The sequence below is a fragment of the Bos javanicus genome, chromosome 7 (assembly GCF_032452875.1).
Source record: "Bos javanicus breed banteng chromosome 7, ARS-OSU_banteng_1.0, whole genome shotgun sequence".
Taxonomy (NCBI): domain Eukaryota; kingdom Metazoa; phylum Chordata; class Mammalia; order Artiodactyla; family Bovidae; genus Bos; species Bos javanicus.
The window spans coordinates 560,942-705,120 of record NC_083874.1 but is presented as its reverse complement, the minus strand read 5'-3'; the positions used below and the strand labels follow the sequence as shown (position 1 = coordinate 705,120).

At 39.9% G+C, this 144,179-nt stretch overlaps 1 protein-coding gene across 2 annotated transcripts; it reads left to right on the top strand.

Annotated features, from left to right (window-relative positions):
- The first annotated feature begins 25,448 nt into the window (after positions 1-25,448).
- Positions 25,449-111,955, top strand: CNOT6 (CCR4-NOT transcription complex subunit 6). Of its 2 annotated transcripts, none has more exons than XM_061421261.1 (12): positions 25,449-25,850; positions 44,634-44,747; positions 84,711-84,897; positions 86,847-86,932; positions 98,900-98,989; positions 99,086-99,154; positions 100,411-100,568; positions 101,365-101,519; positions 102,253-102,407; positions 103,302-103,532; positions 105,283-105,485; positions 107,453-111,955. In XM_061421261.1, the coding sequence occupies exons 2-12, from the start codon at positions 44,636-44,638 to the stop codon at positions 107,663-107,665; spliced, it is 1,659 nt and encodes a 552-aa protein (XP_061277245.1). In that variant the 5' UTR covers positions 25,449-25,850; positions 44,634-44,635; the 3' UTR covers positions 107,666-111,955. The 2 variants fall into 2 exon arrangements, with proteins under 2 accessions (XP_061277245.1, XP_061277244.1); XM_061421260.1 differs by having other exon boundaries at positions 98,900-99,004.
- The last annotated feature ends 32,224 nt before the right edge of the window (positions 111,956-144,179 follow it).

Here is a 144,179-nt window from a genome sequence, read left to right as displayed (position 1 = left end):
TCTCCTCTCGGCCGCGCTTTAGTGCCATCACAGCTTTCCTTTAGGATAGATGAAATATGTCCCATTTTTATAAGTGTCATAATATTAAAACACAAAAGATATAGGCAAATTTCAACCAAAAACAGCACAAATAAGTTGTATCAATGCTCAGATGATCTGATTCCCAACTCAGGTAAATAAATTTACCTTACAAAAATGAACCAGTTTCAACTAGGGTAGGCTTACCCCCATAAGAACTTTCCCAATGAACCAATTCCAACTCAGATAGTCCAACATCTCCCCCATCCAACAGGGTAGCCCGACCAAATTGGCTTGTCCTGTAAAAGAAAAAGCCCAAGTTGAGGGTGAAAGATGTTCTTGGGGTGCACACCAGAGTGATCTACCCTACAGAATCAAGCCCATCAATTCATAACACAAAAAGCACACACAAAACCACAAGCAAATGAACTGCTATTGCATTGGGTAGATTTATTCTAAAAATAAGTTTTTTCAGTTCTGTTTCACAACTGCCAAGCACTGGGACAGTTGGCATTGTTTCAGGGAACCTTGAAAGAAAGATCCTCAGGACAAATGGTCCCAACAGCTGCTTAGGGCTGTGTCTCAATACTTCCTAATAGGGGCTGGCTAACCATGAGCAGCAAGGCTCCTGAGTTGGCTCACCAAACTTGTTACCGAATCCAAGCTCACTCTGCTTGTTGCACGATAGGCCAGTGAGATGTTGAGGCAAGGAATGTGACCTGAGAATCCTGAGAAGAGGAACATGAGCCCCTGAGTACTTGGGAAGCAGATGCTGACCAGGGACAAGGACAGATGCGGAACCAAAAGTCATGAATGACATCACTCCTAGTCCTCTGTCCCACTTGGTCCTGGCAGTGAGGTGGGCTTTAATCCTTGCTGCTCTAATGAGGAGACAGAGGGGCTCAGTCCTAAACAGACCCATCCCCTAGAAGGCTACTCCCCGGGCCCAGAGATTTGTCTCTTTTGTTCCCAGAAGTGTCCTGAGTACCCACTGCAGGGCCTGGCACAGGATGGACCACTCATCAATACTTGTGGAACCAGGGGAATACTTGCTGGTCACTAAGCAACCACTCTGAAGGGACAGGTGAGTCTCCTTTGGGGTGGCCCCAAGGCTATAATGTGGCTACTGCATTGTCTTTACAAGGAGATTGTTTTAAGCATCAGAGATATCCAGGAGTGGGAATAGCTGTGGGACCAGGCCTTTCTCCTTTTCCCATTATGGCCCTAAGGGCAGGATCCAGCCTGATTGGGCTCCTGCACCCACTAACTCCAAGGGATGGGGTGAGCCTGAATGTTTGTTGAATGGACAGTCCTTCAGACCCTAGGAAAGCTGGTTTATGCAGGAAAGCATCAAGGCTGTATACCCAATCTCAGTCCCCGCCCCACCACTGCCTTCAGCAGCAGGTCTGGGCACCAGCAAGAGTGGAAACCCTGGAACCTTAACTCTGTGAAGACTCCCTGGACTTCCCTAGCACTCTCCTCAGGTGTTCTGGTCCTATCAGCAACTCCCCTCATTTCTGGGCTCAGGCCCATGACTCCTCCTGCCAATCTTTAACATCTGTCTCACATCCACACTTCTGAAGCCACCCTTATGCCCACTCAGCTGGATTCCCACAGCTGTGCTCCATGCTCCCAGCAGGTCATCAAAGCTCTGGCTTCAGCCACTGGACTCTGAGCCCTGCTGTGCAACTCCAGGAAGAGGTGGAAACCAGTGCTCTCTGGGTCCAAGATGAAAGACACGAGTTGCTTGCATCAGTTGAAACTTGAGGGTGGGCTACAGGCATCCCTTGGCCAGGGGCTGGTCCCATCTCCAGGCCCACGCATCTCCTCAGGTTCTCCTGCCTTCTTCTAGCTCTGTGCTGACTCTCAGGAAGGTCCCAGCAGTTCAGACTTCCACGTGCCCAGCTTAACAAACCTACAGGAAATAGTCCCTACAAAAGTCTTCAGATAGTGTCCACTCATTCTGGGTTCAACGGCTGCCCACCTCAGAACCAGTAGCTTTGTCAAGGAATGGAATTCTCTAAATCAGTCTTTGGGCCTTGGCCCTGTGCTTAGAGTGGGGGTGCTGGGAGAGGTAATCTTGCTTGGACCCCATATACTGAGAGTGGGGCAGGGGAGATCTCCAAGGAAAACCTACGAAAAGAAAAGTGGATGCTGAGTGGGCAGAAACAGCCAAGAGCTGTTTCACCAAAACACATTGGTGTCCGCTGTGTCCTCCAGTGGCACCCCTCAGCACGCCTCATGTCTCTACTGCTGATGCTGCCCAGACATGGCTACGGAGCTGTGTCTGGCCACTGGATATGCCATTTGGGCTTCAGGGCCTCTCTTCTTTGTTCCCTCTGCATGCAAGCACCTGCCCCAGTCCCAGCCCAATAGGCCCTTTTGTGGGGAATAGCCTGAACCAGCTGAGTCCTGCAGTGGAACCCTCCCCACATTCCCTACTGGAAGAGTCAGTGAGGGGCATCAGGGCAGGGAAACATGCCTGACACTTAATATTCTGGAGGACCGAGTCCCAGCCTCTCTGGTCTCTAAATGGAGATTAGTGGCCCAGGAGTGATCAACTGAATTCTACTCAGAGGCCTTTGTGGCTTCCTGGGTCTGGCGTGGTCACCTGATGTTTGAGGCCCCCTATGTTCACATTCCCAAACCCTTCTACTCATTACCACCATTCTGTCTTTAAGGATGAGGATATCTTCTTAAATTAAGGGTGAGGATAGCTGTGGGAGGATTATTCTTTGCAGAATAAGTCATTCTTGAATATAAGCTGGCCAATGTGTCTCCCAGGCAGTGCTTCTAATGAGGCAGTAAGCTTGGAGAACATGCCTTAGACATCCCTAGATGAGCTACTCCAGGTTGGAGTGGTTTAGGCAAACCAGATTATTGTTTTCAGGGACATAAACAGTGGTTCCTAAAGGTCATCCACAAGTAGAGGGTCCTCTGGAGTCTGGAGCAGAGGTAAGGGGTGAAAATGGTCCGACTGAATTCACCGACTGAATTCAGGGGCTGACCCAGCTCCTCCTTCCCCAAGCTTCTTGCACCATCTCCCCACAACACCTGTTAAGAACACAGCGGTGAGGGGCAGGCCTGCTCAGGGCCTTGCCTCTTGCCCTCTGACAGGGCTAGGAGGGACAGCATTTGCTTTGGCTTCATTGGCTGATCAACACCCCACTCAAACCTGTACATTCAGAGTGTCAGGCCTATTCCACTCAGAAGAGAGCAACAGTGAGGGTGGAGAGAGTTCCCCAGTCCTTCCCTTGGTGGGACTGTACCTGATCCTTTCTGAGAGCAAGAGAACCTGGAGGGCTTGGAGCATATCAGATCTAACAGTATGTGTGCATGGGGCTCCTGGCAGCCCTTGAGCACTGGGAACTTAGCCAAGGCACAAAGGGAAGACTTGGCACAAAGCCCCAAATTGATGAATGAAGTTCTGCATAAGGCCCAACATTGTCCATTCCAAGTACTATCTTAAGTGGCACAGACAACTGAGTTCAGTCCGGAGGAGAGCACTAGCGGGTGGGGCTCATCCAGGAAGCTCCTCAGAGAAAGAAGCCTGAAGTTAAGAGAAAGGGGAGCAGCAGGCAGTGTGTGTGTGTGAGGTCACAGTGGTGAGAAGGTAACAGGCAGGAAGCCCAAGGGTCTACAAACAGAAGAAATAGGCTGCAGGTGTCAGACATTTTTTATCTCTCCCTTAAGCTGCAGGAGGAAACAAACTACAAGTGTCAATTTTTTTTCCTTCTCTATACAAAATTAAAAGGAGGTTTCTCTTAAAATTCTGTGTTGCCGTGATGACACCTGGTTCCACCTGAACTTAACTTTTCTCAAACCTGGAACTAACCAATGTGTTTTTCTTATAGAAATGTTTTTCTTAACCTATGTTAATGAAACTACCTATTTGCTTTGGAATTTGCCTTTCTTCAAAATCATTCCACCTAAGACTAACTTTTTTTTCTTTTCTCAAACCCTGGGCTGATAATAGCTCAGCCAACCAGTATTCATATCAATTGTTTTATGGCTGGGGGATGACACACCTCGTGCCATGCTATGTCAAAAATGCATATTGTGGGAGAGGGGCCTCGTGAAACTCCCTCAGCCTTAAGGTGTCTTTCCTATCTGATTAATAGCTTTCTAACAGACATAAACGGAGAAGGCAATGGCACTCCACTCCAGTACTCTTGCCTGGAAAATCCCATGGATGGAGGAGCCTGGTAGGCTGCAGTCCATGGGGTCGCTAAGAGTCGGACATGACTGAGCAACTTCATTTTCACGTTTATGTATTGGAGGAGGAAATGGCAACCCACTCCAGTGTTCTTGCCTGGAGAATCCCAGGGACGGGGGAGCCTGGTGGGCTGCCGTCTATCGGGTCGCACAGAGTCGAACACGACTGAAGCGACTTAGCAGCAGCAGCAACAGACATAAAACATCTGTCTAAAGACTAAGGGCAGCACCCTGCTAAGGGGAGCACTCTTTCTGCCCTCTTCTGATGTCTATGTCAAAAGCTTTGTCTATCTCTTTTATAATTTAATAAAACTTTGTCACACAAAAGCTCTGAGCAACCAAGCTTTGTCACTGGCCCCGGACTGAATTCCTCTGCTCTGGAGGCCAAGAATCCCGGTGTCTTTCACAGCTCAGCAGCAACCTTCCAGTGGTACTGGGAGGCAAGAAACGGTGACTCAGGTTAGCAGCAGTAACAATCTTGGAACTCCCCAGGGTTTTCCAGAAGTCAGGGAGCCAGGGTGGAAAGGGTTATCCCTCCTGTCTCGTTCTTCCTGCACCAGCTCCAGCTAGGAAGCCCTGGGCAGATACCCAGGGGCAGCTGGCACACTCTGCTTTTAGCAGAGATTCGAGGTGGGCTGGGAGGACTAATAGGAGGGAGGAGGGCCTGGGGCCCTGAGCCAAGGCCCCGCCCTGCACTCAAGATAAGAATTCCGAGAGCTAAGGGGAGAGGGTGACAAAGGGGGCCAGCCCATCCAGCTATTGTGCAAGAAGAAAGGAATGTTTCTGGTCAAATTTCAAGGCTTGTGGAAACTGTTTACTGGTCCTGGGTTAGCTCCAGCAGACCCCCTCCCCACTGACCTAGATCTGAAGTATGGAAGATAAGGGAAGCATTTCTCATTGTCAGGGAGAAGATATTCTCATCCCAGTTTACAGACAAGAACATTGGAACTCAAGGAGTTGATAAAGCAGCCAAAGGGTCAGGCAAGTGGAAGCAGGCTGGGAGAAGCCCAGGGTTTCTAACTGCTGACACTGGGCTGTGGAAGGAGGCGCTGGATGGGCTTATGCTGGGAAAGGGCAGACCTCTGGGGCAGTTGTGATTACTGACTTGGAGAACAGGAGGGTGAGAGTTGGGAAGACTGACAGGAGTCAGGTTCAGAAGCCAAGGCGATCTTGGGTCAGCAGGGGCAGAGCCATACTGTGGACTGATCCAAAGGGTACGGTCAGGTCAGGAGGCAGGGCATCAGGAGCGGCCCAGGAGTATCACTTGGATCCTACTCAGAGGCCTCTGGGGCTTCCTGGACCCAGAATAGTCACCCAGTGTTTGAGGCCCTTTGTGTTCACATTCCTGAACGCTTCTAGTCAATCCCATGATTCTGTCTTTCGATAGGTCTGTCTTTTATCTCACCGTAAGCGCTTTCAGTCCCATCTCACGATTGACTGCCTGAACTAGTCTGTACTTACAAACTGCAGCTTACCAAAATTCTGAGCTTCTGCCCCCACTTCCAGTTTTATCTCACAAACGCCTTCCAGGAAGCACTCCTGCACCCGGAATTTCTCTGGGTCCTGGAATATATCAGTGAATCACTCAACACTGGCAGAAAAACTAGTGTGTGTCAGACACTCACGGAGAAAAGAGTACCTACCATCCTCACTTCTTGGAGCTGACATCGTTGAGAAGACAGCCAGCCAGGGGAAGGAGCAAATACACAATGGCAACTTTGACATGGACTAGTGAAGGGAATGATCAGTGCGCTGAGAATGGAGATGAGAGGGGAGGCCTCTCTGAAGTGGGGAGGCCTCTCTGAGGTGGGGAGGAAACCTGCTGGCATTCCTGCGTGGACCTGAGATGGAGCAGGAGGGCAGGAGGCTGGCGCTGCCTGTGGGGGATAGAGGCCCTGGCAGAGTGGACAGATTGTGTGCACTGAGGGCCGGATGGCAGGTTTGGGCTTTGCTCTTAGGTCCATAGGAAGCCACTGTAAACTCCTGGGAAGTGTGTAATAATGATAGTAACCGATTTGAATTTGGGAAACTTCTCTGCCTGCTGTTGTGGGATGAATTGGAGAGTTCAAGGTTGGATCCTGGGACATATTTGAGGCCATGGAAGTCGTCTGGTTCAAGATGATGTTCTTGGATCAGGGTGGTCGCAGTAGAAATAAGAAATAAATGAATTTGGGAAGCAAATCCTTCACTGCTACCCACCCTTCCAGACGGATTTCATTTGTACTGGGGACAGCCATCACAGGTATGTTCCCAGTTCCCAAACCAAGCACTTCTTGCCAGATCTGGACCAACTCCCAAGCTCCTTCCAAACACTGCACCTCAGGGTCCTCAGGCACCCCAAATCCCATAGGGCCAAACGAAACGTACATATCTCCCACCCTTCCCTCAACCCCTGATCGCCCCTGGCTCCTGTTTCTCCTCCTGCATACTCTACCAGAGCAAAGTCACAACAGTCACCACTCTAGACCAGGGCCTTCAGACTTGAAGGTACATGTGTGTGTGCGTGTTCAGTCGCTTTAGTTGTATCCGACTCTTTGTGACCCTATGGACTATAGCCCATCAGGCTCCTTCTCTAGGTAAGAATACTGGAGTGGGTTGCCATGCCATCCTCCAGGGATTCCTGGCCCAGGGATCAAACATGAGTCTCCTGCAATTGCTAAATTGCAGGCAGATTCTTTACTGCTGTTTACAGCATCGGACCTTGCTTCTATCACCAGTCACATCCACAACTGGGTATTGTTTGTGCTTTGGCTCCATCCCTTCACTCTTTCTGGAGTTATTTCTCCACTGATCTCCAGTAGCATATTGGGCACCTAGTGACCTGGGGAGTTCCTTTTTCAGTATCCTATCATTTTGCCTTTTCATACCGTTCATGGGGTTCTCAAGGCAAGAATACCAAAGTGGTTTGCCATTCCCTTCTCCAGTGGACCACATTCTGTGAGGAAATGGAAAAGTTCAGTTTTCATTCCAATCCCAAAGAAAGGCAATGCCAAAGAATGCTCAAACTACCACACAGTTGCACTCATCTCACACGCTAGTAAAGTAATGCTCAAAATTCTCCAAGCCAGGGTTGAGCAATACGTGAACCATGAACTTCCAGATGTTCAAGCTGGTTTTAGGAAAGGCAGAGGAACCAGAGATCAAATTGCCAACATCCCTGGATCATTGAAAAAGCAAGAGAGTTCCAGAAAAAACATCTATTTCTGCTTTATTGACTATGCCAAAGCCTTTGACTGTGTGGATCACAATAAACTGTGGAAAATTCTTCAAGAAATGGGAATACCAGACCACCTGACTTGCCTCTTGAGAAACCTGTATGCAGGTCAGGAAGCAACAGTTAGAACTGGACATGGAATAACAGACTGGTTCCAAATAGGAAAAGGAGTACGTCAAGGCTGTATATTGTCACCCTGCTTATTTAACTTTTATGCAGAGTATATCATGAGAAATGCTGAGCTGGAAGAAGCACAAGCTGGAATCAAGATTGCCGGGATAAATATCAATAACCTCAGATATGCAGATGACACCACCCTTATGGAAGAAAGTGAAGAAGAACTAAAGAGCTTCTTGATGAAAGTGAAAGAGGAGAGTGAAAAAGTTGGCTTAAAGCTCAAGATTCAGAAAACTAAGATCATGGCATCTGGTCCCATCACTTCATGGTAAATAGATGGGGAAACGGTGGAAACAGTGTCAGACTTTACTTTTTTGGGCTCCAAATCATTTCAGATGGTGATTGCAGCCATGAAATTAAAAGATGCTTACTCCTTGGAAGGAAAGTTATGACCAACCTAGATAGTATATTCAAAAGCAGAGACATTACTTTGCCAACAAAGGTCTGTCTAGTCAAGGCTATGGTTTTTCCAGTGGTCATGTATGGATGTGAGAGTTGGACTGTGAAGAAAGCTGAGCCCCAAAGAACTGATGCTTTTGAAGTGTGGTGTTGGAGAAGCCTCTTGAGAGTCCTTTGGACTGCAAGGAGATCCAACCAGTCCATTCTAAAGGAGATCAGTCCTGGGGGTTCATTGGAGGGACTGATGCTGAAGCTGAAACTCCAATACTTTGGCCACCTCATGCAAAGAGTTGACTCATTGGAAAAGACTCTGATGCTGGGAGGGATTGGGGGCAGAAGGAGAAGGGGACAACAGAAGATGAGATGGCTGGATGGCATCACCGACTCGATGGACATGAGTTTGAGTGAACTCTGGGAGTTGGTGATGGACAGGCAGGCCTGGCGTGCTGCAGTTCATGGGGTTGCAAAGAGTCGGACATGACTGAGCGACTGAACTGAACTGAACTCTTTACTGCTGAGCCACCAGGGAAGTCCAAGGTACACATAAACCACCCAAATACAGGTACTGATTCAGCAGGTCTGGAAGGTCCAAAATTTCGAATTTTTGATAAGCCCCCAGAATGTGGCTTGTGGTCTTCCCTCTCCCTCACCCACCCACCTCCACATCCTATATACTTTTTGAATCTGCCGTCTCCTTTCTTCCTACCACACCTACTTTCAGGTCCCATGATCACTAACCTGGGCTGTTTCAACACCTGCTGATCAGTCTTCCTTAGGTTCATGTTGCTAAGGGGTGTCCCCAGGAGAAATCAAATGTTCCATGAGAAGTACTACTTGGTCAGGCATCTTGACCACAATTGCCAACAGGGTTCTTGCCAAGGGCAGGCTGCAGAGTTGAAGATGTTCCTCACCACCAACTCTGAGCAAGGCCGGAGGCTGTGCACAGAGTGGAGTCCTGGAGGGGCATCAAGATCCAAGCCAGCAAACGGGCTTGAACGGAGTCATCCCATCAACCCTGGGATGCATCGGACAGCGGACCCGAAGGTCCTGGGCCAAGGAAGGACACTACACAATGATCAAGTGATCAACCCAAGAAGAAGATATAACCATTTTAACTATTTATGCACCCAACATACGAGGTTCTTAATACAAAGGTAAATACTAATAGCCATAAAAGGGGAAATAAATAGTAACACAATAAGAGTAGGGGACTTAACATTTCACTTACACCAATGGATAGATCATCCAGATAGAAAATTAATAAGGAAACAAAGAGTCACATTTTGGGACAGCAAATTTTGCTCTTTTATGATATATGGACACACTGCACAGGAAACATCCCTAGGTCCTCCATAAACTAGTAGTGAAAGATAATGATGTTTCTGGCATTATCATCTTTCACTTGATTTATGATAATTTTACAGGATAGATTTAAAGCAAAATTTTTTATTTTACTTTTTAATCCTAGCAAATTTTTAAATAAGAGATTATATTAGATGACAATACATTTTGGTTTTTTCTCTTTTTAAAAATTTTATTGGAGTATAGTTGCTTTACAATGTGGGTTAGTTTCTGTTGTACAGCACAGTGGATCAGTTATACGTATACATATACATATACATATACATATAGCTAATCTTTTTTAGATTCCCTTCCCATTTAGGTCGCCACAGAGTATTGAGTTCCTTGTGCTATACAGTAGCTTCTCATTAGTTATCCATTTTATATATAGTAGTATATATATGTCAACCCCAATTTCCCAGTTCATCCCACCCCCTCTTCTCCCCTTGGCAACTGTCAATTTGTATTCTACATCTGTGACTCTGTTTCTGCTTTGTAAATAAGTTCATCTCTACCAGTTCTCTAGATTCCACATATAAGAGATATTATATGATATTTGTCTTTCTCTTTCTGACTTACTTCATTCTGTATGATAATCTCAATATGGAATTGGCATTCTTTTATTCCTTTGAACAAAATAAAATTCCATTGTATATATGTACCACATCTTCTCTATCCATTCCTTTGTAAATTATAATACATTTTGAATTGGGGAAAGAAAAGAATTAAAAACCCCAAACTTCTATCAATTTCCTCAAAATAAAAATATATATAAAATTATATAAATATAGGTTAACTCTTCCCACTATGTAAATTGATGCTGCTGTTTGAAAGGCTTGAAAATTATTTTTCAAGTTTTTAAAGTCCATCTCAATCCCTCAATAAAGTATAACTATATTTTCTGAATGCTAGTTTCTGGGAAGGCTTCCTTGGTAGCTCAGCTGGTGAAGAATCTGCCTGCAATGCAGGAGATCCCGGTTTGATTCCTGGGTTAGGAAGATCCCCTGGAGAAGTGATAGGCTGCTGCTGCTGCTACTTCTGCTGCTAACTCGCTTCAGTCGTGTCCGACTCTGTGCGACCCCATAGACGGCAGCCCACCAGGCTTCCCCCATGCCTGGGATTCTCCAGGCAAGAACACTGGAGTGGGTTGAAGTGATAGGCTACACACTCCATATTCTTGGGCCTCCCCGGTGGCTCAGGCCGTAAAGAATCTGCCCGCAATGCGGGAGACCTAGGTTCGACCCCTGGGTTGGGAAGATCCCCTGGAGAAGGGAAAGGCTACCCACTCCAGTATTCTTGCCTGGAGAATCCTCATGGATAGAGGAGCCTGGAGGGCTACAGTCCATGGGATCTCAAAGAATCGGACACGACTGAGCGACCGAGCACAGTTTCTGGGAGAGAAACTACTCCACGTGCTCAATCAGCGGGTCTCAGATTTTCATAGCGTGTACTAAAATCACTTGTTAAAATGCAGATACCCTAGCCCCAGTAGAGACTGTGATTCTGTGTCCTCTGGGGAATTAATATTTTATAAGAAAAAAACAACAAACCAAAAAAACCGTTCAGGAGACAAAGATGCGCATTCAACTTTGGTTCTGGCTGCTTTTCTTCCCTGATGCAAATGGCCCCACCTGGCGGTCTTAAGGTGAATTACAGGCACTCCTAAAGGAAGGTTACCAGACGAAAGGTTACCCTTTCTAGGGCAGGGTACAGGCTCAGGACACACAGTATCTCTTCTAATTTTCCTCAGAACTCCTTTCATGAGATAGCCTCATCCAATATCACTGATGGAAAAACTGAGACTCAGTAAGTAGAGGTGACTTGCCTTATTGATTGCTTTGCAGTTTCTACAAATATCATTATGCCTGAAACTAATATAATGTTATTTGTTAATTATACCTCAATAAAAGTAAAGAGGAAAAAGAAAAGGGAGTATTGACAGTTAAAGGTTTCCACAGAGAAATGGGGAGTGGGTGAATTGGGTTGCAGCAGAACCTCCTGAGGTCCTCAAGGTCACCCAGCCCAGAGGGAGTTCAGGAACTATTCCCAGCTGCCCAGGGGGCCCAAAAGTACCAGGCTTGCCAAGGCCAGGGGCACCTACTCTCTCCCAGGACAGCTCTGTGGTGGCAGCTACTAGCCAGCAACCCTGCCTGGTTTTTCTTCCCTGTACATGCAAACAGAAGAACAAGAGCCATTTGGCACTTAAGGAAAGACTAATAGAATCCCCATATTGCATATTTTATCCTCACCTAAATGATGTCCACAGGCTTCCCTGATGACTCAGACAGTAAAGAATCTGCATGCAATGCAGGAGACCTGGGTTTATTCCCTGGGTTGGGAAGATCCCCTGGAGAAGGGAATGGCTAGCCACTCCTGTACTCTTGCCTGGGAAATCCCATGGATAGAGGAGCCTGGCAGGCTACTGGGGGTTGCAAAGAATCAGACACAACTGACTGACTAACACTTTCATTTTTTTTTCCCAAATACATCCACAACTTGCCTTTTCTTTCTGTGTGTTTTTTCAGATTCTGTTGCTGTTTAGTCGCTAAGTCATGTCTGACTCTTTGCAATACCATGGACTGTAGCCCACAAGGCTTCTTTGTCCATGGGATTTCCTAGACAAGAACACTGGAGTGGGTTGCCATTTCCTCCTCCAGCAGATTTTCCTGACCCAGGGATTGAACAGATGCTTGAGAGGTGGATTCTTTACCACTGACCTTCCTCTTGAGATACCTGTATGCAGGTCAGGAAGCAACAGTTAGAACTGGACATGGAACAACAGACTGGTTTCAAATAGGAAAAGGAGTACCTCAAGGCTGTATATTGTCACCCTGCTTATTAACTTATATGCAGAGTGTATCATGAGAAACACTGGGCTGGAAGAAGCACAAGCTGGAATCAAGATTGCTGGGAGAAATATCAATAATATGATATTTAATATCATCATAATATCAAAATTATAATATCAAATATCTCAGATATGCAGATGACACCCTTATGGAAGAAAGTGAAGAAGAACTAAAGAGCCTCTTGATGAAAGTAAAAGAGGAAAGTGAAAAAGTTGGCTTAAAGCTCAACATTCAGAAAACTAAGATCATGGCATCTGGTCCCATCACTTCATGGCAAATAGATGGGGAAACAGTGGGAACAGTGGCTGACTTTATTTTTCTGGGCTCTAAAATCACTGCAGATGGTGACTGCAGCCATGAAATTAAAAGACGCTTACTCCTTGGAAGGAAAGTTATGACCAAACTAGAGAGCATATTGAAAAGCAGAGACATTACTTTGCCAACAAAGGTCTGTCTAGTCAAGGCTATGGTTTTTCCAGTAGTCATGTATAGATGTGAGAGTCGGACTATAAAGAAAGATGAGTGCTGAAGAATTGATGCTTTTGAAGTGTGGTGTTGGAGAAGACTCTTGAGAGTCCTTTGGACTGCAAGGAGATCCAACCAGTCCATCCTAAAGGAGATCAGTCCTGAATGTTCATTGGAAGGACTGATTTTGAAGCTGAAACTCCAATACTTTGGCCACCTGATGTGAAGAGCTGACTCATTTGAAAAGACCCTGATGCTGGGAAAGATTGAGGACAGGAGGAGAAGGGGATGACAGAGCATGAGATGGCTGGATGGCATCACCAACTCGATGGACATGAGTCTGAGTGAACTGCGGGAGTTGGTGATGGACAGGGAGGCCTGGCGTGCTGCAATTCATGGGGTTGCAAAGAGTTGGACACGACTGAGTGATTGAACTGAACTGAGCCACCTAGGAAGCCCTCTTTGAGATGTATTCATTGTAAATAAATCAAGTAGTTAAAATTTTCAAAATTCCTATGTATGCATGTTTCTCAATTTATTAAATGACATGTAGGTTGATTTGGTATGGCTTTGTTCTGGTTACTATAATTACAAATAATTCTTAATAGCCCTGTGGTTTGAAAAGTTACTTCGAACCTCTCTGAGCTTTTGTTTACAGAAGCTCAGTTTACAGATATTGATCTGTAAAATCAGGGTAACATTAGGTTTGCAATTAGGAGTAAATGAATTCATAAATGTAAACAGCATGTCTCAATCAGGATAATTTTGTGCCCAGGGAAAATTTGGCATTGTCTGGAGACAATTTTGGTTGTGACAACTTGGGGAAGAGGCTGCAGCTGTTACTGGAAGGTAGGTTAGAGACTAATGTTACTCTGGTAGGCAGAGGCCAGGGATCCTACATTGTACAAGACAGCCCCCATGCACAAAGAATTATCCAGCCCAATATATCAGTAGTGCTAAAGTTGAGACATCCTGGAATAGTGCATGGTACAAAAAAAGCACTCAGTAAACATTAGTTTTGAATTGGTGTTGGAGAATACTCTTGAGAGTCCCTTGGACTACAAGGAGATCACACCAGTCAATCCTAAAGGAAATCAGTCCTGAATATTCATTGGAAGGACTGATGTTGAAGCTGAAACTCCAATACTTTGGTCACCTGATGCGAAGTACTGACTCATTGGAAAAGACCCTGATGCTGGGAAAGACTGAAAGCGGGAGGAGAAGGGGTCGACAGAGGATGAGATGGTTGGATGGCATCACCGACTCAATGGACGTGAGTTTGAGCAAACTCTGCAAATTGGTGATGGACAGGGAAGCCTGGCGTGCTGCAGTCCATGGGGTTGCAAAGAGTTGGACATGACTGAGCAACTGAACTGAACTGAAACATTAGTTATTTTTTAAGAGCAGCAGTGAAGATTCTCTTATTTTCTGTATACAAGCATAAGAATCTCTCATAGAAATAATCACTGCCTACAAATACTCATAGAACATTTACCAAAATTATTTTACTCAGCCATAAAGAGCACCTCAGCAAATTCTGCTGCTAAGTCATTTCAGTCGTGTCCGACTCTGTGTGACCCCATAGACGGCAGCCTACCAGGCTCCCCCGTCCCTGGGATTCTCCAGGTAAGAACACTGGAGTGGGTTGCCACTTCCTTCTCCAATGCATGAAAGTGAAAAGTGAAAGTGAAGACGCTCAGTCGTATCCGACTTTCAGCGACCCCATGGACTGCAGCCTTCCTACATCCATGGGATTTTCCAGGCAAGAGTACTGGAGTGGGGTGCCATTGCCTTCTCCACAGCAAATTCTAGAATATAGCAATTGTGCAGAATATTTTCTTACCAAGAAGCAGTAATAGGGAATTCAACTACAGAAGGAGAGCTTCTTCCTGCCCCACCATTACCTCTCACACGTACTAGAATTCCAAGGCCACAAGAATTTTTAAATTTTGTAAGTAGCTCTTTTTAAAAAGAGTGACATAGAGTGAAATATTAATTTATAAAGTACTATCAATAATATATCATATATTAAAAGCTATTGAGCATAACCAAAAGAAAATGCAGGAATAAAACACACCACAATCTTATGAAATTTTATAAAATAAACATTTTTTAACTTTTTAATTGAAGTATAGTTGATTTGCAATATCACATTAAGTTTCAAGTGTACAGCACAACAATTCCACTATATACGTGTGTGTGTGTGTATATATATATATATATATATATACTCTTTTTCAGATTCTTTTCCCTATAAGTTATTATATGATATTGAGTATAGTTTCCTGTGCTATACAGTAGGTCCCTGTTGGTTCCACACTTGGTTTTGATGTAACAAATGTTATCTTTCTTCTTCCCCTTCTTTTCTCCTTCTCCTCCTCCTTCTTCTCCACCACTGCTGACACCATCACCACCACCACCATCACTCAGCCCCATCCTGGGCTACACACTTCCATGTGTTGCTTCTTAACCGTTTTCACTGCAACTCCAAGAGGGAGAATTATTATTTTATAGATGCAGAAACTGAGGCACAGAGAGGCAAAGCCATCCACCAAAGGTCCTAGAGTCCCAGTGTGGTTGGGACTAGAGGGCAGCAAGTGAGCTGAGTCATACATGTGGAGGGTCTGCTTTGGGCTTGATTGAATGAAACAAAGAAAATTCAAAATAAATGAGTTAAGCATTCACTTCTATAAAGATAATAAGTAGTAAATACCAAGATAGTAAGAAGAGGAAATTAATAACAATAAAAAATGAAATAAGAAACAAAAACAGCCCCAATAAATACATATTTTTGTAGCCCACCAAGTTCCTCTGTCCTAGGGATTTTCCAGGCAAGAATACTGGAACAGGTTACCATTTCCTACTCCAGGGGATCTTCCTGACCCAGGGATCAAACCTGAGTCTCTTGTGTCTCCTGCATTGGCAGGTGGGTTCTTTACCACTAGCACCACCTTGGAAGAGAGGTAAGAAACCCACAAAACAAAAATGCAGAGAAGAGGAGGGAAAACTTACTGTTTTGGAGTACTTCCATGGTAGTCCAGTGGCTAAGACTCTGCACTCCCGATGCAGGGGGCCCAGGTTCGTTCCCTGGCCCAGGAACTATATCCCGCATACCATAACTAAGACATGACACAGCCACATAAATAAATATATTAAAAAGTTTGGAAGCTAGAAAGCAGATATTGACACATAACTGACTTAGACTCCAGATAATCCACACAATAAGCCAGTGAGGAAAGCTGAGAAACTCAATTAAAACCTTGGATTAAACCCCTGAACCACAACCTGAACCACGTGATCCACCAGCAGCCACAGAGCAGCAAAGTCCCTGGCTACCACAGTTCTCACTCCAAAAACAGTGCATGGGTGGTGGTGGTATCTGCCTGCAGCAGCAGCCAAGTCTCGGAGTGTCCCAAATCGCACACTATAATCAGGGACTAGCAGGCCCTGCAATGGCACCAGCAGGAAAAATGCTATGCTTCCCTGACTTTCACCAGTGGCCAAAGGAAATCCAGCCCCAGTATCTTCTGCTGTAGACATCAGTTCAGTTCAGTCGCTCAGTCATGTCTGACTCTTTGCAACCCCATGAATTGCAGCACGCCAGGCCTCCCTGTCCATCACCAACTCCTGGAGTTCACTCAAACCCATGTCCATCAAGTCGGTGATGCCATCCAGCCATCTCATCCTCTGTCGTCCCCTTTTCCTCCTGCCCCCAATCCCTCCCAGCATCAGAGTCTTTTCCGGTGAGTCAACTCTTTGCATGAGGTGGCTAAAGTACTGGAGTTTCAGCTTTAGCATCATTCCTTCCAAAGAACACCTTGATCTGATCTCCTTTAGAATGGATTGGTTGGATCTCCGTAGACTGTGAAGAAAGCTGAGCACTGAAGAATTGATGCTTTTGAGCTGTGGTGTTGGAGAAGACTCTTGAGAGTCCTTTGCAGTCCAGGACCCAAGGGACTCTCAAGAGTCTTCTCCAACACCACACTTACAAGACTGGAGCAGTCTGTGGCTCAGATCATGAACTCCTTATTGCCAAATTCAGACTTCAGCTGAAGAAAGTAGGGAAAACCACTAGGCCATTCAGGTATGACCTAAATGAAATCCCTTATGATTATACAATAGAAGTGATGAATAGATTCAAGGGATTAGATATAATAGAATGCCTGAAGAACTAGGGACAGAGATTTGTAACACTGTACAGGAGGCAGTGAACAAAACCATCCCCAAGAAGAAATACAAGGCAAAATGGTTGTCTGAGGAGGCCTTACAAATAGCTGAGAAAAGAAGAGAAGCAAAAAGCAAAGAAAAGGAAAGATATATCCATCTGAATGCAGAGTTCCAAAGAATAGCAAGGAGCGATAAGAAAGCCTTCCTCAGTGATTAGTGCAAAGAAATAGAGGAAAACAATAGAATGGGAAAAACCAGAGATCTCTTCCGGAGAAGGCAAGGGGAAACCACTCCAGTACTCTTGCCTGGAAAATCCCATGGGCGGAGGAGCCTGGTAGGCTGCAGTCCATGGGGTCGCTAAGAGTTGGACATGACTGAGCAACTTCACTTTCACTTTTCCTTTTTATGCATTGGAGAAGGAAATGGCAACCCATTCCAGTGTTCTTGCCTGGAGAATCCCAGGGACGGGGGAGCCTGGTGGGCTGCCATCTATGGGGTTGCACAGAGCTGGACACGACTGAAGCAACTTAGCAGCAGCAGCAGCAGCAGAGATCTCTTCAAGAAAATCAGAGATACCAAGGGAATATTTCATGCAAAGATGGGCACAATAAAGGACAGAAATGGTATGGACCTAACAGAAGCAGAAGATATTAAGAAAAGGTGGCAAGAATACACAGAAAAACTACACACTAAAGGTCTTAATGATCCAGTTAACCATGATGGTTATGATGGTTAACTGCGATCACTCATCTAGAGCCAGACATTCCGGAGTGTGATGTCAAGTGGGCCTTAGGAAGCATCACAATGAACAAAGCTAGTGCATGTGATGCAATTCCAGTCGAGCAATTTCAAACCCTAAAAGATGATGTTGTGAAAGTGCTGTACTCAATATGCCAGCAAATTTGGAAAACTCAGCAGTGGCCACAGGACTGGAAAAGACAGTTTGCATTCCAATCCCAAAGAAAGGCAATGTCAAAGAATGTTCAAAATACTGCACAATGCACCCATCTCACACGCTAGTATAGTAATGCTCAAAATTGTCCAAGCCAGGCTTCAACAGTTCAACCATGAACTTCCAGATGTTCAAGCTGGACTTAGAAAAGACAGAGGAACCAGAGATCAAATTGCCAACATCCACTGGATCATCAATAAAGCAAGAGAGTTCCAGGAAAACATCTACTTCTGCTTTATTGACTACACCAAAGCCTTTGAATGTGTGGATCACAACAAACTGTGGAAGATTCTTCAAGAGATGGGAATACCAGACCACCTTACCTGCCTCCTGAGAAATGTGTATGCAGGTCAAAAACCAACAGTTAGAACTGGACATGGAACAATGGACTGGTTCCAAATTGGGAAAGGAGTACATCAAGGCTGTATATTGTCACCTTGCTTATTTAACTTACAAGCAGAGTATATCATATGAAATGCCAGACAGGATAAAGGACAAGCTAGAATTAAGATTATAGGGAGAAATATCAATAACCTCAGATATGCAGATGACACCACCCTTATGGCAGAAAGTGAAGAGGAAGTAAAGAGCCTCTTGATGAAAGTGAAAGAGGAGAGTGAAAAAACTGGCTTAAAACTCAACATTCAAAAAATTAAGATCATGGCATCTGGTCCCACCACTTCATGGCAAATAGATGGGGAAACAATGGAAACAGTGACAGACTTTATTTTCTTGGACTCCAAAATCACTGCAGATGGTGACTGCAGCCATGAAATTAAAAGACGTTTACTCCTTGGAAGAAAAGCTATGACAAGCTTAGCATATTAAAAAGCAGAGACATTACCAACAAAGGTCTGTATAGTCAAACTATGGTTTTTCCAGTAGTCATGTATGGATGTGAGAGTTGGACCATAAAGAAAAGTTGAGCACCAAAGAATTGATGCTTTTGAACACTGGTGTTGGATAAGACTCTTAAGAGCCTTTTGGACTGCAAGGAGATCAAACCAGCCCATCCTAAAGGAAATCAGTCCTGAATATTCATTGGATGGATTGATGCTGAAGCTGAAGCTCTAATACTTTGGCCACTGATGCGAAGAGCTGACTCATTGGAAAAGACCCTGATGCCGGGAAAGATTGAAGACAGGAAGAGAAGAGGACAATAGAGGATGAGATGGTTGGATAGCATCACCAACTTGATGGACATGAGTTTGAGCAAGCTCCAGGATTTGGTGATGGACAGGGAATCCTGCCGTGCTGCAGTCCATGGGGGGTCACAAAAAGTCAGACACTAATGAGTGACTGAACTAAATTGAACTGGCATAAAAACACTTCAACAATCAATTACAAATTGTCTCAAAACACATGAAAAAAGTTTCAGCAAAGAAAAACATTTATAAAAAAAGAATCAAATGAAAACTGTAGAACTGAAAAATACAACATCCAAAATTTAAAACCTCACTGAATAAACACAACAGTAGGTTGGAGACGACAGAAGACAGAATCATTGAACTTGAAGACAATCTGAACTACAGAGAATAGACTGAAAAATAATAAACAGAGACTCAGGGACCTGTGGGTCTATAATAAAGGATCCATATAATCAGGGTTAGAGGAGCAGAGGAACATGTGGGACCAAAAAGATAATCAAAGAAATAATGGTTGAAAATCTCCCAACCTTGGTGAAAGACATAAACCTACGGTTTCAAGATTCAGAGAGAATCCCAAACGTGAGAAACACGAATAAATCCACATCAGGACACATCACAATTATACTTCTGTAAACTAAAAACAAAGGGAAAAAATTGAAAAAGCTAGAGAGAAATAATGTACTATTTACAAAGCAACAGCAATTCAAATAACAGTGGCTTTCTGATTTCTCTTCTGAAACCATGGGGCCAGAAGGAAGTGGCATAACATTTTTCAAGTGCTGAATGAAAAACTGTAAACTCTGAAGTGTAAATCTGTTGAAACTATCCTTCATAAAAGAGAAGGCAATAAAAAAATTCTCAGATAAAGGACTTCTAAGAGAATGTACTGCCAGCAGATCTATTCTTAAAGAATGGCTAAAGGGAATTCACTAGAAAGAAAGGAACTCATGACAGAAGAGACTGGGCCCTCAGAAAAGAAAGAAGAATGATACAATTAGTAAACAGAAGTAAACACAACAGATTATCCATTACCGCATGAGTTTAATTATATTTTATGGATGAAGCCAAAAGGTGCTATAACATTTAATGTATTGACAGTATAACTTTAACGGGGGTGCTTTCCTGGTGGCTCAGCTGGTAAAGAACCCACCTGCCAATGCAGGATATGCAAGAGATGTGAGTTTGATCTTTAGGTTGGAAAGATTCCCTGGAGAAGGAAATGGCAATCTTCTCAAGTATTCTTGCCCGGAAAATTCCATGGACAGAGGAGCCTGCCAGGCTATAGTCCAGGGGGTCAAAAAGACTTGACTCATTGGAAAAGACTCTGATGCTGGGAGGGATTGGGGGCAGGAGGAGAAGGGGTCAACAGAGGATGAGATGGCTGGATGGCATCACCGACTCAATGGACATGAGTTTGAGTGAACTCCTGGAGTTGGTGATGGACAGGGAGGCCTGGCGTGCTGCGATTCATGGGGTCGCAAAGAATCAGACACGACTGAGCGACTGAACTGAACTAGGCTGGTCATAACTTTTCTTCCAAGGAGCAAGCATCTTTTAATTTCATGGCTGCAGTCACCATCTGCAGTGATTTTGGAGCCTGCAAAAATGAAGTCTGACACTGTTTCCACTGTTTCCCCATCTGTTTGCCATGAAGTGATGGGACCAGATGCCATGCATGACCTTAGTTTTCTGAATGTTGAGCTTTAAGCCAATATTTTCACTCTCCTCTTTCACTTTCATCAAGAGGCTCTTTAGTTCTTCATCACTTTCTGCCGTAAGGGTGGTGTCATCTGCATATCTGAGGTTATTGATATTTCTCCTGGCAATCTTGATTCCAGCTTATGCTTCATCCAGCCCAGCGTTTTTCATGTTGTACTGTGCATATAAGTTAAATAAGCAGGGTGACAATATACAGCCTTGACGTGAAAGTGAAGTCGCTCAGTCGGGTCTGACTCTTTGCGACCCCGTGGACTGTAGCCCACCACGCTCCTCTGTCCATGGGATTTTCCAGGCAGGAGTACTGGAGTGGAGTACTGGAGTTGCTATTTCCTTCTCCAGAGGATCTTCCCGACCCAGGGATCGAACCTAGGTCTCCCACATTGTAAGCAAGATGCTTTACCGTTTGAGCCACCAGCGAAGTCCTCCTTTTCCTATTTGGAACCAGTCTGTTGTTCCATATTCCATGTCCAGTTCTCACTGTTGCTTCCTGACCTGCATACAGATTTCTCAAGAGGCAGGTCAGGTGGTCTGGTATTCCCATATTTTAAGAATTTTCCACAAACTGTGGAAGAGTGGATTAAAAAATAATAACTCAACTCTATGTTCTTTATAAGAACCAATGCAAAGTTTGTAAAGTTTGTAAAGTTTGTAAAGTTAAAAAATAAAGTAAAATAAAAAAAAATACATTCACTTCAAACATGATGACAGGGGTAGCTTCAAAGTAAAAAGATGGAAAAAATATCTCCAAACCCAGATGGCTTCACTGGAGTATTTTACCAAACATTCAAAGAATTAATAAATGATTTTAACCTATTTCAGAAAATAAGAGAGGAAGGACGCCTTCCAACTAATTTTATGAGCCTATACTATTCTGATCCCCAAATCAGACAAAAATAGCACAACAAAGAAAACCACAGACCATTATCCCTCATAAATTTAGATGCAAAAATCCTCAGAAAAATTTAGCAAATTAAAGAACATATTAAAAGATGATATACCACAACCAAGTGGGGTTTATCTTTCCAGTTATAAAGGTTGGTTACATATTTCACAACCAAGACTGAAGGTCATATGAACATTTCAAATTACACAGGAGAAACATTTGACTAAATTCAACAAGTTCATAATTCATGATAAAAATTCTATGGAATAAAAAGGGACTTAATCTCATAAAGAACATTTACAAAGCCAATAGAGAACATCATACTTAATGGTGTGACTTTCCCCATGAGACTGAGAAAAGAAGGCAACAATATCTGCTTTCACCACTCCTACTCAACATAATACTGGAATTTCTAAACACTGTCACAAGTCAGTTCAGTTCAGTTCAGTCGCTCAGTCGTGACTCTTTGCGACCCCATGAATCGCAGCACACCAGGCCTCCCTGTCCATCACCATCTCCCGGAGTTCACTCAGACTCACGTCCATCGAGTCGGTGATGCCATCCAGCCATCTCATCCTCTGTTGTCCTTTTCTCCTCCTGCCCCCAATCCCTCCCAGCATCAGAGTCTTTTCCAATGAGTCAACTCTTCGCATGAGGTGGCCAAAGTACTGGAGTTTCAGCTTTAGCATCATTCAGACAAGGAAATGCAAAAAAAAAAAAAGAAGAAGAAGACATCCAGAGTGGAAAGAAAGAAATAAAACTTTCTCTACTTGCAGACAACATGCTTGTTTATGTTGTAAACGCCAAGGAATGTATAAAAATCATCTAGAATTAATAAGTGAGTTCAGAAAGATGGCAGGATACAAAGTTACTGTGCAAATGTATTTCTATACGCTGATGACATTCAAGTGGAAACCAAAACTAAAGATACCACATAGAATTGCTCCAAAGAAATGAAACAGGTATAAATCTAACAACACATGCCCAAGATCAATATGGTAAAATTTATGAAATACTGATAAAGAGACATAACTTGTTCAAGATTTGAAAGATTCAACATAGCAAAGATGCTAATTCTTCTCAAACTCATTCACAGATTTACCACAATCCTCAACGAAATCTCAACAAGATCTCTTTTTATAAATATAGAACGGCTTATTCAAAATTTTAGATGGAAAGGCCCTAAAACAGCCAAAACAAATTAAAAAAAGAAAAGCGGGAGTCATCATTCTTTTAAATGTGAAGCGTTTGCTACTAGCTACAATAATATTAATAATATCATATTAGCAGAGGGATAGTCATATAGATTAATGGAACAGATAGAAAATGAAGAAATAGATCTATACAAATTTGTTCATCTACTTTTAACAAAGGAAAAAAATCATTCCAGTGAGAGAGAGAGAGGGTTTTCAGTAAATGGTGCTGAAGTAGGTACCTATAGCAAAAACAAAAAACCTTAAACTAATCCTTCAACTTTATACAAATTTTAACTCAAAATGGTGAGTTTTTACAAGTATGTAAAATGTAGAACTTCTAAAAAAAATATGATAAAATAGTCAAGACCTATTAGGCAAAGAGTTCTTAACCAAAAGTATGATTCATAAAAGGAAAACTTGATTAATTGAAACTTATACATTCTAAAACTTTTGCTCAGCAATTGACCCCATTAATGAATATGAAAAGACAAATTATGGACTAGGAAATATTTGCAAATCACATATTTGACAGAGGATTTGTGTGTGGAATTTACAAAGAACATCTCAAACTCAAGATTTAAAAAGACAAACAATCTAACTTTTAAAACAGGCAAAAAATATGCATAGATGTTTTATGAAATAAGATATGCATATGGAAAATAAGCACATGAAAAGACATTCAACATCATTAGGAAAATGCCAAATAAAACTGCATATCAAATAGAACTACATACCATTCATAATTACAGAAATAAATACAGTAATAACACAAATGGCGGTGAGGATGTGGAGAAACTGGATCCATGATAAATTGCTGCTGGGACTGTAAAATAATACAGAGTAATATAATTTTTGTAAATGCTATCTTGACCCCTTTTTGATGCCCTGGCTAGAGGTTGGTCAGTTTTCCTTCTTGAGCACCCAATTAAGCCCAAACTCCCAACTATTGATTTACTGGGCTCTCATACTCCTAGCCATTATTTGTTGTTTTTGATGTCAGTCACTAAGTCATGTCCGACTCTTTGCGACCCCATAAACTGCAGCAGGCTAGGCTCCCCTGTTCTTCACTATCTCCCAGAGTTTGCTCAAATTCATGTCCACCGAGTTGGTGATGCCCCTTCTCCTTATGCCTTTAATCTTCCCCAGTATCAAGGTCTTTTCCATGAGTTGGCTCTTCACATCAGGTGGCCAAAGTATTGGAGCTTCAGCATCAGTCCTTCCAAGGAATATTCAGTCTTGCTTTCCTTTTAGGATTGACTGGTTTGATCTCCTTGCAGTCCAAGGGACTCTCAACTGTCTTCTCCAGCAGCACAATTCGAAGCAGCAATTTTTCAGCGCTCAACCTTCTTTATGTTCCAACTCTCACATCTGTACACAACTGGGAAAAACCATAGCTTTGCCTACAGGGATCTTTGTCAGCATGTGATGTCTCTGCTTTTTAATATGCTATCTAGTTTTGTCATAGCTTTTCTTCCAAGGAGCAGGTATCTTTTAATTTCATGACTGCAGTCACCATCCACAGTGATTTCGGAGTCCAAGAAAATAAAATCTGTTCCTGCAGCCACTTTTACCCCTTCTATTTGCCATGAAGTGATGGGACCAGATGCCATGATCTTCGTTTACTGAAGGTTGAGTTTTAAGCCAGCTTTTTCACTCTCTTCTTTCACCCTCATCAAGAGGCTCTTTAGTTCCTCTTCACTTTGTGCCATTAGAAGGGTATCATTTGCATATCTGAGGTTGTTGATATAGCTCCAGCAACCTCGATTCCAGTTTGTGAGTCATCCAGCCCAGCGTTTCACATGATATATACTCTGCAAATAAGTTAAAGAAGAGGGTGACAATACACAGCCTTGTCCTACGCCTTTCCCAATTTTGACCCAGTCCGTTGCTCCATGCATCTTTATTGGATTTTAACAGTCTGCAGGACGTGCCTCTCGCCCCTGTGCTGTGACCTTACTCCTGGCAGGCTGGAGCCTGATTCTTCTCTCGGCCCTGGTTGGAGCACAGGGCCTTGACCACTAGTTAACTAATGCACCTTCATGCAAACATCATCTATCAGCTCAGTCCTTTCTCTGCTCATTTTCAACCACCTTAATAGAACATCTTGATCTTTGAACACAGCTCAGGACAGTTACATCCGGCTAGGATCCCACCACCAGAATTGTCCTTGAATTTACTGGACTGAACGACCATTTATGGACTGAAACGGGCCATTAACTATTATTTTCTGTATATCTGAGGCCAGAAGAATCATTCACGACTAAATGTCTTGTCTTTATAGAAATCAACATACTGGCTAAGCGCGAAAGTCTGAAAGCTTGTCCTGTTTCCAAGTAACTGACAGGCCAAATGAAAGAGAGGGACAAAAATGAACAGCCTGAGACAAAAAAAGAAGAAGAAGAAGAAGAAGAAAGAGTTAGTTGGAAAGAGTAGGAGCGTCAAGAAGATGATAAAGTAGAAACGACAGGCAGTAACAAGCGAAGAGAGCGAGAAGAGGAGAACTCAGACCCTGAGAGGCGGGCACTGATCACTGAGCCCCAGGGCCCGGGATAGGGAAGAGAAAAGGCGGGGCCTGCGGAAACTGCGAGCGGAGAGCGACCGCCCCGGATGCTGAGTGGTCGCGCCCTGCGGCGGTGGCCAATGGGCGCCCGGGATGTTGGAGCGGCAGCGTCAGTCGCGGCGCTCTCTCGCTCGCTCGCCGCAGAGGGGGTGAGCTGGGGGAGGGGGACGGCGGCCGCCGCCATGATGCTTGTTTGCTTTCAATGAAAACAAGGGGGACGCGGAGGAGGAGGAGGCGGCGGCGTCGGTGGCGGCGGCGTCGGCTGCGCGGAGGCGAAGGCAGCGGTGGGTGCAGCGAAAAGGGAGAGGCCGGAGGCCGAGAGGCCGAGAGGGCGTAGTGGCGGCCCGTCGAGGAGGCTGAAGCGGGCGGCTGACGCGGTGGATCTCCGAGGGGGAACAAAGAGCGGCGGCTAAGGCGGCAGAGGAGCGGCGACGGCGGCGCTGCAGCTGCGGGCGGGACTGGTATGGTGGTTCCACAGGTCAGACCCCGCTGCACTCACCGGGAGGAGGCGGCGGCAGCGGCGGAAGAAGGCGGCGCACCCCAAGAGGTGAGCGACACCGGCCCGAGGCCCAGCCGGGCGCTGCTCCTCGCACTGGCGGCGCACGGGCCGCTCTCAGTCGTGTCCCGGGGACCGTAGCGCGGGGCACTCGAGCGAGAGCACCTTAAGTTTTGTGGGCGGCGGGCCTGCAGCTTGGAGGAGATGCCGACTGTTGAGGGGTCCCTAGATGCGCATCTGTCGCGACCCCGCTGATTCCGGGACCGCGCCCCCGCGCAGAGTACGGGGCTGAGGGGTGTTGATTGACGGCGGGGGTGGGGGCGCGCAGAGGGGCGCCGGGGTTGGGGGGAATGCCCTGGCTCTCGACTCTGGCTCTGGCCACTCGCAGGAGGAGAGTTGATGTCTGGGACTCTCGGCCAGGATGGGTGGCAACTTTGGAGAAGTGGCAGTGTGGGATTGCGCGAAGTGTAGTATGGAACTTCGCAGTTACCGCAGAGCGGGAAACTGTTTGCCCCAAATGTGTTTAAAATTAAGTTTTAGGCAATTATTTTTGGGGGGGGGGGGGACGGGGAATGGATTGGGAGGATGGGAATGACATGGTTAAAGAAGCCCTGAGCAGCAGATGGAGAGATTAGGATATTGCTGAGGACTCAGAGATACAGTTACTTGAAGCTTTTATGTTTAATAACCTAAATCTTATCTTTCCTCCTTTTTTCTAACTACCAGTAATTATTTTCTTCGGAAACTTTTTTTCTTTTGACTCTTCTCCTTCTATCCCTTTCTTGAAGAGCTTGCTAAGCAATACCTGTAATCGTTTCTTGAACTGTTAACTGTAAAAGACCGCGTTGTGAATGGTTATTTTGCTTGTCCTTTTTGGATGTGTTATTGTGCTAAACTGACGTTTAAATAATCTCCTTGAATATGAGTTACCATACTTATTTCCAGGTGGATTGCCCCATTAGTGGTAGTCCAGAATCTTCTTGCCTCTTTGTATCTGGGGATTTTAATTTTGGGGAGGAAGAGAATGAATATGAACAAGTGAAAAATAAAATGGCATTTAATTACACTTTGTGTTTTTCTGAATGCACTAGAGTTTATCATCCCAAAACAGTTTTGTAGGCTATAGGAGCTATGTCCATTGATCAAAAGGGTTTGAAGGCTTGTTTTGTAATTGCTATCAGGGTAATTATTACAGTCTTTAGAATATGATGACTTTTAGAATAAAAATTGCTTAATATTTTTAGATCAGTGATCTGGTCCAGTCGACTTGCTTTAAACAAAAAATTTTTTGAATAGCTACTAATGAGGAAACAAACTTAGAAAGGTTAAAGCGACTTGCCCAAGATATTACAGTTAAGAGGGAAAGGACTAGGTTTTGTGTAAGTGTGAGAGCACATGAGAGTGATGTACTTGCCAAAGATTAGTTCTTTGGGGAGGGCAGAGTGTGTTTTAATAAATGGAAGTTATTTGAGGTAGTTGAGTCTGATCAGTTTCAGTAGGTGAAAAAGATACTTAATGAAGTGGTCAAAAAGGGAGGATGTGACAAAAGACAAAGTTTCTTGTGAAGCTAAGAAGATTTTGCATAGTTTCAGAAGTGTCTTCATCACTGGTAATGTGTTAATAGATTAAGAAGCTCTTCTGAATGCTTATTTGTTTGTAGGGATTTTTAGTTTTCTTAGACCTTGGTGGCAAGGTAAAACTTTTCAGACTCTTGAATAGACATGAAGTTGGTTATAGAACTTAGTCCTGACTACAGATATTGGCATTTGCTTCTGTACTTGTGGTTTATAAATAATGTATTTTGGTTAGTGCTTAGGCATTCCACTGTGCCCACATTAGCCTTTTTTTAATGTTCTTTAAAGCATAAACCTTTTTCATGTTGCAGTGCAGCAGAAAGGGGGAATGTGTAAGGCATACTGGAATAAATGGTCAGGGCTGCTCACAACTTGTAGCTTTTGGGTCATAAAGCATGAAGACTCTTTAGCACCCTTGTAACTTTCTCATACTTAAGGTGCACTGGTTGAAAAACTGCTTTTAAAGTGTTTATTTGCATATAAGGTGGGGGCTCATTTAGGCTGCCTTAATCTTACCCTTCTCTGGCCTTTACCTCTCCCTCATCCATTTTAATTTTCTTGGTTACTAATGTGCAAGGAATAGTATATGCTGGACATAGTGTTGGACCTTGAGAATTAAAAAGTGAATAATAGTTGCTGTCTTCTTGTTGCTGTAGGCTTAGTAGGTGTAGAGAGCTGTGGGAGAACAGGAGAGAATGATTAAATTTGTAGAAGGTGTGGGAGCAGTTTACAGAAAATAACATGGAATTAGGTTTGTCAAACTGGGGAGACGGGTCTTTTCAAACGTAAGGAACTCTGGGTGCACTGAGGCGCCAAATGTTGGGGTGAGGTCAGTGGTGACATGTTACTGAAAAGGAGAGTGACGAGATGAGCCTGCGAAGGTATGTCCATCCTAGATTTTGAAGAACCATGCTTATTAAGCTAAAAGTGAGGTTTATATCTTTATCCTATAGGAAAGGAGAGAGCAAAATATTTTTCAGAGGGGAGCAATGTGATTTAGAGATCATTTAGGCATCAGTGTGGACAACTAAGTGGAGGCCTTACATATAAGAAAGTCACATTTGAGATAGTGTGAAGTTAGTGAATCTGAATCTGTTTTAAACTTAGATATATAGGGTATTTTGTTTCTGTGATCCCTTTTGTAGTGGGCTTGAGGACTCGGTTCAGTTGCTCTGTAATAACAGGGTAATTTAAAATGTTTTGAAGATTAAGAGCACAATGAAACCCATATAGTGTTACTGTAGGTAGGCATTCAGGCTTTCAGAACTTGTCTTCTCAGTTAGGCTGAGGCAGATTGTAGTAGTTAAGCTGGAAAAATCAAGCCTTTGCCCACCAGAAGTGAGAGCCACCAAGCTCAAAGGTTATGGCTATCCTGATGGTCTGTGAGGATATGGACTGTAAACATTTTGTGAAATTGGGTGGAGGACAGAGTTTTCCCTTCTGTATGGTGGTGGTGGTTTAGTTTCTAAGTTGTGTCTGATTCTTGAGACCCCATGGACTGGGGTTCCTGCCAGGTTCCTCTGGGATTTTCCCAAGCAAGAATACCTGAGTGGATTGGCATTCCTTTCTCCAGGGAATCTTCCCAACCCAGGGTTTGAACCCAAGTCTTCTGCATTGGCAGGTGGATTCTGAGCCACCAGGGAAGCCCAGAGCAACATATAGGTTCCTAAAAGTCACCATGGTAGGCAGAATTGTGCAGTAAAAACTATAGGCCTTTTGGGAAAAATGGTGCTGGGACACAACAGTCAGAACATTGTCAGTGACTTTATTTTTTTAAAAAGGAACCTGATAAAAATGGTAGCATAGCTTTAATCCTAAATGATTAAGGAATACATAAATACCACAGGTGCTGGAGAAGACTCTTCAGAGTCCTTTGGACAGCAAGGAGATCAAACCAGTCAATCCTAAAGGAAATCAACTCTGAATATAGATGGGAAGGACTGATGCTGAAGCTGAAGCTGAAGCTCCAATGTGAAGCTGATGTGAAGAGCTGCCTCACTGTGAAAAGACCCTGATGCTGGGAAAGATTGAGGGCAGGAGGAGAAGGGGACGACAGAGGAGATGGTTGGATGTCATCACCAACTCGATGGACAAGAGTTTGACCAAACTCCTGGAGATAATGAAGGACAGGGAAGCCTGGGGTGCTGCAGTCCATGGGGTTGCAAAGAGTTGGACACAGCAGCTGAACAAATACCATGATAAATGTGACACTTTACCTTGAAAAAGACCTGGTTTGCTTGTGGAAATGGGCATCAGAAGGGTTGCTGCTTGTGAGTTATTGTAAGGTGATGGAAAGAGGGTTACCTGAAATCAAATGGAATGTTATAATAACACCAGATGTGGATGGGTGTGGCTCAGCATATGTGTACACACAGACTGAACTGATGGAGCTGATAGGTGTTTTCAGGTGTGTGTATTTTGTAAATTTCTATGTAGCTCTGTTCAGCCAGGGGCAGGTTTCTGCCTTTTTCAAGTGTTTTTCTCAGACAAAATCGTATGTAAGCAAAAGGGAATTTTGTGTTATGCTCAAATTTTCTAATATATTAGTTACATTGGAACAGATTATTTTCAGAATAAAGGATACAGCAGAACTAATTACGCTTCAACATAGCATTTTAAAGTAGTGCTAAAACTCAATTCCAGAAATACCTGAAACACGCTATTTTAGACTTGCTACTGTAATTGGGATGGTTGGAAAGCGTCACCAACTCTGGACATGAATTTGAGCCAACTCTGGGAGATAGAAGAGACTGGAGGAGCCTGGTGTGCTGCAGTTTATGGGGTTGAAAAGAGTCAAGACTTAGTGACTGAACAACAACAGCAGTAGGGCTTATGCTCTTTTATTTCAAGTGGGCTTATAATGGTGCAGAGAGAAAAACAAATGAACCAATAAAGCGCTCATCAAGTTACATGAGGAATACACACAGTATTTGGGGGATGCTAAAGAAGGAACAGAGGCTTCCCTGGTGGCTCAGATGGTAGAGAATCTGTCTGAAATGCAGGAGACCTGGGTTCAGTCCTTGGGTTGGGAGGATTCCCCTGGAGAAGGGAATGGCTACCCACTCCAGTATTCTTACATGGTGAATTTCATGGACAGAGGAACCTGGCCAGCCGCAGTCCATGGGGTCGCAAGAGCTGGACGTGACTTAGCAACTAAATCACCACCGCCAAAGAAGGAGCATCTAATTCTGCTTTGGAAACGGGGGAATTCATCTCAGAGGTCTTTGGGCTGAATTTTGAAAGTTGAATAGAGGTTTGTTAGACTGAGTGGAAGCATTTCAGTGGGAAGAAAGAGTATGTGCGAAGACAAGTTACGTACAACTTGGACTGTGAAACAGGTTGCAAAGATGTAAGGGACAGGAGAAGTTGCCAGAAATAGTCTATGAATGGTCTTAGGCTCTTTCTTAAAGTGTTGGGATGTAAGTTTGTATATAATAGGGATTCATTGAGAGTTTAGGTGGATGGGGTGGGGAAGTTGTATGTGTGACATACTTTTTCAGGAGACATAGTAAGAATGTGAAGGCTTGATGAAGAGGGTCAAGAAACTGGGGTCAGAAAGTCCTTAGGACTTCACTTAAGTCCTTATGAGAGAAATACTCTAGAATTGTTAAAGCCTTCATGATTTATATGGTCAGCATTTTGTGAATGATTTTCTGTCTTAGTTTTCAGGGGGAAAAAGGACTAGAGGGTCAAAATTGATTTCTAGTATACTAGAACTTCCCACAATGATTGTATGTATGACTTAGCAGCTAGAATAAATGTTGAATGTCTCAAAAGGCCAAAATTGCAATGAGATATGGTGTGGTCACTCACGTAGAGCCTGACATCCTGGAGTCTGAAATCAAGTAGGCCTTAGGAAGCGTTACTACAAACAAGGCTAGTGGAGGTGATGGAATTCCAGATGAGCTATTTCACATCCTAAAAGATGCTGTGAAAGTGCTGCACTCAATAAGCCAGCTAATTTGGAAGACTCAGCAGTGCTCACAGGCCTGGAAGAGGTCAGTTTTCATTCCAGTCCCAAAGAAGGACAGTGCCAAAGATGTTCAGAGTACTGTACAATTGAGCTCATTTCACAATGCTGGTAAGATGTTGCTCTATATCCTTCAAGCAGGAACTTCAGATGGACAAGGTGGATTTAGAAAAGGCAGAGGAACTACATATCAAGTTGCTGACATTTGTTGGATCATAGGGAAAGGAAGGGAATTCCAGAAAAACATCTAGTTCTTCTTCATTGACTATGCTAAAGCTTTTGACTGTGTGGATCACAGCAACTGTGGAAAATTCTGAAAGAGATGGGAATACTAGACCCCCTTACCTGCCTCCTGAGAAACCTGTATGCAGGTCAAGAAGCAACAGAATCTTACATGGAACAACTGACTGATTCCAAATTGGGAAAGGAGTATGACAAGTCTGTATATTGTCACCCTGCTTATTTAACTTATATGCAGAGTAAGTACATGGTGCAAAATGCCAGGTTGGATGAATCCCAAGCTGGAATCAAGATTACAGGGAGAAATATCAACAACCTCAGATACACGGATGATACCACTCTAATGGCAGAAAGTGAAGAGGGCTATAGCGCCTCTTGATGAGGGTAAGAAGAGAGTGAAAAAGCTGGCTTAACACTCAGCATTCAATAAACAAAGATCTTGGCATCTGGTCCCATCACTTCATGGCAAATAGAAGGGAAAAAAGTGGAAGCAGTGATAGGTTTTATTTTCTTGGGCTCCAGAATCACTGTGGATGGTGACTGCAGCCATGAAATTAAAAGATACTTGCTCCTTGGAAGGAAAACTATGACAAACTTAGACAGCATTTTAAAAAGCAAAAATATGTTGCCAACCTAAAGTCCATATAGTTAAAGCTATGGTTTTTCCAGTAGCCATGTATGAATGTGAGAGTTGGACCATAAAGAAGGCTGAGTGCTGAAGAATTGATGCCTTCGAATTATGGTGCTGGAGAGTCCCTTGGACCACAAGCTGTTCAAACCAGTCAGTCCTAAAGGAAATGAACCCTGAGTATTCACTGGAAGGACTGATGTTGAAGCTGAAGCTCTATCTTCAGCTAGAGCTTTGGCCTCCTGATTCAAAGAGCAGACTCATTAGAAAAGCACCTGCTGCTGGGAGAGACTGAAGGCAAAAAGAGAAGAGGGCAGCAGAAGAGATGGATAGAGAGCATCACTGAGTCAGTGGACATGAATTTGAGCAAACTCTGGGAAATAGGGAAGGATAGGGAAGTCTGGCGTGCTGCAGTCCATGGGGTCACAAAGAGTTGGTTGCGATTTAGTGAATGAAAGACAACAAAAAGGGGTAGCTATAATAATGTGATCGTAAGAGAGGAAAGAGCAATTAGATGATTGAAAATCTGGCCAAAGATAAGAGATGAAAAGGTTTCTGTTGGCAGCCATCATTGTTGGATTGGTTGTTGCTTGTCCTATGCTAAGAGAAAAGATTTAGATTTAGTACTGGTGGTTGGCTCTCCTTACCTTTTTGATCTCAGTGATGTTTCACCACCCAAATTTTGACTCAACGCCCTTCATATTAGTTGGCATTCAGCTTTGTTGATTAGATCATAAATCATGATTGTCTTAATATATTCTTTTGCTCTGTACTTCATATTTGACTTAAAATATAGAAATTAAGATTTCTACACTGAGAAATATTTGTATTTTAAATTGAAATTTGTGGATGATCTGTATTTAGTGTACCTTTGTAGTTATATTTTGAATTGATTTATTGAGTTGAATTTGCTAGTATTTGTCCATTTTTGACCTTCAAAATTGGTAGTTTCCTGTGGTGTTGCAGTACACTCTCGCTTCTCTCTGCATTTTATATTCAATCATGTTATTAGGCACAGGCACATGGTTAGAACTGCATTTTATCAGCAGTCTGTCGTGGTGGTTGGTGGTTTAGTTGCTAAGTTGTGTCCGACTCTTGAGACCCCATGGATTGTAGCCTGCCAGGCTCTCCTGTCCATGGAATTCTCCAGGCAAGAATGCTGAAGTGGGTTGTCATTTCCTTCTCCAGGGGATCTTCCTAACCAGGGATCAAACCTATACCTCCAGCATTGCAGGCAGATTCTTTACTGCTGAGCCACCAGGGAATCCCCCTTAATAGCAGTCTAGTAAACTCTTATAGGCGGTTGGTTATTGACTGGGCACTGCAGATACAGACGGGTATGCCAGTCTTCTCCTTTGAGAAATTAGACTACTACGTCTGCTGTTTGACTCTGTATTTGGAGGATTATTTTATCATAATTTAAAAATCTTTTTTGCAGAGGTTTTACTGGTTGTAAGTTTTAGTTAAACCATTATGAACTTAAAGTGAGAAGTGTTAGTTGGTCAGTCATGTCTGACTCTTTGCAACCCAATGGACTGTAGCCTGCCGAACTTCTCTATCCATGGAATTTCCCAGGCAAGAATACTGATGTGGATTTCCATTCCCTCCTTAAATTTATTTTTATTCTCTGTGAGAAAAGGATTTATGGAATTGAGATTTTGGGACACAGGAGAAGGTAGCTACTGAAACCTTAAATTTTTAGAAATACCACTGCAATGTTCTTTGCCTTTTTCATTCTCATCCTCTTATGAGTATACTGTGCAGTTTTTCATAGACTAACAAATGTGTATGATATCTGATTAATTGAATTCAGAGTAGACAGGCTGTCTTCCAGCATGTTAGACCTTAAAGATTTGTAAAAATGTAAGACAGTGTCACTCTTCTTGCAAAATTTTGCTTTGTTTTTGAAAGTAGTTACTCTTCATTAAAATGCTGTGGTTAACATGTGCTAGGTTTATTATATTTAGTGAGTTAATACATGCCGGAGTCCAGCTCCAGCAGCCAGGGAATCAGCCTGAAGAGATGAGTGGTGTCAGCGGAAAATGATGCAGCCTCCAACCCACTCCAGTGTTCTTGCCTGGAGAATCCCAGGGACGGGGGAGCCTGGTGGGCTGCCATCTATGGGGTCACACAGAGTCGGACACGACTGAAGTGACTTAGCAGCAGCAGCAGCTGACTCAAGGTGCGGGACTGCATGTTTATTTCAAGCTTCAGGTTTTCTTTTATACTTTGACAAAAGCATTAGGTCAGAGGTTTGACATTTTCAGTTCCTCTTCACCCAGATTATTGTCTCATTGTTGTCCTTCAAACAGAGTTCCTGATTACATTATAACTCATGCTTATGTCTGGGCTGCATACCACATTCCTCAGTTTATTTCTTATCTTTCTAAATCCTGCTTGCCCCTAGTATCTTAAGCTCACTATCTCCTAAAAAGGCTTATAGCTATCTCTAAAATTCCTAATCCCTACAAGCTATAGTAAAATATGCTAACACTACAACATTCCTTAAACTTTTAGCTTCTAACTATTCTTAATTATTCCTAAACCCTAAACTCTGCAGACTTCCTTTGCCATAAACATTCCCCTCACAAACAGGTCTTAGATAACAATCCTTCCCATGGCCTCGAGCTGCAGCCTGCGTGCTCATCCTGGAACGTTCTTTGTAAAGATCCTTGAACAAATGTCAATAGTTACTTTATAGATTATTTTCTGGGCACAACTGCAGAAGGCTTTATGCTTTCTCATGCTTCTCTCAAGAACAATAAGCACCTTAACATTCTTTCCAGCCAACTCAACTGAAGAAAGGAAAAAACAAGTCAGAATCACAAGGCCTAACTCCTTCATCCCAGGACCGTGCCTGCGGGACAAGGAGAGGGGGTTGGGGCCATGCCTCCATTTTGTCAGTAATGCCTAACATGGCTCCCGACAAATACACTTTTAAATTCCTTAGTTCTTATTTCTAATACAGTAAATATTGATAGATAGAACTCACATACAAAAGGTCTTTGAGGTACTTGAGTATAAGGATCCTGAGATGATAGCATTTGAGATCTGCTGGAGAAGGCAATGGCACCCCACTCCAGTACTCTTGCCTGGAAAATTGCATGGACAGAGGAGCCCGGTAGGCTACAGTCCATAGGGTTGCTAAGAGTCAGACACGACTGAGCTACTTCACTTTCACTTTTCACTTTCATGCACTGGAGAAGGAAATGGCAACCCATTTCAGTGTTGTTGCCTGGAGAATCCCAGGGATGGGGGAGCCTGGTGGTCTACCGTCTATGGGGTCGCACAGGGTCGGACATGACTGAAGCGACTTAGCAGCAGCAGCAGCAGCAGTCTTAAGTATTAGGCAGAGTTTGGGAGTAGAGAATATGAGTGAAGAGTGGTTTGTAAAGATGATATATCTGAGAAGGCAACTCAAGGACTCATGGTCTTAGTAACATAATATTTGAAGAATGAACCCAGAAGATCTTGGTTTCATCAGTGACAGAATTCTAGAGTTGTATGAGGCATTGGTGTACCGCTTGCAACTATATTGTCCCAGGTTCAAATCCTAGCTCTACTATTAGGTTGGTGCAGACACAATTGCGGTTTCAGACTGTGAATCATTATAACTAGGCTGAAACACAAATCTTTATTAATCAAAACTGTTGACCAGTTCTGGCTGCAGGCCTTGCAGTTTTTGGTGCATCTCATTGATTTGTTGAGCATACTTCTCAGATGTAATGGTTTTGCCCTGATTCAGAAAGCTGTAGTGGATCAGACCGGCAGCAGACCACCAAGTTTGGCTTTGGGAGAAGCTTTGGAGCTTTTTGGTTCAACCACTGTTGCCAGTTGTTGTCTAAAATCCACGTTTCGTTGCATGTTACAATCTGATTGAGAAATGGTTCATTGTTGTGTAGAATAAGAGAAGATGACACTTCAAAACAATGATTTTTTTTTAAAATTTTCAGTCAGCTCATGACCCACTTAACCAAGCTTTTTCACCTTTCCAATTGCATCACACACTGAATGACTGTAGAAAGCTGGACATTGAAGTCTTTGGCAACTTCTTGTGTAGTTGTAAGAGGATCAGCTTTGATGATGGCTTTCAGTTGGTCGCTGTTAACTTCTGATGGCTGCCCACCACGCTCCTCATCGTCAAGGCTCTCGTCTCCTTTGCAGAACTTCTTGAACCACCACTGCACTGTATGTTCATTAGCAGATCCCCAGGCCAAATGTGTTGTTGATGTTGAGAGTTGTCTCCCCTGCTTTACAACCCATTTGAACTTGAAGAAGAAAATCGCTCAAATTTGCTTTTTGTCTAACATCTTTTCCATAATCTAAAATAAATATAAAATACATAGAAAGTAATGTCAAGAGCAGGGGAAAAAAAGGCAAGAAATGTGTATTAAAATGATGTATAACATAATCACATTTATTTAAGAATGTATTCTAATATCAAACAGCAAATTTCAACAGTGCTAAAACTGCGATTACTTTTGCACCAACCTAATACTAACCAAGTGTGTGTGACTTTGGGCAAGTTACTTAAATGTAAGAGCCTCAGTTTCCTCATCAAAAGTAAAAAGAGGATAGCGCCTACTTCATGGGCTGCTATGAGAATTAAATCGAGATAATACAAGGAAATTATTGCATAATGGTTGAAAGCCAGACTGTTGGATCAGATTTGAGTTAAAGTCTCAGTTGTGCCACTAGTACCTGTGATCTAGACAAGTGACTCTCTGACCCTTCCTTTCTTTATGTATGAAGAGTAGTAGTATTTATTTCTAGGAGTTGTGAGGTTTAAATGACATAATGTATGTGAAGGGGCAGCCAGTTGGTGAGTGCTCAGAACGTGTTAGCTGTTATATGCCCTGTGCAGAGTGTGGCAGACAGGCACCCAGCAGTTTTGTCATTACTGCCACCTGTTTGAGGTTTGCTCTCATTTTGCTCTAGTATGTCACTAAGATTATATAGTTTTTACCTCTAAGTTTGGGCTTTCCTGGTGGCTCAGTGGTAAAGAATCTGCCTGCCAGTTCAGGAGATGTGGGTTTGATCCCTGGGTTGGAAAGTCTCCTGGAGAAGGAAATGGCAGCCTACTCCAGGGCTGTAGCCTGTTCCCATGGACAGAGGAACCTGGCAGGCTACAGTCCATGGGATCGCAAAAGAGTAGGACACGACTTAGCAACTAAACAACAACATTGACTGAGCACCTACTATTTGCCAGGCTCTGAAAATATAAAACTATTTAAAATGTAAGTGCAAGGATCCTATAGTAGAGTAGGTGAATGAGATGTAAAAAAAATTAAGGTGGGGTTAAAGAGGCAACATTAGAAATACCTTCAAGGTTCAGAATAGCTCAAAGCAGGAAATTATAGACTCCTGTGTTGGTGAGGGATAGGGAAGGAGTCCTAAATTAATGTTTGTAAAAAGAAAGGTTTGTAGTGTGATTACACTGTTGTAAGGTTTTTGTTTGCAACTCCCTCCCCCAACCCCGTAGATTAAGATCCAAGATCATGTACGTGTTTCCTGCTTATTTTTTCCCAGCACCTGACAGAGTGCTTGAAACAGAAGCAGAAGGTGCTTAGTAAATATTTGTTGAATGAATGATTCTGTAAAGAAAGCTTCCTTAAGGAAGCATGATTCAGTTGTATTGAATTGCCCTTTTTTTTAAAATTATTATTTTTAGTTTTCTTTGAAAACCTGATTTTGAGTTTGAAGGAAAGAATGTTTAGACCACTTTATTAGTGTAACATGCTAGGTCTGACACAGGACGCTGGGAGATAACAATTGGACTGATAAATGCTGAGTAAATGTGTGGTGTGCAGAGGAAAGAGGAGTGGATTTGTGCCTTTGTTGGGAAGGGCTTACAGGGGCTCTGATGTTAACTTGAGTTGCTGTGAAGGGGATGAGTAGGAGTGAAGGTTGTCTGGTGAAAGGATTAGGATGTATCATTGAAAGATTGTCTTCGAAGTAGGTATGCTTTGATCAACTTCGGACTTGATAGAATGATGCACATGTAAGTGGCTGAAGATGAGTGAGAAAATAGTGCCCTAAATCCAGGTCGTAAAGGACTTTGATGTTAGGGTTTTAACTAACTAGGTAGGCAGAAAGGGCCATGTTAGAGTTTTAAGCAGGAGAGTTACATGGGCAGGCATCAATCAGGAAGATATAGAGAAGGTTGTTTAAAAGTTGTAGCTGATAAATGAGGGTGTGAATTAACTTTAATAGCTGTAAAAATGGAAAAGACAGGTTTAGAAGTCCTGAAGAGGTAAAAATTAGTTGGATTTAGTGAAAGATTTGTTAACACCTAGTGAAAATTTGGATTGGAAAAAGTCAATGGGCACCAAGGCTAGTGGCACTACCTTTTGTATATTCCCTAGCTTATAGTTCTTTGAGGAGCCTGATCAGTAAATAAAAGGGTCTTTTTTTGAGAAATGAGTCTATTTCTCCTTTTTTCCCTTGCCTGCCTTTCCTCTGCCCCACTCACTCTTTTTCTTTGTGTTTCTGAAAGAAGTAAAACACCAAGAATGGAGGAGAAAATGTAACAACAAGAAAAGAAAAAGAACTTACCTTTTTGTCTTGTCAGTTAAGATTGGCTGTAATTTGAAATTGGTCATTTGTAGTGATATGGATGAACCTAGAGTATGTCATACAGAGTGAAGTAAGTCAGAAAGAGAAAAACAAATACATATTAACACACACACACACACACACACACACACACACATATATATGGAATCTAGAAAAATGGTACTGATGAACGTATTTGCAGGACAGGACTAGAAACACAGACCTAGGCAATGGACTTGTGGATGTGGGGAAGCAGATAGTGGGACACGTTGAGAGAGCAGTGCTCGCATACATACACGGCCGTGTGTGAAATAGATGCTAATGGGAGCTGCTGTGGAGCACAGGAAGCTACGCTCCATGTTCTGTGATGACCTAGGGAGTGGGGCTGGGGGCTGCGATGGAGGCTCAAGAGGGAGGGGATCTATGTATGCTTACATCTGATTCATGTTGCTGTACAGCAGAAACTGATGCATTATAAAGCAATCATACTCTAATTAAAAAATAAAAAAATTGGCTATGACTCAACCTTATTTCCCTTGGGAAAAAAATCTGGCCATTACAATTAAATTATTTAACTTTAGAGTGTCTTTTAACAAGTTTTTATACATTGCTGCAATAAAATCTCATAATAATTTATTAATATTTCAAAATATGAACTAGGTATTAAATGTTTCTCCAGCTGTCTGCAGAATGTTGTTGTGGATTTGTGGATCATTCATTACATCTCATTATATACATCTCTTCATTCTCTTCAAATCTATAATAGTTCTGACCCCAGTTTGTTGAAGGTAGCGGACCAGTTATCCTGGAGAAAGTCCTTCATTGCAGTTGCTGCTTTGGTGTCATCTAGCCAGTTGCTCTGGGCTTCCCTGGTAGCTCTGCTGGTAAAAAATCCACCTGCAATGCAGGAGACGCCAGTTTGATTCCTGGGTCAGAAGTTCCCCTGGACAAGGGATAGGCTATTTACTCCAGTGTTCTTGGGCTTCCCTGGGGGCTGAGACTGTAAAGAATCCACCTGCATTGCAGGAGACCTGGGTTCGATCCCTGGGTTGGGAAGATCCCGTGGAGGAGTAAATTGCAACCCACTCCAGTATTCTTGCCTGGAAATCCCCATGGACAGAGGTGCCTGGTGGGGTACAGTCCATGGGGTTGCAAAGAGTCGAACGTAACTAAGCACAGCACAGCACAGCCAGTTCCTCCAGTTCTGAAAAGGGTAAACATTATTGGTGTGTATTTCATATTCTGTCAGATCAAAAGACCCACAGTGTCTGGTTCTGCCCCTTACTAGTGTTGAGAAGATTGATGAAGAGGTAATAGTTTATTCCTCTGTTGAACATTTTCTACCTTATAATCAAAAAACAACCTGGGTGGTGGTGTTACCTTAGCATTATGCCAGTGCCAGTGATTCATCCCAAGGTTTTAACTCAGTTTATAAGTCTTTTTTTTAGAAAGGCTCATTAGGAATTGTGAAATGATATTGTTTTTATTTTTTCATACTTCATTTGTTGTCTTTCTTTTGTAAAATAGGACTTTTTTTCACCTGGGCCATTTGATGACTGAAATAGAGTACCCATTGAAAGGTTAGACGCTTAAATCTTTTTATTTAGTACTAAAGTTCTTAGTTTGGAAGCTGCCTCAAATGGTGTTTGACTTGCAGTTAGGGTCCCTCACCGGACCCCTTCCCCTGTCCTCCTCCCTCCACTTCTCTGTTACCCTTTCTCCTGTGTATTTTTAAGCCATTTCATAAAATCTTTAATAATGTAAGCATATCTTTCTGTCTGGTAAATAATGTCCTGTATTTCTTCAAGGTAAATAATTATTTTATTCTAAGATAATGAAAAACCATTTCTCTGAGGTCTAGATCAGGGACAGATTTTATGCTGCCAGGATCAGTAATGATGTTTGGTATTGGATTGGGGGAGTTGAAGATTGACTAGTCTGGGGTTATATGCATGCTGACTCTGGCCTAGCTATTTTTTAAAAGTCTTGTAATTTTCCTTGGCAGTTTTCCAGTCAGTTTTGAAAACCTTTTACTCTTTTCAGATAGTAATCTGCAGTGACATACTGTATGTTTTAGAGAGCAAGAGCTGCTTGTTGATTTCAAGGCCTGAGGAAAAATCCTGAATTGTTTGTGTTCTTATGTCCTTTTTACTACCTAGTTTCCAATACTGTGTTCTGTTGGACTCCAAGAAAAATGGGTGGAATTGCTTAGTGGGCAGATACGCTTCTCAGAAGGGCTTAATTGTCCAGTTTGCTACCATTTCTTTTATTCTGTCATGTTCTTTTCGCACTCTTGGGGATTTGGAAAATAAAGACTGTGCCTCTTTCAAGTTTAGAGTGATGTGCTGTCTCTTAAATTTTAAGACAACCCATCACATGTCTTGAAAACTCAGAAAGGGAGTGGCTGGCTGCCTAGGCAGAAATCATGACTCTTGATGGAATGACCCCAGGTCTAAGACCTGGATTTCAGATTTCAGTCCGGTAATACTTTTATTTATTCTCTGAAGCATGAACTCTGGACATTGATTCACACTAACTAAGCTTGCATGAGATTGGTAAATCAGACTTCTGAACTTTCACTAAGTCAAATGATTTAATAACTCAAAGGGAACCCTCTTACACTGTTGGTGGGAACGCAAACTGGTATAGCCACTGTGGAGAACAGTGTGGAGATTCCTTAAAAAACTGAGAATAGAACTGTCATACAAACCAACAATCTCACTGCTGGGCATACACACTGAGGAAACCAGAATTAAGAGACACATGTACCCAAGTGTTCATTGCAGTGCTGTTTACAATAGCTGGGACATGGAAGCAACCTTGATGTCCATTGACAGATGAATGAATAAGGAAGATGTGGTACATATACACAATGGAATATTGCTCAGCTATAAAAAGGCACACATTTGAGTTATTTCTAATGAGGTGGATGAAATTGGAGCCTAATATATGAAGTGGAGTAAGAAAGAGAAACACCAATACCGTATATTAACACATACATATGGAATTTAAAAAGACGGTGATGATGATCCTATATGCAAGGCAGCAAAAGAGACAGATGTAAAGAACAGACTTTTAGAAGAAGGGGAGGGTGGGATGAATTGAGAGAATAGTATTGAAACATGTATATTACCATATGTGAATTAGATGACCAGTGCAAGTTCAGTGCATGAAGCAGGGCACTCAAAGCCAGTGCTCTAGGACAACCCAGAGGGATGGGTTGGGGAGGGAGAGGGAGTGGTTCAAGATGGGGGGACACATGTGCACCCATGGCTGATTCATATCAATGTATGGCAGAAACCATCACAATATTGTAAAATAATTATCCTCCAATTACAGTATATTAGTTTAAAAAAATAGCTCATAGGACCAAAATACTAACCTTAGCTGAACACAGCAGCTTATCATTAAATTCTATTTGGAAAGCCAGTGAAGATCAGATGGTTGCTTTGTAAGTAAAATCTAGTCAGAACAGTGGCATTTGAGTGATCATAAGGACTCTTAAGGGATGTTGTCATTAAGCTCTGGTCGCCTTACACAGTGTTTTGTTATTACTGGTATATTCATATGATTCACAGTAGGCACTTGCTTTGCCAGCTTGTCCTCTAGATGGAATAGGAACAGTTCTTGACAGTATAGGTCTTTGTTAGGTATGTTTTGTATTAGTCTAAAAACTTCAGTCATTTCTATTCTGGAGAAATCAACATGTAGGAGAACAGTTTTATTAACAATATTTAACAAAACAAAAACTAGATATTCTGTTTCTTGTGCAGGTGGTTAGTCTCACTATTTACTTACCTTTTTCAAAAAGGGATTACTTACCTCTTCCTGTGTTTTGACTACATAGTCAAAACCATCTTTGTGTTTGAAAAATAGCTCTAGTTCTCATCAGTGCAGAAGCGGCATAACATAATGAAAGTAGCTTTAGCCCTTTTCTAATTTTTTTACTGTGTAAAATATACATAACATAAAGTTTACCATGTTAACCATTTTTCAGTGTAGCATTCAGTGTTATTAGATACATTGATGATGTTATGCAGCCATCACCATCATCCTTCTTTGCAACTCTTTTCTTTTTGTAAAACTAAAACCTCAAACGCAGTTAGCAGTAACTCCATTTGAGGTAAGTAATTGCTGACTGGCTCACTTTAACTTCATATGATAGTGGGTTTTTCTCCAGCTTTGTTTAGCTGTGTAAGGTATCCAGAGTAGGTGTTCAATTCAGTTGCTCAGTTGTGTCCGACTCTTTGCTACCCCATGAACTGGAGCACGCCAGGCTTTCCGATCTATCACCGTCTCCTGGAGCTCGCTCAAACTTTTGTCCATCGAGTCGGAGATGCCATCCAACCATCTCATCCTCTGTCATCCCCTTCTCCTCCTGCCTTCAATCTTTTCCAGCATCAGAGTCTTTCCCAATGAGTCAGTTCTTCGCATCAGGTGACCAAAGTATTAGAGCTTCAGCGTCAGTCCTTCCAATGAATATTCAGGATTGATTTCCTTTAGGATTGACTGGTTTGATCTCCTTGCAGTCCAAGGGACTCTGAAAGAGTCTTCTCCAACACCACAGTTCAAAAGCATCAATTCTCTGGTGCTCAGCTTTCTTTATGGTCCAGCTCTCACATCCATACGTGACTACTGGAAAGACCATAGCTTTGATTAGACGGATCCTTGTTGGCAAAGTAATGTCTCTGCTTTTTAATATGAATTTTAAAATAACCACAAGCAAAATGAACAGTAGTCCCAGTATCAGCTTAGATATAATTCTTCCAGTTTGTCTGATTCTCATAAATGTTTTTTACACTTAATTTGGTCACATTAGACCCAGATGAGGTTTATACATTACATCTGATTGCTGTGCCTCATAAGTCATTTAATATCAGTTTCCTTTTCATATAATTTATTTGTTGAGGAAATTGGGCCTTCTGTCATGTAGAACTTTCTGTTGTCTGCATCTGGCTGGCTGTATTCTTGTGGCATTATTTTAAGAGTTAAGAAAAAATTTTTTTACTCATAGTAAAATATACATAGCAAAATATGCTATCTTAATAATCATTTTAAGTGTGCAGTTCAGTAGTGTTAAGTATATTCACATTATTGTGTCTTATGTTACTTTTACCATATTCCTCCGTCTCCTTACTTGGTATAAACTGGTTCCAGATCTAGAGAGGCTTATTTGATTCAAGTTCAGTCTTGTAATTTTTTTTTGGATGAAGGGGCAAGAGTGTACATAGTATTGACATATAAGTCTAGTTGTCCTGAGATTGATCCTTGGGTTGAGGTCTTACAGCCTGATCTATTTAAATTTTTTCCATTGGACATTTTTCACCTGATTCCTTTATTAGCCATTAATGGTCATCCGTTTTTTTCATTAGAGGTTGTGAAATAGTGGTTTTTCTAATTACGTAACTTTCTGCATTTATTAGCTAGAATTCTGTTAAGAACATTTCCTCAACTAGTTTCTGCCAGAAATGCTGGATAAATTCTTGATTCTTTCCCTTTATTTTCCAACTTCAGGTGACAGGTTTTTTTTTTTTTTTTCTTCCATCAGAGTTTTGGAGTCATACAGTTTAAAATTGATTCGTAGTCTTCCTTTTGTTGTTCAGATTGTCTTATCTTGGCCAGTGGGACCTCTTCAAGCTAACTCCTATGCCCTTCACAGCTAGAGCATCTTTCTTAGTGTCCAGGCTTGTTTATATTTTTCCAATCCCATTCTTGAAATCTTCCATTTCTTTTAGGAGTTCCTAGTTTGTTTTGGTGGGAAATTGTGTTTAGAGATCATAATATGGATGTCTACTTTTAAAAAAGATGTTATTTTCAGCTATTTGACTCTTTCAAATATTGATTGGTTTCTTTTCTTGATTCAACAGGCATGCCCAAAGAAAAATACGAGCCCCCTGACCCTCGGAGGATGTACACAATTATGTCCTCTGAGGAAGCAGCAAATGGAAAGAAATCTCATTGGGTGGAGCTTGAAATAAGTGGTAAGACATACACGGCTAAATTTATGGTTTGGAGGTTAAGATCTAGTAATGCCAGTACACAAGGGAAGCAATGCTGTATTTTACCAATGCTGATTTGTCTTAGAAGCTGAAATGTTCAGTAGGAAAAACATGGTTTGAGTCAAAGTTCAAAAGCCATTCATTGCTTATTTTCTCACTGTCAGTGTCCTTTTATAAAATCAAGATGATAATATCAAAGATGAAATGAAAATAGCATATGTAGTGATTAGTATACAAAGGTTTGTCCTGTTCCTTAATTCTCTGATGACGTAGGGTAGGGATTTTTGTGTTATCCAGTTACAGGTTTCCAATGAGGTGGGGAATGCCTGTTTGGCTGTAGATTCTGGGATAGATTTGTTTCTCCTTATTTTCTGAATTTGTGTTTCAGTCTGAGTCTCTGGGGACAGCCTTGTTCAGAAACACAAAATCTTGAAAGAGTTTGAAGCAGCTCTCAGGATTCCCTTCTGCCTTTAATGCAAGTCTTCAAAACATATGGCCAAGGGGCGTGATTGCTTCTTAAGGCAACCAGGGCTAAAGAAATTTTGTGTTCATGTTGGCCTAACATGCCTCCTTATGCTTTCCTTCTAGTTTTTCTTGACTGTTGCTTTCTGAAATAATATTGACCAAATTGTCTTTTCTTTCACCTGGCTGCCCTTGATATTTTTAAAAGTTTAATGCAACAAACATACTGAGTATATGCTATGTGTAAAACATTTTCCAGGTGCTGTACTAGGCATATGTAAGATATATAGATGGGGGGGAAGGTCTGTTTCATTCTGACGCTTTTGACATATTACTGGGCGAGAGGAAGGGACTATGCCAGTGTGAGTAACTAATAGACAAAATACAGCTGTGAAGTCTAAGTAGAAAAGTGCTGTACAGAAAGCAAAAGGAGGTAGTGATAGTAGCATCTCTCCCCTGTCAGCTCCGAAGTTCTGATTAATTATTGAGTAAACCTAAGCACCTTCATGCAGCCTTGGTAGAGGTTGGTACCTATATGGGTCTCTCCTGTTTTCCCTCTTCCAGTTTCTGGAGTGCTGGTGTAGAGTGGTGGGAGAGTGAAATTTCTCTCTTCTTTTGGCTGTCCTGTCAAATTTGATTTTCTCTGTCAGAGAGCCTTTGAAGCATAGGCAATTACCGTTCCAACTTCCCCTTTTAATTTCTGCGGGGTTGGTATTTAACTATATTTTTCTTTTTTCAGTCTGTATTAGCAGTTTTTGAATTACAAGTCGTTTGCTTCTAGGAAATTTGGATAATCTATAAAGTGTTCACTTAGGTTAGTGAGGTTATATCTCTGAGGTAAAGGGGATTTTTCTCTGTCTGCTCACTCTACCTTATGTTTGGAACTCAGTGGCAATTTGGAGTCATTGTTCTCTGCTTACTCTGAACTTTGGGAAGAGATCTGTGTAGAAGATAGGAATGAAAAGGAGAGATTTTTCCTTTAAAATAGCATTCTTAACAGTTTTATCTTTACCAAGTGTTGTGGAGGATAAGCTGTTGATTGAATAGGTCTGGTGGAATAAGACCTTGTAATTAACAAAACCACTATCAGGAAGGTCACTTTATTATCTTAATACATGAATATAAACTCCAGTGTGTAGAAATTTTCAAGACTGAATTCATTTCATGCTAAGATTAGAGTTATTTCAAGGCTAGAGTTATCATGTATATTATATACTCTAGCATTCCTTAAGATCTGTGATACAAAATTCTAGGGATCTGAGGTCACTGAATTCTGGACCTGAAGTAATCTCATATATTCTTCTGGTTCTAGGGAGATGAGTGGTTAGATCTTGTGCCATTGGAGGTAGCCAGATAATCCAAATGGCTGTTAGTCATTTACTTTTTTAAAGAAGGCCATTTTTTTTAATGGTAAAATCAAACACAGATAAAGAAAACCCCAGAAGCATATTAGTGAATTATTTTAAGGCCAGAAGCCTAGTAATACCCAGGTCAAGAATTAGAAGTTTTCTGATCAGTCCAATAGGCATGAAACGCATGTGGCTGCTGAGCATTTGAAATGTGCTTAGATTAGTCCAGGGCTTCCCTCAGTGGCTCAGTGGCAAAGAATCCTCCTGCCAGTGCAGGGGCCATGGTTTCCATCCTTGGTTTGGGAAGATCTCACATGCCTTGGAACAGCTAAGCCCATACACCACAACTAGTGGCCTGTGCTCTAGAACGCATGCTCTGCAACAGGAGAAGCCATCACAATGAAAAGCCTCTGCTTGCAGCAACTAGAGAAAGCCCATGTGCAGCAACGAAGATCTAGCACAACCAAAAATAAATAAAAAATCTGAAAAAGAAATGTCCTTAGTCCAAACTAGGATGTAGTCCAAGTATAAAACATATGCCTGATTTCAGAGAATTATAAAAAAGAGATGTAAAACCCTTTGTTAATAACTTGATATTAATGAAATAAATGTTTTAGATATAGAGGATTAAATATTATATTACAGTTTAAAAAAAAGGAATTAGAAGTTTTTCTCTTTTCCCAGAACCCCTTCCACACCACAGCCAAACACAATCCCTTCCCCACTCCCCAAAAGTAACTGTTACTCTAACTTTTATAGTAATCACTTCTTTTGTTTCCTTAGGGCTTGCCTGGTAGCTCAGATGGTAAAGAATCCGCCTGCAATGCGGGAGACCTAGGTTTGATCCCTGTGTTGGGAAGATTTCCTGGAGGAGGGCATGGCAGTATGGCAATACATTTCCAGTATTCTTGCCTGGAGAATCCCCATGGATGAGGAGCCTGGCGGGGTTGCACAGAGTTGGACACGACTGATAACTAAACACAAGTGTTAAGAGTTTAGTGCTCAATTTACATGTTCCCTGTCCATCCTTTTCGTTACAATTTATCTGTTGAACTTCTTATTACCCTGCAGTATGTATTCTCCTGCATGCAGTTCAACATGTTTTTCATCCATATTTGCAAGTAGGATGCAGAGACTTGATCAAGAGTTGGATTTAAGACCCTTGACAGGACTGAAGACTGCGTTATGTGTGTGGTATTATTCTTTTTCTTTAGGAGGCACATAAGATAAAAAAGCCTTCTTTTCTACTGATGTTCAGTGCCTAGAGCCATTAATTCTTTGAAGGTTGCAAAATAGTGATACTCTTTTTTTTTTTTTTTAATTAGATGAGCTGTATCTGTTAAGAGATACTTTCCCTCATCTTAAAATTTTATTTTATCTTGGGCTTCCCAGGTGGTGCTAGTGGTAAAGAACCCTCCTGCCAATGCAGGAGACACAAGCAATGCTTGATCCTGGGTTGGGAAGATCCCCTGGAGGAGGGCATGGCGACCACTCCAGTATTCTTGCTTGGAGGATCCCATGGACAGAGGAGCCTGGCAGGCTGCAGTCCACAGGCTCGCAAAGAGTCGGACACGACTGAGTGACCTATGATGCACACAGTTGATTTATTCCCTCATTTATTAATTGATTGCTCAAGATATAAATTTGTATAGGAGAGGTAGAAAAGAATGCTTCTTTCTTTCCTTTTATTTACGAGTTTTCAGGATAACCTGTTGTCCTTTGAAGGTGACCAATCAGATTTTTAAAGTTTCATTTTTAAAGTATCCAGTGGTTTAAGAATCCAACTTCCAATTCAGGGAATTCAGGTTTGATCCTTGGTCCAGGAACTAGGATCTCACATGCTGCAGGGTGACTAAGGCCTTGTGCCACAACTACTGAGCTGATGTGCCACAACTGGAGAAGCCCCCGTGCCACAAGGAATAATCCCACGCCTCAGCTGAGGCCCTACCGATCCAAAATAATTAAAGAAATAAAGTATTTTACTATTATATTTGGGTTTCAAACATATGCTGTGAGTTGTCATTATTCCTCTTTATTTTATTGCTTAAAATTGTCCTGTTTTGCCGTAGGCTTGATGGCAGTCAGATTTCTTTTCATTATTCAGTTCAGTTCAGTTTCCCAGTCGTGTCCTACTCTTTGTGACCCCAGGGACTGCAGCATGCCAGGCTTCCCCATCCATTACCAACTCCTGGAGCTTGCTCAGACACGTCCGTCGAGTTGGTGATGCCATCCAACCTTGTCCTCCTTCGTCCCTTTCTCCTTCTGCCTTCAATCTTTCCCAGCAACAGGGTCCTTTCTAATGAGTTGGTTCTTTGTATCAGGTGGCCTGAGTATTGGAACTTCATCCTCAGCATCAGTCCTACCAATGAATATTCAGGACTGATTTCCTTTAGGATTGACTGGTTTGATCTTGCAGTCCAAGGGACTCTCGAGAGTCTTCTCCACCCTCACAGTTCAAAAGCATCACTTCTTTGGTGCTCAGCTTTCTTTATAGTTCATTATTATTTTCTCTTTTTTCCTTAGATGCTCAAAGAATTTTTTCCCTTTAAAGTCAGTAATTTTTACTTGAATATATTTTGGTATTGGTTGTTCTACTTTGATATTCTTAGGTATAGTATGCTCTTTCAATGTGTAGTTTGAGTTTTTTCTCTTTTAATTTCAGGGAAGTTTCCTTGAAATTAAAATAGCTTGAATAGCTTTAGTGTTTGTTCTGAGTCCTTTCTTCACTTTTTCTTTCAGAGAGATTTATTCTCTGAATTTGAATATTTACATACTTGTCTCAGAATCACTTTAAAGACAGAGTACAGTAAGTTCACTCCCTTACTGTTGTACCATCCTTTTACATGTACAGTCAGACAGTCGTTCAGCCACCATCACAATTACAATATGGAATGATTTCATCACTGCAGAAAACTTCACCCTGTTCCATTTTAGGCAGACTGTCCCCCCACTTTTAGCCCCTGGAAACTACTGAGTTTTAATTTTTTTTTTTTTTTGACTAAACTGTTTTAGGTTCATAGCACCTTTGATGTAAAGTACAGTGTATGATCCTTCCACTGTCAACATCCCCCACCAGAGTGGTGCATTTGTTACATCCATGAATCTGCTTTCGCACCCCAAGTTCATAGTTTACTTTGGAGTTCACTCTTGATATTGTAGATTTTTGGGGTTTAGACAAACATATAATTAAATGTATCCATCACTGTCATATCATACAGAGTAGTATAACTGCCCCGAGAGTCCTCTGTGCTCTCCCTGTTCGTTCCTGCTTCACTCTGCCTGAACCCCTGATCTTTTTACTCTCGCCATTGTTTTGCCTTTTCTATCCTTGGGATCAAACAGTGTGTAGACTTCTTAGATTGGGTTCTTTGACTTAGTAATATGCATTTAAGTTCCTCCATGTGTTTTCATGGCTTGATACTTCATATATTTTTAGTGCTAAGTGATATTCCATTGTCTAGATATATCACAGTTTATCCATTCACTTACTGAAGGACATCTTGATTATTTCCAAGTTTTGGCAATTATGAATAAAGCTGCTACAGATGTCCACATGCAGATTTTTGTGTGTTTGATGTAGGTTTTCAACTCCTGGGTAAATGGCAAGGCGCGTGATGGTGAGAATGTTTAATTTTGTAAAAAAAAAAAAAAAAAAAAAAGACTATTCCAAAATGGCTATTATTTGGCATTTCCACTAGCAGTGAATGAGAGTTCCTATTGCTCTATATCCTCTCCAGCATTTGACATTGTTCTGGGTTTTGCCCATTATAATGGGTATGTATAGTGGTATCTCATTGTTATTTTAATTTTCATTTCCCTGATGATAAATGATTAAGAGCATCTTTTCATATAATTATTTACTATGGACATATCTTCATTGGCAAGGTGGTGTCTGTTCAGTTCACCCCCCCCCAGTTTTTTTTTTTAGATTTTTTTAAAAATTATTTTTAATTGGAGGATAATTGCTTTAGAATATTATGTTGGTCTCTGCCATACATCAACATGAATCAGCCATAGGTATACATACATCTTCTCTCTCTTGAACCTCCCTCCCACCTCCCACCCCATCCTGCCCCTGCATCATACAGCAAATTTCCATTGGCTGTCTGTTTTACATTATGGTAATATATGTGTTTTCATACTACACTCTCAATTCATCCCATCCTCTCCTTCCTCCACTGAGTTCATAAGTCTTTTCTCTGTCTGCAGTCCTTTGCTGCCCTGCAAATAGGTTTATCAGTACCAGACTTGGCAGCAGTAGCAGCGTATATACACATTAATTACAATACTCTTTCTGTCTTCATTCTATATAAAAAGTTCTAGATTCAGTCATTAGGACTGATTCAAGTGTGTTCTTTTCTATGGCTGAGTAAAATGTCATTTAATTTAGATGACCATTACATTACTACTGTAGGCATGAATCCCTTAGAAGAAATGGAGTAGCCCTCATTGTCAACAAAAGAGTCTGAAATGCAGTTTTTGGGTACAGTCTCAAAAATGACAGAATGATCCTGTTCATTTACAAGGCAAACCATTCAATACCATAGTAATCTAAGTCTATCCCCCAACCACTAATGCTGAAGAAGCTGGAGTTGAACGGATCTATGAAGAACTAAAAGACCTCCTAGAACTAACACCAAAAAAAAGATGTCCTTTTCGTCACAGGGGACTAGAATGCAAAAGTAGAAAGTCAAGAGATACCTGGACTAACTGGCAAATTTGGCCTTTGAGTACAAAATGAGGCAGGCAAGGGCTCACAGTTTTGCCAAGAGAACAGACTGTTCATAGCAGACACCCTCTTGCAACAATACAAGAAACAACTCTATGCATAGACATCACCAGATGGTCCATACCAAAATCAGATTGCTTATACATTTTGCAGCTGAAGATGGAGAAGCTCTATACAGTCAGCAAAAACAAGACCTGGAGCTGACTGTGGCTCAGATCATGAACTCCTTATTGCCAAATTCAGACTTAAGTTCAAGAAAGTAGGGAAAACCATAAGACCATTCAGGTATGACCTAAATCAAGTCACTTGTGATTATACAGTAGAAGTGACAAATAAATTCAAGGGATTAGATCTGATAGAGGGCCTGAAGAAATACAGATGGAGGTTCATAACATTGTCTAGGAGGTGGTGATTAAGACCATCCTCAAGAAAAAGAACTGCAAACAGGCAAAATGGTTCTCTGAAGAGGGCTTACAAATAGAAGAGAAGCGAAAGGCAAAGGAGAAAAGGAAAGATGTATCCATCTGAATGCCGAGTTCCGAAGAATAGCAAGGAGAGATAAGAAAGCCTTCCTCGGTGATCAGTGCAAAGAAACAGAGGAAAACAATAGAATGGGGAAGACTAGAGATCTCTTCAAGAAAATCAGAGATACCAAGGGAACATTTCATGCGAAGATGGGCTCGATAAAGGACAGAAATGGTATGGACCTAACAGAAGCAGAAGATATTAAGACGTGGCAAGAATACACAGAAGAATTGTACAAAAAAAGATCTGAATGATGCGGATAACCATGATGGTGTGACGACTCATGTAGAGCCAGACATCTTGGAATGCAAAGTCAAATGGGTTTTAGGAAGCATCACTATGAACAAAGCTAGTGGAGGTGATGGAATTTCAGCAGAGATATTTCAAATCCTAAAGGATGATGCTGTGAAAGTGTTGCACTCAATATGCCAGCAAATTTGGAAAAATTTGGAAGTGGCCACAGGACTGGGAAAGGTCAGGTTTCATTGTAGTCCCAAAGAAAGGCAATGCCAGAGAATGTTCAAACTGCCACATAATTACACTCATCTTATGTGCTAGCAAAGTAATGCTAAAAATTCTCCAAGCCAGACTTCAACAGTACATGAACTGAGAACTTACAGGTGTTCAAGCTGGATTTACAAAAGACAGAGGAACCAGAGATCAAATTGCCAACATCCATTGGATGATAGAAAAAATCAGAGAATTCCAGCAAAATATCTGCTTCATTGACTACACTAAAGCCTTTGACTGTGGGGATCACAACAAACTGTGGAAAATTCTTCAAAAGAAGGGAATACCAGACCACCTTACTTGCCTCCTGAGATACCTGTATGCAGGTCAGGAAGCAACAGTTAGAACTGTACATGAAACAGTGGACTGGTTTCAAATTGGGAAAGCAGTATGTCAAGGCTATATATTGTCACCCTGCTTATTAACTTATGTGCAGAGTACATTGTGCAAAATGCTGGGCTGAATGAAGCTCAAGCTGGAATCAAGATTGCTGGGAGAAATATCAATAACCTCAGATATGTAGATGACACCATCCTTATGGCAGAAAGTGAAGAGGAACTAAAGAGCCTCTTAGTGAAAGAGGAGAGTGAAAAAACTGGCTTAAAACTCAACATTCAGAAACAAAGATCATGGCATCTGGTCTCATCACTTCATGGCAGATAGATGGGGAAACAATGGAAACAGTGATAGACTTTATTTCTGGGGGCTCCAAAATCAGTGGAGCTGGTGAGTGCAGTCATGAGATTAAAACATGCTTGCTCCTTAGAAGGAAAGCTATGACCAACCTAAATAGCATATTAAAAAGCAGAGAGATTACTTTGCTGACAAAGGTTCGTATAGTTGAAACTGGTTTTTCCAGTAGTCATGTACAGATGGGGAACTGGACCATAATGCTGAGTGCTGAAGAATTGATACTTTTGAACTGTGGTATTGGAGAAGACTCTTGAGAGTTCCATGGAACACAGGCAGATCCAACCAGTCCATCCAAAAGGAAATCAGTCCTGAATATTCATTTGAAGGACTGATGCTAAAGCTGAACCTCCAGTACTTTGGCTACATGCGAAGTAGTGAAGTGAAATCTCTCAGTCATGTCCAACTCCTTTGCGACCCCAGGGACAGTAGCCTGCACCAGGCTCCTCTGTCCATGGGATTTTCTAGGCAGGAGTACTGGAGTGGGTTGCCATTTCCTTCTCCAGGGAAGAACTGTCTAATTGGAAAAGACTCTGATACTGGGAATGATTGAAGGCAGGAGGAGAAGGGGACGACAGAGGATGAGATGGCTGAATGGCATCACTGACTCAATGGACATGAACTTGAGTAAGCTCCGGGAGTTGGTGATGGACAGGGAGGCCTGGCATGCTGCGATTCATGGGGTCGCAGAGTCGGACACGACTGAGCGACTAAACTGAACTGAAAATGTCATTGTGTATATGTACCACAACAACTTCTTTATCCATTCATCTGTTGATGAACATCTAGGTTGCTTCTATGTTCATGTTGTTGTTTTACAGTCACTAAGTTATATCTGACTCTTTGTGATCCCATGGACTGCAGCATGCCAGGCTTTCCTGTCCTTCACTATCTCCTGGAGTTTGCTCAAACTCATGTTCATTGAGTCAGTGATGCCATCCAACCATTTCATCCTCTGTCTCCCCCTTCTCCTCCTGCCCTCAATCTTTCCCAGGATCAGAGTCTTTTCCAATGAGTCAGGTGTTCGCATCAGGTCACCAGAGAATGGGAGCTTTAACTTAAGGTTTGCATGGGTCCTTCTAATGAATATTCAGGGTTGATTTCCTTTAGGATTGAGTGGTTTGATCTCCTTGCTGTCCAAGGGACTCTCAAGAGTCTTCTCCAACACCACAGTTAGAAAGCATGAGTTCTTTGGCACTCAGCCTTCTTTTTGGTCCTGCTACTGAGTCCAGGCTAAATCTGTTCATAGCAAGTCAGTGAAAATCAGATGAGGTGTTGGGACAAGGAAGATGGGTGCCTCCTGCCTCAAAAAAAAACTATCATGTTGGGGCCTGGATGTCAGATTCTTTTATGGATCAGGGATGAGGGGAAGTGAGGAAACAAAGTAAAAAGATCATTTCATTCCGGCAAATATCTCTTAGAATGGCAATACTCAGGTAGGGGGATATATTAGTTTCACTTTTTCACAGTCATTTCATGGGTAGTATGAAATGGAATATTGCCTGTCATACAACAAAGATGCCACATTTATCTGTGATTCCAGCCTCTCGAATTGTGAATTTCTGGGGCGAGCCTGTGAGCAGAAAATGAAGGATGCCTCGTGCCGTGCCTCATGCTGAGCCATTTGCCACACAAATGATTTAAGTTGTCACAGTCCTTCACAGGTGGGCTGGGTCAGGTTATCTTCCTGAGGCACACCATTATGTATACTTAATAACAAAAAGGGTTAAAGTCACAGAAGCTGTTCCAGTGTAAATTCAAAATTAACCCTTCTTGGTTACAGTCCAACTCTAGTATCATTACGTGACTGCTGGTTTGACGATCCAGACCTTGTCAACAAAGCAGTGTCTCTCCTTTTTTAATACGCTGTCTAGGTATGTAACAGTTTTCCTTCCAAGGGCCAAGTGTTTTTAATTTCATGGTTGCAGTGATTTTGGAGCCCAAGAAAATAGTCTGTCATTGTGTCTGTTTTTCTTCCTGTCTATTTTCTATGAAGTGATGGGACTGGATGCCATGATCTTAGTTTTTTGAATGTTGAGTTTTAAGCCAGCTTTTTCACTGTCCTCTTTCACCTTCACAAGAGGGTCTTTAGTTTCTCTTCCATGTCCTAGCTATATACAATAGTGCTGCAGCAAACATTGGGATACATGCGTCTCTTTCATTTATGAAAGAGAATATGCCCAGTAGAGGGATTGTTGGGTCATATGGTGTGTTTTACTCCTAGTTTTTTTTAAAGGAATCTCCCTGTTCTCTTACTGTTCTCCATAGTGGCTGTATAAGTTTATATTCCCACCAACAGTGCAAGAGAGTTTCCTTTTCTCCACTCCCTCTCGAGTATTTATTGTTTGTGGATTTTTTGATGATGGCCATTCTGACCAGTATGAGGTGGTCAGTGTAGTTTTGATTTGCATTTCTGAAGGAGATCAGCCCTGGGATTTCTTTGGAAGGAATGATGCTAAAGCTGAAACTCCAGTACTTTGGCCACCTCATGCGAAGAGTTGACTCATTGGAAAAGACTCTGATGCTGGGAGGGACTGGGGGCAGGAGGAGAAGGGGACGACAGAGGATGAGATGGCTGGATGGCATCACTGACTCGATGGACATGAGTCTGAGTGAACTCCAGGAGTTGGTGCTGGACAGGGAGGCCTGGCGTGCTGCGATTCATGGGGTCACAGAGTCGGACACGACTGCGAGTGAACTGAACTGAATACTGCGTGATGTTGAGCATCTTGTCATGTGTCTGTATGTCTTCTTTGGAGAAATGTCTGTTTAGGTCTTCTGCCCATTTTTTGATTGGGTTGTTGGTTTTCCTGATGTTGAGCTGTATGAGCTTTTTACATATTCTGGAGATTAATGATTTGTCAGTTGTTACTTTTGCAATTATTTTCTCCCATTCTGATCTTTTAATTTTGTTTATTGTATCCTTTGCTCTGCAGAAACTTTTAAGTTTAATTAATTCCCATTTGTTTATTTTTGTTTTTATTTCCATTACTCTAGGAGGTGGGTCAAAGAGGATCTTGCTGTGATGTATGTCAGAGAATGTATTGCCTGTGTTTTCCTCTTAAGAGGTTTATAGTTTCTGGTTTTACATCTAGGTCTTTAATCCATTTTGAGTTTATTTTTCCGTATGGTGTTAGGAAGTGTTCTTGTTTCATTCTTTTACACGTAGCTGTCCAGTTTTCCCAGCACCTCTTATTGAAGAGACTTTGCCCATTTTTTCATTGAGTTGTTTTCCTTTGAGTTTTAAGAGTTCTTTGTATAAATAACAGTCCCTTATCAGCTATATCTTTGCAAGTGTTTTCTCCCAGTCTGGCTTGTCTTTTCATTCTCCTAACAGTCTTCCATTGAGCAGAAGTTATTTTAATGAAGTCCAGTTTATTCTTTCTTTCACAGATTGTGCTTTTGGTATTATGTGTAGTCACTGGAGAAGAGTGAAACAGAGACCAGAAAGAGACCCCATAAGTACCAATAGACCCACATAAATGTGTAGTCAGTGCAGACTCAAAACCATGTGGGTTTTCTCCTGTGTTGTTTTCCAGGAGCTTTATGGTTTTATGTTTTACGTTTAGTTCTAGGATCCATTTTGAGTCCGTTTTTATGAAGAGTGTGAGGTTGGATTTTGTTTTACTCGTGGATGTTCCAGCACCTTTCATTGAAATGACTTTCTCTATAGTATTGCCCTTGCTCCTTTGTCAGAGATCAGTTGACTGTATTTATGTGCATCTATTTCTGGTTTCTTGTTCATTCTTTTGCCAATACCACAGTCTTGATTACTGTAACTTTGTAGTATTGAAGTCAGGTACCATCCAAATTTTATTCTTCAGTTTTGTGTTGGCTATTCTGTATCTTTTCCTCCTCTGTATAAACTTTAGGATTAGTTTGTCAGTATCCACAGAGTAACTTAATTGGCATTTAGAAGTCTTATTTATGTTCATTTATCATTTCTTAATACCTTTCCAATCATTTTGAAATTGTAGGTGATAGTTTTGGGGTGTGTTTGGTATGTTTTTGTTGTCTATAGGGAGTTTTTCCTGCTCCTTATATATATGTTTTCCTGTTCCTTATATATGTTTTCTTATATAATTTTTAGAACTATATGACAACTTTTATAGGATTTGACCTTTTAACTTGTTCATTTTTATTTAAATTTAATTTTTATGAACTTTTAGGTGTGCTTCAGGATAGTTTTTCTAACTTTAGAGCTCCTTCTCCTGTGTTTTTTGTTTGCAGAGTGTTCACAATTGTGGTAGTGTATTTTATTTTCTGAAACTTTCTGGTTCTGTTCCCTTCTTTCATTTTTATCTGGACTTTTCCCCCCTTTATCTCTTTTATACCCGTCCTACTTTATTTTATTTCCTATTTTTTTGAGTTTTTTTTTTTTTTTTCTCAGTCTGGGGCCTTGGCTGGTCAGTTTGGAGAAATTCTGGGACCCAGGCTACTGTGAAATGAAGTTATCTCCTGCCATATCAATAAACAAGAAATGTCACAGCCATCAGCAATTTCGGGCCTCCACATGTGAGTGAGGGCTCTCAAAACGGAACACAGGGCAATCCAGCACAAGTTGCCACCTTTCCCCTGCCCCGTGTGGTGATTGCTGAGGCGCTCAGAGGAATGGAGGCAGCAGCCATCCCCACTCCTTAAGGTGAAGGTGGTGAACAAGGCATTAAGGATGTAAGCAATCAGGAAACTGGATTTGGCCCCAGATAGCTGACATGCATATGACAGGAATGAATTCAGTGAGCCCAGAAGCTTGCATCTTCCCTTACAGAGAGGAATAGCAAATTCCTTAACTCAGTATCTGAGTTTCCTTACCTCGCAGTAATCTTTGATGTTCAGACTGCCTGCTCTCTTTGTTGCAAACTTTGTTGCAAACTGACTCCCCCTTCAGTGTCCTCTTCAGATCTCCAGAGCTTTCAATCTGTGTAGTCTCTCCTCTTTGGGGCTTTGCCTTGTCACCTATAGTCACCTTGGCATCTTTGGACTCCTAGCATCATCTCTTCAATTTACATAATGTTGCCAGACTCCATTTGGCAATGTACTGCTCCTTGTACTACTTTGGAAACTGTAGCCATAAAGTGGAACAGACTTAAGGGCTCACCTTGTTTTCCGTCTCATCAGTGATCACTGTCCTGTGTTGCCTATTGTCTGTCCAGTGCCTTAAACTCAATATTTCATATATTTGTCCGGTTTTTTAGTTGCTTTAGGTGGGAGGGTAAATCCAGTTCATGTTATTCTATCTTGCTGAAAATTAAGTCTGTCAGTTTTTTTTTTTTTTTTCTGTTTAAGATTGTGTTTGGTAACTCCAGTATCTATATCTCCTGGGCGTTCTGTTTTGTTGTTTCTCTTTTTCTTCTGTTTTTCATTTGTTTGGTCTGGTAATTTTTATTAAATAATAGGAATTATATGTTAAATGGTAGAATACTTTGATGGTCTGAATGGTATTCTCTTTCTTAGGAGTGAATTTTCCTTTTTGTTTGTCAGACAGTTCTGTAAGGAGTGACCTTAATCTAATCAGGAATTCATTCATCTCATTTAAACTTGGTGTTGGCAGGGTTTTTAAGAGTTGACTTACTGCAGAGTCACCCCTATTCCATTTATAGATGCCAGCTGGAATCTTGATGGTTAACAAAATCAAATTCCTTAGTGGTTCAATTGCTGTTTTGCGTTCCCAGCTGTGTAAGAGGACTTAACGTTGTGCTCAACACTTCACCCTCCCGGCCCCAACTTTCATTTCATCTGCTTGCTTCTGCTGCTTGTGATTCAATGCATTCCTTTAGAAGTAATGTGGTGGGATGTGTCTCACTCATTACTTCTATATTTGCTTCCCTTTTCTCCAGGTTCTTTGTCTCTCATGTCTTGCTGCCTCTATAGTCCTCCATTTCTTTTGAACTCATTTGTGGTGGTCTTCCTCTTTTTTTACTTAGTTTTTCTTTTGCCCAGCGGGATTATTGGTCAGCAACAAATGACTCTCATTATAGTGTTGGAAATGCTCTCAAACAGTGTTGCAGGAATAAAACAGACAATTGAAAATGGCTCCGCAAGGTAGTCTTTACTTCTGCAGAAGGATGTGCTACAGACTCAGGTCTGGGAGCAAGCACACCAAATGGGAAGTCCACTTGGTCTATTCCTAAGATGCAGATTGCCTCCCCTGGCTCCTCATAGATTGAGGACCACAGAGTTTTACAGTCTTTCCCAGACATTGCCTAAGTTTTTTATTGGACAATTGATAACTGTTTTCCCCACCTTTTTAGTTCTTTGCACATGTCCAGGGTAAAGCCTGCAAACTTAGCCTGCCAAAATGTTCTTATGAGGAAAGAGAATCAGGACATGAAAAGAGCAAAGGATTGATACCTAGCCACCATTTAGGAATCTTATTCACAAGCTGGCTATATACCTTTCTGTTCAACTATTCTAAGAGTGAATCACTTCTTTATTTCTTATACCTTCTCCTTTGATAGAAAAGACTATAAAGTAAAAAGTGAAGTTACTTAGTTGTGTCTGACTCTTTGTGACCCCATGGACTGTAGCCCCACCAGGCTCCTCCATCCATGGAATTTTCTAGGCAAGAGTACTGGAGTGGGTTGCCATTTCCTTCTCCAGGGAATCTTCCTGACAAAGGCATCAAACCCAGGTCTCCCTCATTGTGGGTGAAGGCTTTACCATCTGAGCCACCAGGGAATCCCAGAAAAGACCATATCTTTCTTAAATAATTGGAAACAAATACAGATGTGTACTAATTTGAAAATTCTGCTTAAAGAATCTGCAGATACCAAATTTCTTTTCCTGTTCCTCATTTGGTGGTGGTCTTACTGTTTTTTCATTGTGTGGGGTAACACTGGTTACCTGTTTTTAGGTACATCTGTAGCCCAGAATAACTGCTTATTCCAGGCTCTTGAGGTAGCAGTGTAGGGCAAGGACAGTATACTGATCAGAGCTGCTCCCAGGAATCTTCCAGTAAGTAGAGCCTTAAATCTGCACTCCTTGGTAGTCATTAAATGATCTTAGAACTAGGTGACCTGGCTGTAGGTTACATATCAGTCTTAACTACTTTGTGACATTTTCCAGCATTTTGAAAGCTTGAGTTTATCACAAAGTTAATCTCTGTTCAGACTTAACTGTTTTCCACTGGAAAGTGATAGACCATGTTTCCCAAATTCTGAATCAAATATTTCTGATTAAAAATTTTTTAAAATATTATTTTTGGTTCTTTGATAATGTGGTAAGTAACTTCAGAGTCAGGTAGCTTTCATTATGTTATCAGCTTGTGCATGCCCACCCTCTGGACAACCCTGGTGTCTGCTGTATGGAAGTTCATAGTGGGGATGGGTAAACAGGAGAGGAGGGAGACCCAAGGAGATACAGCAGATACTGGATGGTGGCTCTGAGGCCATCATTAGAATCACTTATATGTCACTCATTCATTTATTGAAACTTTGGTGGGACAGAAGATTTCAGTAATCCAGCAGACTGTAGGAAGAAATTCCTTCAAGAAGGTACTTAATCAAACCTTGATAAATACAAGGGAGAAAGCTTGAACTGTTTGTCATTTTTAAGATTGTCTTAACCAGGAATCACAGAAAGCATCCTTAAAATAGCTGACTTTCGAGTTAATGATATTAGGAGAGGGTGGAGAGGGGACATGGAGAATATAAAGTACCATGGAAGTCTCTCATCCCCTTGTTACACTTCCTAGCAATCACAGGCACGTGACCATTCACATACAGCTTTATTAATTTCTTTTGCATGCTTTTAGAGTCCCTCTATGTATATATAAAATAAACTCTTGTTCCATCCCTTATTTTTAACTCAAAAGGTGTTGTACATTATATACAAATCTGCACTGGGCTCTTTCTTTAAACGTAACGTGTTATAGAGAGATTTCTTAACATGTATATAGATAACTCTCCTGTATGTTTTAAACTCCATATATTCTGTCACATGTATACTGTAATTTCAGTGGTACAGTACTGATGTCTGACACGCAGTGCTGTAGTAAATAAACTTGTAGGTGATTTTGTATTTCTGCTAATAAATCTATAAGTCAGAGGGTATATGCATTTATAGTTTTGACAGATGTAACGTAATGATTGGATGGGAAGAAGAATAAAACAATGATTTCTTACTATTTTACTATAGGGAGTCAAGTGTAAAAGTGAAGCATGCAGTTAAAACTGTAAAGAATCAGCTTTAATGTTTTTTAGAACTTAGCTTAACCATAGAGGGATTTTAGAAAATCTTCTGTAGCAAAAGAAAACAAAGTTTGAAGGTCTGTATTCCCATTATTTTTTCATTTTTTCTTTTATTAAATCAAATTTAAAGAAGCTTTCAGTCCATTTTCATTGCTTTTTATATTAACATATTAATGTGATACAATGGTAGTCATGCTAGGTGATAGAATTTTGGTTTTTTAAAAATGATGCTGTGTTACCACGTGGTAGAGCTACTTAGTGTTAGTTCAGTTCAGTCACTCTCTTGTGTCTGCCTCTTTGCAACACCATGGACTGTAGCTCTTAGTGTTAGAGCCAGACTAGAACGTAAGTCCCCTGACTTGAATGCATCATTCTTTTCTACGTCACACTGTGGTGGTCATTTTATTTTCAACTAACATTTTCACCTTTCTCTCAATTTTTGTGTTTTTCCTGATACTTAGTTTTAGTCTTCCCATTCTCAAGTTCTAGGCTTTTTACTTTGAGCTATAATCTTTTGCTTAAATCAGATCTGTTTAATTTGAACAAGCTGCATCTTTTTGTTGCTATTAGGACATGAAAATGGCAACCCACTCCGGTGTTCTTGCCTGGAGAATCCCAGGGATGGCGGAGCCTGGTGGGCTGCTGTCTTTGGGGTCGCACAGAGTCGGACACGACTGAAGTGACTTAGCAGCAGCAGGACATGAATTCCTTCCCACAAGAGTTCAGCAATGTGTATATATACCTTGGTGATTGCGGTTTCCTTTATGAATTGAAATTTTTGTTAACTCAAATGCTTGGTGCATTAAGTTCATTTTCTCCCTCGCCAATCCTACTATTTTTAAACTAAGCATTATTACTGTATTTAATCTGCCAAGTGTTTTCCTTAGCACCCTTTGTGTATTTTAATCTGGTCTCTTTCCTTCCTTTTAATCCAATTTGCAAATCTTAAAACTGAATCTTCCTTTTGTAAGCTTGCAGTCTCCCTTGCTAGAAGCCTGAAATCCTAGTCTTGAACTTCAACAGGAGTTTTGACTGGAGAAAAATTTAAATTACCACTGTTTCCAATTATAGTTGATTCTCATTACTCACTGTAGTCATGTTCTATATAACTACCTGAATTAGCAAATACTGAACTGTTACTCTCAGATGAAATCATTAGGTTCCTAGCAACCTTTGGTGGTAATATTTCTGTCAGTTGATGATACATAAGCTGTTTGACATGTGTTTCTATTTAAAGACAACTTATTTAATGTATGTTGTCACTCATTAAACTCAAGACCAGCAACACTGTAACTTGTGCCTGAAGGAAGCTTATCTAAGGCATATCACACAGCCTTGTGTTTAGCACTACACTTAAGGGCTGTTATCACTCATAAAGCAAAAAAATGCAAAAACTGGCAGCAAATAGTGAAAAAGATAACTTGTTTACATTGTGAGAACAGCAACAAGAAAGAGTATTACCTGTTGGACCTCAGCTGGAACCTTGGGCAACTCCAGTTTTTACTACTCTGTGCTTATTTGTGAATGACTATGAAATTGTAAGAATTGATTTGGCAATTAGAAATAAATTTGAAGTGAAGTGAAATGAAAGTTGCTCAATTGTGTCCATCTCTTTGCAACTCCATGGAGTGGGTAGCCTTTCCCTTCTCCAGGGGATCTTCCCAACCCACGGTTTGAACCTAGGTCTCCCACACTGCAGGTGGATTCTTTACCAGCTGAGCCACCAGGGAAGCCCAAGAATACTGGAGTGGGTAGCTTATCCCTTCTCCAGTGGATCTTCCTGACCCAGGAATCGAATCAGGGTCCTTTCCATTGCAGGCAGATTCTTTACCACCTGAGCTATCAGGGAAGCCCAGGGAATAGGCAGATTTGCAAATACAGAATCCAGGAGTAATGAAGATCAGCTGTAATTCCCGATACTAGAGTTTCAGAGATTTAGTCAAGATTTCTTCCTTGTTTTATCTCAATCTGCAAATGAGAGAGAGTGATTTCTCTATAGATAATCCTAATTATAACACCCAAAAAAGATGTCCTTTTCATTATAGGGGACTGGACTGCAAAAGTAGGAAGTCAAGAAACACCTGGAGTAACAGGCAAATTTGGCCTTGGAGTAGGGAATGAAGCAGGGCAAAGGCTAATAGAGTTTTGCCAAGAGAACGCACTGGTCATAGCAAACACTTTCTTCCAACAACACAAGAGAAGACTCTACACATGGACATCACCAGATGGTCAACACCGAAGATGGAGAAGCTCTCTACAGTCAGCAAAAACAAGACCAGGAGATGACTGTGGCTCAGATCATGAACTCCTTATTGCCAAATTCAGACTGAAATTTAAGAAAGTAGGGAAAACCACTAGACCGTTCAGGTATGACCTAAATCAAATCCCTTATGATTATACAGTGGAAGTGAGAAATAGATTTAAGGGGCTAGATATGATAGACAGAGTGCCTGGTGAACTATGGATGGAGGTTCATGACATTGTACAGGAGACAGGGATCAAGACCATCCCCATGGAAAAGAAATGCAAAAAAGCAAAATGGCTCTCTGGGGAGGCCTTACAAATAGCTGTGAAAAGAAGAGAAGCGAAAAGCAAAGGAGAAAGGAAAGATATAAGCATCTGAATGCAGAGTTCCAAAGAATAGCAAGGAGAGATAAGAAAGCCTTCCTCAGTGATCAATGCAAAGAAATAGAGGAAAACAACAGAATGGGAAAGACTAGAGATCTCCTCAAGAAAATTAGAGATACCAAGGGAACATTTCATGCAAAGATGGGCACGATAAAGGACAGAAATGGTATGGACCTAACAGAAGCAGAAGATATTAAGAAGAGGTAACAAGAATACATAGGAGAACTATACAAAAAAGAGCTTCATGACCCAGATAATCATGAGGATGTGATCACTGACCTAGAGCCAGACATCCTGGAATGTGAAGTCAAGTCGGCCTTAGAAAGCATCACTACGAACAAAACTAGTGGATGTGATGGAATTCCAGTTGAGCTCTTTCAAATCCTGAAAGATGATGCTGTGAAAGTACTGCACTTAATATGCCAGCAAATTTGGAAAACTCAGCAGTGGCCACAGGACTGGAAAAGGTCAGTTTTCATTCCAATCCCAAAGAAAGGCAATGCCAAAGAATGCTCAAACTACTGCACACTTGCACTCATCTCACACGCTAGTAAAGAAATGCTTAAAATTCTCCAAGCCAGGCTTCAGCAATATGTGAACCATGAACTTCCAGATGTTCAAGCTGGTTTTAGAAAAGGCCTAGGAACCAGAGATCAGATTGCCAGCATCCACTGGATCATCAATAAAGGCAAGAGAGTTCCAGAAAAACATCTATTTCTGCTTTATTGACTATGCCAAAGCCTTTGACAGTGTGGATCACAATACACTGTGGAGAATTCTGAAAGAGATGGGAATACCAGACCACCTGATCTGCCTCTTGAGAAACCTATATGCAGGTCAGAAAGCAACAGTTAGAACTGGACATGGAACAACAGACTGGTTCCAAATAGGGAAAGGAGTACATCAAGGCTGTATATTGTCACCCTGCTTATTTAACTTACAACATGAGAAACGCTGGGCTGGAAGAAGCGCAAACTGGAATCAAGATTGCCAGGAGAAATATCACTAACCTCAGATATGTAGATAACACCACCCTTATGGCAGAAAGTGAAGAGGAACTAAAGAGCCTCTTGATGAAAGTGAAAGAGGAGAGTGAAAAAGTTGGCCTAAAGCTCAACATTTAGACAACTAAGATCATGGCATCTGGTCCCATCACTTCATGGCAAATAGATGGGGAAACAGTGGAAACAGTATCAGACTTTATTTTTTTGGGCTCCAGAATCACTGCAGGTGGTAACTGCAGCTATGAAATTAAAAGATGCTTATTCCTTGGAAGAAAAGTTACGACCAACCTAGATAGCATATTCAAAACCAGAGACATTTGGCCAACAAAGGTCCGTCTAGTCAAGGCTATGGTTTTTCCAGTGGTCATGTATGGATGTGAGAGTTGGACTGTGAAGAAAGCTGAGCGCCGAAGAATTGATGCTTTTGAACTGTGGTGTTGGAGAAGACTCTTAAGAGTCCCTTGGACTGCAAGGAGATCCAGCCAGTCCATTCTGAAGGATATTAGCCCTGGGATTTCTTTGGAAGGACTGATGTTGAAGCTGAAACTCCCAATACTTTGGCCACCTCATGTGAAGAGTTAACTCACTGGAAAAGACCCTGATGCTGGGAGGGATTGGGGGCAGGAGGAAAAGGGGATGACAGAGGATGAGATGGCTGGATGGCATCACCGACTCGATAGACATGAGTTTGGGTAAACTCTGGGAGTTGGTGATGGACAGGGAGGCCTGGCGTGCTGCACTTGGGGGTTGCAGAGAGTCAGACACGGCTGAGCAACTGAACTGAACTGAATTATACCTAATCTGTTTGCTAATCATCCCTTTGATTTCAGGGAGCACCAATTAGATTCTTTCTGTTTCTTGGTATTTAGCAATTAAGAATTCTGGGCACTTTAGAATGAATTTGCCTATCAAAACAGGGCTCTTAACTTAGACCAGGATAATCCCAGCGTTTCTGAAGTCACTATAAACTGCTTAAAATGGAATGCAAATTTTTGAGTGCTCATGAATATGTTTAGTTTTTATAGAAAAATAAATAGATATCATCAGAACCTCAGAAAGTCTGTATTCTTCTTTGACCTCTATCAGAAAATTAGGAACCTTAGTTTCTTGAATAGCCTAGTTCTGTCAATAGAGATTTATCTTTCTCTACAGTATGTTACATTCTTTTGCTTTTGTAACTGTTGATCTTTTAAACCAACATCTTTTCCCAAATGGAGTACTGTAATGTTTTGAAATTTGCTTTTTTCCTCTTTTTTTGTTGACCATCTTTCCATATCATTGTATATAGCTCTACTACATTCTCTTTAATAGCTGCAGAATATCATTGTGTATATGAGTCATAATTTAAGTATACTCTATTAATAATCATTGGTTATTTCACATTTTTCCCTACTACCAATAGTATATATTTCTTGGCATTCTTGAATATATTTTTATAAGATAAACCTCTAATTGTAGAATTGTGATAGGGCAAAGAATATTCAAAGTTAAATTTTAGTAGCTATTATTACAAGATTGGTTTAAAATATGGTTGTATGTTTCCCATAATGAATGTGTTTTTCCCTCTTAGCCTTGCCAGTACTGGGTATTAATCTTCTTACTTTGCTATTTGCATTGGTAGCAATGTTTTATTTAGATTTGCATCTCTTTTATTACTGAAATGAACTTTGTAAAATGACTGACCCTTTGTTTTTTATTAAGTTACTTGTTCTTATCTGTTGTTCATTTTCCTATTGCTGATCGCTATTTTAATTATGGAGCTCACATAAAAAAATCCTGAAGTTGGGAACTTTGTCTTATTACCATTCTGTTGCCACGCCACACTAGTCACTAAATGTTGGCTGAATTAGTGAATGTTGTCTCTTTAGTTGCCAAACACGTTGGCAACACCACCATATACAGTTGAGCCTTGAACTTGCCTGTTTGAACTGCGTAGGCCCACTTAGGTGCAGATTTTTTCAATAATGTGTACTACAGTACTGCACCATCTAAGGTTGGTTGAATCTGAACAGAACTGCACATTAAGAGGACTGGCTGTAAGTTATGTGTGGGGAACTCCGCATTGTTCAAAGATCAACTGTAGAGGTTATCTCTTCACTTACTTAGGACTGCTTTCATTTTTTTTTTTTAGCATTCTTTTGTAGTTCTTACTATACTTGGATTCTGCACTTTTTTTTTTTTTTTGGTCAAATTTGTCCCTAAGTGTTAACATAAGTTTGATAGATAATAATATATAACTATGGATAATTCTTCAAGAGAAAGGAATACCAGACCACGTTACCTGAGAAACCTGTATGCAGGTCAAGAAGCAACAGTTAGAACCGGACAACAGACTGGTTCCAAATTGGGAAAGGAGTATGTCAAGGCTGTATATTGTCACCCTCCTTATTTAACTTATATGCAGAGATCATCATGCGAAATGCCGGGCTGAATGAATCACAAGCTGGAATCAAGTGTGCCAGGAGAAATATCAAAAAACTCAGATATGCAGATGACACCACCCTCCCTTATGGCAGAAAGTGAAGAAGAACTAGAGAGCATCTTGATGAAGGTGAAAGAGGAGAGTGAAAAAGCTGGCTTACAACTCAACATTCAAAAAACTAAGATCATGGCATCCGGTCTCATCACTTCATGGCAAATAGATGGGGAAACAATGGAAGTGATGGACTTTCTTTTCTTGAGCTTCAAAATCACTGCAGATGGTGGCTGCAGCCATGAACTTAAAAGAGGCTTGTTCCCTGGAAGAAAAGCTATGACCAACTTAGTAGCATATTAAAAAGCAGAGACATTACTTTGCTGAGAAAGGTCTGTCTAATCAGAGCTGTGGTTTTTCCAGTAGTCATGTATGTATGGGAGAGTTGGACCATATAGAAAGCTGAGCGCTGAAGAATTGATACTGTTGAACTGTGGTGTTGGAGGAGACTCTTGAGAGTCCATTGGACAGCAAGGAGATCAAACCAGTCATTCCTAAAGGAAATCAATCCTGAATATTCGTTGGAAGGGCTGATGGCTGAAATTGAAGCCCCAGTCCTTTGGCCACCTGATGCAAAGAGCTGACTCATTAGAAAAGACCCTGATGCTGGGAAAGATTGAAGGCAGGAGGAAAAAGGGATGACAGAGGATGAGATGGTTGGATGGCATCACTGACTCAATGGACATGAGTTTGAGCAAGCTCCGGGAGTTGGTGATGGACAGGGAAGCGTTGCCGTGCTGCAGGCTGCCATGGGGTCGCAAAAAGTTGGACACGACCTAGCGACTGAACTGAACTGAATTGTAAATGCTACAGTTTTAAAATTTCAATTCCTCATTGTTCATTGCTAGCATACAGATATACAGTAGATATTTTTGTATATTGATCTTTGCTGTACAACTTTGCTAAACTCACTACTGGTAGCATTTTCATAGATTCCATAGAATTTTTTTACATAGATGATTTGATATTTGCAAATAAAGATTTTTATATCTGCCTTTTTAATTTCTCTTGTCTTGGAATAGCTAGAACCTACAATATAATGTTGAATGGTAGTGGTGAGAGTAGATATATTTGCTTTGTTTCTGACCTTAGGGAAAGAATTTATTTCTTTATCACTACGCTTTTTGTAGATGCCCTTCATCAAGATTGAGGAAGTTCTTAGCTTACTGAGCATTTAAAAAATTTTTTTTCGTGTATAAGGGGATTTATTTTTATTAAAATTTAAAAAAATTCATATGTTTATAGAGGTTACACGCTGTTTACAGTTATTGTATGATATTGGCTGTAATCTCTGTGTTGTGCAGTCCATCCTTGTGGCCTTTCACACAGAAGTTTGTGCCTCTCACCCCAGTATTGCCCTCCCTTCCCACTGGTAGCTGCTAGCTTGTTCTCTGAATCTGTGAATGTACCACCTTTTTGTTATTACACTAGTTATATTTTTTAGATTCCACATATAAGTGATACTGTACAGTATTTGTTTTTCTCTGTCTGACTTAGCTCACTTAGCTCAGTACCCTCAAAATCCATCCATGTTGTTGCAAATGGCAGAATTTCATTAATGGCCAAGTGGTATTTCACTATATATATATATTTATCCATTCATCAATTGATGGACACTTAGGTTTCTTCTGTATCTTAGCAGTTGTAAATAATGCTGCTATAAAGATTGGAAAGCATGCATCTTTTGGAATTCGTGTTTTTGTTTCTTTTGGATATATATCCAGGAATGGAATTCTGGGTCCTATGGCAGTTCTATATTTAATTTTTTGAGAAACCTCATACGCGTGTCCACAGTGGCTATATCAGTTTACATTCATACAGCATTGTAGAAGGGTACCTTTTGCTCCTCATCCTCACCAGCATTTCTTATTTGTGTTCTTTTCAGGGATAGCCATTCTGACAGGTGTAAGGTGTTATTTCATTGTGGTTTCAAGAAGAAATAAATGAATTATTCTGAAGATAGTTATCCCATTTTCTGAAACATGACATGATGGGGAATTCATAATTCAATAGTCAGTCATTTTTAAAAGGTAATGAATACAGCTGACCATGACAGTATGCCCCTTCATCTTTTAAATTTGGCTGACTTTTCTCATTTCACACTATCTGTCCCTTACTAATCAGATAATTTAGTTAATTTTCAAATAAATCCACTTACACCTATCTTATTTTTCCTTTTATGCTCAGTCTTTGCCCCATTAGAAATATTTGAGGGACTTCCCTGGTGGTCCACTGGTTAAGACTCCATGTTTCCAATACATGGAACTCAGGTTCAGTCCCTGGTTGGGGAACTAAGCTCCAACATGCAATGCAGTGCAGCCAAAAAAAAAAGAGAGAAGGAGCGAAATATTTGAAATGAATATTAAAGAAGGGAAAATGTAAGACTGTAAGACATGGGAAAGTTGAGACTAGTCTTATTGGACAGCTTCCTTTTAAATACCCAATCAAATCCTACATTAAAATGTGCTTCCAACTGCTCTGGTCTGAATATGTATTTCCCTAAATTCATATATTTATCCAACCAGTCCATTCTAAAGGAGATCAGTCCTGGGTGTTCTTTGCAAGGAATGATGCTAAAGCTGAAACTCCAGTAATTTGGCCACCTCATGTGAAGAGTTGACTCATGGGAAAAGACTCTGATGCTAGGAGGGATTGGGGGCAGGAGGAGAAGGGGACAACAGAGGATGAGATGGCTGGATGACATCACCGACTCGATGGACATGAGTTTGAGTGAACTCTGGGAGTTGGTGATGGACAGGGAGGCCTGGCGTGCTGCGATTCATGGGGTCGCAAAGAGTCGGACACAACTGAGCAACTGAACTGAACTGAATGATAAGTAATGTTGAGCTTCTTTTCATGTACCTGTTGGCCATCTGTATTTGCTCTTTTGAAAACTGTCTATTCAGTTCTGCCCATTTTTTAATCAGGTTGGATTTTTTTTTTTTGGCTGCACTGGGTCTTTGCTGCTACTCACGAGCTTCCTCTAGTTGTAGTGGGTGGGGCCGTTCTCCACTTGGTGCGTGGGCTTCTCGTGGTGGTGGCTTCCCATGTTGCAGAGCACAGTCTCTAGTGCACACAGACTTTAGTAGTTGTGGTGTGTGGGCTTAATTGCCCCGAGGCACGTGGACTCGTCCCAGACTAGGGATCAAACCCAAGTCTCCTGCACTGGCAGGTGGATTTTTCAACCACTCGACCATCAGGGAAGTCCCGGTTGGTTGTTTTTTTGATACTGAGTTGTATGAGCTGTTGAATATGTTGATATTAATGTTAATATTATGTTGACAGGTCATAACATTTGCAAATATTTCCTCCTATCGAGTAGGTTTTTTGTTTGGTCAGTGGTTTCCTTTGCTGTGCAAAAGCTACTTAAGTTTAATTAGATTGCATTTGTTTATTTTTGCTTTTATTTACTTTGAGACAAATCCAAAATAAAAATTATTGTTGTGATTTATGTCAAAGAGTATCCTGCCTATATTTTCCTCTGGGAGTTTTTCAGTATCTGGTCTTAAATTTATTTATTTATTTTTTTAAATTTTATTTTATTTTTTAACTTTACAATATTGTATTGGTTTTGCCATATATCGAAATGAATCCGCCACAAGTATACATGTGTTCCCCATCCTGAACCCGCCTCCCTCCTCCCTCCCCATACCATCCCTCTGGGTCGTCCCAGTGCACCAGCCCCAAGCATCCAGTATCGTGCATCGAACCTGGATTGGTGACTCGTTTCATATATGATATTATACGTATTTCAATGCCATTCTCCCAAATCATCCCACCCTCTCCCTCTCCCACAGAGTCCAAAAGACTGTTCTGTACATCAGTGTCTATTTTGCTGTCTCGTATACAGGGTTATTGTTAACCATCTTTCTAAATTCCATATATATGCGTTGTATAAGATCATGGCATCCGGTCCCACCACTTCATGGGAAATAGATGGGGAAACAGTGGAAACAGTGTCAGACTTTATTTTTCTGGGCTCCAAAATCACTGCAGATGGTGACTGCAGCCATGAAATTAAAAGATCCTTACTCCTTGGAAGGAAAGTTATGACCAACCTAGATAGCACATTGAAGAGCAGAGACATTACTTTGCCAACAAAGGTTTGTCTAGTCAAGGCTATGGTTTTTCCAGTGGTCATGTATGGATGTGAGAGTTGGACTGTGAAGAAGGCTGAGCGCTGAAGAATTGATGCTTTTGAAGTGTGGTGTTTACAGTTTCAATTTCCGTGCTTGTGATGGGTCTGTTAAGGTTTTCTATTTCTTCCTGGTCGAGTTTTGGAAAGTTGTACTTTTCTAAGAATTTGTCCAAAAAAGCCCAGGTCCAGACGGCTTCACAGCTGAATTCTACCAAAAATTTAGAGAAGAGCTAACACCTATCCTGCTCAAACTCTTCCAGAAAATTGCAGAGGAAGGTAAACTTCCAAACTCATTCTATGAGGCCACCATCACCCTAATACCAAAACCTGACAAAGATGCCACAAAAAAAGAAAACTACAGGCCAATATCACTGACGAACATAGATGCAAAAATCCTAAACAAAATTCTAGCAATCAGAATCCAACAACACATTAAAAAGATCATACACCATGACCAAGTGGGCTTTATCCCAGGGATGCAAGGATTCTTCAATATCCGCAAATCAATCAATGTAATACACCACATTAACAAATTGAAAAACAAAAACCATATGATTATCTCAATAGATGCAGAGAAAGCCTTTGACAAAATTCAACACCCATTTATGATAAAAACTCTCCAGAAAGCAGGAATAGAAGGAACATACCTCAACATAATAAAAGCTATATATGACAAACCCACAGCAAACATTATCCTCAATGGTGAAAAATTGAAAGCATTTCCTCTAAAGCCAGGAACAAGACAAGGGTGCCCACTTTCACCATTACTATTCAACATAGTTTTGGAAGTTTTGGCCACAGCAATCAGAGCAGAAAAAGAAATAAAAGGAATCCAAATTGGAAAAGAAGAAGTAAAACTCTCACTATTTGCAGATGACATGATCCTCTACATAGAAAACCCTAAAGACTCCACCAGAAAATTACTAGAACTAATCAATAACTATAGTAAAGTTGCAGGATATAAAATCAACACACAGAAATCCCTTGCATTCCTATACACTAGTAATGAGAAAACAGAAAGAGAAATTAAGGAAACAATTCCATTCACCATTGCAACGAAAAGAATAAAATACTTAGGAATATATCTACCTAAAGAAACTAAAGACCTATATATAGAAAACTATAAAACACTGGTGAAAGAAATCAAAGAGGACACTAATAGATGGAGAAATATACCATGTTCATGGATTGGAAGAATCAATATAGTGAAAATGAGTATACTACTCAAAGCAATTTATAGATTCAATGCAATCCCTATCAAGCTACCAACAGTATTCTTCACAGACCTAGAACAAATCATTTCACAATTTGTATGGAAATACAAAAAACCTCGAATAGCCAAAGCAATCTTGAGAAAGAAAAATGGAACTGGAGGAATCAACCTACCTGACTTCAGGCTCTACTACAAAGCCACAGTTATCAAGACAGTATGGTACTGGCACAAAGACAGAAATATAGATCAATGGAACAAAATAGAAAGCCCAGAGATAAATCCATGCACATATGGACACCTTATCTTTGACAAAGGAGGCAAGAATATACAATGGATTAAAGACAATCTCTTTAACAAGTGGTGCTGGGAAATCTGGTCACCCACTTGTAAAAGAATGAAACTAGAACACTTTCTAACACCATATACAAAAATAAACTCAAAATGGATTAAAGATCTCAACGTAAGACCAGAAACTATAAAACTCCTAGAGGAGAACATAGGCAAAACACTCTCTGACATACATCACAACAGGATCCTCTATGACCCACCTCCCAGAATATTGGAAATAAAAGCAAAAATAAACAAATGGGACCTAATTAAACTTAAAAGCTTCTGCACATCAAAGGAAACTATTAGCAAGGTGAAAAGACAGCCTTCAGAATGGGAGAAAATAATAGCAAATGAAGCAACCGACAAACAACTAATCTCAAAAATATACAAGCAACTCCTACAGCTCAACTCTAGAAAAATAAATGACCCAATCAAAAAATGGGCCAAAGATCTAAATAGACATTTCTCCAAAGAAGACATACAGATGGCTAACAAACACATGAAAAGATGCTCAACATCACTCATTATCAGAGAAATGCAAATCAAAACCACTATGAGATACCATTTCACACCAGTCAGAATGGCGGTGATCCAAAAGCCTACAAATAATAAATGCTGGAGAGGGTGTGGAGAAAAGGGAACCCTCTTACACTGTTGGTGGGAATGCAAACTAGTACAGCCACTATGGAGAACAGTGTGGAGATTCCTTAAAAAACTGGAAATAGAACTGCCTTATGATCCAGCAATCCCACTGCTGGGCATACACACTGAGGAAACCAGAAGGGAAAGAGACACGTGTACCCTAATGTTCATCGCAGCACTGTTTATAAGAGCCAGGACATGGAAACAACCTAGATGTCCATCAGCAGATGAATGGATAAGAAAGCAGTGGTACATATACACAATGGAGTATTACTCAGCCATTAAAAAGAATACATTTGAATCAGTTCTAATGAGGTGGATGAAACTGGAGCCTATTATACAGAGTGAAGTAAGCCAGAAGGACAAACACCAATACAGTATACTAACGCATATATATGGAATTTAGAAAGATGGTAACGATAACCCTGTATACGAGACAGCAAAAGAGACACTGATGTATAGAACAGGCTTATGGACTCTGTGGGAGAGGGAGAGGGTGGGAAGATTTGGGAGAATGGCATTGAAACATGTGAAATGTCATGTATGAAACGAGATGCCAGTCCAGGTTCAATGCACAATGCTGGATGCTTGGGGCTGGTGCACTGGGACGACCCAGAGGGATGGTATGGGGAGGGAGGAGGGAGGAGGGTTCAGGATGGGGAACACATGTATAATTTTTTTTAAATTAAAATTGAGAAAAAAAAAAAAATGAAGTGTGGTGTTGGAGAAGACTCTTGAGAGTCCCTTGGACTGCAAGGAGATCCAACCAGTCCATTCTGAAGGAGATCAGCCCTGGGATTTCTTTGGAAGAAATGATGCTAAAGCTGAGACTCCAGTACTTTGGCCACCTCATGCGAAGAGTTGACTCATTGGGAAAGACTCTGATGCTGGGAGGGATTGGGGGCAGGAGGAGAAGGGGACGACAGAGGATTAGATGGCTGGATGGCGTCACTGACTTGATGGACGTGAGTCTGAGTGAACTCCGGGAGTTGGTGATGGACAGGGAGGCCTGGCGTGCTGCGATTCATGGGGTCGCAAAGAGTCGGACACGACTGAGCGACTGATCTGATCTGATCTGATACTGTATTGGTGTTTTTGTTTCTGGCTCACTTCACTCTGTATAATAGGCTCCAGTTTCATCCACCTCATTAGAACTGATTCAAATGTATTCTTTTTAATGGCTAAGTAATACTCCATTGTGTATATGTACCATAGCTTTCTTATCCAAATCTATTTTGAGTTTATTTTTGTACATGGTGTTAAAGAATGTTCTATCTTCACTTATTTACATGTAGCTCTCTAGTTTCCCCAGCGCCATTTATTGAAGAGATTGTCTTTTCTCTGTTGTATACTCTTTGACAGAGAAGGCCTCCTTTGTCATAGGTTGACCATGAGTGTCAGAGATTGATATAGATTGTCATGAGTGTCATAGATTGTCATGTCATAGATTGACATAGATTGTCATGAGTGTCATAGATTGTCATGAGTGTCATAGATTGACAGAGCTTGTCATGAGTGTCATAGATTGACTTAGATGATCATGAGTGTCATAGCTTGTCATGAGTGTCATAGGTTGACATAGCTTGTCATGAGTGTCAGATTGACAAAGATTGTCATGAGTATCATAGATTGTCATGAGTGTCAGATTGACATAGATTGTCATGAGTGTCAGACTGACATAGCTTGTCATGAGTGTGATAAATTGACATAGTCATGAGTGTCATAGATTGACATAGATTGTCATGAGTGTGCCGCTTTATTTCTGGACTTTCTGTCCTGTCCTGTTTTTGTGCTGCTACCATACTGTTTTGAGTCCTGTGCAGTAGGACTAAAGTCTGGGAGTATAATTACTCCTGCTTTGTTTTTCTTTCTCAAGATTGTTTTGACTATTTGAGAGTCTTTTCGGTTTTGATACAAATGAAAATTTCTTTGTTCCACTTCTGTGAAAAATGCTATTGGTAATTTGGTAGGGATTGCATTCAATCTGTTGATTGCCTTGGATAGTATCATTTTAGCAATACTGATTCTTCTAATCCAAGAACATAATATACATTTCTATCTACTTGTATCTTCAATTTCTTTCATCTTTAATTCAAGATTATTTAATTATAAAGCTGGATAACTGGAAAAGAATTTTCCATTAAAAATAGTTTCAGAGCTAGAAAGTAATATAATGGTTAACAGGTTATGACTTTAGTACAGTGACGTGATTGAATAGAAATGGCTTGAATCTTCTGGATGCATTAATCTACATTTGCTGTTGGTTCAGAAATTTACAAATAAATTTCAAAATAAATTATGATTCATCTTGATTTTTCTTTCCAAATCCACAAAATAAAGGTTTTCCTGATTACCAGTTTATCATGCAAGAGACAAGTAAATCTCATGGCACTACCCAGAAATGTGTACACCTTAGGAACTTCACAGCAACTGGCTTCTTAACAGGAAGACAGTGAGAGTCTGACAGTTTCTGGAGTAGTCTTTTGCCTCCTTAGGTAGGTTTACTCCTAGGTATTTTATTATTTCTGAATAAAAATAAATGGGATTCTTTCTTTAATTTCTTTCTGATAGTTTGCTTTTAGTGTATAGAAATGGAGCAGATTTCTGTATATTAACTTTATATCCTGCAAGTTTACTGAATTCATGAATGAACTCTAGTAGTTTTCTGGTGGTGTCCTTACGATTTTCTGTGTATAGTTATGTCATCTGCAAAATAGTGACAATTTATTTCTTCTTTCCTAATTTGGTTCCTTGTATTTCTTTTTCTTGTCTGATTGCTGTGGCTAGGACCTCCAACAAGACTATGTTGAATGAAAGTGGGAAGAGTGGGCTTCCTTGTCTTGTTCCTGATCTTAGAGCCATACTCCCCCACCTTTTTGGCACCAGGGTTGGTTTGATGGAAGATAATTTTTCCCAGACCAGGAGATTGAGGGAGATGGTTTCAGGGGGATTCAGGTGCATTGCATTTACTTTGCATTTTATGTCTATTATTATTACATTATGATGCAGAGTGAAATAATTACGCAGCTTGCCATAATGCAGAATCAGTGGGAGTCCTGAGCTTGTTTTCCTGCAACTAGATGGTGCCATCTGGAATGATGGGAGACAGTGATGCCCACCGTGTGTTGCTTGTGTCCAGTCTACTCTAATCTCGTTTCAGTTGCTGTCACTGCAGAAAACCCCTTTTCACAAAGATAGGATGTTGGAAATGGAAACAGGCTTTTCAGTGCTTTTGTGGCCATCTCAGGCTATTCCACCTTGATTTTAATCCAGAATGTATGGAGATTTGAAGGTGTCTCAAACATACTTTAAAGGCCAAATCGTTTGCTCTCTCAAGCAGTTGATCCTTTTCTAGCAAGGACAAAGTCGTTTCACCTGTCTTATTCACAGATGGGTTGTGGATCTATTCCTTCCCAGTTCAGGGTCTTTTGTGGTTGGGAAGTAATTCTCAAACTTACTTGAAAGCTGAGACAGGTGATCATGCACCAGCTGGGAGAAAGAAGGCCCTGGCTCAGTCTCTTTGAAAATCTCTGCCAATGTTTGAAACAAGTCAGAAATCCCCATGTTCAGTTGTCATCCCCATCATTCCAGTTTGGCGTTGAATGCAACCACTTTTTGCCATTTCATACTGTTTCTGGGGTTCTCAAGGCAAGAATACTGAAGTGGTTTGCGATTCCCTTCTCCATTGGACCATATTTTGTCAGAATTCTCCACCCTGACCCATCTGTCTTGGTTGGCCCTATGTGGCATGGCTCGTTCATTGAGTTAGACAAGGCTGTGATCCATGTGATCAGTTTGGTTAGTTTTCTGTGATTGTGGTTTTCATTCTTTCTGCCCTATAATGGATAAGGATAAGAGGCTTATGGAAGCTTCCTGATGGGAGAGACTGATGTGGGATAAACTGGGTCTTGTTCTGGTGGGCAAGGCCATGCCCAGTAAATGTTTAATCCGATTTTCTGTTGATGGGTGCGGGTGTATTCCCTCCCTATTGTTTGGACTGAGGCCAAACTATGGTGGGGTTAATGGTGACCTCCTGCAAAAGGACTTAAGCCAGCACTGTAGTATTCAGTGCCCCTGACCCCATAGCAGGCCACTGTCAACCCACGCCTCCGCCGGAGACTCCTGGATACTCACAGATAAGTCTGGCTCAGTCTCTTGTGGGGACACTGCTCCTTTCTCCTGGGTCCTGGTGCGCACCAGGTTTTGTTTGTGCCCTCCAAGAGTCTGTTTCCTCAGTCTTGTGGAAGTTCTGTAATCAAATCCCACTGGTCTCCAAAGTCAGATTCCCTGGGGATTTTCAGTCCCTTTGCTGGATCCCCAGGTTGGGAACTCTGTTGTGGGTCCTGGAACTTTCTTAACACTGCAAGGATTTCTTTGGTGTAATTGTTCTGCAGTTTGTGGGTCGTCTGCTCGGTGGCTCTATGGTGGGGCTAATGGCGACCTCCTCCAAGAGGGCTTATGCCACATGCCATGTGTCCCAGGTCTGCTGCAGCCAGAGCCCCTGTCCCTGCAGCAGGCCACTGCTGACCTGTGCCTCGGCAGGAGACACTCAGACACTCAAAAGAAGGTCTGGCTCAGTCTCACTGGGGTCTCTGGGTCCTGGTGCACACAAGGTTTAGTTTGAGCCCTCCAAGAGTCTCTGGTGGGTTTGGGGTTTGATTCTAAATGCAGTTTCACCGCTCCTACCATCTCGTTGGGGCTTCTCCTTTGCCCTTGGACCTGGAGTATCTTACTTTGGTAGGATCCAATGTTCTCCTGTTGAAAGGCAGAAGAACCAGAGATCAAATTGCCAATATCCATTGGATCATAGGAAAAGCAAGAGAGTTCAGAAAAACATCTGCTTTATCGACTGTGCCAAAGCCTTTGACTGTGTGGATCACAACAAACTGTGGAAAAAGAGATGGGAATACCAAACCACCTTATCTGTCCCCTGAGAAATCTCTGTGCAGGTCAAGAAGCAATAGTCAGAACCGGACATGAACAACAGACTGGTTCCAAATTGGGAAAGAAGTAGGTCAAGACTGTATATTGTCACCCTCCTTATTTAACTTATATGCAGAGAACGTCATGCGAAATGCTGGGCTGGATGAAGCATAAGCTGGAATCAAGATTGCCAGGAGAAATATCAATAACCTCAGACATGCAGATGACTCCACCCTTATGGGAAAAAAAGAAAGCGAAGAGGAACTAAATAAAGAGCCTCTTGCTGAAGGTGAAGTAGAGTGAAAAAGCTGGCTTAAAGTTCAACATTCAGAAAATTAAGATCATGGCATCCAGTCCCATCACTTCATGGCAAATAGATGGGGAAACAGTGGAAACAGTGACAGACTTTATTCTTTTTGGGTTCCAAAATCCCTGCAGATGGTGACTTCAGCATGAAATTAAAAGATGCTTTCTCCTTGGAAGAAAAACTACAACAAACCTAGTCAGCATATTAAAAAGCAGAGACATTACTTTGCTGACAAAGGTCCATCTAATAAAAGCTATAGTTTTTCCAGTAGTCAGGTACAGATATGAGAGTTGGACCAAAAAGAAGGCTGAGTGCCGAAGAATTGATGCTTTTGAAGTGTAGTGTTGGAGAAGACTGTTAAGAGTCCCTTGGACTGCAAGGAGATCAAAGCAGTCAATTGTAAAGGATATCAGTCCTGAATATTCATTGGAAGGACTGATGCTGAAGCTGAAGCTCCAGTACTTTGGCCAACTCATGTGAAGAACTGACTGACTGGAAAAGACCCTGATGCTGGGGAAGATTGAAGGCAGGAAGAGAAGGAGATGACAGAGGATGAGATGGTTGGATGGCATCATGGACCTAATGGACATGAGTTTGAGCAAGTTCCAGGAGTTGGTGATGGACAGGGAAGCCTGGAGTGCTGCAGTCCATGGGATCACAAAGAGTTGGACATGACTGAGCATCTGAACTGAACTGAAAGAAACCAACAAGCCATCTAGTCATGGCAACCACTCTGTCCATGCATATACAGACACAAAATGACCAATTCTGTTTCTCTGATGTGTAATCATTTTTGAGTAGTTCTGCAGCTGTGATGTTGTTGCCACAAAAGTGTATATAACATATCCTCATGCACATATCACACAGAGACAAGCACTTTTGTCCTTTTGTGAACATCATAGACTTTCAACCTGGGTTGCGTGCAACAGTGACTTACTGATCCTTTCTAATAATTGTGCTGTTTAATCCATTCGTCTACTTATGGTGTTAGCCTAAAGAGGAACTCGTGTCACCTTTTGAACTGCAGCATCTCCTAAAAGTTCATTATAAGTGAACTTTAGCAGCAGTCAGGATCAACTCTTCACCAATAGTAAAGGGCTTTTAGTTTTAGCAATGCAGTTAGCCACTAAGAATGATGCTCTCAGTGCAGACACATTTGATGACGTGGTGGCCTTCAGTAATTGCTTCTGTTTTTCATATTTGCATGTTTATTTTGTAACTCTAAAGCCTTGTTTTTTAATGAAGTATGCTTGGTCTCCATATGGTGAAGCAGTTCTCATGGCTTCATGGCTTCTTGGATAACTGGTTGCCACATATTACATAAAGTGGCCTTGGAGAATGTGAATCACTTGTTGCAATGAACCCCTAATTTAAATAGGACTCTGGTATTTAAAATACAGCTTTCTTTTTGTTAGTAGTCTTGGAGTCTTCTGCTGTCTCATCATGGGTCTTTCGCTTTGTTCAAAGACACTCTCTAGCAACGTTTGTGTTTTACTCATTTTGGCTGGGATTACCTTGTGAGCTTACCAAAACTGACTGAGACAGTATGCAGTGCAGGAAAGAGGCACAGATGGAAGTGGTAAAGAAGATAATGGGTGGGCCACTCATGGACTAAAATAGTGTCGAATTCTGACTTAAAGCCTGCCACCAGATGCAGCTGTACAATTGAAGTATGTCAACTTACTTGCAACTGTAAACCCTGACACCAGATGCTGCTTAACTGTCTCTTGCCACTCACTGATAGGGATTTGATAGGAGTCTGCAAGCAGTTGATTTATTATAGTCTCTGTGAGTCAAACCTCTCTGCTGATGATAATGTGTATTTGCAGCTGCTCTTCAGTGCCAGCATCAGTGCCTCAGCTCCACCTCAGACTCTCATAAGGAGCTCAGAGTGTAGATCCCTTGCATGTAGTTAACAGTAGGGTTCATGCTGCTATGAGAATCTAATGCCACTGCTGATCTAATAGGAGGTGGAACTCAGATGGTGTTGTCAGCAATGGGGAGAGGTTGTAAATACAGATGAAGCTTTCCTTGCTACCCCAGCCATTCATCTGTGCAACCCAGTTCCTAACAGGCCATGGACCAGTGTGAAGATTGGGGATCCCTATCTTAGAGGGAATGCTTGCAGGTTTTCATAGTTAAGTATGATGCTAGCTGGAGAGAACCCACAATCTCTGGAGAGATTTTTTATCATAAATGGATTTGAATTTTATCAGAAGTGTTTTTGCATCTGTTGAGATAATCCGATGACTTTGTAAAAGATTCATTCATTGATTCATTTATTTTTGGCTCTGCTGGGTCTTCATTGCTGCATACGGGCTTTCTCCAGTTAACTGTGAGTGGGGTCTGCTGTTCATTGTGCTCGGCTTCTCATTGCGGTGGCTTCTTCTGTTGCACAGGCTCTGGGATGTGTGGGCTTCGTCGGTTGCTGTTCTCAGGCTCTAGAGCACAGGCTCTGCAGTTGTAGCACACGGGCTCTTTTGCTCTGAGGCATGTGGGGTCTTCCAGGACCAGGGAATATTCCTGTACTCTTGAATGTTTATTCTACTGCTGTCAGATGGAATGTTCTGTATGTTTATCAACTAAGTCAGTTTGTCTAATGTGTCATTCAAAGTCTTTGTTTCCTTACTGATTTTCTCTCTGATGCCTTGTCAGTTGTTACTGTTGGTTTCTCCTTTTATGTCTGTTGACACATTATCGACCAGGGGAATTTTTACACAAACTAACGCCTGTGGCTGGTGATTTGTTATGTAAGTGAATGTTGACATGCTCATGTTTGAATAAATACTAACAAGTTTTTTTTTGCACTTAATGTATTTATTTGAAACTTTGTACATGTGTTTCTAAAGCCTTCTAATATTTTGTTAGCATGTGATAGACAGTACATCAGGCATCTCTGTGCAGAGGAACAGAACATCTATTACAAATATACCGTTTCATTGTGCTTTCCCTGGGAAGCGCAGACTCTCCACTTTCTGGCAGGATTCTTTTTTAGTCCTGTGGGTATTATTTCCTCTAGAACATGTTCTTTTATTTTACCTGATAGTTAACAAGGTGGATCTTTGGAGGGGGCTCTTTTTCAAATGAGAAATTTTGTGATATGTCGTTTCTGATAGTTTTACAGTAATAAACTTGTGTTTATAATATTTAGAAGGTTGACAAAATCTTAACGGAGCAAAATGTGAATGATAATGACAACCACAAGTTGTATAATGAACCCTTGATAAGTTTTAAGTTCTAACAACTTCGCACAGTGATTTTAATTGTACCACTCTCTAAAATTATTGATCTCCCTGGTCAATAACGCACAGGTAACAAAAGACATATTAATGTGTCATTGGTCAATGCTGTGTTAGTATTTGCATTATGTATTGAGGTGCTCCTATGTTGGGTGCATATATGTTTACAACTGTTATAAATATTCCTGGATTGATACTTTAATCATTATGTGGTGTCCTTTTTTGTCTTTTCTAAAAGTCTGTATTTTAAAGGTGATTTTTCTTTTTTTTTTTGGGTATGATAAAAGTATTACTACTCTGGCTTTCTTTTGGTTTCCATTTTGCATACACTTCCTTTTTTCATTCAATCACTTTGTGTGTATCATTAGTTCTGAAATGAGTGTCTTGTAGGTAGTATATTTATGGGTATTGTTTCTGCTTCCATTCATGCACTCTTATCTTTTGGTTGGAACATTTAGTCCATTTACATTTAAGGTAATTATTGATTTATATATAATCAGTATTACCATTTTGCTCATGGTTTTGTTGTTTTTTAGGTCTTTTTGCCCTGCTTTTATTCTTTGTGATTTGATGACTGTCTTTAGTGTTGTTTCAGTTACTTCCTTTTTTTTGTGTATATCTATTTATACTTAGTTTGCAGTTAACCGCGAGGTTTTTATATAACAGTCTTCATTTGGCCCCAGTAGCTCAGCAGTAAAGAATCTGTTGGAGATGCAGGAGACACAGGTTTGATCCCTGGATCAGGAAGATCCCTTAGAAAAGAAATGGCAATCCACTTCAATATTCTTGCTGGGAAAATCCCAAAGACAGAGGAGCCTGGCAGGCTATTTAGTCTATGGGGTCGCTGTAATTTTTAAAAATTATTTTTAAAATAAAAATGAAAATTTTTAGTTTGTGCTGAAAAATCAACCGATAGGAGAGGTTTTTAAAAGTCAGAAATGGATACTGATTTTGTCAAATGCTTTCTTTTCTGAGAAAACATTTTTTAAATTATATTTTTAAAATGTTCAACAAACCTAGCATTTTCTGGCACAAATCTTACTTGGTCATTATCCCTTTTAATGTATTGTTGGATTTGTTTTTGTTAAATTCACATTTATGTTCATGAGGATGTTGTTTTGTAGTTTTCTTGTCCTAGTGTTGTGTGGTTTTGGTATCAGGATGGTGTTGACCTCATAATGAGTAGGAAAGTATCCTTTTCAGTTTTCTGGATGAATTTGTATAGAATTGTTTTTAATTCTTCTTTGAATGTTTGGTAATATTCACCAGTGAACCCATCTGGTTCCAAAATACTCTTTATGGAAAAGCTTTTTAGATACATTCATAATGTGCATTTGTCACTACCATCCATCTCCATAGCTCTTTTCATCTTGTAGTTTGCCTTCACTTTTGACAATATCTCTCTGGGTTGCTAGATCGTTGCATTAATGTGGGAATTTTTCTGCCTATGTGTTTGTGTGTCTGTCTGTCTCTCTTTTGGTGGCGGCTATAATTGGTAACAGTATAATTCACACAGTTCACCCACTTAAAGTACAAATTCAGTAATTTGTATATATTTTGTTGTGCACCCCTTACCATAGTTAATCTGAGAACATTTTCATGGTTCCCAGAAGAAACCCTGAATACACTAGCAGTCATTCTCCATCTCCTCTTAACCATGTGTTCAACTTGAAAAGTTCAATATGAGCGTCTGTGCTGTCTTGTTCAGCTGTCTAGCTTTTGACAGTATGGAATATAATTAAAGTAACTTTTAACATCTCTACTAGTTGTATCATTGTTGTCTCTTGTGGACTGGTCTTAATTGACTGATTTACAGTCTCTTTGTGTACCTAGTAATTTTTAATTAGGTGCCAGATATTGTGGATTTTACCTTATTAAGTGCTGTGTGAACCTGAGTGATGTGTGAACCTAGGGATTATTACCTCTGCTCCTTTTGGGTGTTTTTTTCCTCTGGCTCAGGCAGTTTCTCACATGCATCTGCTGATTAGTTGATAACTGGAGGGGGCAAGTCAAATCTCTAAACCTCTTTCTTCATCTTTCTCCTCTCTGGTACTCTGCCTTTATAAATTCTAGTCATCTTGGCTTCCCTGGACATTCGCTGTGTATCTTGTACTTGGGGGAGATCAGTGTTCTTCCCCTGGAATCCCCTGACTGTGCTGAACTGTTCAAGAAGTAAGCTCAGATAATAGTAGACCTGACTTGTTTGTTTCCCTTCCTTAACGGATCACTCTCCTGCCTTGATTGGTGTCTGATCTCTGAAATTGGTTGATTCATGTATATTAGACTTATTACTATAAATTACTCATACTTTTTCTTTTCATAGCTGAGGCTAATTAAAGGATAAAGTCTTTTAACTATTGTGCTCTTAAAAATAACAATGCAATCTAAACACTGATATATTTCCTTAAATGAGTTGTGGTTAGTTTGCTAAGTGGAGAGTTTATAACTTAATCCTAGCAGTGAATTGTTCTAGAATCAATAAGGTGTTGACCCCTTTCTCACAATTTTTTGTATGATGAGTAATTCTAAATGTTACTTAATCCAGAGACCAAACTGTAGAGTTAATTCTTGTCCCATTTTTTTTTCTTTTACAGGAAAAGTAAGAAGCTTAAGCTCATCTTTGTGGTCACTAACTCACTTGACAGCTTTGTATCTGAGTGACAATTCCCTGTCCCGCATTCCTTCAGACATTGCCAAGCTTCACAATCTGGTGTATCTGGACCTGTCCTCTAATAAAATCCGAAGTTTACCAGCAGAACTCGGAAACATGGTATCACTCAGGTATACAGATTCAACTCAGTGCATAGTTGTATACCCTTAAAACAAAATATTGTTATATCATTAGGAAACATGACTTTGTTAGGAAACACCACTTTGTTAGGAAACAACATTGTGAATTTAATGTTATTTGAAAAAAATTAAACATGAGGTTTTAAACAAGAAAGTTTTCTGGGAAAATTGAATGTCAGCTAATAAATCATAAGTCACGTAGATCCATTGCCTAACACTTATTTCATTGCTGTTTTGTATAATATACTTCATATTTGAAACAAAATTTTAAGACAAAGTGGAGCAAACAAATACAAAGTGTTTGTGTTATTCCATATATGCACACACTTGTGACACAGTTGAGGTGCTTTTTCTCCACTAAATTCTGGGGCCCCTTATCCTTAATACAGGATCTAAGAAGTCATTGCCAATTAGTGATATTTTTTTGACTGTCCCAGGGCTTCTGTGCATGATAGTAACAAAGATGGGACTTGAAAGAAGCTAGAATTAGTGATTGAATGTGGGGGACTGTAGTGTGGAGTATAGGAGGCAGATAGAATGTGGAGTCATAGAGTTCAGATTAGAAACTTTGTTGTTTAAAAATTGTGTGATTTGGGGCAAGCTTCTTATAACCTTGCTGAGTGTTCCTTCATCTGTGAAGTTGCTGTAATAAGGACCCAGCTGAGATCAGCAGTATTTGGGATACTGACTAAAAAGCTATTAGCAGCCCTGTTTGGCAAATACTGTATTAGTAAATGGTGATTCCTGTAACCTCTGTTTTCTAAGATAGATGAGATTTACTCAAGTTGAATATAAAGCCAATTTCTAGCTATTATGTTAATCCTAATGGAAAATCTTGTACCATTTCATATTATCTGCCTTTAAAAAAAACAATTACACTGACTTTTTCTGCTGCTTTCTATCATTTCCTGCATAATAAAAAAAGGTATAAGGACCTTGTGAGAGGTTTTTTTTTTTTTTTTTTTTTTTAAAACCTCTGTTGTTTCCCGACAGCCCTTTGACAATTTCAGGCTTAATGAGTATATACCATGACTTTTAATCCTCTGAACCAAATTTACTCAAAGGACCTCCTTTCCTATGTGATATATGTGGAAATAACAGGTATTCAGAACAAGTTTTTCTTGTTCATTTTATGGCCTCACCAACCTCTGGTTTTACTCAGTAGTAACCAAGCTTCTTTTAAATTCTAAGAACCAAGGATTTCAGAAGTAGTTCTCATTCACATGTAAAAATTGACAAAACTTACTATTATAGGATATTACCAGTATCTTCATATTGGATCTTTCTTTTTTTTCCTACCTAAGGTGTCTTTCATAGTTAAATTTTGTATGCAAAACAAATCATTGAAATAATCAGTGGTTATTAATATAGCTGCCATTATTTATAAAGTGAAACAGTAAATTTGGAAAAATATTAATCATAAACTTATTATGCAGCTACCATAAAGTATTTTGTTTCGGCATGATATGATCACTTAAATTCTATTTTCACAGTTTACATGTTAGGCGGGGTTTTCATTTCCACTTTCTGGAATATGTGTGAGAGACTTCCATCTGTGCTGACCCGGGCAGTCTCTGGACTGTGCCAATTCAGAGTGTGTCACCAGCTTGCAGTGAGATACACAGCATGTATCTGTTGAATCTCATGCTCTTTAAAAATGGGCTTATATTTTGTTGCTCTTTTTCTTTCTCACTTTTACAATAATTGATTTTTCCCCCCCCTGTGTTTTATAAATGTATGTCTTTGGCAGTTTGTGATTTTTTTTGTTGTGTCTTTTTTTTTTTTTTTAAACCACATGAGAAGCACTGTACTAGACATTAGCTTATAATACTAAATTTGTATTAAGAATTTATATTTTTATATTCCTAGAAATCATATTGTTGATTTTAGCTGTTAAAGTTAATATATCTTTTGACTTCCTGGAATTTTTACATCTACAGGGAACTCCATTTAAATAACAACCTGTTACGAGTTCTACCTTTTGAGCTGGGAAAACTGTTTCAGTTGCAGACTTTAGGCCTGAAAGGTATGACTTCCCGTATTTGTGCTGCTCATGGTTTATATGTATGTCTTTGAGTCTGAAGAAGGCATAAGGGAATCTTTGCCGGGATTTGCAGTTCATTCTTACCCAGAGTGCATCAGTTTGTTAGATGCAGCCCACTAGTTTTTTCTCTTTTTCACTGATAGCTTGTCTGCTAGTCCTTTTATTGTTTTTTCCTCCTAGCCTAGCATTGCTTTTCTTGCCCTTATTTCAGTCACCTCTATGTTTCGGTTATACATTCTTGATATCAGACTTTATTTCATCATGCTGTAAAACAGCTTATTTCTTTTTTTAATGTTCAGATCTCAAAAAGCGGAGATTCTTACAAAGTGCAGAAAACAGAAAATTTTGATCCATTTGAATCCTCTAATATAAAGACCAGTATTTAAGCATTTTTTAAAAAATCAAAAAAAAAATTGATTTATAAGGACTTCATTAATATGTTAGAACTTGGGGACATAATTGACGTAGTAAGAAGTATTAAGAAATATTTTTTTAAACCAGCAAGGTTAAAAGTTATATTTTAAGTGTATGTTAATGCCTGTAATTTTTTTTTTAATCACATTATGATTGTTCACTAGTCTTGTACACGTGGCCAGCTTACTCTATAATTGATTCCTAAATAGAGAGCACAGGGAGACTTCCTTCTCCGTCAGGTGGCTGTGGCTCTGCCCTTGTACTGCAAGGGGCCTGCGTTCGGTCTCTGGTTGGAGAACTAAGATCCCACATGCTGTGTGTTGTGCCGCCCCTTCCACCCCAAAATCACATGGTTAGGTCTTCAAGAATTTTACTTCTTAAAAATAGTTATAGAATGAGGTTTTGTTTATATAAATCCATGTCATATTATAAAATTAATGTTATTGTTCACAAAAGCAATTGGAAGAAAATAAATAATACCTTTACAAATATATGTAAAACCATGTTCAACAGACATCACCTTTATAAATGGTTCTTTGGAAAGGTTTTATCTGTATGGTTACACTGGGTGAGGCCTCTTAAAATGGATGTCAGGGAAATGTGAGTTGCAAAAGCCTTTTTCTGTTCTATTTCCTTATGGTAAGTCTGATTTATTCTTATTTTCCTGTTTTTAAATTTGAAAAACAGAAAAATATAAAATGTAGCCAAGTGTAATCCATATAAGGACTACCAGAATTAGCAATATTTTGTCACTTTTGTGTCTTTTTTTTAATGTAAAAGAAATAAAATGTTACAGAATGTTAAGGCCCTCTTCTTTGTTCCTCTTCTAGTCTTTTTCTCCTCTCAGGGGCAGCTACTGTTGTATGTCCTTCTGGTTTAAGGTTTTTTTGTAATCTTATAGTATATATCTATTTACAAACCTTAGCCTATATTCATTTCTCTAAAGATTTTGCTGTTGTTGTTCAGTCACTAAGTCATGTCTGACTCTTTGCGACCCCATGGACTGCAGCACGCCACGCTTCCCTGTCCTTCACTGTCTCCTGGAGTTTGCTCAAACTCATGTCCATTGAGTCTGTAATACTATCCAACCATCTCATTCTCTAAAGATTACAAACTTTATTTGAGGTTAGGGTCATTGGTCACAGGTTTTACACTGATTTAAGGTATGTAAAAGCCTGTGAAAGTAAATGCTGGGGATGGGTAGGAAAGTCTTTATGGCACCTTCAGTTTTGATTCCTTGGTCTTCTATTTCAGAAAGATCCTTTACCATTTGACATTTGTGCTGTATGATTCTCTCTTGGAAGTATAGTTTCACTGAGGTGTTTGTATGGCTCAGCAATTCTGTTGGACATTGTTACATATCTGTCTATAACAGTAGTCTTTTCACTTAATTTCACTGTTTTAAGACAGATCTCTGTTATTTTCCTGAGCTTTGCAACTTTGCATTGTAATGTTGTGCTAGCTACTAAAAAACAGTTACATTACCCTTTCTCTCTGAAAACTTTCATAATTTCTCATATCACTGTTCATTATTTGAAAGAGAAAATGTATCACTTTGTTCAAAAATCAAGTCTATTTGCCTATATCATCCATTCATACAGAGCCAGAGTATTTCTGCCATGTAAATCAGTTCATAGCATTTTCTTTAAAGTTGTTTGCCTAAGGCTAGCATGTGTCACTTTTTTCTTTTTTAAGTTTTTCCATGTTCTTCAAAATTGTTCTACTGTGAAAGATAGGACTATAACCTTAGATGCACATTCATTTTTTAAAACAAATTTTGAGGTACTTAAAAGATTCACATGAACCTGTAAGAAATAATGCAGAGAACAATTCATATGCCTTTACCAGTTTCCCTCCAGTGATAACATCTTTCAAACCTATAGTACAGCTTCACAACCAGGGTATTGGTTGGGAAGCTCCCCTGGAGAAGGGAATGGCTCCCCACTCCAGTATTCTTGCCTGGAGAATTCCATGGACAGAGGAGCCTGGCGGGCTACAGTCCATGGGGTCACCAAGAGTTGGACATGACTGAGCAACTACACACATATGCACAGTCAAGGTACAGAACGGTTCCATCACCAAAGGATCCCTCCTGTTGTCCTTTAATAGCCACACTTGCTGCTGCTTGCCCCAGTTCACTCCTTAATTTCTTACAACCACTGAAAAAACTTTCTGTAATTTTGTTATTTCAAAAATAATATGTAGAACTTGCTGGTGGCTCAGTGGTGCAGAATCTGCCTGCCAGTGCAGGAGACAACAGGTTCGATACCTGATCTGGGAAGATCCCACATGCCTCAGAGCAGTTAAGCCCATGTGCCACAGTTTTGAGCCTGTTTTCTAGAGCCTGCGAGTCTCAGCTCCTGAGCACAAGTGCAACAGCTGCTGAAGCTCAAGCACCCTAGAGGCACTGCTCTGCAACAGGAGAAGCCACCGCAATGAGAAACCCGTGCTCCGCAGCTGGAGAACAGCCCCTGCTTTTTGCACCTACAGAAAAGTCCGCACAGCAGTGAAGACCCAGTACAGCCATTAAGTTAATTAATTAATTAAATTATTCTTTAAAATACTATGTAAATAGAATTATGCTGTGTCTAATCTTTTGAGATTTTTTTTTTTTTTTAATTCAGGTTAATTCTTTGGAAAGTCGCCCAGGTTGTTGGGTGTTTGCTTGATTATATTGATGAGTAGTATTCCATAGATATATATCTTCATGGGTTGTTTAACCATCTTACTGGGTGTTTATGGAGGCTCCATTTTGCAGGTCTAGTTGATTAGATCATTGGCTGTTGGTGTTTTGTCCCTTCTGGGGGTGGGACTGAAAGTTCCAACCTTCTAGTCACATAATAGTTCTCTTAGCAATCAGCCCTGTCTTTCAGAGAAATCCAAATATCACCTCATTAACATAAAGCATCTTTATCAATCTCATCACTTAGGAAATTTCAGAAGTTTTAGGATCTGTGTACCAGGAACACCAGACAGAAAGTAAATATATATTTCTTATTGTAAATCATACTATCACACAGGGTATTTTATATAGCAGAAGTCTTAAATTTTGATAAAGTCCAGTTTATCAGTTTTTTTGTTTCTGGAGCTTACTTCTGGTGTAAAGTCTAAGAACTCTTTAAAATAGCTCTACATGCCCAGTTGCTCCAGCACCATTTGTTGAGAAATTTATCCTCCATTGAATTGCTTTTGCACTGTTTTTGTAAATCAGTTGAACATATCTATGTAGATTCTCTTCTTTTCATCAGTCCCTGTGTCTGGCCTTCTGCCAATATCACATAGGTTTTGGAACTTGAAATAGAGTAATAAGTCTTAATAGATAGATTGATTCTTCCTCTGCAGTCTTCTTAAAAATGGTTTTAGCTATTCTAGTTCTTTGGCCTTTCCATATACATTTTAGAATAATTTTGTCTGTGGTTATAAAAAAATATTGCTGGGATTTTGATAACTTGTATCAAATTGGGGAGAACTGACATCTTTACTATGTAGTGTCTTCCAATCAAGGAATGTGCTATATCTTTCCATATATTTAGATCTTCTTTGATCTTTTTCATCAGTGTTGTATAGTTTTTGGTATATAAGTCCTGTAAATATTTTGTTAGACTTAATACTTGTCTTTTTGTTTGAGTGAATATAAATCATAATGTATTTAAATTTTGCTGTCTTTGTGTTCATTCCAATATTTGTGTGGTGTGTTAAGTGGCTTCAGTTGTGTCTGACTCTTTGTGACCCTATGGACTGTGGCCCAGCAGGTTCCTCTGTCCATGGGATTCTCCAGACGAGAATGCTGGAGTGGTTTGTTGCAGTGCCCTCCTCATGTTCATTCCCTGTATGTAGAAATATAATGGATTTTAAAAGTTTTATTTTGTATCCTTCTACATCATAGAACCCTATTTTAGTTTTAGGAGTTGGTTTTTCTTTTTTTTTTTTAATAGGTTATTTGGTAATTACAAATTTTTTTTCTATGTAGAAAATTAGTTACTTGCAAACAGGAACAAGTTTATTTTATTTTTTCTATGATGTATGCTTTCCCCTCCTTTCTCTTGCCTTATGGCACTGACTGACTAGAACTTGCAGCGCTATGTTGAGTAAAAGCTGTGAAAGCAGATATCCCTCCTTTTACTTGATCTTAGAAAGTATTGTTTTCATTTATGAGTATAATGTTAGCAGTAGATATTTTGTAGATTCTCTTTATCGATTTGAGGAAATTTCCTTCTGTCCTTTTTCTGAGCATTTGAAATCATGAATGGGTATTAAATTTTGTCAAATATCTGTTTTATATCAGTTGATATGATGTAAAATGTAATTTTTCTTCTTTAGCTTGGTAACTAATTTTTGAATATTGAACTATGCTTGCATTTCTGGAATAAAATCTGCTTGATCATGATGAATAGTTTATTTATTGCCCCTGTGTGTATACTAATATTTTCTTAAGGATTTTTGACTCTCTATTCATGAGAGATGTTTGTATTTTTGTTTTTTGTTTGCTTTATACTCACCTTGCCTGGTTTTGGTATCAAAGTGATATTCAGTTCAGTTCAGTTGCTCAGTCGTCGTGTCCAACACTTCGTGACCCCATGGACTGCAGCACACCAGGCTTCCTGGTCCATTACCAACTCCCAGAACTTGCTCAAACTCACGCCCATTGAATCAGTGATGGCATCCAACCATCTCATCCTCTGTCGTCCCCTTCTCTTCCTGCCTTCAGTCTTTCCCAGCATCAGGGTCTTTTCCAATGAGTCAGTTCTTTGTTATCAGGTGGGCAAAGTATTGGAGCTTCAGCTTAGCATCAGTCCTGATGAATATTCAGGACTGATTTCCTTTAGGATTGACTAGTTAGATCTCCTTGCAGTCCAGGGGACTCTCAAGAGTCTTCTCTAACACTACAGTTCAAAAGCATCAATTCTTTGGCACTCAGCTTTCTTTATGGTCCAACTGTCACATTCATACATGACTACTGGAAAAACCATAGCTTTGACTGGATGGACCTTTGTTGGCAAAGCAATGTTTCTGCTTTTTAATATGCTGTCTAGGTTGGACATTAACTTTTTTTCCAAGAAGCAGGCATCTTTTAATTTCATGGCTGCAGTCACCATCTGCAGTGATTTTGGAGCCCAAGAAAATAAAATCTGTCACTGTTTCCATTGTGGCCCCATCTGTTTGCCATGAAATGATGGGACTGGATGCCATGATCTTAGTTTTATGAGTGTTGAGTGGTAAGCCAGAGTTTTCAGTCTCTTCTTTCACTTTCATCAAGAGGCTCTTTATTTAGTTCCTCTTTACTTTCTGTCATAAGGATGGTGTCATCGGCATATCTGAAGTTACTGATATTTCTCCCGGCAGTCTTTATTCTAGCTTGTGCTTCATCCAGTCCAGCATTTCACATGATGTACTCTGCATATTAGTTAAATAAACAGGGTGACAATACTCAGTCTTGACATACTAAAATTACACTTGGAGACATTAATACCCCTCTCTCAAAAATTGATAGAACCAGACAAAAGTCCACAAATGCCATCAGTCCAAGAGGTATTAGACAAATATACTGGATATAACTGATATTTATAGACCACCTACCCAATAATAGCAGAATACAACTCCTGTTCAATGCCCAAGGGACAAAAAGGTTCATGCCTGGGCCATAAAACCAAACACCCACAAATTTAAAAGAAAGGACAATAGGAAAATGTAAAATTACACTTGAAAGGACAATAGAGAAATCTAAAATTACACTTGGAGACATTAATACCCCTCTCTCAAAAATATTTTGAGTTTTGTTACTTAATGAGTACAGATTCAGAATTGCCAGTTCTTCTTGAGGATTGGCCCTTTGTCATTACACAAGACCACTCATGCTGTGGTAATTTTCTCTGAAATATACTGTATTTGATATTGATATAATCACTTCTGCTTTTATTTGAGTAATATTTGCATGATTTTTTTCCCCATCCTTTTCCTTTCAACCTGCTTAGACTGGTATATTTGAAGTGAGTTTCTTGTTTATAGCATATAGTTGGGTCATGTTTTTAAATCCATTCTGCCAATCTCTATGTTTTAATTGGTATATTTAGACCATTTACACTCACTGTAATTATTGATTTATTGGGGCTACAGCTGCCTCTTCATTTTTTGTTTTCTATTTTTTCTCCTTGCTTGGTTTTTTGTTTTCTTTTTCTTGCCTTTCTATGGTTATTTGAGCATCTTTTTATATTACCGTTTTAATTTGTCTAAGAACATTTGAATGATCTATTTGTGTATCTTTAGTAGTTGCTCTTTGTTTCTTTGGTATTTAGCTGGAATAAAGATGCTGCTATCTATGAGTTTTGTTTTGTTAGGTTGCCGTTTCCTGGTCCTTCAGCTTTTGTTGGATTTTTTTTTTTTCCTTGTTCCCATTTATATGTTCAAGTTGCTGGCTTTTTCAGTTCTGTATCTGGCGTATGTTAGGCAAATAGTGAATTCAAGGAGTTCTCTACTGTGTTCCTCAGGCCCTGATCATTCTGCCTTCTTAACCACATTTCATTCAGTCTTATGTTTCTTTATAGAGGCTTTAGTTGTTTTTGATAGGAAGAATAGGGAAAAGTATGTTTACTTCATCTCTTCAGAAGCAGCTTCTCTCAACCCACTTTTCTTCCTTAATTTTGAGGGCTCAACATCATGTTTTAATTGCAGAATTGTGTTGTACTTTTTAAGTTTACCCTATGTATATTATTTTTCCAGGCAATGAAAAGCCAGATTAATTATAAATTTAAAGGAATTTCAAAAAAGTACATGTATGTTGTGGGAAATACACCATTTGACTTCATCCATTTATTGTTGTTATTCAGCCACTCATTCATGTCTGATCTTTTGCAACCCCATGGACTGCAGCACACCAGGCTTCCCTGTCCTTTACCATTTCCCAGAGTTTGCTCAAACTCATGTCCATTGAGTCAGTGATGCTATCCCACTATCTTGTCCTCTGTTGTCCCCTTCTCCTGCCTTCACTCTTTCCCAGCATCAGGGTCTTCTCCAGTGAATTGGCTCTCTGCATCAGGTGGCCAAAGAAATGGAGCATCAGCTTCAGCATCAGTCTTTTCAATGAATATTCAGGGTTGATTACTTTTAGGATTGACTAGTTTGATCTCCTTGCTGTACAAGGGATTCTCAAGAGTCCTCTCCAGCACCACAGTTTGAAAGCATCAATTCTTTGGTGCTCAGCCTTCTTTATGGTCCAACTCTCATATCCATACATGACTACTCGAAAAATCATAGCTTTGACTAGGCGGACCTTTGTCGGCAAAGTAATGTCTCTGGTTTTTAATGTGCTGTCTAGGTTTGTCATAGGTTTCAAACCTTCCAAGAATCAAGCGTCTTTAAATTTCATGGCTGCAGTCACTGTCTGCAGTGATTTTGGGGCCCAGAGAAAGAAAGTCTGTCAACGTTTCCATTGTTTCCCCATCTATTTGCCATAAGATGATGGGACTGGATACCATGATCTTAGCTTTTCTTTTCTTTTTTTTTTAAATTTTATTTAATTTTTAAACTTTACATAATTGTATTAGTTTTGTCAAATATCAAAATGAATCCGCCACAGGTATACATGTGTTCCCCATCCTGAACCCTCCTCCCTCCTCCCTCCCCATACCATCCCTCTGGTTCGTCCCAGTGCACTAGCCCCAAGCATCCAGTATCATGCATCGAACCTGGACTGGCATCTCGTTTCATACATGATATTTTACATGTTTCAATGCCATTCTCCCAAATCTTCCCACCCTCTCCCTCTCCCATAGAGTCCATAAGACTTTTCTGAATGTTGAGTTGTAAGCCAGCTTTTTCACTCTCCCCTTTGACCTTCGTCAAGAGGCTCTTTAGTTCCTCTTCCCTTTCTGCCGTAAGGGTAGTGTTACGCATATCTGAGGTTATTGGTATTTCTCCTGGCAGTCTTGATTCCAGCTTGTGCTGCATCCAGCCCAACATTTTTCATGATGTACTCTGCATATAAATTAAATAAGCAGAGTGACAGTATACAGCCTTGACATACTCTTTCCCAGTTTGAAACCAGTTCATTGTTCCATGTCTGGTTCTGACTGTTGCTTCTTGACCTGCATACAGGTTTCACAGGAGACTGGTGAGGTGGTCTGGTATTCACAACTCTTTCAGAATTTTCCACAGTTTGTGTGACCCACATAGTTAAAGGCTTTAGTGTAGTCAGTGAAGCAGAAGTAGATGTTTTTCTGCAATTCTCTTGCTTTTTCTGTGATCCAGTCGATGTTGGCAATGTGATCTCTGGTTCCCCTGTCTTCTAAATCCAGCTTATACATGTCGAAATTCTTACTTCACATACTGTTGAAACCTAGCTTGGAGGATTTTGAGAATAACCTTGCTAGCATGTGAAATGAGTGCAATTGTGCTGTGGTTGGAACATTCTTTGGCATTGCCCTTCTTTGGGATTTGAATGAAAACTAACCTTTTCCAGTCCTGTGGGCACTGCTGAGTCTTCCAACTCTGCTGGCATATTAAATGAAGCACTTAAATAGCATAATCTTTTAAGATTTGAAGTAGCTCAGCTGGAATACCATCACTTCCACTAGCTTTGTTCATAGTGATGCTTCCTAAGGCCCACTTGACTTCACAGTCCAGGATGTCTGGCTCCAGGTGACTGATCACACCATCGTGGTTATCTGGGTCATTAAGATCTTTTTTGTATAGTTCTTCTGTGTATTCTTGCCACCTCATCTTAATATCTTAGAAAGTCAGATCCCTGTCCTTCACCATCTCCTGTATTTTGCTCAGATTTATGTCTGTTGTGTCGATATCATCCAACCACGTCATCCTCTGTCACCCCCTTGTCTTCTTGCCGTGGATCTTTCCCAGTGTCAGAATGTTTTCCAATGAGTCAGCTCTTCACTACAGGTGGCCAAAGTATTGGAGCTTCAGCATCAGTCCTTTCAATGAATATTCAGGGTTGGGTTTGATTTCTTTAGGCTTGACTGATTTGATCTCCTTGCAATCCAAGACACTCTCAGGAGTCTTCTCCAACACCACAGTTTGAAAGCATCAATTCTTCAGCACTCCGCCTTCTTGATGATCCAACTCTCTCATCCATACGTGACTCCTAGAGAAACAATAGCTTTGACTATAGGGACCTTTGTTGGCAAAGTGATGTCTCTGCTTTTTAATACACTGTCCAGGTTTGTCATAGCTTTCCTTTCATTGAGTAAGTGTCTTTTAAGTTTCACGACTGCAGTCACTGTCTTCAGTGATTTTTAGAGCCCACGGAAATAAAATCTGTCACTGTTTCCACTTTTTCCCCTTCTGTTTGCCATGAAGTGCTCGGACCTAATGCCATGGTCTTAGTTTTTGAATGTTGAGTTTTAAGCCAGCCTTTTCACTCTAGTCTTTCACCCTCATCAAGCATCTCTTTAGTTCCTCTTGCTTTCTACTATTAGAGTGGTAACATCTGCACATCTGAAGTTGTTGATGTTTCTCTTGGCAATCTTGATTTTAGTTTGTGATTCATCCAGCCTGGCATTTCACATGATGTATTCTGTATATAAGTTAAATAAGTAGGGTGGACAGTATTTAGCTTTGACCACCTCCTTTCTCAATTTTGAACCAGTCCATTGTTCCATGTCTGGTTCTGTTACTTCTTGTTGACCTACATGTAGGTTTCTCAGGAGACAGCTAAGGTGGTCTGGTATTCCCATCTCTTTCAGAATTTTCTAGTTTGTTGTGAGCCACACAGTCAAAGGCTTTAGCATAGTCAATGAAGCAAAAGTAGGTATTTTTTCTGGAATTCTCTTGCTTTCTCTGTGATCCATTGGTTGTTGGCAATTTGTTCTTTGGTTCCTCTGCCTTTCCTTTTTTATATCCAGCTTTTACATCTGGAAGTTCTTGTTTCACGTACTGCTGAAACCTAGCTTGAAGGATTTTGAGCATAACCTTGCTATAATGTGGTATGAGTGCAGTTGTACAGTAATGGGAACTTTCTTTGGCATTGCCTTTCTTTTGATTTGGAATAAAAATTGACCTTTTCCAGTCCTGTGGCCACTACTGAGTTTTCTGTATTTGCTGACATAGTGAGTTCAGCACTTTCTCAGCATCATCTTTTAGGGTTTTAATTAGCTCAGCTGGAATTCTGTAACCTCAGTAATTGCCTTTAAATATTTTTTACGCTAGAAAGTAGTAAAAAAGATAGTGTTAAGTGTAATCTGGTTAGAATGGGATGCTTACCTGGTACTGAGAAATTTTTAGTTGACTTCATTTTCTCAACACACTCATAGCGTCCTGGTAACTTTCAAGTTATAGCTATCTGTTTCATAGGATTATGACTAAATGAAAATTTCAGGACTCTGGTATCTGTAAAGAACTGTACACATATGTTGTAACTTGTCTTCCTGTAATTAATACTTTGCATTTATAGGAGCACCTTTTACCTTTACAGTTATTAAAGTTGTAGAGATCTTAAAAGCCAACTAATTTAGCTGTTCTTCCCACCCATGTAATCTGGCTTTTTATGAAGGATATTCCACTATCTCACAGGTCAGGGCGTGTTATCTTAAATAGTTCCAGTGCTTACCATCCACTTCTCTTCTGAGCTGGTTTTCTGTTAGATCCTGTCCCTTGTCCTCATTCTGCTTTTTGTGTCTGTTCTTTCACAAGAGAAAAGAATAAATGCAAATTGCTTTTTTTCTCTGTTTGGTGATGATTCTTAAATTCCATACTTAAAAAAAATTTCAAATGACTAAAATGTCTTATTATTTTAAGTGTCTTCAGTCTATAGAATTTACTAGTCTGTCTTAAAATGGAACATGGATAGGAACTTTGGTTTTAAACAGTGTACTGTGTTGTTACTTCTCGTATGTAAGAAACCCTTCTGAGAGATTTCAGACTCTTAACAGTACATGTAAACCATTGCATTTGCTTTCATTTTTGGCACTTATGAAACAGTGATTGAATTTGCTGTTGAAATACTGCTCTGGGGTTTTCCCCCTTTGTTAGTGAGTTAATCTTAAACCAAATCTGTCTCATTTTGCTATTTCATTCTTTAGAATTTTGAAAAATCTAAGTGCTGGACTGCATTTCTCAGTAGGATATTTCCTTATTAACTCTGTAGCATTCTTAAATTATGATTCTCAGGTTGATTATATTGGCTCTCCCCTTTCCTTCTCCTAGACCTTCTTCCCACTCTTCCCCAATCCCGTTTTACTTGCTTTTGATCATTATGAAAGTGTTGAAGAGGCAGGGTCAAATGCAGAGCACTATTAGATATCTTCTAGATTGACATCAGTCCATTAGTAATCATTTTTGGATACTTCTATGTAATGTGGTATGAATTATTTTTACTCTTCACATCAAAAACTGAAAAAAATATTTTTTCTAGTTTGATATATTGAGTTAATATATATATATATATATATATTTATATATGTGCTTAATATATACAATTACATAGTTAATACACAAATGATCTGATAGTTGTGGTATATTTTTAAGTTTTAAAATATTTTAATATTTGTCTTTGTTTCATTTTGCCTATTTAAAAAATATTTCCAGGAAATCCACTTACCCAGGACATATTGAACCTCTATCTGGAGCCAGATGGAACAAGAAGGCTACTGAACTATTTGCTTGATAATTTGGCAGGTACTGCAAAAAGAAGTAAGTGGTCATTTGATTAAACCGTTTTTTTAGAAAGACGTCTAAGAATATTGTTTAATTTTGTGTTTTATGTTCAACTAGTTGCAACAGAACAGCCACCTCCAAGATCTTGGATTATGTTACAAGAACCAGACAGAACACGGCCAACTGGTTGGTAACCTGATTTTTTTTAAATCTTATTTTTACTTTGTCTTTATAAACCTAATAATATTGTTGGTATGCTTTAGATTATGGGCAGTATTACAGTAGAACGCTTAAGATTGATTTGGTTTGAAAATAATAATAATAATAATAATAAAGGCTTGTGTGAGTGAAGTGGAAGTCGCTCAGTCATGTCTGACTCTGTTCTCATAGACTGTTGCCCGCCAGGCCCCTCTGTCCATGGGGATTCTCCAGGCCAGAATGCTGGAGTGGGTGGCTGTTCCCTCCTCCAGGGGATCTTCCCAATCCAAGGATCGAACCCAAGTCTCCCGCATTGCAGGCGGAATCTTTACTGTCTGAGCCACTAGGGAAACCCTGGTGTAACTGGCCTGTATATAATCATTGTCGAGGAAAGTTTGGTATAAGGCAGTACTTCTCAGCCAGGGGCGGTTTTATCCCCCAGAAGACATTCAGCAGCATCTGGAGATATCTTTTCATTGTCAACAAGTGGTAGATGTGCTCTTGGCATCTTGTGGCTAGAGATCAGAGATGCTGCTGTGCATAGCACAGCCCTCAACAACAAAGAATTACCTACTCATGATGTCCATGGTGCTGCTTTTGAGAAACTCTGCTCTAAAGTATTGATCAAATTCAGTTATAATAAACACACCCAAATCTTTCTATATTGTAATTTCCCAAATTCTACAGTATTCCAGATGTATGATAATACAAAATTATAAGATAGCGAAAACACCTACTTGAGAGAGAAATCAAGCTAATGACCTCTAATCTTTTAAAATTGTATGAAAATAGTTTGGGCACTTCTGTCAGGGGTGCAATGGTGTTCTTCTTTCATGTAAATTAATAGTTGCTTTGTAGAAGAAAAGCAGAGATGGCTGTTAAGAAAAAACTTATGTTTTCTTAGTTAAATGTCAGAGTACATTCTACATTAATAATTGATGAAGTGGTGGAGGGAGCATAGAAATGAGGAGTCTTGGTCTTAGAAACTGAAGGACTCAAGATCTTAGTCTGTTTCCTTTTGAACCTTCTGTCTGTACTTGTGTAGTGGGAAACACAATTATTATTTATATTTGTTCATATATCTGTTCTTCCTTTATTATCTGACTTATGCCATGTCTGGCATATGGTAGCTTTTCTGTGAATATATTATTGAATAAATAAAATCAAACTTAGTTTTAAGTGAAACAAAATTAATTTTTTTTTTCTGCCACGTGTGTGAATAAGTAAAGTTATCTTTCCTACAGCCTTATTTTCTGTCATGTGCTATAATGTTCTTTGTGATAAATATGCGACCCGGCAGTTATATGGCTACTGTCCATCATGGGCACTAAATTGGGACTACAGGAAAAAGGCCATTATTCAAGAAATCTTGAGTTGCAATGCTGATATCATAAGTCTTCAGGTAAGTCATCAGAAGAATACTTGTTTAAATTGCAGAAATGCCCCTTGATCAAGCAAGGAATAGCTTGAGTATGCATTACGTTAACACATTTGAAGTCCTGGCTTTAGCGGTTCTTAAAATACAGACTTTTCCTGTATTGACTGAATTCCGGGAACATTCACTGCATCCTGTGCTTTTAGCACTGTGCTGCCAAGTTAAGCAAACGGGTTAAGCTGGGTGTTTTGGTGTTTGCTATTACAGCTAAATGTTTACCTGCTCCTCCCTTATGTCCCTCCACACTATTTTTAATTGGGTGGCAATGTTACTGAAACTGTGGCACTGTCAAGGTATAATTTTGCTTTACCACCAGTGGTAATTGAATAATTAGGGCCAAGTGGAAAGAACATTGAATCTGGTAGACAGTAACTGGGTTCTCAGTCCAACCCTCATAATAACACGTGACCTTCGGCAAGTGACTTTCTCCTTGTGGTCTGAAACTTGATCTGTGGAGTTCCTTCTACTGCTCTGATTTTTGTTTACCCCAGTTTTAAAATATAAGAAAATACATATGCATAGGGGTATATGGCTTTCCATTCTTTACTGTTAAACAGCAAAGAGGTACTTTATCAACTGGTACCTGTAAAATGACAAGTAGGTGTTATGATTGATTTCAGATAAATTACATTGAAAAGATGTAATTCTTCATTCTTCAGATCAGTCCTTTGAATTTATTTTAAGATCTCAAACTGTACATATAAAGATAGTGCATATGACTGGATTTTGTCTTATGAAATAACTGCTGTTTACAATTTTTCAGGAAGTTGAAACAGAACAGTATTACAGTTTTTTTCTGGTAGAACTGAAAGAACGTGGCTACAATGGATTCTTTAGTCCTAAATCTAGAGCTAGGACAATGTCAGAACAAGAAAGAAAACATGTTGATGGCTGTGCAATATTCTTTAAAACAGAAAAGTAAGTCATCTTCTTTCTTTCTTCTTTTTTTTTGGGGGGTGGGGGCGTCCATGCCATGTGGGGATCTTAGTTCCCTGACCAGTGATTGAACCTGTTCCCCTGCAGTAGAAGTCAGAGTCCTAACTACTGGACCACCAGGGAATTCCCCAGTCATCTTACTCTTAAAAAGAAAATATTCTCTGTATTTGCAGGATGAGGGTCAAGGGAATGGAAATTAGTTGGCAACTAAGAGAATGAGGCACCATATTATTTCTCAAGAAAACAGTACTATGATTTAAAGGGTTTTGTTTTGATTCATCAGAAAAAATGTTTTTGGAAGACATGTTGAAAGTTCTGCTATTTTTTCAGGTGTCTTCTAGGGTTTAACTCCAGTTGTTAATTGAAACACTTTGTAATTGCATTCCCTCTGGGATGGTAGAGAGATTCTTAAGCCCGTACTTTGGAAAAAAAATTATTTTAAAATTGTAAGAGGAAATATTCCAACATGAAACCTAAATAGAAAATGACTGCATTATCTTAAGTTGTAAAAGTTTTTCAAGATGTTATTTGTATCTGTGGCAGACTGAGAGCAACTGAAATGGACATGGGAAGCTTAGTGCTAAGTGTGGAGGATTTTCTATAATGTAATTTACATGTCATCATATCTGTTAAGGAAGTTGGGGGGAAATTGCATTTACCACAAAACGAATGTCTTGGTATTCCCAATTTTATATTTGTGTGTGTTTTGTTTTAGATTTACTTTGGTTCAGAAACACACTGTTGAATTTAATCAACTAGCCATGGCAAATTCAGAAGGGTCTGAAGCCATGCTGAACAGAGTCATGACAAAAGATAACATAGGAGTTGCCGTACTGCTAGAGCTTCGAAAGGAATTGATTGAAATATCATGTGAGTGACCTTTCCACTTCCTGTAAAATTTGGCTTCCAAAATGGAATAAAAGACAGAAAATGTTTCATATTAATACTCTTGTCTAATGCCTGAAGAAATTCAGAATTTAAATCTTTTCTAAAATCTCATATCCATTTTTCTCTACCACAAAGCTCAAGAAGAGGAAGCATTGCCTAGAAAAATATTTCAAATCTTAAAAGGCATAAAACAAGGTTTTTTTCTGCTTGAGAATTTTTCACATAAAATGCTGAAGTAAATAATTAGTTAAAATAACTGCTCAGAGAGAAGAATTCTGTACACTTAATACAATTTCTTGGAAACAGGGATATTTCTGTGTAGACTTCTCTTCCTGACCTGCTTTTAGTCATTATTTTAAAGGTCTTAAGTCTTGGAGAAATGGACCACTTATTTCAAATTAAATGTATATTTAGAGAGTGATCATCATGCTAAGAACTGAGACTTCCATCACTTGCGGAGCAGTTGGAAATGGGGATATTTAATCTGAGGGATAGAAAAGATGAAAGATGGAACTTAGTGACTGTTTTAAATGTTTTTTAAGAAAAAGGATGTCCGTTTAATTTTGTGATGCTCAGTTTAGGATATCTAGAAGATCAGAAGTTTTAAGGAGCTGGAACTATTTAAAAACCAAGCTGTCCCAAATAGAATGGGCTCTCTTTGTTCAAAGAGTGAATACCCTGTGCTGGAAGTACTCATCTCAGAGGCCAGATGTCTGTTTCTCAGGTTTGTTACAGAGGGTAGATCAGTTTTCAGATGGGAGATTTTCAACCAGATTTTAGCGTTCTTTTTTTATTCCCAGGACTCTGAGATATTACTTGCTTTCAGAGCATGTGACAATATATGGGCTTTGTTTCTTTTCTTTTTATCTAATATAGCTGGAAAGCCACATCTTGGAACAGAAAAGCAGCTTATTCTTGTGGCTAATGCTCATATGCATTGGGACCCTGAGTACTCTGATGTGAAGTTGGTTCAAACGATGATGTTCCTCTCAGAAGTGAAGAATATTATTGATAAAGCCTCGAGAAGTCTCCAGTCCAGTGTATTAGGAGAATTTGGAACTATTCCACTAGTGTTATGTGCAGATCTTAATTCTTTGCCGGACTCTGGTAAACAAAACAATGCTATTTTACATAGAACACTTGCTGACTTAAAATGCTTTTGTAATGTGTTGTTTCTGATAATTCCAAATCTAGTCAAAATGAAAATTCAGTTTATAGTGGCCGCTATCAATCAGGTTAAAAAAAAATTTTTTTTTGTGGAGTAGGGAGACCATTTTGAAAATGAGATGGTATTATTACCACTTCATTATAAAATGAAATAGTAAATGGTAATGGTATTATCCTCTGGTACCTCCAGAGGAAGGATGTTAATCATCTTCAGAAAACAAATGGGCATATTTTATTATCCTCATGTTATATGTATTGCAGACTCTGAAAAGGTTATTAAGACAGACTCTGGGATTCCAACATGTGGTAATAAAATCCAGTTTAAATTTGACCATATATCACACAATCTCAAATTTTGGTAGACTTGATTAGAAACATTGTGCTCCTCAGGTGGAATTGGAGATTTTTCTATTTACAGAGGTCAGACAGTGGTTTTAACAAAAAAGGATCAAGAATGTTGATATTTAGTCACAGAATGGAAGAATACACAAAGCCTTATTCTTAAACTTTTCCATGGATAGTACAGTGAGTAACAACCATACTTTCTTGGATACTCAAGAGAACTTTTCCTTGAACTTACTTGCATGCATGAATGCATGCATTCACACACATATACACTTGGAGTAGTTAAATTCAGTGACATATTGCTGCTATCACAACAGATGAAAGAAAAGATAATGAAATTAAATTTATGTTAAAAATCTGTTTTCGGGGAAATAAAGGTGCCAAACATCCACAATTCTTTAGTCCATCTCATCAAAGCCATCTGGGGATTACTGGAAAATTCTTTATTTGCTTTTCATCCTCTTTAGCTACAAAATATGTGAGGGGCAAAGAGAGACTCTAGTCACATGATACAGATCTTAAGACTCATTTCTATGTTGCATGGTAATAACAAAACACATGGGAAAATGTCTAGTTTTGCTAAGTGATTAAATGAAAGTTAAATATTTGCAGAGCCCACCTTATGCCTGTGTGTGTGCTAAGTCACTTCTGTCATTCCGACTCTGCGATCCCATGGACTGTATCTTTCCAGGCTCCTCTGTCCATGGGATTCTCCAGGCAAGAATACTGGAGTGGGTTGCCACACACTCCTCCAAGGCATCTTCCCAACCTAGGGATTGAACTCAGGTCTCCCGCAGTGCAGGTGGATTTTTTACCATCTGAGCCACCAGGGAAGCCCCCTCTTATGCTTAGCACACTGGAAAAATAGTGTCCAGAGATGGTGAGATGGCTCTGTCATTCTTTCATAATTCATGTATTCATAAGCACCATGAAGCCTAATCTTGGTATTTCATACTAACCCTGAACAGAAGCCTACATACCAAGATGTTGATTGTGGTGTTAATTTTTTTTAAAAAATAGGAATAACATGAATTTTTTTTAAGAAATAGGAAACTGGTTTAACAAATACTATATGTCAGCCCTGTTGTATTACACAATTATTAAAAAAAAAATTGAGATGATGTAAGTTCATATGGTACAGTAAAGTGTAAACTATTCACTGTAATTAAAACCATGGAAAAATGTGTTTATACAAGTTTTGGCAAAGGTGGAAAATAGTGAAACATTTTAAAAAGTGAGAATATGTGTGATTTAAAACTTTACTATTGAATTGTCTGTTTAGTTATGTATTGCACATTGTATATTATACTTAACAATGCAGAAAGTACATTTATATTCTTTATAGGTGTTGTAGAATATTTGAGCACTGGTGGAGTAGAAACAAATCATAAAGACTTTAAGGAACTGAGATACAATGAAAGTCTTACAAACTTCAGCTGTAATGGGAAAAATGGGACAACCAATGGAAGGATCACTCATGGCTTCAAGTTAAAGAGTGCCTATGAGAGTGGCCTGATGCCTTACACCAATTACACATTTGATTTTAAGGTGAGTTTTGAGATGAATAAACATTTAAAACTCCATTTTTTTTTTTTCAAGAGCATTTTATAATTTTGTGATGGCTTTAAATGTTAACACTCAGAATGGAATTAAGCCATCTCGAATTAGCTGACAGCAGTATTCTTATGTAGAATTCCATGTGATTAGAATTCTACCTCTACTTTATAGATATTATTAGAATCATTTCCAGGGTTAGAAATCAGATGAAATAATGATATTAAATCCTGAGTTACCTGTCATCTCTTTAGGGCTTTTTTTTTTTTTTTTTTTTTTAATGGGCTCATTACTAACAGCTGGATATGCAGGACCATTGTATTTTATTTGATGTTAGTTTGATGTTCCATTTCTTTTATTTCATTATAACTGAAACAGTACTATTTGAGAACCAAAATGTAGTTTACTATTAGCTGTTGTAAATTTTCTACTACACATATTGTTTATATGCCTTCTTATACAATTAATGGATTATTACAATATGGGGTTTTTTTCCTTAGTAATTCTCCTCATTTTTATTATCTGTGGTTGTTTAGGACTTGTGTTCAACTGTCCTTTTTTGCTATCTTTTGCATTTTTGCTCTCTTAAATCCTAGTTTTCCATTTCTAACCTGCTGAAAAAATAATCATTCAGGTTAGATTGTCTATTAGAATAGTGTAAATACTTGTGTTAACTGTTGCTTAATTTTAGAGGGGAGGGTTATTTAGACTCCTTTGAGAAACTGTTGAAAACTAAAAAAATTTTTTTATTTGACTTTTGAGGATCTACAGAACTGTAGATAATGATTTAACACTGGGAAGAGATGAGTATGTATAGTTAAAGAGAGACTAGAGTAGACTGGACAAAACTAACATGTAAATGATGTTAGTAACCAAAGAGGTGGAAAACCATGACAGTATAAGGAACTTAAATGCCAAGGAAAGAAAGCCTTTCTAGGGAAAGAGGAGTGAGTGTTAAGCTTCAGAAAGATTTGCTCAGAGTTGTCTGTAGAGATGGTCAGAGAAACTAGATATAATGAGTTGAAGAGTAACTGAGCAATGAGAGAGAAAACCAGCTACAGATTTTCATTTCAAGGAGGTTGATGGCAGAAGAGGAGAGGATGATAACCAAAAGGTGGGAGAGATTAGAGGTGTTTCCCTTCTGACTGCTGTTACTGGTAGAAAGTTGGGAAGAATTTAGAATGTGCTTAAATACTTTGGCCAAGAGCATGTAAAGGACAGATTGTTACAGTTACTGGACAGAGAGAAGCAAACTAAGAGTATCCTAGCTGTGTGCCAGATGCTGTGCCTGCGTGCTGTTGAAGGTGTGAAAGGCAGAGATGTGCTTGGCCTTTGTGACATCATGGTCTGGTGGGAACGTAGATCTCAGCCACACAAATGAGTATATAGTTGCACTTTAGGGTATGCATTAGCGAGGGAAAAAATCAGCTGGTAGCTTTAAGTGGATGAGGGTAGGATTCCAGAAGGCCTTGGGAAAGTAATTAAACTTGGCACTTGAAGGTTAAGAAGGATTTAGCCAGGTGACAAGTAGAAGAAAGTGTTCCAGACATGTGCGGAGGCCCTGGAGGAGGATGGAGCTTATCACCTAAAGGAATTGTACCTCAGTTCACACCCTGCTTCCCCAAAAAGGGCTAGTGTGGCAGTGGAATAGTGAGCAAGGAAAAGTGTCACAAATTAAGTTAGGAAAAAGAAGCAGAGGCCATATCATGAAGGATTCTTTAGGTCTCGTTAAAGATTTTGAAACGATCTATGTAACAGGAAGAATGATTACCATCCCTAAGGTTTCTTCATTCTCAATTTGGGGATGCTATTTGATCTGTGTAATAACTGCTCTTTTCTACAGGCCAGTAAGTTTCTTTGTTTACCAAACATGACTGGGGATATGTCTTGAAAGTTCTCAGTATTTCAGTGTCATTTTATGTGTCATTTTCTTATTTTTCTTTTTGCCTTCTGTTTTTCAGGGTATAATTGACTACATCTTCTATTCTAAACCTCAGCTGAACACTTTAGGCATCCTGGGACCTCTGGACCACCATTGGCTAGTTGAGAACAATATCAGCGGCTGCCCACACCCACTCATCCCCTCTGACCACTTCTCACTTTTTGCACAACTGGAGCTCTTACTGCCTTTCCTGCCCCAGGTTAATGGCATTCACCTTCCTGGCAGGAGGTAGTCAAGTACCTTCAGAGGATGACCTCAGTTTTACTCGTAAACTTGTAAAAATTCTGAATATAGGGGAGTGAGGTATGGCCACTTAGACTTGTTTATTTGTTTGTTTTTTCTTAATGATGATTTGAGTTTTCAGTCTGATCATTTGATAAGGATATAGTATGAAAGCCAGGTGCTAGCAAACAAATTCTGAGCCCAGTATGCTTTATATACTGTTAGACAGGGATTGGTGTGTTTGCACCTATCTTTAATTTGTTGCAAATAATTTTCCTGTTTCTTCTATCCAATATAATCTTTTCATGCCTTGAAATAGGAAACTGAACAGCATATTCTCTTTGCACAGAAATCTGTAGCACTACTTTTTTGAGGCCAGTAATAACATCCAGAGATCATTCTTCCATACTTTACTCCCTCCTTTTTCAGACTTGTTTGTAAAATATAGAATTTGAATTTAGCCTTTATGATTGTATATGATCCACAGAAGACCTGATTTATGAAATTTTGTACTAAAAAAATCAGATTTGGAAATGATTGTATTGTAATCTAAGGCTAAGGTTTTTTTTACCTGTTTCATGTGTTATAAAGCTTGTAAAAGAAGTTGCAACAGACTTTCTCTGCTGATGATTTGCACTGTTAGGGTTTTGTTAGCCCTTTTGTACTACTTTTTTTTTAAATTGAGAACATTGCTCTTTAAATTTAACTCTGTTTAAAGTTTAGGACATTTGCTTGGACTAGAGACAACTTACCGATGAATTCCTGGATTTTTGCAAAAAACTATTTACCAGGACAGATAATCTGAGTAGTGAATGATCTGAAGGCATTTATGGACTGAATGTGTAATGGTTGATGTATGTACATTCTGATGTTTTTAAATCCTTAACTTTTTTAAGTTAAAAAATTATGGCTGCTTAGGTACAGCTTCTTAACTCCTTTTTGAGACACTTCTTGTCCTATCTCCACTGTGCCTGCCTGAATTTGTTCCCACCAAGCACTGCCTGTGCATGCAGAGAAAATCTGTGCATCCTCTTTTGTATTTTTTAAATACTGTTTAACATTTGTGAGAGTTTTATGAAAATCCTTTTGTATGAGCTGTGGGTTTTTTCCATTGTGAAGCATTGAATATCACATTTTGGAACGTGTTCATAGGGTGGGGAGCCCTGGGTCTTTGTTTGCCAGACCCAAGCACTGCTTCTTGGCGTCATTGCACAGTGCTGTTCGTCACCCAGAGTACTACTATCATGTGAATTCTTTTTGTTTTCCATGTATTCCTTAGTTTCCATGTTTTTAAAAAATCATTCCCTTTTTTTAAAAAAGAAAAAAAGTAATTTTCCGTTTATGAAGCAGTATAAAATAAATGAGATGTATTTTCAAAACAGGTCCCTAAGACAATACTTCAGATCATTTTTAAAGTGACCAAGTCATTTTAATATGTCAACCAAGATAAAAGATATTATACCTTGTATTTTGCCTGTAGTGCCATTAGTAGAATAGAGATTAAAGCCAGCTTTAACTTTGCAAAGTTAACTCCTATATGTTCTGTTCTCATTCATTCATTCTCTCAAAAAACAAATGAATTCAGAGGGAACTTGGTCTAACTGCTTTTGTTTCAGCTGCAGGCAGGGAAGCAAAAGGACACCATGTATCCAGTGAGCATTAAGAAGAGAAATTGTTGAATGTTAATAACAGTTTTTATACAGAGAATGAGTCATTTTGGATAATGACTTAAAATTTTATGAAAAATGTTTAGCACTTAAATGTGCTTATTCTAAGAGAAAATAAAATTACATACTGTTTAAATAAAAGATTCTTTTTTTTTTTCCTTTAAAAAAAATTCTACAAAAGGTTTTGATCTTGAATCTTTGTCTGGGACCTGGTTTTTCCTTTGAGGTTTGCTTTTTCTTTCTTTTTTTTTTTTTTTAAAGATTTTGTTGTGATAGTTTTTTATTTTTTGCCTTTCGTTTTAAGTTGTGCTGACACCAAACACATCTGGTTTATAATCAGTACATTGGAAAGCTGGTATTATTGATATAGAACCAATGCATAGCTTTCTTTAGGGTTTCTTTTTGGGTTTTTGTAAAGTGTGAATAAAAGGTGTGTTTACTCATTTTTCCTAAACACTGTGTTGGTAGTGTGCATCATGACAGTTTCCAGCAAAGGCAAGCTGGAGCTGGCTGGACTGATGAGATGAAGGAAACTGCTTGAGCTTTATGGAAGAAGGGGAGAAGCACTTACTCTGTTTTTAATGGAGGATGTATTCTTTTCATAGATGCTGGAACTAGAGTGCACTTGTTCGATGCTAAAGGTTTGAGCTTTACACAAAATATTTTCATCTGTATTTGTTATTGTCTACAAAATATTTTAATTTGGAACCAGCATACTAAGATATAATGGCTGGTTATGTCTTGAAAATATTTGTTTTTGCCTCTTCTAGGCATACTGCATTCTGTGGGTCAGTTTGAACAGCTTCTCCACCTTATTAGATAGTGATAAATTGAACCAGGATTATAGATTTACAACCATAAGCTTCAAAAGAGAAAAAATAATTTCAGTCTATAGTGAATAAATGATCACACCAAAATAGACTGAAACTTTGGTTAAGCAAGGTTTGTGTTTTAAATATTTTCTGTGTTCTGGATAATTTCCAGTAATCCGTACTCCCTAAAATGCAGTAAAAAAAAAAAAAAAGAAAAACTAGTAAGTTTTCACAGTATAGGTTTTCTTCAAAAATTCTGTAACAAACATATTTAATGTGGTGTTGCCATAATGTAATTTCAGTGTTCTTACAGGATAAATCCATCTTATGAATATTTTGCAGAAAATTTGGGGTATATTTTCTTTTTAATGATCAGAAATTCAGAGGTGCTCAATTCCTTGTAAAATCTCTTGACATACAGTTTACTGTATTAGTGGCTGATTATTTATGCTTTATGAACTTAAATAATGTTCATCAAAATTAACTTACGGCATAATTTTAAGTTGTAGAAATAAATTGTTGATTGCAACTTAACAGTCCTAGAAGATAAGCAGGGAACAACTCCAAGAAGTGTTTTCTATTTTACTTGATTTAGTGACAACCAGGAAAACTTGAGTTAGCACTTTGAAACCTAAGGACATGATTAAATTGGGTGGAATGCACTTCTAAATGTTGAAATTAAAATTTCAAAGCTCTTCTAAGATGTCAGGTTTTCAATAATAAGTTTTAAGTTTTTGTATTCCACTTTTTACTACTTAAACTTACAGAATTTCCATAGTAACTTTTAAGGTTTGGGGGTTATGCTATATAAGTACAAGAACCATCCTGGGCAAAACAACAATTTACAGCAGATTTGTTCTTTTAATGAAACAATAAGAATACCCAGCAGAGATGCTGCAGAGAATTCAAAGAACCTTTATAGCAATTGTTTATCCCCCACTTGTAAACAGTGTTTTAAGATGTTCACTTTGCTCTCTTCGGTTACATAAATTTTAGTAACCATTCTATTGAAATAGTGTCTAAAATAGAGTATCTAGTCTTTATTCACAGTACATTATATTATGTAATGCACTGGACTAACTTTTGTTTACCATTCATGTAACAAAACCCAGCACGTTATCTGCACTAAACTCAAGGAATGTCCCATTTGCCTAGGCAGCTCTTTAATAAGGGTAATGGGAAACTGAATATGACCTATGGACTGATGGTAACAAGGGCTTTTACTATTCTTTTCAGTGGAACCTTCATTGTAACTAGCTAGTATTATATTTATATACAGGGTCTCTTTTCTTTACTGATGTATTTTCCTACTCATAGCCAACCAATAAATTCAATTATCTGTTTCAAATATTTTTAAAGTGTAATTTGTATAGCTGTAGTACTGAGGTTTGAGGAGATACACGTTAATCAGCAGACCACCTGTTTAAAATTCTGAGTTCTCTGGAACAGAGTTGTAACTCTTTGAAAGGGAAGAGTGAACAGGGCCCATGATGTGAGAAGATGGTGTGAAATTAAGGATCTCCTTATTGCTGTGTTATCCTGTGTAACACATCTTTGCCAAAGATCAGTTTTATATTTAGGCAACTGATGGTCCTTTTGCATTTAGGTTTTTTGTTGTTGTTACCATATACCTCATAGCATAAGAAATGGGCTCATGTGTCTTTCATCCTTTGGAATGAGCTTGACGTATTTTGAATAAATGCTTTTAAATACAGTAGCAAACATTGTATTGGTGGGGTTATACTAATTAATTAAATGTTTTAATTGTTACATGTATATTTTGTTGTATATATAAACTTTTAAAATGTCTGATTTCTCAACTCTTCAGAGCATTACGTCTATTTACTTTTTAGAAACTACTTCTTTAATAAATAAATGTAAATTTTTATGTAGATGCTGGGAAAAAAATCCTTTAAAAATACAGCACAATTTAGATAAAATGTTTGCTGAGATGTCCAGTTTTTAAAGCAGGCATTTTCTAAATAATCGTTAATACATAATTTTACATCTATAACAGAAGAATTTTGCTAGATATGAAGAAAGATCTCTGGGATTACAAGGTGACTGAAGACCAGTTTCTACAGTTACTTTAGGAACATTAACATTTTAAATCAAATGGGTACGGAGATGTCCATTTTCTCACTTTCTTTGAACTGCACACTTCAAATAACTTGAATCTGTTCAAAAACAACTGAATTATTTTGGGCCTGTCATGAAAAACTTTGTTCACTATACCAACATGACTGTTAAGTGATCCCAAGAGCTCTTACTGCCAGATACTTTTCAGGCTTACCAGTAAAGTGAGTTTAAGCTGTGGGATCTCAGAGCCTGCTTCATTAATTAATTAATTAAAGACTTTTGACTCTCATCCCTGTAGCCCTGGTGATTTTGGTATCTCCCCTTCATGGCAATCCTGCTAGTAACTTTTTTCCCCAAGCTTTGTGTAATTCTTGAAAGTATGGTCCTTGAAAGACATTGAAAAGGGATGCTGCTGTGATCAAATTCAGGCAGAAGAAATCTGCAAAATCGTAGGACTTGCTTTCCTTTTAATATTCATAGTGATGAAGATGTGAGGGGTATGTGCTCACATTCTGAGCTTTATATGGGAAATAACTTTCTCCTCTCTCCATTAACATGATGCTTCCTAGTGGTGCCTTTGAATAGACCTGATGAGTGGGAGAACTGTGTGTACTTGGTCCCTTTTGATTAATCAATTTTCATTAATCTACTTTTCCTACTATACTGATCAGCGTTACTAGTACTATACTGATCAGTGGGCTTCCCTGTTAGCTAAATGGTGAAGAATCTGCCTGCAACTCAAGAGACCTGGGTTTGATCCCTGGGTCAGGAGGATCCCCTGGAGAAGGGAATGGCAACCCACTCCAGTATCCTTGCCTGGAGAATCCCACGGACAGAAGAGGCTTGCGTGCTATAGTCCATGGGGTCGCAAAGAGTCAGACACGACTGAGTGACTAACACATACATAAATACTGATCAGTACTCATTTAGAATTTCTTCTTTTCAACCCCATGTTTAGATTGGAAATAGAGATTTATGAGACATGTCCTCTGACTTTAAGTTGTTCATGGGTCATTATAATCTAGTGTAATACGTGCTAAAGATATACCAGGTATGAAGGGAGCAAGTCTGTCTATGTGGGTCTATAAAGTCTTCAGAGGTGTCTATAAAGCTGGTTTTAAAGGACTAAAAGCTTGTTTACTGTATGACTAATAGGAGCTGTATTAATTAACATGGTGTATTAATATAGTAGGAGCTGTATTAATTAACATATATTAACATGGTGAGGATCTTTCAGTTGAAAGTGCCCTAGTGTGTTGTCTGGAACACAGTGGGCATCTTTGAACTTTGAAGCATGTACTAAAGTTTGAATTTCATCCTGTAGGTGGTGGTAAAGAGCCACAAAGGGTGTTCAATGGGAGTAGCATTAGCCAATTTGTGTTCTGGAAAGGTCCTAGCAGTACCGTGGAGGGTGGATTAAAACAATTACTGTTAGCTGGTTTTCTTGCGGTCCATTTGTCAGATGATAAACTGAGAAGAGATTGCAGGGCAGTAAGAGTAGAAGGGAGATTTGACATATTTAGGAAATAGAATCAGTGAGAAACTTGATCCCTGCCTTGTGGGAGAAAAGACAGGTAAGTGAATTTTGCTCATTCATTCATTATTTCCATTAAAAAAACCCTGACTCAACATCTCTTATGTCTTTACCACCAAGGCCCTTGTTTTTCATGCCCTTTACTGGCCTGACAACATTTAGTCAAACATTTTTTTCTCACGTTTCATTTTACTTCATTTCCCAGTATAATTCATTCAGATTTTAGTCTGCAGAAGAGATCCAGTGTGCCTCTACTAGACAGTTAAGTAATTCTGGAAAATAATAGAAGGTAACATTTGATGCTAATTTGATTGTTTTAGCTTGTTTCTTCTAGGCTGTTTATGTCCTTGAAAATGCCATATGTATAAAAAGAGTTTTTTAAATCTAGATTACTAGGTAAGATTATTCTTTAGAAGATGTTTCAGTAGAGGAGCCCTTAAATGGGAGGAATCCAGCCATTCTAAACCCACTTGTTTCCCCTCATGCAATGAATTAGACTGTTCAATATGATGCCCTCTAACCACATGGTGTTGGAGCACTTGAAATATGGCTAGTGTGATTGGAGCTGTAAAATGCTTTCTGTTAAGTGAAACTTCATTTTGATAGGACCACATTTCCCTTTATCTCTTGCACTGTGCTTGTTCATCCTACACATAAAACATCACCAGTTGATGTCAAAAAACTGGTTCTGTTCTAATTGTGATTTACTAACCAAAGTAATACGTGTTCATCCAAATGCTTTATGCAAGCAGCACAAGCCACTGTGCCTATGTGAGTCACAATTAGTAATTGAGATACCTGTATTCATTTTGATATCATTAAATTATTTTTTCTAGTTCAAAAATAAATATGAACAAATTGCTAAATTTAAAATCAGTTCTACTAATATAGAACTGAGCTAGTACCACAACTGGAAAAGACTGGGAGATGAATTACAGTGAAATAATAATTGTAATTTGTGCACAGAGCAAAAGAAAAACTTTTTATGCAAAAGTAATAAAATGAACAATATTAAGATATATTGTGTTCAAATGCATATTGGGTTTGTTGTTTTAACAGTCAAAAAAGTATGGATGAAATTAATCACCTGAAATCAGAATTAAAAGTCCAACAGAGCAAGAGGTAAGAACTTACATACTTGGCTAGCTAAAGAAGATCTTGTACTCAGGCAGAGAAAACATTTTTTTGATGGATTTATGGTTTATAGTATGGAAATCTTGTTGGAAATTGTGGAAAAGATGGTGTTTTACAAAGATGAAATATATTCAGTTAAGCAAGCAGATTACCTATAGACTGTAAGACCTTTCTGATAGTACTAAAGATTAGTTAGTTCAAAATTGAAGTATTGGGTTGCCCCAAATGTTTGGGTTTTTCCTTAAGTAATATGTTACAGAAAAACCTGAATGAACTTCTGGGCCAACCCAATGTTTTTTTTAGCTTTAGATGAGCTATGATGTAAAAGACACTGCTCAGTTAACAGTTTGTATGCTTTATCTTAAAGGAGTTCCAAATGTACCCGAAAAAGGTGAATTCTTAGCCTAAAAAAAATCACTTGTGGCATGTTTCTGCAACTTTGACATCTGCTGAAGAATTTTGCTAGATATGAATATAGAGGTTTCTATCACTACAGAAAGTGTTTCTGCTATGTCAGGTCAAAAATCTGGATTTCTTATGACTTTTAATAAGCCTGGATTTCTCTTACTGTTTTGTTTCATCTAGTGATGCTTATTGCAAATAAGTTTTCTGAAATAGACTCTTTGAAGAGCGTCACAGTTGTCAAAACTTGATCGGTATGTAGGTTCAAATCCAACTGCCATAACCAGTTTGTGATAAAAGACAATTTAATGATCTTGTCTACCTTAATGCTCATTGGTTGAACTGTTAATTTCTAACAATGATTTATTGTTCTGTTAATCCCAGTTTTGGATTTTCTTGCCAAATATCCAGTAGTCAAAAGCAAAACATGTCAGTATAATACACATTTTCTTGCCTGTATCACAGTATATTAGTAAACCAATACTGAAACTCCAAGGAAAGGAAAAACCTGTCACATTCACAGCCAGGTGCAAAAATCTGTATTGAAGCATGATGATACAGATCAAGAAATGGTGATTGTACATATTTTCTGACATTTAAATATTTTCATTGTAATCAGGCATTTTGTAAATTTGCAACAAAAGCAACCAGAAAAATTTGAAGAACACTGTTGATATTAAATAAGTTTAGAGTTTCTTTACAAATTATGCAAAAACCTTTTTAAATTTGATTTAATCTAGAGTTGACAAGGATTGATACTTGGATAGAAAAGTTAAAAATTGATAACCTTTTGCTAAAAAGCTAAATAGGTTCTTCTACAAAATATTTGTTGCTGTGGATCCAAAAAGAAGGTCTTAATGACTTTCAAGTAGTTGATTCAGTTGTGGGAAAATAAGTACATTTCAAGCAATTTGGATATATGAGTCTGCTTAACTATGAACTCAATTATGAAATGGAGAGCAAAATTTATAAAAATTAAACTGTTACACTGGAAAATACTTAACACAAAAAGGAATAAATGAACAGCAACCCAAAAAAGCATGAGAAGCTGAAAAAAGTAAAATGGTAGACCTAAGTCCAATAATGTTAAATGTGAATGGATTGCTTCTATCAAAACACAGAAGATCAGACTGGATAAAGATAAACATGATCCAACTATTTGCTGTGTATAGGAGACATACTTTAGATTTAAAGATACAAATAGTGAAAGTAAAAGGATGGGAAAAGGTGTCAGGCAAACAGACTATCAGAAAGTTGGAGTGGCTATACTAACATAATAGGCTTAAAAACAAAATATGCTATTAGAAATAAAAGGAGGCATTTTATAACAATGCGCAGCACCAATGATAAGCAACCTCAAACTACAGGAAACAAACTGACAAAATGGAAGGGAAAAATGGACAATTCAACAGTGATAGTTGGATACTTTAATTATTGTTGCTGTTTAATCACTAAGTTTTGTCAGATTCTTTGCAACCCAATGGACTATGCCCCACCAAGTTCCTCTGTCCATGGGGTTTTTCCAGGCAAGAATTCTGGAATGGATTGCCATTTTCTTCTCCAGGGAATTGCAGGGAGATTCTTTACCCCTGAGCTACCAGGGAGGCCCAAACACCTTTAATACCCCACTCCCCAGTGGCTTAGATGGTAAAGGATCTGCCTGCAATGTAGGAGACCTCGGTTTGATCCCTGGATTGGGAAGATCCCCTGGAGAAGGAAATGGCTACCCACCCACTCAAGTATTCTTGCCTAGAGCATTGCCTAGATCACAAAGAGTCAGATACGACTGAGCAACTAACACACTGTCAATGGATAGAACCAGGGAGACCAACAAACAGCAGACTCTAAACACTGCAAGGCAACTAGATCTAACAGATACTTGTAGAACACTCCACACCAGAATGCATGTTGTTCCCAAGTGCACATGGGACTTCAGTATTCCATAGGCTACATCAAAAGCAAGCTTCAAAATTTTAAAAGAACTAAAATGAGAAGTATATTATCCAATCATAATGAAGTTAGATACTTTGGAAATGTATGGAAATTTGGAAATATATGGAAATTAAACAATACACTCCTAAAAACCAAAGGGTCAAATGAAGAAAGAGAAATTAGCAACACTTTGAAATAAATGAAAAAGGATAACATACCAAACCTGATGGGATGCAGTCAAAGCTTCATAAAGGGAAATTTATAGGTATAAAAGTCTAGATTAAAGAAAAAATAAGAACCCTAACCTTTCAGTTTAAGACACTGGAAAACAAACAGCAAAGTAAACCCCAAGCAAGCATAAGAAACTAATGATTAGAGCAGAAAATAATGAAATAGAGAATAAGAAGACAAATGAGAAAGGAACTAAAAATGTGGTTCTTTGGGAAGATCAGCAAAATTGATCAAAGAACACTCAAATTAGTGAAATCAATAAAGGGGAACATTACTACCAAATTTACAGAATAAAGATTATTATGGAATACTATTGTAAATGAATCAAATAACAGACAAATTCCTAGAAAGACACTATCAAAACCGATTGAAGAAGAAATAGAAAAAGTTGAATAAACTTCAGGAAAGAGATTGAGTTAATAATGAAAAAAAGCTATGAAGAGAAAATCCCAGACAGATGGCTTCACTGGTGAATTTTAAGAAAAGTAACAATTCTTCACAAACTCTTCCAAAATTTGAAGAAGGAACACTTAACTCATGTGAGGCCAATATTACCCTAATACCAAAACCAGACAAAACTATCACAAGGAAAGAAAACCACACGCTAACATCACATAGGAATATAGATAACAAAATTCTTAATCTAGCAAAACAATCCAGCAAAATGTTAAAAGATCATGCACTATGACAAAGTGAGATTTATCCCAGGGATGCAAAGTTGGCTTATGACCCCCAATTAATGTAATAGACTGTAATGCATGCAAAAATGATTACTACAACAAAGCTAATGGAGGTGATGGAATTCCAGCTGAGCTATTTCAAATCCTAAAAGATGATGCTGCGAAAGTGCTATATTCAATATGCCAGCAAATTTTGGAAAAGAGCAGTGGCCATAGGACTGGAAAGGGTCACTTTTCATTTCAATCCCAAACAAAGGCAATACCAGCTGCACTTATTACACATGCTAGCAAGATAATGCTCAAAATCCTTCAAGAGAGGCTTCAGCAGTATGTGAACAAAGAACTGCCAGATGTACAAGCTGGATTTAGAAAAGGCAGAGGAACCAGAGATCAAATTGCCAACATCTGTTGGATCATAGAAAAAGCACAGGAATCCGCTCCCCCACCCCCAAATCTGCTTCATTAACTATGATAAAGCCTTTGTGTGGATCACAATAAACTGTGGGACGTTCTTAAAAGAGATGGAAATACCAGGCCACCGTGGCTATCTGCCTCCTGAGAAATGTGTATGTATGTCAAGAAACAACAGTTAGACATGGAATGGTGGACTGATTGAAAATTTGGAAAGGAGTACATTGAGGCCATATATTGTCACCCTGCTTGTTAACTTCTATGCAGAGTACATCATGTGAAGTGCTGAGCTGAATGAATCATAAGCCAGAATCAAGATTTCCAGGAGAATTATCAATTGCAGATGACACCATTCTAATGACAGCGAAGAGGAACTAAGGAGCTTCTTGATGAAGGTGAAAGGGATAGTGAAAAAGCTGGCTTAAAACTCATTCAGAAAACAAAGATCATAGCATCTGGTCCCATCACTTCATGGGAAATAGATGGGGAAACAATGGAAACAGTGACAGACTTTATTTTCTTGGGCTCCAAAAGTCACTGCAGATGGTGACTGCAGCCATGAAATTAAAAGATGCTTGCTCCTTGGAAGAAAAGCTATGACAAACTTAGGCAGCATATTAAAAAGCAGAGACATTACTTTGCCAACAAAGGTCCTTCTAGTCAAGGCTGTGGTTTTTCCAGTGGTCATGTATGGATGTGAGAGTTGGACCATAAAGAAGGGTGAATGTCAAAGGAATGATGCTTTTGAACTGTGGTGTTGGAGAAGACTCTGGAGAGTCTCTTGGACAACATGGAGATCAAACTAGTCAATCCTAAAGGAAATCGATCCTGAATATTCATTAAAAGGACTGATGCTGAAGCTGAAGCTCCAGTACTTTGGCCACCTGATGCAAAGAGCTAAATCACTGGAAAAGACCATGATGCTGGTAAAGATTGAGGGTAGGAAGAGAAGGAGGCAATAGAGGTTGAGATAGTTGGATGACTTCACTGACTCAATGGACATGAGTTTGAGCAAACTATTGGAGATAGTGAAAAACAGGGAAACCTAGTGTGCTACCATTAATGGGTTTGCAAACAATTGGACATAACTGAATAATGATAACAATGTCAAAAGGCAAAGGACAAAATGAGAGGAATAGAATAGGCACAGAAAAATTATTTGACAAAATTTAGACTCTTTCATTGAAAATAACAACAAAAACTGACTCGCCAAACTAGAAATGGAAGAGAACTTCCTCAACCTGATTAAAAGCACTTACAAAGAGGCCACAGCTAACATCTACTTAATGGTGAATGATTGAAGACTTCCCCCTGAAGATCAGGAAGAAAAGAAAAGTCCACTCTTAACACTTCTATTCAGTGTTTTATTAGATGTTCTAGCCCAGGGAAATTAGGTAAGAAAATGAAATAAAAGACATTTTTTATTGTTTGTAATACCGTATGGCATGTGTTATTCTTTGGAAAGATCAACAAAATTGATGGGCCTTTAACTATACTGTTAAGAAAAAATAACACTCAAATTACAAAAACCAGAAATGAAATGGCTAGATTACTACCAGCCCTACAGAATAAGAAGGATTATTATGGAATCCCATGAACACTGGTATGCTGATGAATCTGGTAATACAAGTGGAATTGATTGGAGAGGAAGAAGTAAAACTATATTTGCGGTAACATAATCTTGTGCATAGAAAATATTAAAACCTGTTAGGACTAACATAAATTCTGCAAGATTACACAATAACAATATCAATATACAAAAATCAATTGTATTTCTACTCACTAGCCATGAACTATTCCAAGTTAAGTATAAACAGTGTTATTTACAATACTTTAAGCAGTAAAATACTTAGGAATAAATGTAACAAATGCACAACTTGCACACTGAGAACTAAAACATTGAAAAGAGACGTAATTAAATGGAAAGTCTTTTCACACGTTGGCTGTGGTGCTTCGTTTTTCATATTCATCCTTAGTTTGCTGCGGAATTTTAGAGGTAACTTCCCGACTGCTTGCCAGCGCCCTCTTGGCTTATAACCTTTAGGGTTTTGAATGACGTGTTTTGAAAATCTTAATACTGTTAGGATGACAGTACCCCCCAAATTGATCTACAGAGTCATTTCCATCCCTAACAAAATCTTACTGGCTTTTGTTTGTTGCAGAAGTTGACAAACTGATCTTAGAAATTTCTACCAAAACCTGAGAGACCCCAACAGCCAATCTTGAACAAATTTGGAAGACTCAAATTTCTTGATGTCAAAACGTATTACTAAGCTACAGTAATCAACACATTGTGGTATTGGCATAAGGAGCGTATATACATCAGTGGGATTGAATTGAGAGTCTAGAAATAAACTCTTCCATATATGGTCAATTGATTTCAAACAGAGATACCAAGATACCTCAATAGGGAAAAGAATATTGTCTCCAACAAATGATGCTAGACACCTGAATATCTACAAGTAAAAGAATGACGTTAGACTTATAACATACACCATATATTTACAATTAACTGACAAATATATAACATTAAATGTAAAGGCTGAAACTACAAAAACTGTTAGGAAAACACATAGGTATAAATCTTCATGACATTGGACTAAGGTAGTAATTAACTTAGACAACTTTTAAAGCACAAGTAACCAAAGACAAAAATAGATAAGCTGAACTTAAAAACTTTTGTGCTTCAAGGGAAAAAGACAACCCATAGAAAGGGAGAAAATATTTGCAAATCATGTATTTGATGGGTCTAGTCCCCAGAATATATAAAGAACACTTACCGCTCAACAGTGAAAAGACAGCCCAATCTAAAAATGGTTGAAGGATTTGAATAAACATTTCTCCAATGTAGAGTGACTTCTAAGGGGTATAGTTTCTTTGGGGGCTGATAAAAATGTCCTGAGATTCAGTAGTGGTGATAATTGCACTACTCTGAATATTCTAAAACCTCTGAATTTACTTTAAAAGGGTAATTTTATGGTATATGAATTATCTCAAAAATAATACATGTATGTCAACTTAAAAAATTACACAGCATGAGAGTTGTGAGTTAAGTTTTATTTGGGCCAAAATGCAGACTATAACCCAGAGAGAGCACCTCAGAGAGCTCTGAGAAACTGCTCTAAAGAAGCGGGGGGAAGATCAGTATATATGTTGTCTTTTTTTGCTTTTTGCTTTTTTTTTGAAGAGGGAGTACATGTAATCAGTCACATTTTTTTTGGGGGGGGGGGTGGGGGGCAGGTTTCTGCTAGTTACCATGAAGGATTTTAGTGCTTTTCTAGATATGAGTATAAATAAGAATTGGGTTCATAAAATCAGCTCTTACAAGTATCTAACTGTCTGAAAACCTGTTCTGCCTGTTTTCCCAGACCATAGAGTGCCTCACTTCTGCTCCTGGTGTTTGAAAATCAGCAGCTGCAGCAACTCATGATTTAATCCTTGTAGATGACAAGTGCCCATTTATAATTGACAGGGTCCCCTCTTGGTCATAAATTATACCATAATTTGTGAGGCATTTCATGACCATTTTGTCCCACAGTGCTAGGAAGGCTCATGTAAAGGCTCAAGTAAAATCTGGCAAAGATTTTACTAACTCAGTGTGCTGTTACTGAGCTAGGTCTTATCAAAAGTAACCAAAGGACTCAAGACTGTTACTAATCTCTTATAGTCCAAGAAAAATTCCTTCTTGTTGTGTCTTCCCATAGCTACACTATTGCAATCATTGATCTCATATAAAACTACATATTTCTGTCAGGAGCTCAGTCACACATTTGGTAATGCAAGAAACAACAATTTAATAAAACAGGCAAAGTACAAATAACATCACTAGCAGTATTATTAAAGTCATAAGTAATAATTAAGTGAAGAACTTCCGTTAGGTGCTGCCCAGTATATTCTCAGGTTGTCTAAATTAGTCTATTTTATACCAGTCTTTTTCTTTAGAGGAAATTATATATTGGTCCTGTCCATCAGCTTTCAAGGTGGCACAGTGGTAAAGAATCCACCTCCCAGTGCAGGAGGTGCAAGAGATGTGGGTTCAACCCCTGGGTCCAGAAGATCCCCTGGACTAGGAAATGGCAACTCTTCAGTATTCTTGCCTGGAAAATTCCATGAACAGGAGAGTCTGTGGCTTACAGTCCATGGGGTCACAAAGAGTTGGACATGACTGAGCGTGCGTGCACACACACTGTCCATATGGCTCGCAGTCTTGTTTCCTAGTGTTATTGAACTGGTTATCCTCAGCACAATTTCATTATTCCCAAGATAAAGGGGGGTCTTAAAACTTAAGTGAACACAGCTTGATTTTAACCACATAAATCCATCCCATAATTGTGGGAGGTTTTATTCCTTGGCTGAACTTTTGCTTGCTGTTCAGTCAGCTTGAGTAACTAGAAGAAAATTCACATCTATTGCCAGGGTCAGAGCAGGTATTATTAATTGGCCAGGTAAGAGGGTCCCAATCAGTAATACCAAGAATGGTCTGAATAGGACTGAGCTTTGTTTCTTTTAAAACAATTTCCTAAGGGCTATCCAATCAGAGCCTTGGAGGGGAAAAATCCACCAAAATAACCCCAAAGTATTAGACATAGGTAATTGACCACAAACACAACAATTGAATTGATTTTTAAAATTAGCATAGGGTTTTGTCCATGACAGAAAACATTTAATTTATATGGAAAGGTCTAAGAAGTCAAGGGAGAAGGCACTGGCACCCCACTCCAGTACTCTTGCCTGGAAAATCCTATGGACGGAGGAGCCTGGTAGGCTGTAGTCCATGGGGTCGCAAAGAGTCGGACATGACTGAGTGACTTCACTTTCACTTTTCACTTTCATGCTTTGGAGAAGGAAATGGCAACCCACTCCAGTGTTCTTGCCTGCAGAATCCTAGGGATGGGGAAGCCTGGTAGTCTGCTGTCTATGGGGTAGCACAGAGTTGGACATGCAATGGCACCCCACTCCAGTACTCTTGCCTGGAAAATCCCATGGACGGAGGAGCCTGGTGGGCTGCAGTACATGGGGTCGCGAAGAGTCGGACATGACTGAGCAACTTCACTTTCACTTTTCACTTTCATGCATTGGAGAAGGAAATGGCAACCCACTCCAGTGTTCTTGCCTGGAGAATCCTAGGGACGGGGGAGCCTGGTGGGCTGCCGTCTGTGGGGTCGCACAGAGTCGGACACGACTGAAGTGACTTAGCAGCAGCAGCAAGAAGTCAAGAAGACATTAGAAATGATCATGCAAGTCATGTCCAGCATCTTGGGTAAGCTGTCTACTTCTGACATCTCATTTCGGGTGGAAGTACAGTTTCTTCAGTTTGAGCATTGTTTTAAGGTGAGTTTGAGGTTATCAGTCCTTCCTATAGACCAGTACAGTGCAGGGATCCTGTTGAGGGCCTTTGTATCTGGGTTGTGGTGATCTATTAAATGATGCCTTTTCCAATATACATAGTTATCTGGTTGAATGTTGTAGAGCATCTGATCTTCATCCAGAAATTACTAAGATAAGCTTCAGAAATATTTTTTAATGAATCAGTTAAACTTTACATTAATGGAGCATAACAACAAGGAATTATCCGGAAAGTGAATCTTAGTAATACAGACCTCCATTAAATTGGAAATAAGTATTCATTGAAACATCTTTTTCTCTCTAAAATCACCTGCATCTCTACCAAATATATCCAAATTAAAGACTAATATGTTTGTAAAATATGTCTAGTGTCAAAAAACTTGGCCTGATAATTTATATAACTATAATTCATCATACAGGCCTTTTGCTTTCCTGAAACTTTTATGAGGAGTCTCAGACTGAACTTTTAAAATATCACTCAGAGCTAAGAAATTTACGCCAATGGCTTATCACAGGTCCCACCTAACAGATTTAGGTGAATTCCTTCCTTTTCAAGGTCCCCAAAATACCTTGAGGGACTTCCCTCGTGTCTCAGTGGTAAAGAATCTGCTTGCCAAGTGGGAGATATGGATTCGATATTTGGATCAGGACTATGCCCTGGAGAAAGAAATGGAAACCCACTCCAGTATTCTTGCCTGGGAAATCTCGTGGACAGGCAGGCAGGTTACAGTCCATGGGGTCGCAAAAAAGTTGGACATGACTTTAGCGACTAAATAGCAACAATAACAAAATACCTTGAGGTTGCTGTACCTGCTAGTGAGGTAGCCTTGACAATTTATCTGATAAACCTGCTGGGGCCTAAGAGTTTAAAAATCTCTGGAGGGAACAGATAGAGAAAAAACATTTCAATTCTGCTTACAAATGTATAATTTACCAAATTACTGTGAATCATAATTAGTTTGAGGGTAAAGTTTCCTTATACATAGAAAAAATTTAAACCAGATAGAAACCGTAAAAATTATAACCATATTCACCAGTTCACTCAGTCTTATGTGATTAACTCTCTTAGCTAACAGTTTATGAAGCCATCAGGTTTCTCATTAGGATTTTTAATTTTCTTAACTAGTTCAGCATTATGGTCTAAAAGTCAGAAACTTATATTTATCTATAAGTTCTTTCTGTTAATCTTGGAGGGGAAACATTTTCCCAAAGGCATTATAATAAAACCACAACTGCCTATAATGACAAAGACTTAAGACATATTTAAAATCTGATCACAATGCAATTCACAGAGACTTGATCACTGTTGTGACATATAGCACTTTAATAACTAGAATTATGACCTATAGCATTTACAAGGATATGTCAGATCTTTAGAAATTCCATATAATTTCTAAAATGTCTATATTAATAAGCATTTATCCTCAATATAACCTGAGAAGATTACTCATTTAACAATACTTCCAGGTAATTTAACATATCAAATACAACTAATTAATATCTCTCTTTGGGATGTTTCAGGGGCCCTTTGAAGCATCCTAAAGTTAGCAAGAGGGCAAAGGACTTCATTAAATTTTGATTTAGGAAGTTTTGTCAGTAAATATCAAAAGGGTTTAGAATAATAGGATTATATGTCACTGTGAAAAATAGTTGTTCACTTAGCAAAATAACAAAAGATTTCAAAGCAAGGACAGAATAGATCACTTAAAGGGCAAACAACTTAAAATCAGTTATCAAAGGCAGTTTAGCATCTTAGTAAAACTTATCCTCTTAACAGAGAGAAAAGTGAAGTTCAAGCTTTATACAGCTTACTTTACTTTTTTTAACCTATCAGTAATTATTTTTTTTTGCATTTTTAAACAATTATTTAATTTAATTGGAGGATAATTACTTTACAATATTGTGAGGGGTTTTGTGATACATCAATATGAATTGGCCATAGGCATACATTTGTCCCCTGCACCCTGTACCATCCTCCCAGCTCCCTCCCCACCCCATCCCTCTAGGTTGTTACAGAGCAATGGCTTTGTTTGCCCTGTGTCATACGTCAGACTCCCAATAGTTGTCTATATTGCATACAGTAATATATATGTTTCGATGCTGTTCTCTCAAATCATCCCACCTTCTCCTCACACTAAGTCCAAAAGTGTTCTTTACATCTGTGTCTCCTTTGCTGGCCTTGCACATAGGGTTGTGAGTATGATCTTTCTAGATTCCATATATATGCATTAATATATGATATTTGTCTTTCTCTTTCGGATGTACTTCACTTCGTATAATAGGCTCTAGTTTCATCTACCTCATTAGAACTGACTCAGGTGCATACCTTTTTATAGCTGAGTAATATTCCACTGTGTATATGTACCACAACTTACTTATCCATTCATCTGCTGATGGACATCTAGGTTGCTTCCATGTCCTGCTGCTACTGCTAAGTCACTTCAGTCGTGTCCGACTCTGTGCGACCCCATAGACGGCAGCCCACCTGGCTCCCCCGTCCCTGGGATTCTCCAGGCAAGAACACTGGGGTGGGTTGCCATTTCCTTCTCCATGTCCTAAGTACTGTAAATAGTACTGCAGTGAATATTGGGGGACATGTGTCTTTTTCAATCTTGGTTTCTTTAGGGCATATGCCCAGTAGTGGAATTGCTAGGTCATTTGGTATTTTTATTCCTAGTTTTTAAAGGAATCTCCATATTGTTCTCCATAGTAGTTGTATCAGTTTGCATTCCCACCAACAGTTTAAGAGGATTCCATTTTCTCCAGCATTTACTGTTTGTAGGCTTTTTGATGATGACCATTCTGACCAGTGTGAGATGATACCTCGTTGTGGTTTTGATATGCATTTCTCAAATAATGAGTGATGTTGAGCATCTCTTCATGTGTTTATTAGTCATCTGTATGCCTTCTTTGGAGAAATACCTGTTTAGGTCTTCTGTCCACTTTTTGATTGCATTGTTTGTTTTTCTGGTTTTCAGCCACATGAACTACGTATATATTTTGGAGATTAATCCTTTATCAGTTGTTTCACTTACTATTATTTTCTCCCCTCCTGAGGTTTGTCTTTGCACCTTGTTTATAGTTTCCCTTGCTCTGCAAAAGCTTGTAAGTTTAACTGCGTCCTACCTATTTAGTTTGCTTTTATTTCCATTTCTGTAGGAGATTTGTCATAGAGGATCTTGCTGTGATTTATGTCAGAGAGTGTTCTGCCTATGTTTTCCTCTAAGAATTTTGTTTCTGGGCTTATATTTAGCTCTTTAATCCATTTTGTTTGTTTTTGTGTATGGTGTTAGAAGTGTTCTAATTTTACTCTCTTACATGTAGTTGTCCAGTTTTCCTAGCACCACTTGCTAAAGAGACTGTCTTTTTCTCCATTGTATATTTTTACTCGTTTGTCAAAGGTGTCCAAAGGTGTGTGGATTTATCTCTGGACTTCCTGTCTTGTTCCAATGGCCTATATTTCTATTTTTGTGTCACTACCATACTGTCTTAATGACTGTTGCTCTGCAGTATAGTTTGAAGTTGGGAAGGTTGATTCCTCCAGTTCCTTTCTTCTTTCTCAAGATTGCTTTGGCTATTCAGGGTCTTTTGTGTTTCCAAACAAATTGTGAAATTATCTATTCTAGTTCTGTGAAAAATACTGTTGGTAGTTTGATAGGGATTGCATTGAATCTATAGATTGCTTTGGGTAGTGTAGTCATTTTCACTATATCGATTCTTCCAATCCAATGCTGGCCAGAAGAGAATGGTGGGATATACTTAAAGTGATGAAAAACCTGCAATCAGGATTTCTCTACCTAGCAAGCATCTCATTCAGATTTGATGGAGAAATCAAAAGTTTTGCAGGTGAGCAAAAGCTAAGAGATTTCAGCACCACAAATCCAGCTCTTCAATAAATAGTAAAAGAACTTCTCTAGACAGGAAACACAGAAAAAGCCCTTAAGCAAACCCCAAACAATAAAGTAAATGGTAAGGGATCATACTTATCAATAATTACCTTAAACATAAATGGATTAAATGCTCCAACCAAGAGACATAGACTGGCTGAATGGATACAAAAACAAGACCACTATATATGCTATCTACAAGAGACCCACCTCAAAGCTAGGGACCCATACAGACTGAAAGTGAGGGGCTGGAAAAAGATATTCCATGCAAAAAGAGACTAAAAGAAAGTAGGAGTAGTAATACTCTTATTAGATAAAATAGACTTTAAAATAAAGACTGCTATAAGAGACAAAGGACATTACATAATGATCAAGGGATCAATCCAAGAAGAAGGCATAACAATTATTAGTATATTTGCACCCAGCATAGGAGCACCTCAGCACATAAGGCAAATGCTAACAACTATTAAAGGGGAAGTCAACAGTAATACAATAATAGTAGGGGACTATAATACTCCACTCACACCAAGGGACAGATCATCCAGACAGAAAATTAACAAGGAAACAGAAGTTTAAATGATACATTGGACCAGTTGGACCTAACCAACATCTACAGGGCATTTCACCTCAAAACAATGGAGTTCACCTTTTTCTCAAGTGTACATGGAACATTCTCCAGGATAGATCACATCCTGGCCCACAAATCAAGCCTTGGTGAATTTTAAAACACTGAAATCAGTTCAAGCATCTTTTCTGATCACACACTGTAAGATTAGGTATCAACTACAGAAAAAAAAAAATTATAGAAACACAAGCACATGGAGGTTAAACAACATGCTTCTGAATAACCAACAGATCACTGCAGAAATAAAAAAGGAAATCAAACTATGCCTAGAAACATGACAACCCAAAGCCTATGGGATTCAGTAAAAGCAGTGCTAAGAGGGAAGTTCATACCAATACAAGCCTGCCCCAAGAAACAAGAGAGACATCAAATATAAACCTAACCTTACACCTAAAGCACATAGAAAAAGAACAAAAACCTACAAAGTTAGTAGAAGAAAAGAAATCATAAAGATTAGAGCAAAAATAAAGGAAAAAGAAATGAAGGGAACTATAGCAAAGATCAGTAAAAACTAATAGCTGGTTCTTTGAGAAGATAAATGAAATAGACAAACCATTAGCCAGACTCATCAAAAAAAAAAAAAAATGAGAAGGCTCAAATCAATAAAATTAAAAATGAAAAAGGAGAAGTTACAACAGACAACACAGAAATACAAAGGATCATAAGAGACTACTATGAGCAACCATATGCCAATAAAATGTGCACTTAATTGGCATAACTGAAGGTTCATAATTGTTGTAGGTACCCCATTTTTTCTTAATGATTGTGAAAAATTGGTCAGCCAGTGTAATAAGGACATTTTTATATAACTCTGACCAACTTAGACTGTCTTTTGACTAGAGTAGCCAAATACTCATCTAGGTCCAAATCCTCCATCTAAGAGGTGTAGTTAAGCAAAGGATCATTTTGGTGGTTAGAAAATGATTTAAATGTCAAGTCAGAATATTGCTTTAAAGTTTTCTCAAGCATTTCACCATAGTTCAGAATTGATTCATCTGATCTTTTCTTGCACTGTTGAATCTGTCCAGTCTACATTTTTTGAAAAAGCTCTGGGATAAGTTTGAGTAATTTCTGTGCTCAGTTCAGTTGAATTGCTCAGTCGTGTCCGACTCTTTGTGACCCCATGAATTGCAACACGCCAGGCCTCCCTGTCCATCACCAACTCCCGGAGTTCACTCAGACTTACATCCATCAAGTTGGTGATGCCATCCAGCCATCTCATCTTCTGTCATCCCCTTCTCCTCCTGCCCCCAACCCCTCCCAGCATCAGAGTCTTTTCCAATGAATCAACTCTTCGCACAAGGTGGCCAAAGTACTGGAGTTTCAGCTTTAGCATCATTCCTTACAAAGAACACCCAGGGCTGATCTCCTTTAGAATGGACTGGTTGGATCTCCTTGCAGTTCAAGGGTTTCTCAAGAGTCTTCTCCAATACCACAGTTCAAAAGCATCAGTTCTTCGGCACTCAGCTTTCTTCACAGTCCAACTCTCACATCCATACATGACCACTGGAAAAACCACAGCCTTGACTAGACGGACCTTTGTTGGCAAAGTAATGTCTCCGCTTTTCAATATGCTGTCTAGGTTGGTCATAACTTTCCTTCCAAGGAGTAAGCTTCTTCTAATTTCATGGCTACAGTCACCATCTGCAGTGATTTTGGAGCCCCCAAAAATAAAGTCTGACACTGTTTCCCCATCTATTTGCCATGAAGTGATGGGACCAGATGCCACGATCTTCGTTTTCTGAATGTTGAGCTTTAAGCCAACTTTTTCACTCTCCTCTTTTACCTTCGTCAAGAGGCTTTTGAGTTCCTCTTCACTTTCTGCCATAAGGGTGGTGTCATCTGCATATCTGAGGTTTTTGATATTTCTCCCAGCAATCTTGATTCCAGCTTGTGCTTCTTCCAGCCCAGCATTTCTCATGATGTACTCTGCATATAAGTTAAATAAGCAGGGTGACAGTATACAGCCTTGACGAACTCCTTTTCCTATTTGGAACCAGTCTGTTGTTCCATGTCGAGTTCTAACTGTTGCTTCCTGACCTGCATATAGGTTTCTCAAGAGGCAGGTCAGGTGGTCTGGTATTCCCATCTCTTTCAGAATTTTCCACAGTTTATTGTGATCCACACAGTCAAAGGCTAATTCCTTGCATTTAGTGCAAGCCTGTTGTTCAAAATACATTAAGGGATTCTCCCCACCTGCTTTCTTTATTCATTCCCTTGCTTTGTTTTCAGAAACTAACAACTGTATTAATTGATATATTAATAGATTTGAATACCCAGGGTCATAGGACTGGGTGGTTAACTCAAAATCCTTAGAAAATTGCAATGCATCCTGACTTAGCTAAGGCTAAGCTCTAGGTTCTGTTTGGGTCCAGGGTGTGTACATAAGGACTAAGGACAGGTCACCTCTTCCTATGACAGGCTTCTCCTTAAAGGGAGAAATCACTTCTGATTTTTTAAATCCTCTTTTACTGGAGAAAGGGGAGCAGTAGGAGGCTGAAGAGTTGGAGGAGAAAAAAAAGATAGTGTCTGGGCCAGGCAATTCAAATAGAAGAAGATACATGGGAGAAACAGACAGAGAGTACTTCTAGTGACCTTTTAAAATTCTGATATAGTTTCAAGCAATCTTGTTGTTTTCTACAAAGAAGTTACTCCATCATTTCCTCTTTTAGAAACTTCTAAATATAAATAAAAATACCAATCCATTCAGTATGTTGATCTTATGGCCAGCATTATCTAATGTATGTGTAAAAATATCAATTTTGGAATATCAAAAGAACCTCAATTTGACCATTTTAGGTTGACATTTTCTTTAGTATAATTTTCCCAATTAACTAGGTACTTGCAAGTATGAGTTTTGTATGTTCATAATCCTGGCCAAGGTGTGTTTTAGAGGTTGACTTTTGATGGCCCTTATTTCTGTGTTTGAGAGGTGCTATTTCCCATTTTAAAATTGGATTTGTCAGGGATAAAATTTACTAGTGAAATTGTGTGGTGGACCAGCTTGTGAGCTTATCTCCTCTAGTCATCACTCTCTATAGAGTCATTTCAGCCCTCTTACATGTCTTGGTTTTTCCCTCGGCAGCTTAAGACCAGCATGGGTGATTGGATCATTGAATGCAATATTAGTTGTGATCCCCGATGAGCAAGTGTTTTAGTTAATGAGTGGGTTTCCCTGTGGGACCACTACACAGTATGAGGACTCTGCCTCCACCACTCCTGTAAATTTTTCAGTTGCCTGAGAAAGCCAGAACCTGCTGAGAGTCTTGTCACTTTTCTTCAGAGCAAAGTTCTCATATCTTCCCAAATCTTGACAAATTCTATTAAGGCAGCTGAATTGAGGAAGACTGCCAAATCAGCCTCTTACCTAACCACTCAGTCAAGACTGTCTCCCACAACTTAGAAAACTCTGAAATCTTTCAATCAAGGCTGTCCCCCCAGTATCTTTTACCTGGTGGGTATTCCCTGGTAACTTTCAACTAGCACCCACCCCCACACCCCCCGCAGTTTCCACTGGAAAGATTCACCAGTATCTTTCAACTGGCTCCCTCTCCCCAGTATCTTTCAACTGGGAGAGGGCAGATATCTGCTATACAACACCAAATAAAGCTCAGGATCATCAACCAGTATGGGAGATCCAAAAACCAGGACAGACTTACCCAAGTTTTTCTGGACTTTCTGAGGAGGCAGATGGGCACAAGGGCCTCTGCTGCTACAAAGACTCCAGTTCTTCATAGAGTTCAGGTGAAGGAGAGACGTCCACTGCGGGTCCCTTCATGGTCACTGTAAAACTTTCAACTTAAAAAAAAAAAAAAAGGCACAATGTAAAGGCTGTGAGTTAAATTTTATTTGAGGGCAAAATAAGGTCTGTAGCCCTCAGACAGCACCCCAGATAGCTCTGAGAAACAGCTCCAAAGAGGCAGGGTGGGGGCAGGGAAGATCATTTTGGTGAAGGGGGAGCACATGCAATCAAGCACAAATTTTTTTTGCAGAAGGTTTCTGCTATTCACGAGGAGCAGGTGTCACCGTGAAGGATTTGAGTGCTTTTCTAGATATGATTATATACAAAAATTGGGTTCATAATGTTGCTCCTGAAAGTGTCTAACTATCTGAAAACCTGTTCTGCCAGTTTTCCCAGAGCACAGAGTGCCTCATTTTTGCACTCCATCTTGAGCTCTGTACAGTGGCGTGTTGAAAATCAGCAGCTGAAGCAGCACATATTTCAATAATCCTTGTAGATGTCAATAACAAGTGCCTACTTGTAGTTGACAAATAAAATCATTTTGTATGATTTCTTCTGGGACTTGAATTCTTTGGTCACTGCATTTCTGACATTCATTCATGTTAATACATGCAGTTGTAGTAGCAAATGTGTTTTCACTGTATATGATACTGTATTTTGTGAATATTCCAAAATATATTTATTCATTCTTCTCTGCAAGTGTCTTTGAATTGTTGTTTCTAGTTTGCTTCCTCCTTACCCCTGCTCTTAAAAATCATTCTGCTCTGAACATTCTGGTAGGTGTTGGAGTACAAGAGCTTCTCTGAAGTATTAACCTGAGGGTTGGAATTGCTAGGTGGTGATGGAATTCCAGTTGAGCTATTTCAAATCCTGAAAGATGATGCTGTGAAAGTGCTGCACTCAATATGCCAGCAAATTTGGAAAACTCAGCAGTGGCCACAGGACTGGAAAAGGTCAGTTTTCATTCCAATCCCAAAGAAAGGCAATGCCAAAGAATGCTCAAACTACTGCACAATTGCACTCATCTCACACACTAGTAAAGTAATGCTCAAAATTCTCCAAGCCAGGCTTCAGCAATATGTGAACCGTGAACTTCCTGATGTTCAAGCTGGTTTTAGAAAAGGCAGAGGAACCAGAGATCAAATTGCCAACATCTGCTGGATCATGGAAAAAGCAAGAGAGTTCCAGAAAAATATCTATTTCTGCTTTATTGACTATGCCAAAGCCTTTGACTGTGTGGATCACAATAAACTTTGGAAAATTCTGAAAGAGATGGGAATACCAGACCACCTGACCTGCCTCTTGAGAAACCTATATGCAGGTCAGAAAGCAACAGTTAGAACTCGACATGGAACAAAAGACTGGTTCAAAACAGGAAAAGGAGTTCATCAAGGCTGTATATTGTCACCCTGCTTATTTAATTTATATGCAGAGTACATCATGAGAAACACTGGACTGGAAGAAGCACAAGCTGGAATCAAGATTGCCAGGAGAAATATAAAAAACCTCAGATATGCAGATGACACCACCCTTATGGCAGAAAGTGAAGAGGAACTCAAAAGCCTCTTGATGAAAGTGAAAGTGGAGAGTGAAAAAGTTGGCTTAAAGCTCAACATTCAGAAAACGAAGATCATGGCATCTGGTCCCATCACTTCATGGCAAATAGATGTGTAAACAGTGGAAACAGTGTCAGACTTTATTTTTCTGGGCTCCAAAATCACTACAGATGGTGACTCCAGCCATGAAATTAAAAGACGCTTACTCCTTGGAAGGAAAGTTATGACCATCCTAGATAGCATATTGAAAAGCAGAGACATTACTTTGCCAACAAAGGTCTGTCTAGTCAAGGCTATGGTTTTTCCAGTGGTCATGTATGGATGTAAGAGTTGGACTGTGAAGAAGGCTGAGCGCCGAAGAATTGATGCTTTTGAACTGTGGTATTGGAGAAGACTCTTGAGAGTCCCTTGAACTGCAAGGAGATCCAACCAGTCCATTCTGAAGGAGATCAGCCCTGGGATTTCTTTGGAAGGAATGATGCTAAAGCTGAAACTCCAGTACTTGGGCCACCTCATGCGAAGAGTTGACTCATTGGAAAAGACTCTGATGCTGGGAGGGATTGTGGGCAGGAGGAGAAGGGGACGACAGAGGATGAGATGGCTGGATGGCATCACTGACTCGATGGACATGAGTCTGAGTGAACTCCGGGAGTTGGTGATGGACAGGGAGGCCTGGCGTGCTGCGATTCATGGGGTCGCCAAGAGTCGGACACGACTGAGCGACTGAACTGAATGAACTGAAATCAAGCACATGTTTGACTTACTAGATATGCTTAAATTTGTTCAAAGACTTTGTTCCCATTTACTCTCCCATTAGCAGTATGTGAGGCTTTTTTCATCATTCCACAACTTGCTGTTGTTCAGTCGCTAAGTTGTGTCCAACTATTTGGGAGCCCGTGTGGTGAAGGTCTTCACTACAACTTAGCCAATGCTTGTTTTTGTCTGATTTTTAATTTTTGGTAGTCTGGTAGGTATAATATTTCATTGTGGTTTCAATTATATTTCAGGTTCCTCTTATGATTTTATGCCTATTGAGTGTTTTGTCCTTTTCTGATTGATGCATAATTCTTTGCATACTCAGGATACTTATCTTTTATCAATTATATGTGCTGCATATATTCTCTCACTTTCAATCTTTTTATTTTTTTGACTTTGTGTTTTGAAATATTTCTAACACATGCAGTAGTGTAGAGAACAACTGGAAGAAGGCAATGGCACCCCACTCCAGTACTCTTGCCTGGGAAGTCCCATGGACAGAGGAGCCTGGTGGGCTGTAGTCCATGGGGTCATGAAGAGTCGGACACAACTGAGCAACTTCACTTTCACTTTTCACTTTCATGCATTGGAGAAGGAAATGGCAACCAACTCCAGTATTCTTGCCTGGAGAATCCCAGGGACGGGAGCCTGGTGGGCTGCCATCTATGGGGTCACACAGAGTCAGACATGACCAATGTGACTTAGCAGGAGCAGCAAAGAACAACTGAATGAACTTGATTCACCCATCATCAAGCTTCAATTACCACTATATAACTAATCTTGTTTCAACTAGCCTATCTGTTGTGTACATCCTGGGTTATTTCAAAGCAAAGTCCAGACATCATATCATTTAATCTATAAATATTTCAGTACATATTTCAAAGTGATAAGCATTTTTTAAAAATGTTTATCAATTTTCAGAACACTGAGTTGATTTCCTTGTATCTCTGTTACCACACAAACTATTTCCCCCATATCAAAATCATATGGATTTTAACAAGCTGGGTCATGGAAAAAGGAAGAGAGTTCCAGAAAAACATCTATTTCTGCTTTATTGACTATGCCAAAACCTTTGACTATGTGGATCACAATAAACTGTGGAAAATTATGAAACAGATGGGAATACCAGACCACCTGACCTGCCTCCTGAGAAACCTATATGCAGGTCAGGAAGCAACAGTTAGAACTGGATATGAAACAGCAGACTGGTTCCAAAAGCCCCTTGATGAAAGTGAAAGAGGAGAGTGAAAAGGTTGGCTTAAAGCTCAACATTCAGAAAACGAAGATCATGGCATCTGGTCCCATCATTTCATGGCAAATAGATGGGGAAACAGTGTCAGACTTTATTTTTTGGGAGTTCCAAAATCACTGCAGATGGTGACTGCAGCCATGAAATTAAAAGACGCTTACTCCTTGGATGGAAAGTTATGACCATCCTAGATAGCATATTGAAAAGCAGAGACATTACTTTGCCAACAAAGATCCGTCTAGTCAAGGCTATGATTTTTCCAGTGGTCATGTAAGGATGTGAGAGTTGGACTGTGAAGAAAGCTGAGCGCCAAAGAATTGATGTTTTTGAACTGTGGTGTTGGAGAAGACTCTTGAGAGTCCCTTGGACTGCAAGGAGATCCAACCAGTCCATTCTAAAGGAGATCAGTCCTGGGTGTTCCTTGGAAGGACTGATGCTAAAGCTGAAACTCCAATACTTTGGCCACCTGATGTGAAGTGTTGACTCATTGGAAAAGACTCTGATGCTGGGAGGGATTGGGGGCAGGAGGAGAAGGGGATGACAGAGGATGAGATGGCTGGATGGCATCACTGACTCAATGGATGTAAATTTGAGTGAACTCCGGGAGTTGGTGACAGACATGGAGGCCTGGCGTGCTGCGATTCATGGGGTTGCAGAGTCGGACATGACTGAGTGATTGAACTGAACTGAACTGAGTGAATTTCATCTACTCCACTTATTACCATTACTTATGTTCAAGTTACCCCAACTTTGGCTGGTGGGAGCTGTATTCAAACTGTTCTCTGTGTCTTTTTGGCACAATCTCAATAGTCTTCAGTAACTTCCTTTTGTTCTACATGGAAAGATGTTTCAGGTTCATCTTTCACATTTCCTGCTACAAACCTGGAACCAGCCATTCCTTGAAAGATCCCTGGTTCCTTTAGTGAGAAATGTTATCTAGAGGCCACAATTCTCATTAGTTAAGTTATAGGGTTAGTCTGTTCCTGGGTCCTTTTTGGATACAGAGATAAGAGGTTTTCCCTTCTAAGGAAAAATACACCATACAATTATAATTATACTTCCAGTTCAAATCTTGAGGTATAAGATTTTTACTTTGATCATCTCATATCGGTATCAACTTTGCCAGAAATCTCAGGTTTCAATGAAAGTGAAAGTTGCTCAGTCGTGTCCAACTCTTTGAGACCCCATACAGTCGTATAGTCCACAGAATTCTCCAGGCCAGAATACTGAGGTGGGTAGCCGTTACCTTCTCCAAAGGATCTTCCCAACCCATGGATCGAACCCAGGTCTCACACATTGCAAGTGGATTATTTACCATCTGAGCCACCAGGGAAACCCAAGAATACTGGAGTGGGTAGCCTATCCCTTCTCCAGCAGATCTACCTGACCAGGAATCAAACTGGGGTTTCCTGCGTTGCAGGCAGATTCTTTACAAGCTGAACCACCAGGGAACCCCCAGGTTTCAATGACATTAACATAATTACTCATTTGGCTTAGAATATGCAAAGAATAGCCTCAGTATAGCAATGCTACCAACCAGAAAATTTCATTGTTTTTACAGTTCTTGTCCTTGGGGTGCAGGATGTAGAATCCCAAATTACTGCATTTTCATGTTACTTGAAATAGTTTCTCTCTGCTGATTATACCACCACTGGAAACAAGATTTGGTTTATATGTTTCTTTAAATTTTTTTTAATTGAAGTGTAGTTGATTTTACTATATTAGTTTCAATTGTACACAACAGTGATGCAAATTTTTATAGATCATAGTCCTTTTACAATTATTATAGGAAATTCCCTGGCAGTCCTGTGGTTAAGACTTGATGCTTTTACTATAGGGGCCTGGATTCAATTCCTGATTAGGGAAATATGATCCTGTAAGCCATGCAGTGTAGCCAAAAAGTAAATAAAATAAAGTTATTACAAAATAGTGGCTATATTTCTATGTGCTGCACAATATATCCTTGTTGCTTATTTATTTTGTAAGTAATAGTTTGTATCTCTTAATTGCCTACCCCTATCTTGCTCCTCCTTCCCACTCCTTTCCCCACTGGTAACTGCTAGTTTCCTCTCTTTATATCTATATATATGAGTCTGTTTCTGTTTTGTTATATTCATTCATTTTATGTTTTAGGTTACACATATAAATGATAGCATACAATATTTGTCTTTCTCTGACTTATTTCACTAAGGATAATACCCTCTAGGTCCATCCACATTCTTGGAAATGGCAGAAGTTCGTTCTTTTCTGTATGGTTGAGTAATGTCCCCTTGTGTGTGTATCTGTCATATCTTTATTCATCTGTTGTTGGACACTTAGGTTGCCAACTTTCTTGTCTTGGCTATTGTAAATAATGCTGCTCTGAACATTGGGGTGTATGTGTCTTTTGAATTAGTGTTTTCATTTTCTTCAGATATACCCAGGAGCAGAATTACTAGATCATATGGTAGTTCTAGTTTGACTTTTTGGAGAAATCTCCATTCTGTTTTCCACTTGCATTGATTTACATTCTCACCAACCATGTATGAAGGTTCCTTTTTGTCTACATCCTCACCAACATTATTATTTGTGGTCTTTCTGACAGACGTGAGGTGGTATCTCACTGTGGCCTTTCATTTGCATTTCTTTGATGACTATCAATGCTAAGCTTCTTTTCACGTGTGCCACCTTGTTTCATTTACTTATATTGAGGTGTAGTTGATGTACAACATTACATAAGCTTTAGGTGTACAACATAGTGGTTCACAATTTTTAAAGGTTACGTTTCACTTACAGCTATTACAACATACTGGCTATATTCCCTGTCACTAGTTTGTGCGGTGACATTTCAGATGTGAAGTGGTATTTCATTGTAGTTTTAATTTGTATTTCTCTGATGATTAACCATATTGAGCATCTTTTCATATGCCTGTGGATATTCTTGTTTCTTTTTTTTTAATTTAATTTTTTTGATGTTGCTTTAATTATTTTTAGTCTTGTAAAATACTTACATGGTTACAAACTCAAATTGGCAAAATAAGATATTAAAGAGATCTAGCTTTCTCTCCACCATATTCCATCTTCCTCAGGAATCTACAGAAAGAAAGAATCTAGCTATTGCAGCTAGCCTTGGGACTTCAAGTGATACTCATGGTCTTCCTTTTCTAGACACTTTGATTTCCCCTCCACGTCAAGGCTGTATATTGTCACCCTGCTTATTTAACTTATATGCAGAGTACATCACGAGAAATGCTGGGCTGGAGGAAGCGCAAGCTGGAATCAAGATTGCTGGGAGAAATATCAATAACCTCAGATATGCAGATGACACCACCCTTATGGCAGAAAGTGAAGAAAAACTAAAGTGCCTATCAATGAAAGTGAAAGAGGAGAGTGAAAAAGTTGGCTTAAAGCTCAACATTCAGAAAACGAAGATCACGGCATCTGGTCCCATCACTTCGTTGGAAATAGATGGGGAACCAGTGGATACAGTGTCAGACTTTATTTTTCGGGGCTCCAAAATCACTGCGGATGGTGATTGCAGCCATGAAATTAAAAGACGCTTACTCCTTGGAAGGAAAGTTATGACCAACCTAGACAGCATATTAAAAAGCAGACATTACTTTCACAACAAAGGTCTGTCTAGTCAAGGCTATGATTTTTCCAGTGGTCATGTATGGATGTGAGAGTTGGACTGTGAAGAAAGCTGAGCGCCGGCCTCACAAAAGGGTGTCAGGCCGCCTGACTCAGGCGACCCGGAATGCCTCCATACCCACTTGGGGACAAATAAAAACACTCTGCCACCAGGCACGGGGAATAGCTTCCTTACAGGGATCTCCAGCTTCTCCTGAGAAAATGTTTATTGCCATGCTTGCTTTGCTTTCCTGTCAGGGCGGAAAATGATGCGTGGCTGTGGATTGGAGAGAAACCTACTCCTCTCACATGCCTGAAGGCAGAAAGTTCTCAGGGGGATGGAACCTGCCTTCACTTCTCAGGGGGACTGGGACAGTCCCCTCGCCTCACGCGCTGCCCCCCCTGACCCCGACCCTTAGCCCAGTCCCCCACTCCCGTCTCCCTAACCTCACACTCCCCCACCCCACCCCCATCCCGGCCACCGAGGGGGGCCCGGGGAGGGATGGCTGTCTCAGCCCCGGTTCTGAGACGTCACTTGTGAAACCGCTCTAGGCCGAGATGCCAGATGGCCGCCCTGCCGCTTGGTGTCCATCTCCATTACCCGTGCCCGAAAGGCACGTGAGATCACTGACAGCACATCAGATCAGATCAGATCAGTCGCTCAGTCGTGTCCGACTCTTGGCAACCCCATGAATCGCAGCACGCCAGGCCTCCCTGTCCATCACCAACTCCCGGAGTTCACTCAGACTCACGTCCATGGAGTCAGTGATGCCATCCAGCCATCTCATCCTCTGTCGTCCCCTTCTCCTCCTGCCCCCAATCCCTCCCAGCATCAGAGTCTTTTCCAATGAGTCAACTCTTTGCATGAGGTGGCCAAAGGACTGGAGTTTCAGCTTTAGCATCAGTCCTTCCAAAGAAATCCCTGGGTTGATCGCCTTCAGAATGGACTGGTTGGATCTCCTTGCAGTCCAAGGGACCCTCAGGAGTCTTTCTCCAACAACGCCAAGTTCAAAAGCATCAATTCTTTCGGTGCTCAGCCTTCTTCACAGTCCAACGCTCACATCCATACATGACCACAGGAAAAACCATAGCCTTGACTGGACGAACCTTTGTTGGCAAAGGAATGTCTCTGCTTTGGAATATGCTATCTAGGTTGGTCATCACTTTCCTTCCAAGGAGTAAGCGTCTTTTAATTTCATGGCTGCAGTCACCATCTGCAGTGATTTTGGAGCCCAGAAAAATAAAGTCTGACACTGTTTCCACTGGTTCCCCATCTATTTCCAATGAAGTGATGGGACCAGATGCCGTGATCTTCGTTTTCTGAATGTGGAGCTTTAAGCCAACTTTTTCACTGGAATTTAGAAAGATGGTAACAATAACCCTGTGAACGAGACAGCAAAAGAGACAGTGATGTATAGAACAGTCTTATGGACTCTGTGGGAGAGGGAGAAGGTGGGAAGATTTGGGAGAATGGCATTGAAACATGTAAAATATCATGTATGAAACAAGATGCCAGTCCAGGTTCGATGCACGATACTGGACGCTTGGGGCTAGTGCACTGGGACGACCCAGAGGGATGGTATGGGGAGGAAGGAGGGAGGAGGGTTCAGGATGGGGAACACATGTATACCTGTGGTGGATTCATTTTGATATTTGGCAAAACTAATACAATTATGTAAAGTTTAAAAATTAAATACAATTTAAAAAAATAAACACAAATTAAAAAAAAAAAGAAAGCTGAGCACTGAAGAATTGATTCTTTTGAACTGTGGTGTTGGAGAAGACCCTTGAGAGTCCCTTGAACTGCAAGGAGATTCAACCAGTCCATCCTAAAGGAGATCAGTCCTTAGTGTTCATTGGTAGGACTGATGTTGAAGCTGAAACCCCAATACTTTGGCAACCTGATGCAAAGAGCTGACTCATTTGAAAAGACCGTGATGCTGAGAAAGATTGAGGGCAGGAGAAGGGGACAACAGAGGATGAGATGGCTGGATGGCATCACCGACTCGATGAACATGGGTTTGGGTAAACTCTGGGAGTTGGTGATGGACAGGGGGGCCTGGTGTGCTGCAGTTCATGTAGTTGCAAAAAGTCGGACATGACTGAGCAAATGAACTGAACTGAACTGATTTTCCTGAGAAGTTTCCAGTTCAGTTTCCCGAACTGATTTTCCCAGGTGGAATGTAGCAGGGCCATGTCATGATGGAATCCTTGGTCTAGTTCCCAAGCCAACCGTCAGTTCCAACAAGGTTTTGTGCATACAGTGTTCTCTCAGAGATCCCTTTGAATGTTTTAATCCAGTGCATTAACTGAGGAACCGTTACCAGACCACCTGCAAGGAGCCTGGATACGTGTATAATGCTGGAAGAGATTGGCCTGGGATCAGGTCATGTCCCTCCTGCCTTCTTTGCCAGAGATAATAATTCCTCTCATTACTGGTTCATTTTTGTCCAGACCAGAGCTTTACACAAAGATTTAGAACCCTTGAGAACCTTGTGGTCAATGTGTTGACAGTGAAATTTAAATTTAATCTGGATCCAAGTGGCCTCCTCCCTACCCTAATTTGACTGTGAATGCATCAAAATGATCCCCACACAAATTTTAACTCACTACATATACTTGTCAAAAATAGGAAAAGAAAAAGGTCAGGTCTATTGAAACTGTGGGTAATCGCTGGTTAAATTCATTGCATCTGAAACCCAGCTTCACTAATCAAGGTTATTTTAATTGTTGCTAAGAAATACTCTTGTATATCCTCCAAGCATTGCATGGCTTAAACAATAAGATATTTCCCTGTGTTATTCTCCCGATGTTGGAGTCAGTTGTGTTTAATTCGAGCCAGTTAAGTCTGGATCAGTTCAGTTCAGCTCAGTTGCTCAGTTATGTCCAACTCTTTGTGACCCCATGGACTGCAGCAGGCCAGGCTTCCCTGTCCATCACCAACTCCCGGAGCCTGCTCAAACTCTTGTCCATTGAGTCAGTGATGCCATCCAACCATCTCATCCTCTGTCATCCCCTTCTCCTCCTGCCTTCAATCTTTCCCAACCTCAGGGTCTTTTCCAATGAGTTAGTTCTTTGCATCAGATGGCCAAAATATTGGTTTCAGCTTCAATGTCAGTCCTTCCAATGACTATTCAGGACTGATTTCCTTTAGGATTGACTTGGAAATGAGGTTTCAGTGACATGAGACCCAGATGTGTCTTGTAGGATTTTGAGGAGTGGAGTATTTCCACTTTGCTGGAGGATGGCTGGAGAGGACTGCCTCCACAGGGAAGGCGCCCAAATTACCAATAGAACCTTCAAGACCCCTGTGGCCTCAGGGCTCAGCTCAGCCACACACTTCAGCTCTCCACGAGATGCTTCACTGGGATTCCCAGGCTGGACCGCAGGAACTTCAGAGGGTTGACATCTTTGAGAAGTGGGTTGGCCTCCGTGGCGGGGGAAGGGCAGCTGCCTGTGGAACCACACACTTGACCACTGAGCTTAGGAAGAAAGCAGCGGCTGTGAACATAGGTAGAGACGAGCCACTCACTTGGACCTGGGGGTCCTGAGGAGGCTTGCTGAAGGCTGGTCTCCTCCAGGAAGTGCCTAGAGAGACTTTTCAGCTGACCAGCACCCCTGACCACCTACTCCATCCTCACTGATGTCTGCCCTGTGCTGAGTCCAGGCAGGCCTGGCCAGTGGGGAGACGTGGCTGTGTAACCAGAGAGCTGGGGCCCAGCAAGGGTCTGGTTGGACGGAAGGACATAGGAGGCAGCTTGGGAGTGGAAGGAGGGAAACTGAGCTGTGTGGGAGCAAGGGTAGGTTTCCCAGAGGTGGCGATGCCTGGGCTGTGCTGTAAAGACTGAAGCAGAGATCAAGTCAGTGTTTCCAGACTAGGGCCTGCACTTGCACTAGACTGAGGGTGGGAAAGCCTGGTGTTGGTGAGTAAAGAAGAGAGTCTGGAATGGGCAGGAGGCCCGAGGGCTCAGGGGACAGACCCCAGAGGACTGGAAGACTTTAGGGAGGAGCAAGACTTCCTGCCCTGAGGGATGGGGAGCCTTGGAGGCGGTAAGCAGAGGAATGACCTGGTTCATCCAGGCCACTGGCGGGATGGGCATGAGGAGCCTGGTGCCCAAGGGCAGAAGCAGCAGGGGCAAGAACAGCTGGCATGGAAGAGGGGGACAAGGATCCCATGTTAGGAGCGCATGGTGCAGCCAAGAGCCAAGGCCGGACAGCACTCACCAGAGTAGCTGAGCAGGGCTACACAGAGCTCCAGGAAGGTGGTGGCAAGCTTCATGGCAGGCTGGGCTCCGTGGATGCTCCTAGGACCAAAGTTGCTCTTCCTAGAGCCTGGCCCTGGGCTTCATATACCCCATCCTCACCCTTCTCCAGAACCAGGGCCTCACTCTATCCTCCTGAGAAATGTACTGTTTGCTCAGATAACAGGAAGAGCCTTGGCCAACTTCCTGCTCAGGCCAGTGGTTCCTAGGAGACCTGTACCCCGACCCCATCCCAGGTCTCAGGGACTTCCTCTTGGCAGTCTCCTGGGCCAGAGGGCTGGGCCCTCCTGTGAGTGCAGGAACAGAGGTTGTGCTTTGTCTGCACAAGGCTCACCCAGGCCTTCACCTGTCTGGAGAGCTCTCTAGCCTGACACCATCTGACCTTCAGTAGTACTGTGGGTGTGAAAGGGACAGGTATATGACTCTAGTCCTTTCCTCTGCTCTCAGACCATAAAATGCTGTGCAGTGGGTGTCCTTGTGGCTCCTTCTGGTCCTGGGGAGGCTAGTGAGGTTGACCAGGGGCAAACTCTGGGTAGCCCTTCAGGTGTCCAGTTCTCACTCCTGGCCACCTCCCCCGTTAGTAAGGCCACAGAATGCTACTAAAGCAAAC

Excerpts from the sequence above, each read along its gene's own strand:
- CNOT6 (XM_061421260.1), top strand. The coding sequence starts at position 44,636 with ATGCCCAAAGAAAAATACGAGCCCCCTGACCCTCGGAGGATGTACACA. Across the intron at positions 99,005-99,085 it reads GGCAGGTACTGCAAAAAGAA|TTGCAACAGAACAGCCACCT; the intron begins GTAAGTGGTCAT and ends ATGTTCAACTAG. Across the intron at positions 102,408-103,301 it reads GGAATTGATTGAAATATCAT|CTGGAAAGCCACATCTTGGA; the intron begins GTGAGTGACCTT and ends TATCTAATATAG.